Source organism: Leguminivora glycinivorella, chromosome 3 (genome assembly GCF_023078275.1).
Source record: "Leguminivora glycinivorella isolate SPB_JAAS2020 chromosome 3, LegGlyc_1.1, whole genome shotgun sequence".
In the NCBI taxonomy this organism is placed as follows: domain Eukaryota; kingdom Metazoa; phylum Arthropoda; class Insecta; order Lepidoptera; family Tortricidae; genus Leguminivora; species Leguminivora glycinivorella.
The window spans coordinates 13,182,155-13,326,333 of NC_062973.1; the positions used below are offsets into that span (position 1 = coordinate 13,182,155).

The 144,179-nt window shown below is 37.1% G+C and overlaps 1 protein-coding gene across 1 annotated transcript; it reads left to right on the plus strand.

Annotated features, from left to right (window-relative positions):
- The first annotated feature begins 48,221 nt into the window (after positions 1-48,221).
- On the plus strand, positions 48,222-102,932 carry LOC125224646 (disks large homolog 2-like). Its single transcript, XM_048128074.1, has 10 exons — positions 48,222-48,474; positions 68,138-68,220; positions 73,728-73,913; positions 79,637-79,717; positions 89,058-89,258; positions 89,850-89,988; positions 90,844-90,913; positions 96,732-96,975; positions 98,833-99,002; positions 102,553-102,932. Exons 1-10 carry the CDS (start codon positions 48,222-48,224, stop codon positions 102,554-102,556), a joined length of 1,431 nt encoding a protein of 476 aa, XP_047984031.1. The 3' UTR covers positions 102,557-102,932.
- The last annotated feature ends 41,247 nt before the right edge of the window (positions 102,933-144,179 follow it).

The window sequence follows — 144,179 nt, forward strand, 5'->3', positions numbered from 1 at the left end:
ACGGCGTAAGTTAAATCGCGACGGCTTGCCGGAGCGATTAAAGATTCGAGTTAGTAATATTCATACTCCCCGAGTTACACACAATGTTTTTCATCACACTCGCAATGTAAATAATATGTTTATAGATGTAAAAAAGTTAAGTACGGACAAGAAATTTCATTATTCCCTTGGGAGAACGATTTTTCTATAACTCACGCTCCGCCTGCGTGCAATAGCACATTTAAAGTGCGGGTGTGATGAAAAAAATATTTAAACATGTAAAATCGGGTAACTCACGTAAAATTGTCGAATGTTTCGCTCGAACGAGGAGCATTTTCATTGAGCACGTGCGATGCCGATGGTATCCTGACGCACATGACACTTTACGTGACACGACATGACAATTTTACGTGAGTTACCCGATTTTACATGTTTAATATGTCAGTGTCTCACGGTAGTTCTATTATTAAAACAAAAAATATTTTTGTTATTACTATATGATCCGAAATGTTGTTTATACCCCAAACTCCTACAAGACAGACAGTCTAAGTTAAGCCGACTAACAAAAACACAACAATGTTCCATACATACATACAAAACAAACTACTTCAGTAAAAGTTATAATAACAGATTGGCTGGCAAGAACAAGAATAACAAGTCATCCATCATTATTAGTAAACAAAGATTAATTAAGCCAAAGCTAAAATGTATTCTGCAAGGCCTGGAGTTGATACTTATATCACTTCTAAACCACTACTAGACGCGTTAGATTTTTGAGGTTGTTACAGGGCATATTCACGGTTACAGTGGATAAAGTAATTTGCAAATTTTTTGAGCACTGTTACTCGACACGACAGATTGGTAAACAATCAATATGGGTAGGTACCTATACTACTTACCTACATTAGAAAGATACCTACCTACGATATGATTCATACATATACTTAGAATAATTGATTATGCACATAGATTAGAATTTTGCATCATTAGTGGACTAATAGGTAATTGATATGAAAACCGCACGGTGACTGCCAGGCTGTTCCTTCCGTACTCGTACGTATCTTTTGTAAGTATTATATTACACTATAAAATGTATAAAAAAAAAAGTATGTATAGAACTAACAAAAACGGATGGACCATGTCAAAAAAACATCCACACAATGTGTCTAGTTAGGTACCTGTCCTGCCTGTTTATCTTCAGCAGTAGCAGAGTAGTCAGCTGTTTTGAGTACCAATTCATAATTTCATGAATCCACATTAAAAACCTATGAAATCGATATCTTACCTATGACTGCGACGAAATTCCCGGTTTTTATTTAATTAGGCCATTGCAATCCATCGGCAGGAATGTTTTCGAGTGGCGACCACGTACCGTAAGACGCAGCGTGCTCTGTCTGAGAGAAATTTGCATTGTGAATTTAACAAGTTCGACTTGTTGCGGGTTTATCCGTTTGAAACAAAAGTATTTTAGTAAATAAAATAAATCACAATATTTATGATACAAGTCGAATTTGTTCAAACAACAAGGTCAAACTTGTTAAAAGATATTTGATTGAATCAGCCAAATATATGTTTAAAACGATATGTGTCATGTTGCTTTTATAAAATCGACTTGTTGATTCAAATATATTGTTGATTCAAATGACAAGTAACTTGTAGAACACTACATGTATCGACGATCATTAATTGAGGGCGGCGTATGACCGATCGCTGTGGAGATCCTTTGTCAAGGGAGAGATTACTTTGTCCAGCAGTAGATGTCTCTCGCCTGAAATGATGGTGAATCTGTGCCGCTAAACAGAAGCCACCATTATTCTCCTAACATTAGATCGTGTTCAGATATTTTTGTAGGCGAAATATGTGTGTCGCTGTAAAAATTTTTTTACCTCTGCTCTATATACCGTTCAAAAGCTGAGCGTGATTCGTTTCGCTCTGTGTATGTAGTTACTTGATAACTCCCATTAGTGGCACGTATTACATTCCCTTTTCCAAATTTTAAACAGATTATATTAAGGAAACAGCTATCATTAGCAGCTATTGTATAACAAATTAATTGGCCTGGGGTAACGAAGGGATCATTATCTGATTACTTCCTTAGGCGGTATGGATTACATACCATAATTATCACAATATCAATCAACATGATGCCCATAATTTTAGAAACAAAACGGGACTTAATCGCGTAAACACTTACATTTATATTAGGCCCGACGTTTCGAACATCACATTATGTTCGTGGTCACGGGTAGACTGGCGAGGAATTGCATCAACATCTTCTAGCCGCGCGAGTTTCTCGAACTACCCGCACTTGTTCTTGATTATTCACTTTTGCGCTAGGGTTGTCACTTTGCCTACACACAACACTCACGACATCAGCCGGTGTGTCCCTCGGTGTTTTTCCCGCTTACATTTGCTAATCACTGGATTCCACGAAGAAGAAATCAAGGACCATTTAATACTAGACTGATATAGCCCATACAAAAAAGCGTACCCCTGAAAAAAGCTTAGTTTTTGCTTTAAAACTAGATGGCGTTGTTTCGTAACCCGGGAGTGGAAAAAAACATATTTTCACACATATGTTTACTTGTTTTTATATTATACTATGAATAACTATCAAAAAACTTTATTTTAATATCAAAATATTGGCTCAAAACATAATTTTTACAAATTATATTTTTTGGTCGGCCTCGACGTAGTTGTGATCGCTTCGCTGGCTAAGTTTGTTCGCATGTTGTCTAACTATTGCCAAATAAAATGACTAGATGACGTTGGTGGACTAGGAAAATGTCACATCCGTTTCGTTGTTCATTAATATAATATACTTAGTGATAATAAACCTATATGTTGAGCTCAAATACGTTCAACAAAACGCAATCATTGTGCCAACAGATGTGACATCCAGTGACATCTGACATCCATGTCACATCACAAATGTCATTGTATGATTTATTGAATATTCATAATATATGGATATTAAATATTTTAGAATCGCAGCAGCAATGCGAGTAGAGATACAGAATTAATAACTGTATAAATTAATAATTGTATGACCAATGACCTCATACATAAAATTACCAGTTTAGGTGACAGAAGGCGAATCCAATTTGTAAACATTAAATTTAATGTGCTAAGGAAAAGAATCTTTCCGATTTTCAACGGGACACGGCTGAAGGGGCGAGCTGGTTTCGACTGCGCCCATGCATCTCAATTGTCCAGAAAGTTCATTCGAAGATCATTTTGCTTATAATAATCTGAGTAATCACAGTGAATGGTTTGACAGTATTTCAGCTAACATGTAGAGAGACTTGCTAGCTTCGTCGGTCAGGCTTCGTCTTGGACACAACGCCGATAGTTAGGCCGCCAGGTGTGGCACTTTGGATTACGTTTTTATAATAAACTAGCTTTTACCCGCGGCTTCGCCCGCGTAATAAAAGTATTCATTAAGATTTTCATTTGGATCCGTAGGGACCGTAGGTTTCTCTGTAGGTATATTTATCTGCGATTATTTCGATTGCACATAATACTTTTGCTTGCAATGATTGTAGAAATATTACACATCGACCACAGCGTAGGTAATTCTATATACGCTGGGGAAACCTTTATAAACATCCCACATAGCCCGTATTTCGACACTATGATCGGTGGGTAAAAAGTACTTTTTTCTATTATCCCTTACAATTTTTTACATTTTGCTTATACTTATCGCAAACGTAATCTTCAAGCAAGCAAACAACGATCGTCTTAGAGCACATTGATTGTAAGAGACCGCCGACCGATTATCCGTATCCCGCTAACGATACCCATATTATCCGTATCCGTATCGCTATCGCTATCGCTATCGCTATCGCTATCGCTATCGCTATCGCTATCGCTATCCCTATCGCTATCCCTATCGCTTTCCCTATCGCTTTCCCTATCGCTATCCCTATCGCTATCCCTATCCCTTATCAAGATGTTTAATGATATAACACTTTAAGTTCTCGCGCTTTGTACACATATTTAAAGTCACATACAGGTCGAACGCGATTAATTAACATTATTTTTACCTTTTTTCCCAACGTTTCGGCCAGGTTGCACTGGCCGTGGTCGCGGAAGACTGACGTCCCAGCAAAATGTCACCGGAGATGTAAACAACACAAAACTACCCGATATTAATTTATATAAATGTTCGGGGTAGACAAATAAATATAATCTACCCGCTTTTAGTTAATGTTTATTTCCCACCATGTTTATTTTAAAGGTAAAAATAATGTTAATTAATCGCGTTCGACCTGTATGTGACTTTAAATATATGTTTAATGATTTCTTATCAAGTGCTAAAATATAAAGTTTCATGGTTTTATCATTTAAAATTAAGAAATCCCATACAAACTTTCAACCTCTTTTTCAACCCCTTCATCCCTTTTTTTCGAAATAAAAAGTAGCCTATGTTCTGTCTCAGGGTCTAAAGATTGTCTGTTCCAAATTTCATCAAAATCGGTTGCGTGGTTTAAGCGGGAAAGCGTAACAGACAGACAGACAGACAGACAGACAGACAGACAGACAGTTACTTTCGCATTTATAATATTAGTATGGATGGATGGATTAATGATAGTTTGTATTGTTTTGGTAATATATTTTCTACTCGTATACTATACTCGTTTGGTACTCGTATAAACCTAAACTGAGATAATAAATGAATAAAAGGAAATAATTAGTGAAACTCTGATATAAGTAATAATTAATGAGACTAAATGCGTTTTCACATTATCCGATCCGATATCGGATGTAGGACTGATACCCCATACATTACAGGCGCTATCTTGGATTTTTTCCATTTAAATCCTTCCGACATCCGATATCGGATCGGATAATGTGAAAACGGACTAAGACAATAGATACCTTGTTAGTGTTATATACCTATGCCTATGTATATCCCACCAAAAACATTCTGTAAAAAATAGCCGTCTCGATGGAGCTGCTTGTTTATCTCTAAAAAGTAATGAAATCTACATAAAGTTCCTTACTGCGATTTCTTTATTATTATAGTTAACTAGCCTTTGCCCGCGGCTTCGCTCGCGTTAAATTCGAAAATCTCTCCACAAACTTCCATCCTCCATTCTAAGGAAGTGGGGGGATATAAAAAGAGACAAAAAGTAGCCTATGTCACTTTCCATCCAGTCAACTATCTCCACTTAAAAAATCACGTCAATACGTCGCTCCGTTTTGCCGTGAAAGATGGACAAACAAACAGACACACACACTTTCCCATTTATAATATTAGTATGGATGTTGTGTGACTTGGCCGTTGAAGTGTAGCGGTGCTGGCGACAGATTGGTGCAATGGTGTCATGGAGCACCTGGTTATAAACTTCTTTATACCCTTGTGTATAAAGAAGTTTATAAGTTTCATATTCGATGGTCCGAGCTAAGGTTCGTAAAGCCATGAAGCCGAGCTGATAATCATTGACGCTAAACGCCGATCGAAACGCAGTCTGAAGTGGGTGATAAACGTACGATACGAGCAGGTATGCGTACTTATGGCTCGACCACCTTTTTCGATTGTGTGTCACCGTAAGTACGCGTAAAAACCGCTGCGCATAGTAGTCGACCATCCAACGCGTACTTGCTCGTACGCCTATCACCCACTTGACGTCGCGCCAACACTTTATGGAAAAAGCGGGTTTTCGACAACTAAGTACCAATAAGATTTTAGACATTCAAAAATCTTCAATAATACTCAACTGTTTCGGTCGCACTCGTTCAAATATAGGATAGGATTGGTATGAGCGAGACGGTCAGGAGATTGATTGTCAACATGATATCTATCATAAACACCGTTCGAAATGGCCTCATTAAAATCTAAATTTTAAATATATTGAAAGTAATATTACTAATCATTGACGTCACGCTCAAAATGAAAGAGATAGAAAATTTGACAGTATGGTACTCTTTTGCATGATTGTCATAATTCAAAATAAGAACGATGGTTTGCGTTGTAAACAGGGACTGAAACATGACACGGGCCCCTAGCGTCATCTATATACTTTTCACTGTATCACTTGTAATGCCGTTGAACTACCGCGTGCGTATTTAAAAAAAAAACGACATTTTTATTCAAATGACACTCTTAGTGACATCTAGTGACATAGATTTACGGCTGCCAACGGGGTACGGTATTTAGTATGGACTCTGCTGGTCCTTTATAATCGTCCTTGCCCAATGAACATAGGATATGTGACGTCACTTAAAATTCAACATGGCGGGCGTATTACGTCATAATGCGCAAACTTTAGAAAAACATTTTTTGCAAATCTATCGAGTGGGGTATCAAAATGAAGAGCTTTTAAAGGCGATTAATAATATATACACATTATATGCGTTTATGTCTTGTTTTGAGAGATTAAGAGTTTTCAAAATATGTAACTTAAACAAATCTAATAATAAAAACAAATATTATTAAATGAGACATTAAAATGAAGACTTTAGATAGAGGATAATATTGGGTTGGTAAGAAAGTAATGAGCGATCGATTGAATTCCACATAAAATTTTTGAGAGAGTTCTAGAATCTTCTATGGTCGAAAGTATATAAAGAGCGAGTCGCACAGTTTCTCGTCAGTCATTCACTAGCTGTCGCCGAGCTAATATAAGGAAGAAAATGGACGAATTAAAAGTGCATGTAAGGCATTGCTTACTATATGAATTTCAGTCTGGCCATTCAGCCGCCGAAGCAGTGCGTAATATATGTCAGCATGTTGCTCCTGAAGTTGTGTCTGAGGCCACGGCGAAACGATGGTTCCAGCGGTTTCGTAGTGGCGACTTTTCATTATCAGATCAACCTAAGTCTGGTCGACCGGTGAAGATTGATGTAGCCAAATTAAAAACCTTAATTGAAGGAGATCCGAGGCTAACGAGTCGTACTCTTGCTACCGAGTTAGGCTGCTCTCATGTCACCATAGAAACACATTTACACGAGTTGGGAAAAAACTACAAATACAGTGTTTGGATACCGCACGAACTTGATAGACATCAACTAAACCGCCGTGCCGATATCTGCATACAACTTCTGTCTTTTCGCCGCACATTCAACTGGTGGGACCATCTTATCACTGGAGATGAAAAATGGATCTTATATATAAATCACACACGCAAACGTCAGTGGCTAGCTCTAAACGAAAAAGGAATAGAGGCACCAAAAACAGAGCCTCACCCGAAAAAAGTTATGCTGTCCGTTTGGTGGGATATTCATGGTATTATTCACTGGGAACTCCTACCAAGTGGAATGACTGGTACCGCATCAGTATACTGTACTCAGCTTGAAAATTTAAACCAAAAAATCTGTCAGAATCGTCCACAGCATGCTAAAGTTTTTTTCTTACACGACAATGCTCGCCCACACATTGCAAAAGTGACTCGGCTAAAGCTATTGGAGCTAGGTTGGAAAGTGATACCTCATCCACCGTACTCTCCAGACTTGGCACCTACGGATTACGTATTGTTCAGATCGCTAAGCAATGCCTTGAATGAAAAAAAGTTCGATGATCAAGCCCATCTACGACAGTACATAGCTGAGTTTTTTGAATCTAAACCTAAGAACTTCTTCGCCGATGCTATTCATTCTTTACCAGAACGATGGAGACAAGTAGTAGATAACGAAGGCCGTTATATTTTTGATAAATGATTAAAATAATAAATTAAATAAAAATTACAATATTGGTTATGATTCGCTCATTACTTTCTTACCAACCCAATAGAATCCGGAATAACAATAGGTGTTATTCGGGGACCTAATAGTTAATAGACTATGAATCGCGCGAATAGGGTTGAAAACATTAAAACTTAATCTAGATAGGTACATTTACGTCTGTTTATTAGGCAATACGATCATAAAGATACCAAAAGAAATCTGCGTCGACTTACAGATCAAAGCAGGTGCCCGACTGATTTTCCGAGAAAAAATACAATCGTTTTCGGTAGACCAACAGCGGTTCGCCGACCGCTTCTCTGGCCGAATAACAATTAGAAGAAGCTCATTACGCATAGTATAATATTCATCTGTAGTTGTAGATCATTTGGCATTAGGTACTGGTAGTTTTCTGGGACTCGCGTATAATTTGTTGTATGGATTCAAGAAGCTACTACCTACCTTTAACTTTTCTAAAAAGTTTCTAAATATCTGAGAGTTCTATACCTATTCAAAGCCATTTATTCCGAGCCTGAGATAGCATATTGACCAATTTCATGCGGCCGAAGGCCGGAAGGCGCCCTCATACATAGAGTCGTGCCACATAAAGATGCGTGATAAAGAGTACTATCGTACAGTATGGCCACTCCCGCTCCCCGCTGAAAGCGCCGCCCACCCCCTCTCGGCTACCTCACAGTTACCGCCCGTCAAAAACGCGAACAGTCGACCTGTCATATTTCACTCATACAAGCATAGTACGCGTTCACCTACACGAGTTTAGACTGTGTGCTAGGAACGCGCTTCTTTTATTTATATATTTGATCGCCAGCGTCCGAGGTGTGGTCGTGCGAAGCCCGACGCACGCGGTCCAAGACCGGGCGCCGACGGCGCCCTCATACTTAGAATCAGGCGACGCCTGAGGCAAGCGGTCCATGGCCGGACGCCGAAGGCACCCTCATACATAGAGTCAGGCGAAGCCCGACGCACGCGGTTGAAGGCCGGGCGCCCAAGGCGCCCTCATATATAGAGTCGGGCGAAGCCCGACGCACGCGGTTGAAGGCCGGGCGCCCAAGGAGCCCTCATATATAGAGTCGGGCGAAGCCCGACGCACTCGGTTGAAGGCCGGGCGCCCAAGGCGCCCTCATATAAAACACGACTGCAGTTTTAAAGCGAACTGAAAAGATGAAAATAATCTTTAGATATGCTGGTCAGTTAACTTGATTAATATAAATTAGAATAATGAGTGTTTAGTCAGGTACATAAAATAGCTAAAGCAAAAGTTAATGCTCATGGAGGATATCGTGACCGTACCTAGATATTTTATTTCGATTGCAGTCGGGGGACCTTCTTGTCAGGTTTTTGTCCATTGTCCCCCGACTGCAATCGAAATAAAATATCTAGGTACGGTCACGATATCCTCCATGAGCATTAACTTTTGCTTTAGCTATTTATGTACCTGACTAAACACTCATTATTCTAATTTATATTAATCAAGTTAACTGACCAGCATATCTAAAGATTATTTTCATCTTTTCAGTTCGCTTTAAAACCGCAGTCGTGTTTTTAATTTTTTAATTATTTATTTTATTGTTTTACATTTGAACAGCGAGTGAAAACCGCTAACGGTTTATCTGCCGCCGTTGTCGCTCGTTTACATTGTAGGTATAACTCTAAGGGTCGGTTGCACCAAAGCGTCTGTTACCAAATTTAGCGTTCGATATGTTTTTGTACAGTATTCAATATAGACTTCTGCTGCGCGTGACATATTTACATGTGTCTTCTAACTCTAGTTGATGCAACAGGTCCTAAATGTCAAATTGTAATTTATAAAAAAACATCCAAATAAGTACCAACTAAAGTTACAATTTTTACATTAGACGTAGGTACCTACTAAGCTAAAACATTTAAACTTGAAGCGAGTGATTTACAACTTACTGTTTAGTCTGATACCTGTTAAATTTTTCTATGTAAAAAAAATATTCAAAAATTGAGCTTTATAATACCATCTACCATAAAATGGAAGGAAATATTAACCTAACAGGTCTTAAAAATAAGACGATGTTAACATGTGGCATTAAATTGATTACAACATTATGGTTATCCTTGAAAGTATGGAACTATACGAACGCAGTTACGACTTTGAGCGTAGCAATAAAAATAAAATGTAAGAAAACTCTTTTACTTATACTTAGCTATTAGGTGCTTAACTGGGTTGAACCGTATCGCTCTTACATTTTCGTTACCGATTTTCGATGACAAATATTTAAATTAAGGCGCAGAGGGACGATTTCGACTGGCGGCTAATTTCAACTAATCTATTTAAATATTGTTCATGTTAATACAATATTAACGCGAATGTCGTATTCGTCCATTGTGTCCCCTGAACACGAGGGTCATATGTGACCAGTGGACACTCTAATATTTAATATTTGATAATTGATTAGTTGAAATTAGCCACTACTCGAAATTGGCTCCTGTACTAATCTTATTATTTAAAAGGTATTCTTTATAAAAATCATTCGGAAAAAATTGCGCAGCATGATACTCATCCACGCAATGTAAATGGCGTTTCTTTCATTGGAATCCCTACATGTTTCCATAAATCTTGAGATCGAGCTAACATATTTGAAATTCTGTTTAACAGTGAACACTCGCAGTCAAAATATCACTTTCATTGAATAACTAATTTGTTAATTTCATCACATTACCTCTTTACTACTAGGAGGTAATCTAAGCAGTAGGCATAACTGTTTATACTCGTAGTTAACTCACATAAATAAATATGGCTAGAAATAATGCAACTTATAGATGCAAATTTCAAATATAAATGCAGGTGTAAAAGATTCGTGGAATACATTAACGAGTACTAACAGTGGTTTACTGGTACAGTGTTTAATAATTAATTGTATAGTTGAATATTGTATTACCTTGTATACTTCCAAAAATAACACAAAGAAAGCTGTAGGTAAATAGAAGCCAATGATCACATACATAGGTATTTCTCTGCATAAAAATTCGCAGATGAAAATGACTTCATTAAAACTTTAAACCGACCTAATTCCAGACGTAATAAAAAGAGACTTAAAAATCGTCACACCATTTCCGTTCACATGGGGTCTAATCCCTTCATTTTCAAACCACAGCCCGTTGTTACTATAGCGTAAAAGACCGCATAGAAAACATTCAAAATAAATCCTTATTCTCACTTATAAAGGTTCAGTGTTGTACGTAAGAAGCTTAGGGTAGCCCAGTAATTACTTTACTAGTTAGAAACAGACTGTGTACTCTGGGCTATTGTTGTCTAATTATCACCTATTAATGAACTTCGGTTCATCCGAAGGAACGGTGAATGATTATTACATTTATTCTATTATGGTATTAAGTATAACGAGCTTAATCATTTTATTGATTGTCTCAATCGTTTGTAATAACTAAATTGAGATCTTTGATCTTTTGGGTTTTTAGGTACCTATAAGAAAATTACCTTTAAGAATATATATACAATTAAGAAACCTTGAGAAGAAAAAACCCAAATCGAGGTTAGATATCGTTTAGTTTGGTCACTTATCTTGGTCAAGGTCAATTTTGTAGAAAATTTCGCTCGATCGGCATGTGTTACAATACAATAATTATAATCCTTTAGTGATAAAATAAAATTTTACACATCAGGTACAGCCAACCAATTGGAACCCTAGGCCACTCTACAACCATGTCAAATGACAAGCATTAAGAGTTTTCTTACAATATGATTTATAAACGTCACTATGACATAGTTTTACAGTGGCCTAGTGTTTTAATTGGTTGACTGTACCTACATTGGAATGCTTACTGCTAGATTTAAAATTAACAGGCAAGCCTGAGCGAGCGAATTTTATATGTACACTAGCTTTTACCCGCGGCTTCGCCCGCGTAATAAAAGTATTCTTATTGAAACGTTTACAAAAAATAAGATTTTCATTTGGATCCGTAGGTTTCTTTGTAGGTACATCTGTCCGCGATTACTTCGATTAAGGTAAAGCGGGACAATTCTGGACTGGGGGGCCATTGTAACTGATCTATTTGCTGTACGGTCAGCCAAGAAAGCGGTTTACCACTTTTCGACTCTATTGATCGAAAAGTGGTACTTAAACCACTTTTTTGGCTGACTGTACCTTACACATATTACTATTGTTTTAAAAGAAATTCTTGCAATGATTGTAGAATTGTTACACAGCGACCAAAGCGTAGGTAGTAGGTACGAATATGTTTGTATTTTACCTATATAAATATTTATACTGGGAAAACTTCATACAACCCACATAGCCAGTATCTCGACGCTATGGTCGGTAGGGTAAAAAGTACTTTCTTGCATTATCGCTTACAATTTTTTCCATTTTCCTTATACTTATTGCAAACGTAAACATATAAGGCAAGCAAACAACGATCTTCTTACAGTTCATTGAATGCAATAGTTATTACGGATGCAGGATACTCGCCGATGCCTACTTACTAATCCCTTCGCACTGAGCCACCTGCATTTTACACTGCCTAGATATCGATTGCCGACCGATTAGTCCGACCCCAATCCCTATTCTTATTCCCGTCCCTATCTCTATCCTTGTCCCCGTCCCCGTCCCCGTCCCGTCCCTGTCCCCGTCCTTCCCCTATCCCTATCCCTATCCCTATCCCTATCCCTATCCCTATCCCTATCCCTATCCCTATCCCTATCCCTATCCCTATCCCTATCCCTATCCCTATCCCTATCCCTATCCCTATCCCTATCCCTATCCCTATCCCTATCCCTATCCCTATCCCTATCCCTATCCCTATCCCTATCCCTATCCCTATCCCTATCCCTATCCCTATCCCTATCCCTATCCCTATCCCTATCCCTATCCCTATCCCTATCCCTATCCCTATCCCTATCCCTATCCCTATCCCTATCCCTATCCCTATCCCTATCCCTATCCCTATCCCTATCCCTATCCCTATCCCTATCCCTATCCCTATCCCTATCCCTATCCCTATCCCTATCCCTATCCCTATCCCTATCCCTATCCCTATCCCTATCCCTATCCCTATCCCTATCCCTATCCCTATCCCTATCCCTATCCCTATCCCTATCCCTATCCCTATCCCTATCCCTATCCCTACCCTATCCCTATCCCTATCCCTATCCCTATCCCTATCCCTATCCCTATCCCTATCCCTATCCCTATCCCGTTCCTGTCCCTGTACCTGTCCCTGTCCCTGTGAAATTATCATGCTAGGAGGTGAACTTTGAAAAATCCTTTCTTAGTGGTCCTCTAAGGAACTTCCGTGTCAATTTGAAATCTCTTGAACCAGAAGTAAAGATAAAAACTAAACCTATACTTATGGCTATTTTGGATATTTTAACCCCATTGCACAACAACAGGGGAGAAAATTTCTTTTCCACTTCATTAGATTTTAAAATCGTTGTATTTATCGTGTTCAGCGACCCGATAAACCATAAAAACGATACCCATATTGTGTTTTTGACTTTACCCCCTTTGCACCCCTTTAGGGGTCAAATTTAAAAAAAAACCTGAAACATGTATTTAGTCATTTGTCTTTAGGAATCCTCCTATGAAGTTTCGAATAAAATAGTCAAACTAATCTTCTTCCCCATACAAACTTTGAACCCCCATTTCACCCTTTTAAGAGAAGAATTTTGAAAAATCCTTTCTTAGTGCTCCTCTACGCCATATAAGGAACCTATGTGCCAAATTTGAAATCTCGAGGACCAGCGGTTTCGGCTGTGTGTTGATATATTATGTCAGTTAGTCAGTTTCTTCTTTTATATATTTTTTGATATTTAAACCCCATTGCACTACAACAGGGGAGAAGGTATTTCACTTCCGCTTCGTTAGATTTTAAAAACGTTGTATTTATCGTGATCAGCGACCCAATAAACCGTAAAAACGATACCCATATTAGTTTTTTGACTTTATCACCCCCTTTTCACCCTTTTAGGGTTTAGATTTTCAAAAAAACCTGAAACACGTCTTTAGTCATATGTTTTTATGTTCTCTCCTATGAAGTTTCGAATAAAACAGTGAAACTAACATTGTTTCCCCATACAAACTTTGAACCCCCATTTGACCCCCTTAGGAGACAAATTTTGAAAAATCCTTTCTTAGTACTCTTCTACACTATATAAGGAACCTACGTGCCAAATTTGACATCTCTAGGACCAGCTGTTTCGGCTGTGCGTTGATATGTTAGTCAGTCAGTCAATATCTTCTTTTATATATTTTTTTGATATTTAAACCCCATTGCACCGGAACAGGGGAGAAGGTATTTCACTTCCGCCTCGTTAGATTTTAAAAACGTTGTATTTATCGTGATCAGCGACCCGATAAACCATAAAAACGATACCCATATTGATTTTTTTACTTTATCACCCCCTTTTCACCCTTTTAGGGGTTAAGTTTTCAAAAAACCTGAAACACGTATTCAGTCATATGTCTTAAGGAATCTTCCTGTGAAGTTTCGAATAAAATAGTCAAACTAATCTTGTTTCCCCATACAAACTTTGAACCCCCATTTGACCCCCTTAGGAGGTGAATTTTGGAAAATCCTTTCTTAGTGCTCCTCTACACCATATAAGGAATCTACGTGCCAAATTTGAAATCTCTAGGACCAGCGGTTTCGGCTGTGCGTTGATATGTCAGTCAGTCAGTCAGTCAGTCAGTCAGTCAGTCAGTCAGTCAGTCAGTCAGTCAGTCAGTCAGTCAGTCAGTCAGTCAGTCAGTCAGTCAGTCAGCTTCTTCTTTTATATATTTAGATAATTATGTGTATTTGTATACCTACAGTTTTACCATTTGATACAGTGTTAGTTTTTGGAATAGGAATCAATTGAATAGCGTGCGTCAGACACGGTGCTGTAGCCGAATGGCATTTCTGCGACGCGAAACGCCGCGAAAGGTAGTCTGGCTCTGTCTGTTAAAAGCGATAGAGATAGCTATCTACGAGCATTTTGTTTCGTGAGCGTTTCTGCCATTCGGCTACGTGCCCTGTTGTTGGGATTTAAGTTTTTTAAAGAAACATTAAATTTATCGCTGGTTGTTAATTTCAGCTCGAGCGGGATTTTTATATACTTTAGGTCTATACCGTTGTACCGATTTTCCCCATAAACACTTAAGTCGAGGATAATCGCATATACTTGAGGATATTTTATAGATTTAATTAAGTATGGCATCAATGATTTTCTACTTTCAAACGCTCCGACATTGCCTTTTACTAGATAGCCAACACACTATTATGTACTTATAAACTTGTACCACTTAATTATAGAACAGTTGAGGAACCAATTCGACGTTCCCGAAATAAGCATTAAAGTTAGAACACTGGCTATTCAAACTTTGTGAGTTGGACAGACAGTCTGGAATGGAAACGGGATGTAAATAGAACCCTGACTTAAGAATTATGAACATGCTGCAAAAGTGAATGCATTCGTAATATTTGATTCCGTGAAAGCGTCTGAGCTCAGTACATGTGCACGTGTAAGTTTTGCACGCATAGAAAAATATATGTGTGAGTAGTTCTGACATTTTCCAAGGTAAAACGACGCGATGAGAAAAATAGTGACTGTCAATCAAGTATGGCGTACTTACATCTGTAAGAATCAGATATAACGCCAGAAAAAGCTTACAAATAAAACATAAAATCTTAAGGCAATAGAAATTTTATTGATGTAATTTCCTACTTTATTTAAAGTGTGCCGATGCCCGTATTTACCGTTACACAAATACACGTCATCATCATCCTCCTTGCGTTATCCCGGCATTTGCCACGGCTCATGGGAGCCTGGGGTCCGCTTTGACAACTAATCCCAAGATTTTTCGTAGGCACTAGTTTTACGAAAGCGACTGCCATCTGACCTTCCAACCCGAGGGGTAAACTAGGCCTTATTGGAATTAATCCGGTTTCCTCACGATGTTTTCCTTCACCGAAAAGCGACTGGCTAATATCAAATGACATTTCGCACATAAATTCCGAAAAACTCATTGGTGCGAGCCGGGGTTCGAACCCGCGACCTCCGGAACGAAAGTCGCACGTACTTACCGCTAGGCTACCAGCGCTTACACAAATACACGTATTAAACAATACTTACAACAGAATAATAAAACTTAGCGGATAAGCACGTTGCATATTGCTGTGTAAATATTGAGTTAACTCGCTTCCTGCTCCAAATAGGTTTGACTAGTCACGATTTCGTATACATACAAAATACAAGTTTCTGAATATAATTTGAGAAAAACTTCAAAGGCAACAATGCAACAAAAAACAGTAATAATAAGTATTTACTGAATTGACTAAAAGTTTCTCGTTCTTCTTTATATCATACATTTTAGGTAGTTAGTGAATTACACAATCTACCTATAATATTTTTTGGGCAAAATGCGAGCGTATTAAAATACCATGGGATTACATAATTATTTATCATGATTACATAAGTTCAAATTTAGAAGTTATAATTTTTAACCAAGTACCTACGTATTTTCACAAGTTTCACAACTATACCATATTTTAAGTTGCATATAAACTTGGCAATGAATTGGATTTCAACTCTTTTAGGGGAACAATAACCCGATAGGAACTTGGCCCCCTTTTTAACAGGTATGTTTTTGGTGGGATCTCAAAACCTTTTTCAAGAATGTTTACCAATTTTTTTTTCTTTTTGTGTCATGTTATGACCATATTTTAAACCCCCCCCCCCCCCCTCCCCCCCCCCCCCCTCCTCATCGTATTCTTATTGTATCACTGGGTCATAAATATTTTTATTAAAAGTTCGATAGATAACCAACTCACGCTTGACCAATTTCTTAAATCTACATATAACCTGTGTGCCAAATTTTATAACCCTATGACAATTGGAAGTGGCCGAAAGGTTTTGATTACCGGTCAGTGAGTCAGTGAATGAGTCAGTGCCAAAATTAGCTGTTTTCACAGGGTCATATTTCAGGATCTACTGAAGCTATATCAATGAAATTTGGTATACTGCTTTAGTACTAGTATATGATTACGTAGATATCATTTTACCTCTGTATTTGCAATAGGCACTGAGCTTCAGGGGGGTCAAAAGTGGGTCGAAACGGTTCGTGTAAATAGTGCACGGCATGCGCGCGGCCTGTTGCTGGAACTTGGCCTGCGCACTGCCGTGCGCTTAGTTTATAGTTGACTAAGTGTCAAAGACTATCCAACACTGAAAGTCAGCACTTATAGTTTAGTCTGTGGTGTCCTAATTAACAGATTAAAGTCGACGAGTAGAAAAAGATTATTGACGTACAACAAAGCTACGAGCAAGGAAAGACTTGTTTATATAAGTAAATTGGTTGTAGCAAATAAAGGAAACCATGTACACTCAATAGTCGGTCAAATTGCATCATCCACAGGTTAACAACAACTAGAGTCTAGACCCACTTGGTACTTACTGACTGCCTACCACTGAATAAATTTTAATCTGTACATCGTTTCCTTTACGGATAAATGGTTTTCTGGACTTTTAGGAGGCGTACGCTGAGCCGATGACAACATGTACCTATTTATATCCCCTTTTACACTTTAAACAACATTTACTTTTAATTAAGAAAATTTATGTGTCATACAGTCATAAAAAATATAAATATATGTAGACTAAAAATACAAATAAATTAATATATTATAACATATTACAATAATAAAAATATTACTCAAACATGTACCTAAATTGTTTTCCATATTTCGCCTTAGAAACGCGTGGTTAGAATGTTTCGGGTTCTTCATGTTACACCGTGTATAATATTGATATTGTAAAAACATACATGACTCCAATGTTAAATTGAGTGTTTTCGTTTGTTTTAGTTTTTTTATTTACTTATTTTAAAAATGTTAATAGAAAATGATACCAATCGACAGCTTACAATATAGTGAACAATACATATATTATACTTATTATATATTATTATGTTATATAAGATCATCATAATATTCGCAATTGTCTTGCTCAATTGCTCATCCATACATTAGGACAGAATGGTAAGTAATACTTAGTATATGACGTCACACAATTATGGGAGCACTGAAAACTAGCGCCATTATTTAAAATAGTATTTATGGCCACAGTATAATAAAGTAAAATCGTATCGTAGTCAGGCTCCCCGCTGAAAGTGCCGCCCACCCGCTCTCGGTTACCTCACAGCTACCGCCTGTCAAAAACGCGACCAGTCGACCTGCCATGTCTCACTCATACATACATGGTACGCGGTTACCTACACGAGCTTAGGCGTAGGAACGCGACGCGCCTCTTTCATATATTATATTTGATCGCCATTGTGCTATGGCGCTATAGGCATGTGCTGAGCGTCAGCGTCATCCATTTTGGTGTAAAGCTGAGTTTAGACGAGCAAGTTATTGCTGCAAGTTTTGAGACAGAAGTATAAGAATTTAGTGGAGGTAGGGCATAGCGAATGATATTCCGCTTTGTGTGGTAGGGCACAGCACAGCGGATATCGTCTCGCTCGAATCTAGAGCAAAGCCCGACTGGGGTAGTACCTTCGCCTTACAGAAGATCGCAGCCAAATAGCACTAGACCCTACTCATAGTGTTGTGTTCCTGTCGGTGAGTAAGGCTGCCAGAGCTCAACGAGGGTGCGGTGTGCTGATGACGGGAGGACTTACGGAACTAACTTGTTCCGTTTATTGTCCTTTGAGTCGTCGGCAACCCGAACCCTCCTTGGAACTTGTACACTCCTTTTTGCTGTGTACTTAACACAGCAAAAGGGGAATGTACAAGTTTCTAATGGGGTGGCAACGCGCATGTGACACTGTTTGAGTTGCAGGCGTCCAGAGGTTACGGTGACCGCTTTACATCAGGCGGGCCGTATACTTGTTTGGCACCGACGTAGTATTAAAAAAAAATATGCAAGAAAGAGATGCAGATATATGTTTGCCACTCTTACCTATAGTTGCGTCTTAAAACTTGCAGCAATAACTTGCTGGCCAGTCTAAACTCATCTTCAGATTATATAAATTATAAATTTAAATAGATATCATACACGAAAGAAAAAACGGCAAGGCCGACTGATGGCCGAGCCGGAAATCGAACCCGGGTCTTCAACTTACGCGGCTAACGTCTTTACCACTAGACCACACGCCCGCCGTAGTACCCGACGAAATTTCTCTAGTGTATGTTATCTCTGATAAGGCTAGGCGCCTTTTGACCAACTCTAAGGGCGAACAATTAGTGCTTGCAGGATTACGATATAGCTAGAGAGATGGTGCTGCCATCTATACAACTAGGGAACAAATCATTTTATTGAATATTTTTGATTTGTTCTTTTTTCAAGTAGTCACATATATAAATTATAAATTGAAATAGATATCATACACGAAAGAAAAAACGGCAAGGCCCACTGGTGGCCGAGCCGGCAATAAAATAATTTGATTTGTTCCCTAGTTGTAAAGATTATATAAGTTTAAGATGTATTTGTTCCAATATTGAAACAAATAAAAGATTTCTATTCCACTTAAATATTGTCATTTTGTTATCGAGTTGAATCGTCGAGAGCGAGCGTCAGACTTTGGCCGTCATGTTTGTCCTTTGAGTTGCTATGCCATGGTTCTTATAATATATACTTGATCCTTATGTAAAACTTTATTAACAAAAACCTGTCAAGTAATAGCCAATTTAATTAAATGTACTCTGACACATAATGAAAGAAGCACTTGACTACTATGGAATTTTACTTACCTGGGTTTTTCGAACAGGAAAATGGGTTTTTACATTATGCATAAAGTAATGTGTACAAGTGTATTTTGACTTTTTCCGCATTTATGATTAAATAACGATAACATAAGTTTTATTTTATGTCATGGACCTAAGTTAATTAACCGAAGCATTACTTACTACGTCTACCGTTTAACGTAATTGTAGGTAGACTTATATTGACCGGGATACAGACATATCGGGTTTAATATCGGGACGACGGCTCGACAAAAATCAAAAAGGTAATCACGGTCTATATACCGGCCAATATAAGTCTAATGAAAATAACCATGAATCATTCAAAACCCTCATTTTAATTTTTTGCATTATTTAGCTATGTTCTCACACATCCCATATTTATTTTGTTATTGTACATTGATTGTGTGATCCCTTGAGGGTAGAAGCCTCTTTCATCTTCTTCCATCTGATTTTGTTTTCCGCAATGTGGTTTGTATGATGTCATCATTCCATCTTTTTCTTTATTTCACTCCGTTTCTTTTTCCAAGAGGACCTTTCCATTTGGTTGCTAGGACAGTCCATCTATTATCTTTGTACCTTGCCAAATGTCCGGCCCATCTCCATTTCTGTCTTAATAGTTTAAGACAGTCTTGTCTTAATAGTTTACTGATCTAATAACGGTGTTTCTGACTTTATTTATTCTTTTCAGGTTTAAAAGGCTTCTCTCCATCCCATGTTGGCAAGATAAGATTTTTCCTCGTACTTTCTCGGTGAAAACCCATGTCTGGAATCCGTAGGGGGTAGTATGCAGGAATCCATGACTAGTTTCAATCAAATCAAATCAAATGAATCAAAAATATTTATTTGTATAAATAAGGGTACATAATAGATGGGCAATACATTTTCATTTCAATCCTTATTTTACCACAGTTTGGCGTTCAAATATTTAATTCTTATAACTAACTTAGCTTTTATACATAATCATATTTTTCTTTATTTTTAAACTGTAATTTTCTTTTAGGATTTCTTTATGTGACCAGTATTTTCTCCATGCTATGTTTATCCTTTATTTGTAATACTTAACGATACCTCTGGGTTCAATTGGCGTAAAGGACATTTTGGCGAAAATGAGTTATATTTATACAGTTTTGTTCAGAATTTCAAGCGCTATCGATCTGTGTAGTTAAAATTTCGATATCTCTTAAAAAGTTGCCTTTACGACCAAGATTTTCTACTATGGACTTGCAAAAATAGCTTTTCTGAAGGGGCGTAAATATCAAGTCATTAATTATAAATTATTATTTGTGTCGTAAAGGAAATCTACAAATAAAAATATAGTCGCAAGTCACCTTGTTATATATTGTTGACCTTTAAGCCCTGACTTTTTAAGGATCACTTTCTATAGTAGTGTGGTAAAGTTGGGCGTAAAGGACAAGTTTTTTTTGTTCTTCGTCCTTTACGACCAGCACCAAAAATATTTTATCCGCAACTGTAATCGATATCATTGGGTTCAATTGTCGTAAAGGACATATAATGCAGGTTTCCAAGAGAAAGATAAACCCACTTTTTTGTTTTTTGACCTATATTTGTGACGTGTATAAGAAAAATATGCAGATTACGAGTATCTTTAACCTAGTGTAACAACCGTAGTGATAAACTAAACGATTTAGAAGATAGATGGTTGTAAAGGACACGTCAAAAGCTATTAACGTCCTTTACACCCATGATTTGATAGGGTCGTAAATGACGGTCTTAGATGATTTTTATACAAAACCGGGGCGTAATTGTAACCGAAATGGTACAAATGTTGTGCTAAGTTTACAATTAAAAACTGGAAAAATGTGTCAAAACGTACTTAATATGGCATAGAATAGACATTAGTTTAATGCAGTGTATTATTTATCTAAGCTATCTTAGAAACAAAAAAGAACAAGACTATTTTATATCCAGTTTTGTAATAAAGAAACAATATTTGCTTAAAAACGATCTACTAATACTTTGGCAACAAGCTCAAAGTTATTTTTTTAGTATTCGCCGCTGTTGAATAGTCAGTAGGTTATGCATTCAGCCTTTAATTCTAGCGGGGAAACGCTTTCGTAGTATTATTATACTGCGACGACATGTAGGTAATTAAAAAAAACACTATGGTAATCAGGGTACGTACCCACAACGTATGCACAAACGCTCACGATAATATCTATTTCGTAGTTATATATCTTTATCGCTCTTGCGTATTGCATCAGACTGCATTTTTGTCGGCGTCTGGCGTCGACGATGGCCATTCAGCTACGCCGCCAGTAAACTTTAACAGTAGACTATACTAACATTTAGTGCGACAATAACAGGTGCGTTTCGCTAGCGAATGAGCGTTAGCGATTGGTGACTTGGCTATGTACCCACAGGTACTTAAAGCATTGACTATAATATTTCTAGGATTGAAATCATAATTAAGATTATTCTTATTTAACAGGTTAAAGAATAAATAACAATCTTCTGTTTTAAAATTATCAAAAATATGAATCAACATCGTAGGTAGTCTTGACTACAGTTACTATTATTTATTAGTTGGTCACAGTTTGTATACGCACGCGTCCTAACTTGCGTTTATAAATTGGTACTTAACTCTTAGTTATTCTTAGAACTTCTTTCTACTTTAGACTTAAAATTACTGTCGTATTAATATAGTCTACTGTTCACAGTTGCTGATTAAAGTTGACGTGATTACCATTAGTGTTTTTATATATAAGACAATTCTTATGGGTTATTAGGAATCAACCAAAATAAACGAAGTGTTGCTCTGAAAACAAAGAAACGACATTCAAAGTCTATTAATTGGCATGTCGATTCCCACTTTACACCTTAAATTATTTAGTCTCTTGATTTTCACTCTCCGGGTTTATAACCTCTCATAGTCGCCATGACAGATGGATGACACCTACACGCCGAACAGTTATGGAGTTTGCCACGCCATCTGTTATCTTGCTATGTGAACTTCTACTTTACCGACCGAGTCATAAGTTGTAGACCATTCAAAGAAATCTCATTTCTTTACATATATTTACTTAAACTACGAAAGCGTTTCCCTGCTAGAATTAAATACTGAATGCGTACTTATTGAGAGTTGAGACAGCGGCGAGTACTAAAATAATAACTTTCCAAAATACTAGATAGTTTTTAAGCAAATGTTGTTTCTTTATTGCAAAACTGGGTATAAAATAGTCTTGTTCTTTGTCTTTGCTAAATATTTAGATAAATATACACTGTAACACTATTGTGGCTATTCTATGGCATATTAACTACGTTTTGATACATTTTTCAAGTTTTTCAATTGTAAACTAAGCTAAAAACAGTTGCCATTTGTACCATTCCGGTTACATTTACGCCCCGAATTTGTATAAAAATCATCTAAGACCGTCATTTACGACCCTATCAACTCTAATTGTTCAAAAAAATCGTGGGTGTAAAGGCCGTTCATAGCATTTTGACATGTCCTTTACAACCATCTAACTTCTAAACCGTTTAGTTTATCACTACAGGTGCTACACTAGGTTAAGGATACTAAAAATCTACATATTTTTCTATATACGTCACAAATATAGGTCAAAAAACAAAAAAGATATAAACATTTTTCTAAAAAAAAAGTTGTTTTTTGCTTCTCCTGAAAACCTGCATTTTGTCCTTTACGCCAATTGAACCCAAAGGTATCGTTAATAAAGAAGTATTTCTTGTATATGCACATAAAGGGGTGCCCCTTTATTTACGTCAGGCAAACTGAACCTATTGTGCTCGTGGCCATGCGTATTCAGAGAAAGTAGCCTTTGTTATGTAATTTTGATCACATTAACATTAAATAGTATTTTAGTACCTTAGCGTAGCCAATAACTTGTGTTGAATGGACCTAGTGACGATGACTACGTGATAATAGTTTGATATTTTAACTATCCCACTCAGAATTAGATTTGGTATATTTTGTAAAATAAATGTGTACTTAGATCATTTTAAGGCTTACGACTATTATCTTTTTTATTTTTTTAGCTATTTCTACCGTTCCACGAAGGATAAGGATATTTTGAAGGCTTCTAGTTCAATATTAATAAATTCCATCAGAAATTCGTCGTTATTGCAGATGAAGCATAATAACTCTTGAGGTAAGCATAAGTAGGTAAATATTATTCTACGTATAATAGTACATTTATTTTGTTATTGTTTTAAAGACAAAAAAGTTCTAAATTACATCAAACCACCTACAATACTCTCTTCTTCTTCTCTTCTTCAGCCTTACACAGACCAAATTAGCCCCAAACTAATCAAAGCTTGTACTTATGGGTGCTAAGCGACGATATACATACTTAAATAGATAAATACATACTTATATACATAGAAAACATCCATAACTCAGAAACAAATATCTGTGCTCATCACGGAAATAAATGTCCTTTCCGGGATTCGAACCCAGGACCGCGGCTCAGCAGCCAGGGTCACTACCGACTGAGCCAGACCGGTCGCCCCCCCATTTAAAGCTGTGATATGAGGCTTTATATTTACTGGCAAAGGTGTGTAACTGTTCGACGGTGATGGGAAGCGGTGCCTTCGTTTAGTTTAGAGCAGCTTGAAATTTTACACTAACCGGCCGGAGGGCAGAAAAGGTAGTTCTAAAAACAAATCGATGGGAAGAATGGACGGGGTATAAAAAAAGCCTGACGTTATTTTGTGTCCTTGCTAAAGCGACAGGCCTGGGCAAGAAGTAGGTGGAAAGTTTTAGGGCAAGTTCATTACGCCGTCTCGTCTGCCTCCAATTAAATCATTAATCTTATTAAATCGACGACAAACTCGTTAGACCTTTTCTTGCCTATTGATGTGGAGAAACGTGACATCGACAATGAAGTCATCTGGTTAATTAGGGACTAATCTGATTCACAATCGCGTTCATCGACGTTCTGATATAAGTAAAGGACGTGCGACGTAATGTTTTCCATCATAAATACGAGGATAAAGTTTTCCATCATAAATATTTTTTCCAAAATGTTGTACAGGTCAAACTATTCAAGTTAACTTACCTACTTCTCATATTCCCATGAAGTTATTAATTTTGAATAGGCAAGTATGTAAATATGTAAATCCAATGACAATGCAATATTATGTTGTAGACTGGTGAAAGTCATGGGAGAGTTGTCACTGAGTTGTGACAAAATAACGTGACAGTTGTGTTTAGGGTTAGTTTCGATCAGAATTGCATGTCGAAAGAAAAATACAGTCAACGCTACATTAAAACCGAAATAAATTACACATATGAAAGAAAAAGTGACCAAGGCCTCTGGTGCCTGAGGCACCGTCACAGTTTTGGAGGTTTCGACCTCAGCAACTGTGACCTGGTGGCCGAGCGGATAAACAGGCATCTGCCGCGATTGCAGAGTACGCTGGTTCGTTTCCAGCCTTAGGAACCAGAGGCCTTGGTCACTTGTACTTTCCAATGTGTAATTTATTTCGGTTTTAATTTATATAAATATATAGTGGTGTAACTACTTTAAGATAGCACAAGTTGAAATATTTTCAATAGATTATAATTTAACTTGTGTTAATTACAACGATACATTCTTGATAATTTGTAGATAGCAGATAGTCCAAAAAATATTACTTACACAATTTTATATATTAGAAGTGAATAACTATGTTCTGTTTGTTCTTGTGTTAGTCTGCCTGAATGGTTATCTCGAAGAGATCGCTTCTTAGTAATAAGATCACGTGTTGCTATGTACTTAGTATTTAACTGTTTCGTCTTTTGTGATTTTTTGCTATATAAATAGTGCATAACAAATTGTTATTAATATACTAAAATATATCTACCAAGTAATTGGTACATTTTGTAAAGAGGGGTCGTTCAATCTCAACATTCGCCTGCCAAATTAGGATAAGCCTTAATCCGTTCCCGAATCCAATTTATTTCTCAAATCAGCAGCATTCTAAACGACGAGAAATCGTAAATAACAGACCGACACCGCGACCGGATGCGTGCGACACTCCCTCACGAATATGAATAAATCAGAGGAAGGCGTTGAAGTAATGATTTATATTCAACTCTTTCTGCCCGACGGAAATCGAGTCCGATCCCTACCTACCCTCACCTTGATTTACTGCTGGGGCAAATAATCGTGTGGAGCTTTTTTTAATAAAGCCGAGGAATAAACCTTTTTATATAATACGTATTCACCTTGCTGCTTTGGCAGATAGGTACCGAAATACTTATTCTCTATTTACGATATCAAAATCAAAGTCATGCAGTAAAATAACTTTTAGAAGTTTCTGCCATATAGACACGTGCTTGTCTATCTATATCCTGATAGGTTACTCGTATATTCCTGACCCGTGACGCATAAATCTGCCTGTCTTGCGTACCAATGCCTGAGCGATTCAACGAGGCTTCAACGTAGATAGCGTTACTATGATAGGAAACGAGAATTTATATGCTATAGAAATTCCGTAAATGTACTTACGCTCCTTAAAAACTTTATCATAGGTATGTACTTCTATACCTATATCGTATTCGTAAGGCACTGGTCCCACCGCGAGCTAGTAAGCTATGAACTATCGGCTATAAAAACGAACAAAAGATAAGCACTCCCGTGCAAATAAAAGAGACATGGCGACATTGATAGCTCACCGCTGGGCGAGTAACTATAGACATCGCCGTGTCACTTTTATTTACGCGGGAGTGATTATCTTTATTTCGTCCTTACAGCCAATAGTTCATAGTTTACTAGCTCGCGGTGGGACCAGTGCCTAAGCAGTAAATGAAAATTCGTGACAGACTTGATACAAAATTAATACATCTGGGAGGAAATCTTACACATCGTGCTACATGGACCATGCCCGTGCAACTTTAAAAACTGAGACTATCGAATTCTTTTTAAAATGAGTGTCAGGTTGAACAAATCGTCGTTTTTATACGCACAAATTTCATCGACATCGTTACGCGACACAGCTATTTATCAAAATTTTATCAGATTTACATTTAAGTAAGCAAATGTGAAAAGGTATGACAAATTATTGACCGCTACTATACAGGCGTAGCCGAATGGTACAAACGCTCACGAAACGAAACGCTAGTAGATATCTATCCCTATTGCTCTTGCGTATTGGCGCGACAGTGCCAGACTACGTTTCGTTTTCGTTTGGCGTCGGAGAAATGACATTCGGCTACGGGGCCAGGTAATTATTTACATAACTAACAACAGTGATAGAAATAAAATGTTACATTAAGGATAGTTTAATATTCTAACATAATTATATTCTATTTTAAAGTAGGTATCATATGTAATATAGTGTCAATCTCCGTAGAAACTAAGACGAAAGATATCATTTATAAGTACAATAGAAGTGAAATAATGACGACTTGTTGTTTCTTATTAAAAGATAAGCCTTATGTAATAAAAACCGAACGCACGCATGTTATTAATAAACAGTATTTTTGCCTAGAAAAGATAAAGCCAATTGCGAAGAGTGCTTGGAAAAAAACTCTTGTCTTGCTTGTTCAATGTAGACAGAGAACACAGTTTGAATCATGTGCAGTATCGTGACTTGAAACTAGGTGCCTAAAACTTGTTAATTGTACCGTTATTGTTATAATATAAACTTATTAAAGACATTGCGATAAGTGACCATATTAAGATGGATGAGTGAGGCAGGTACAGTAAGCTAAGTTTTTCTAGAATATTTTGACAAATGAAACATTCCACATGCTTAAGAGATGCTATAATATGCCCAGTTGAACTATATAAGTTATACACTCCTTTACAGTCGTCGGCAACCTAACAAGGAGTGTAATAGTTTCTAATGGGTTGGCAACGCGCATGTGACACCCCTTAAGTTGCAGCCGTTCATAGGTTACGGTGACCGCTTTCCATCAGGCGGACCTTATGCTTGTTTGTCACTGACGTAGTATTAAAAAAAGAACTACATAAGTATTGGCAAACGATTGAACTCAAGAAGTCGAATTGATGGCAAGATAAAAGCAAATGACAAATTGTGATTTTTATGGTTTTAATTACATACGTACAACTAAATTTGCAAGCGTCTCTTTAGCTTTGGTAACTAATTCGGAATCTGAATAATTTACTGACCTATCTGAACATCAACATGCTTACAGTTACATTTTTTTATTTGATTGATTAGGAAGATATTCACAGATTTTTGCATAAAATCCTTTATTGCATTATACTTTATCTGTAAGAATTATTGCAAAGTCAAAGTACTGTTTAATATTGATGTTTATTCTGTGTATTGCTCTAAGTTCTCTGAGTTCGTTAGCGCTAGTGGGAGCAAAGTGCCTAGCGTTAAAGTTAATTTGAAAGCTTAATACGTCTTTGAGAATCGACGTGTAAAGAAATTGCATCTGATAGTGCAGTAGAAATTTGGATGATTTATTTATTGATAAATATGGCTACTACGGATATTATTTTCACGGGTTCGGATCGGATTCAGATCGGATTCGGATCAGACGTAGTGCGAAATCGCTCTTAACTAGGTTTTTAATTCACTCGAGGACTCACCGCACAATAACTTAATTATTATTCGCTCGCGTTAGAAAGAGACAAAAAGTAGCCTATGTCATTCTCCATCCCTCCAACTACCGCCACTTAAAAAATCACGACAATTCGTCGCTCCGTTTTTCCGTGAAGGACGGACAAACAAACAGACACACACACTTTCCCATTTACAATGTTAGTATGGATAGGGTCCAGTTATGTATAGTCAGGTACATACACAATTTTTAGGGTTCCGTACCAAAAAAGTACAACAGGAACCCTTATGGTGCGACTCTGTCCGTCTGTCTGTCCGTCTGTCACATTGTTAAATATCTCGAGAACTTATGCTATCGATATGAAATTTGGAATAGTTATAAAACATTGTGAACCTGTTGGGCGCAAACGTTATTAACGAACTACGCATGTTCATACTAACGAGCGATTTCTCATGACATGACACAAAATGTGACTCGATGCTGATAGATGTGACTTAACCCTTAGCTTATACTCGTATAAGTAACACAACTCTACTAATAATAATAAAAAAATGTCTAACGATGCGTTTAGTATCCAGTAATCATCGTATGTGTATCACTTTTTTTGTGTAAAGCGCCTGCATGTTAATGCTGCATTGCAGGCAATGAACATTGCCATTTTATTTCAGCAGGCGTTGATAGATATATTTATTCAATCCCATATTACTCTTCAACGGCTCTCTGAATTAGTTTGTGCTTCATACATGTGGAAGCACATTGCGAGCACTAACCTTAGGCAGTACTTTCACCCTTGAGTAGGCAGCCATTAGCTAGAACTGGAAGTGCACCCGCCAACCTGACGTCAGAATGGCGGGTATCATTAATTTCTTAAATATCTCTGGAGTTTAAAGAGCACATTGCTCGAATTTTGGTGCACATTTGGCACATTGCTGGCACTAACTCCTCACGTATACCACACCAGGATTGCTTGATGTACACCCGCCATTCTGACGCTCACAAGGTTTGTACGGAACCCTCGGTGAACGAATCCGACTCGCACTTGACCGGTTTTTTTATTTTAAAATAAACCGTGACGTGACAACATCATCCTACCTTGCATTATTTGGGGTCCACCTTGACAACTACCTAATTAGGTACCCCTACCGGGGGATTACCCCGCTATTGGCTAAGGCACTAGTTTTTACGTAAGCGACTGCCATGTGACATCCCAACCCAGAATCCAGTTAACTCACGAGGTTTTCCTTTATCGAAAAGCGACTAAAAATTTAAAATTACATTTCAATCATAAATTCCAAAAAAAAACATTGGTACGAGATCCTCCGGATTGAAAGTTGTACGTTCTTGCCGCTATAGGTACATATATACCACCATTTATGCGACAACACACCCGCCTAAAAGCCTTATTCGATTAGACAATTCTCTTACAGTAACCCACGATCGAGTTGGAACACATCCAAGCCTATTTATGGACTTTTCGGTGACTTGGTAACAGAAGCGTTGTGGCATTCCAAATAGTTCCAAATTCAATGACAATAAGAAACGCTTCAGACAGACACCGTTTGATTGTGCCTATGATCTTGCGGTACTAAGAAGTTAAAAACTTTCTATCCCTATTTATTAGCCTAGAAACTACTATACCTTATCGTCTGTTAACAAATAATCGTGTAATCGGAACTCTGCTCGGGATATAAAAAATAATTATTGAGTCAACAATTTGCAAATATAGATTTAACTTCACGCATAAATTATATTTAACGATTGTTTCATTCGCGATCCATTAGCGACACCTGAATTCGAATCAAATTAAATCAAAGGAAATATTAAAAAGGTGAATTAATTCGATTTTCCTTTGGTGTGGAGGCTGGAAAGTATCCGTAGATCTTCCAATAAAATTGAAAAGCTTACCCGCTCAAGCCTGAAACTTATATTCAGATTACCATAACTTAGTTTTGCAACTGATGCAAATCGCTGCAAAATTTCCTAGTCTTAGTTCAGCTGCCGGAAGTGATGTTTAATCTTTTAAAATACATGAATGAATTATGAATGCTTCTTCCTTCCTATAGATTCTTGTATCAAATTAGATTTAGTACAAAAAGCAGTGGATTGTCAAAACGTGATCAGGATTTTAATACGAGTAACATAAATGAACCAGAATATGTCGTTAATGCGTCCTATAGTCCGACAAAAAATGGCAAAACTAAGTGTCATCCCTTTCAAATAAATATGGGTACACAAGTAATGGGATGACACGACAATGTTGACATTGCATTGGTAAGTAAGAATGACTAGGCAGCTTGCATATTAGTAAATTACAATATAAAAGTGTGAAAAAGAGTTAATTAGAAACGATTGGCGATAAATTAAAACAAGACCCAAGACAGCAAGCGTTTGCAATATTTAAACTCGCGCCCCATAATAGCACAGTGTAATTTATAAATGTAACTCACATCTTAATTTAAAGATGAGTAAAATAACACACAATCGTATTCGTTTCACCGCATCGATTGATGTAAATTGAAGAGGAATCGATGCTGTTTGTTGTATCTGTATCAGTACATTTGCTCCGGAAATAACTTGCTCGGGGTCGCTGTGTTAGCAGATTCAATATCAAAGGTTTTCGCTATGATGGATGCGTTTGTACTTCGTTTTATTGTTTTGCATATGAATAAATTGTAAATCTAAAATCTGCGATAGGGGTCATTGTTTTTGTTATTTACATACATAGTATAGTCGTATGAACGTGAAAGTAATAAGTACTAAAGTTAATTTTAATCATTGTTCGAAATTTTACTGCAACGCAGATGCAAAGCCATTTCATAAATCCTTTGACGACAGAATTTAAGCCGCCATTAGAAGCAACACGAGTAACATTCCAGAATTTAATGTCGAAGCGAAATTTTCCAATAAAACTGTGCGGTATCGGTTTCTCGGAGAATTTTATGATTTATTGCTTTCGTTTCAAACTTCTCACGGTGACGGATGCCATCAAACCGCACACGTTCCAAAAAGATCGTATCCGTCATTAAAAAATATTAATTTTGCGATATTACAATCTATCACTCGTGTGCTTAATGACTTGTGGTAAATGTCGGAATATTTTCAGCAGACCTGCATTTTACGACGTTGCGAGGGAATGATATGTACTATCCTTGTCTTTGTAATACTTTGTTGCTTTCCTGCCGAGAAATTTATTACTCCCTCCATATTTTAGATACAGAGGCATTTTGACAGCAGGTGAGACTTTCTTTCTCATTTAGAACCTTTATACCGGGATTAGAATATGGCAAATATGCAAAGAAGGGAGGTCGACGCATAATAGAATATATCTTTCTGTAGATTTTACAAGTGCTTTCATTGATTTCTTACATACATACAATCACGCCTGTATCCCATAAAGGGGTAGGCAGAACACATGAACTACTCAAGCTTTAGTGCCACTCTTTGCAAATAAGGGGTTGAACGAAAACGAAACTGTGACATTGCAGTGACAGGTTGCCAGCCTCTCGCCTACGCCACAATTTAACCCATATCCCATAGTCGCCTTCTACGACACCCACGGGAAGAAAGGGGGTGGTGAAATTCTTAACCCGTCACCACACGGGCTTTTCGGGCATTGATTTCTTGCCATGCCAATTATAGTGCTATATATGTATTTCCATTGAATTTAGTTGAAGAAGAGTATTACTTGTATTTCTATAGCTACATTTCTATATGTGTATAAGTCTCGATAAATGAAATTTTTGATCGTCAGTTGATTGTCATGTTATTTTGTTTGTCATTTTATTTGTCCGCCAAACCATAATTATCAGAGTCGAATATTTCATGCGGATGACGTAAAAATGCCGTCGTTCTGCACACAGGCTTGTCTGGGCAGGTACTTCGAGGAATATAAATAGTGTCTACCTATTTGAAGGTTATCAATAAGGCCTATTTCAGAAATAATATAATTAGTTACGATAAAGTTATGTTTAGATAAGGTAGGTACAACATATTTGCTACCATGACATGGTACCTAACCATACCTATTATTTCTCGTAGCCAGAGATCAGAAAAAGTAAAATCGTTTTTAAACCTTTAACTAGTGTTCCGATTAAGCGAAAACACACAAACAGGTTTTTAATTGTGTAGTTTCAGTGCATTTCTTTTAAGTCTCGTAACAAAATAAACGTTAAATTAAACCTATTGGGAATGGTTAAGGAACGAGTATAAAGCACTGCATCTTAACCTTTAAGTACGTTTAAATTTTACTGGAAAATTTTGTTTGTTTGTTTCTATGTCAATGGAAAATCATTAAAAAAAGACTACTTACCTTTACAAGAGTCTTGAATGATTCTTGGTTAGTTTCATTGAACTTATACAACGTAAAACCTCAGACACCCCAACAGATTTTTATTTTTTTAAAGTCATCTAGAGTATTCATATTTTAATCTGATGGTTACTTTTTTTTTAATTGAATTTTTAGATTTCTGTACAGCTCTGCTTGACTTTTAGCTCTACACTCAATAAAATAATTGCTAACTACCATCATAAACCATAAAACTATTTATTTGTGTACGTTACTGCAACGACATAAGGTTTACCAATAGACAGCTAAGATGTCATTGTAAAACACTTTAAAGCTTTGTCACAGTAAACTTCAAATTGGACAGGTAATCGCAGTAAGCAAATTTAAACCCAATATTCAGAATGACAAGGTTGTAATTAGGTACGAGTTCCATTTGTTATGACTTATGATAAACATTAAGATTAAACTGACAAACAACGTCAAACTCGTAGCGGAAAAAATAATCGCCCAAGTAACCAGCCAGTATTAATACCCCTAAATACTGAAAAAGGTAAACAACCTCTAGCAATGCGATATACACAATGTTGTATTACGAATACAATAGAATAGGCACGTAAAAAATAACTAATCATACTAATTTAATTAAAAATATTACCCCCATCAAGATATAGCCACAGAATATATAATAGTACAAGTACAGAAGGCCCACTGCTTTGATGTTTACGAAATGCCGCCTTTTTAAATGCCTACAAAATTCTAACAAAGAAACGAACCGCACGTGCGCAGCGTCGGAGGATAGGGTTGCCTATGGATTAAAACGCATTAATTCTCAGATAAATAGTTATACTATATATTCAAGTCTTGGTTACTTTCTAGGTATATATACAGTATTTATATATTTTTGTTGCAGCCTTCAGCATCACAACTATCACAAGCCTTATTGAACTTTTCCGTTAGACTTAATCAATAAGATCAGTGTAAGATTGTCCTATTTTATTCATGATGTCTATTTAACTAAGCATTATTAGCCATTCCACACGTGGACATCGCATAAGAACCTTGAAAAAACTCGCTACGTAATGTAACAATAGAAAGTGCGAACGTGCGTTCCGTGAGAACGCGCGCCACCCCTGATTAGGCCGCGAACTCGCGGCCGCCAGCATGTACTTGTAGCGCGGCGATAGAATTGCGGAGTGAGCCGCCCCTGATATAGCTCAATCGATTCTACTCTCGATTCTGAACAAACGGTTTTCAGGTTTTTAGTATTAAGTGAAACACGGTGTATTGACTGTGATTACCTAAAAGTTTTTTGTCGAGCTTTCGATATTTAGCTTGCGTGGGGTTAAAATAGATCTAACACGTAGAGGCTCGTTTTGAGAGCTTTGATGTCATGTAGAATAAATAACATTATTATTACAATCTGCAAGATTTAAATAACAGCACAAATACTGATTTCAACGTTTACGAATTTTTTCTACTCCCGTGTTGTTATTCGTCATTTACCGTGTCGTGCATAGATCGTTAAAACCCTACATAAAAGATGCCCGCCCCCGGCCGGCGCCCCGCGCACACACGCATACGATATAGCTCTTAAAGCATTGTTAGATAACCTTTAAGGGATATAGCGGGCCGCGGGGCGCCGGCCGGGGGCGGGCGGCGGCGCGGGGGAGTGCGAGCGACAGGGTGAGTGCAGAAACATTGCAGAGGACAAGTCAAAATACTTATAGGAAACAGTGCAAATTCACGAAAGTTATTCTAGAAAACTATTCAAAAGTAAGTGCATGGTCGTAGAAAAAGTATTTTTTCTACTCCCGTGTTGTTATTCGTCATTTACCGTGTCGTGCATAGATTGTTAAAACCCTACATAAAAGATGCCCGCCCCCGCCCGGCGCCCCGCGCACCCACGCATACGATATAGCTCTTACAGAATAGTTAGGTAGCCTTTAAGGGATATAGCGGGCCGCGGGGCGCCGGCCGGGGGCGGACGGCGGCGGCGCGGGGGAGTGCGAGCGACAGGGTGAGTGCAGAAACATTGCAGAGGACAAGTCAAAATACTTATAGGAAACAGTGCGAATTTCACGAAAGTTATTCTAGAAAACTATTCAAAAGTAAGTGCATGGTCGTAGAAAAAGTATTATATGCAACGGTGTTTAACTGAGTCAAAAAATACTCGTGGCGTCTTAATGACAATTTTCGGCTTCGCCTCAAATTGTTACCCACGCCACTCGTCTTTTTTGACCTCCTTTAAACGCCTGTTGCATAAAATACTAGTATGCAACGGTGTTTAACGGAGTCAAAAAATACTCGTGGCGTCTTAATAACAATTTTCGGCTTCGCCTCAAATTGTTACCCACGCCACTCGTCTTTTTTGACCTCCTTTAAACGCCTGTTGCATAAAATACTATTTTCACATAAGCACAAAAACAATCATGAAGTATGTACATAAAATATTTAGAAAGTAGGTACAGTAGTAAAGTGGAAATTCATTCAGACTGATATATTCAGAATTCAGACTTTCCTAAGTAATATTTTACGTTTGTCGTGGTTTTTAGTACGTATAACTATAATTATAATTTAGGAAACTACTTACACATTTGTATTGAATATTTTACATAAATTAACAATTTGTATAATTACTTATACGAATATTTGATCAAGCAATAGATTGAGTGCATCCAAGTTAAAATTTTTGTAAAATAATTTTCATCATGTATAACCTAATGCCAAATTTAAAATTTTGAAAAAAATCCCCCAGACCGCGATATAGTGGACCAATTTTCATGAAACATGCTAAGAACACTCCCGACTAACTCAGCATTCAAACAAAAAAAACTAAATCTAAATCGGTTCATCCGTTCGGGAGCTACGATGCCACAGACAGACACATACACACACACAGACACAGACAGACAGACACGTCAAACTTATAACACCCCGTCGTTTTTGCATCGGGGGTTAAAAATAGCAATGTTTTTCTGAGCACACACGGTGGAAAACAAAAACCGAGTCGTGCAAGTTCACGACTCTTAAACCGTTTAAGAGCTGAGCTTCATTATCAAACACTCAACTCACTCGTCAGGGTTAAAGGCATCCAGCACACCATCATCCGCATGCGTAAACCACCCTACCCTATCAGTAACATTCAGTACCCTACCAGAGACCGGGGCGGGAAGACGTCCCGCCGATGTCCGGATTTCACTTACGTTCGCGAATCATATATCTCACTGAAAATAAATTAAGTTTCAGTGATGTTACACCAGTGCTTGTAAAGTGACGAGTTGAACTGTGACGTTGTTCATACTATGTATGTGATCGGTAGTAGGTTGGTATTCAAATGAAAAAAGTAAAGTAAATCATAAAAAGTCAGTGTCTTAGATAAACAGTCCGCCCATGAATAAATGAAACGATGAAGGTTTAAGAGCAAGATTAGATCAAATTCGATTTATAAGGAAAACTAATTTGAAATGCATAAAATTAAAATAAAACGGGAGGCGCCGAGGATTCCGATTTAATTTCTGATCTTAACGGCCTAAAATCAATCTCAATGGTTTGAAAGAAAAAAACCTTTTTACAGACGGAGGGGGGGGGGGGACAATTTGTTAACCTTTGTCGTCGGTTTAGAAATCAATTGAGTATAATGTGACGTAAAGTGACGCAGACAAATTGAGTTAGCTCGGCTAATATTCGAAATTTGCCGTTTGCGGGTGAGTGAGTGTTTGCGCAAATGCAGCATTCGGAAACGACGTGCGGAGACCATTTAAATTAAACCACCATCAATGTATAATAAAATGTACATGGTCATTTAATTATTAATGTCTTTTCGATAAATATTGATAATATTACGGCAAGAGATACGTAAAGCATAATAATTGTCAGACAGGCAAATTTTACTGTTTTGGGCATTCTTAAATAATTCGAAAATGATGAATTTGCGCTCTTCTGACATACGTTTGGTCAGAGCAATAAGCCTGCCTAATTATAACATAATCAGGCAGTGATTGACATTATAGTATAATGTAATCCGTGTTAAAATGTTTGATGCGGCACAGAGCGACAAAGCAAAACTTTAGCATCTAATTAGTTAACCCCGTAATTGGTTAGGGATGTGTGGTTGTTTCGGCAGAGTAAGGGTTAAGATACTAAATTAATATCTTCCGTATTAAAGTGTAATAATGCGACACATGGTGAGGTTTGCCTTTTTAAGTCAGTTTTCTTCCAGTACATACAGTAACGGAAAAAAATCTATCATACTGGTAAATCGAAAACAATAAGTCGAAAATTCTTAAAATTGGACTTTTATATCAAGTAAACAACTATTGGTGAGTGTGTTTAGTAAAACGTCCCACTTTGTCGGTTACCATTAAGGCGAGATTTACTTGTATTTTTATATGAATAAACTGACAAAGCGGCTTTATAGCAATCGACAAAGTTGGGACGTTTTCCCGTGCACACTCACAATTTGTATCATCATTACAAATATGTATTTGAATACTTACGAGTTTTAGGACTCGCTGCACGTGGCCCGTGGGCAGCCACGAGAGCCTGATGCGGATTAGAGACTTTACACACACCAATCGTGTATGTTACTAACATTGAACTTCTTATTATAAAAACGCAAAATAGTGAATGCTACTAATACTATTTTTTCCGCTACTGTAGTCGGGTTTCTTCTATTCTTCCTTCTCCACTCAGGAACACCACTCAGGATAGCATGGCACACGGTTATAATATTTAACTCCATTTTGTTATTTATTTAAAAATCAGCATCTCTCGCAAAATTCATTGAATATTCACAAATGGTTTGAATTATCAATTTATCACAAAAGAACCAAATTATTTTCCGTTATATGACAGTAATGAGTAGTAGTAATGACTTTGAAAAATATATACATTAGGGGGAGCGAAAAAATGTATACTGAACATAATACTGCCGAAAAACATTTTTTATCTGAAAGTTGAATATTCAGGTTTATATGAGATTTTCAAAATTTCAAACCTAATGCGGAGGCTGCAGAATATGTTGATTTAAAAAGCTTAAAATTTGCACAAAGGCTTCATAGACTAAGGGTCATTGATTGATAACTATTAGGTTTGCTAATTCCAGAAAAGTGTTTTTTCGCTCCACCCTAATATACATGATATACTTATGTTTATGTGTCCGTAAGTTATGTTACGACAGCTACTTAGGGTTACTTCTACCACTGAAAATGGAGGGTTAACCCACCATTTTATATGGAAGTTGACAGCCCACTAACCTTGAGTTAAGCGAGTGGTTCAAGTGGCCTTTAGTAGTCCAAAAGTACCTAATTAAAGTAGGTAGCTACTTATTTAATTATATCTCCACAAACAATTGCAGTTGCAGCTCATATATAATTACATTTCTATCCTGAACGCCTGATTAAAATACTGGCAAACACGTGGAAAATACGTACAGATCAATTTCAAATCACGATTCATAACCTTGTTGCACAGTGTGCGTAGCGAAATGCCATTCAGCTACGGAGTCTGGAACTCATCAAACTACATGTATATGTCACCGTAAAATTGTAAAAACCGTTAGTTTATAATTTCACTAGCGAGATTATGAACTAACGAAATATTGTGAACCGTAACGTACAGTTCACAATTTGACGGATTATTTTTACGTTAGATCAGGGACGGCTCACTCCGCGATTCTATCGCCGCGCTACAAGTACATGCTGGCGGCCGCGAGTTCGCGGCCTAGTCAGGGGTGGCGCGCGTTCTCACGGAACGCACGTTCGCACTTTCTATTGTTACTTTACGTCGCGAGATTTTTTAAAGTTTTATATGCGGTGTCGGCGTGTGAATGGCTAATAGTGCTTAGTTAAATAGACATCATGAATAAAATAGGACAATCTTACACAGATCTACTATTGCTTAAGTCCCACGGAAAAGTTCAATAAGGCTTGTGATGTTGGAGCTTAAACAAAAATATATAAATACCTACTGTATAACTATATACCTACAAATTACACAAGACTGGAGTATAATAGTGTAACATTTTATCTGAGTATTAATTCATTTTAATCCATAGGCAACCCTATCGTCCGACGCTGCGCACGTGCGGTTCGTTTCTTTGTTAGAATTTTGTAGGCATTTAAAAGGCGGCATTTCGTGAACATCAAAGCAGTGGGCCTTCTGTACTTGTACTATTATATATTCTGTGGTTAGATTATAATCTAACGAAGCGAAACCGTCAAATTGTAAACTGTCATGGCATCGGAACGAAGCTAGCGCTCTGATTGGTCGGTTTTATAGTAGATCGTTCTGTGGCCATAGAGTGACTGACACAAATAGACAGTAATCACAGATGTCAATCAAAAACCTCATTAAACTTTTATCATCAAAATTCGATATATTGTTTAAGGAAATGGTCGAACTCGCGAAATAAACAAAATTGTCAGTTACTTTGCTTATTATGTGGCGGCTCAATTGGTATATTTCTTGTGATTTAATATTCAGTTTTCGAAAAAAAAACCGTTAGTTTATAATCTTACTAGTGAGATTATAAACTGACGAGTTATGGTGAACCGTAACGTTCACAATTTAACGGATTATTTTTCATTAGATTATAATCTAACGGAGAGAAACCGTCAAATTGTAAACTGTCACATGCGTCAGGAGCTAGCGCTCTGAATGGTCAGTTTTTTGTTAGATCATTCTGTGCCCATAGAGTACCTAACATAAATAGACACTACAATCACAGATGTCAATTAATATATTAAAATAGTACATTACGATACAAGTGCGTAAAAAAGGAAGTTAGAAACGAGTGGCGATAAATTAATGTTTTAAAACGACACGCCACGATACAAGTTACAAATTTTCTTTTCGCATGTGTATCGTACGACGTTTTTCAGTACAGATGGCCCTCCGAAGTTCCGTCCTGACATATAATGGACCACTTCTCGCACTAGTGCGTAAAAAAAGCACCATCTGTACTGAAAAGTATATTTCAGTACACAGTACACATGATGCAGTTTTATGGCACCTAGTGCGAAATGTAGTTAATTATGTGCCCATATGAAAGTTTAAAGGGCCATATGTATGACTGAAAAACGTCGAACGATACAATAAGTGCAAAAAAGAGGAAGTTTGAAACGGGTGTCGATAAATCAAAACAAGACTGAAAGAAGAGTAATGTACTAATAATTGACATCTGTGATTGTAGTGTCTATTTATGTTAGGTACTCTATGGGCCCAGAACGATCTAACAAAAAAAAACCAGGTGTCGGGCCACGCTCAGTGTAGGGTTCCGTAGTTTTTCGTATTTTTCTCAAAAACTACTGAACCTATCAAGTTCAAAACAATTTTACTAGAAAGTCTTTATAAAGTTCTACTTTTGTGATTTTTTTCATATTTTTTAAACATATGGTTCAAAAGTTAGAGGGGACGGACAGACAGACATGGCGAAACTATAAGGGTTCCTAGTTGACTACGGAACCCTAAAAACAGACCATTCAGGGCACTAGCTCCTGACGCATATGACAGATTACAATTTGACAGTTTCTCTCCGTTAGATTATAATCTAACGAAAAATAATCCGTTAAATTGTGAACGTTACGGTTCACTATAACTCGTCAGTTTATAATCTCACTAGTAAGATTATAAACTAACGGTTTGTTTTTTTGAAAACGGAATATTAAATCACAAGAAATATACCAATTAAGCCGCCACATAATAAGCAAAGTAACTGCAATTTTGTTTATTTGGCGAGTTCGACCATTTCCTTAAAGAATATATCGAATTTTGATGATAAAAGTTTAATGAGGTTTTTGATTGACATATGATTGCAGTGTCTATTTGTGTCAGTCACTCTATGGCCACAGAACGATCTACTATAAAACCGACCAATCAGAGCGCTAGCTTCGTTCCGACGCCATGACAGTTTACAATTTGACGGTTTCGCTTCATTAGATTATAATCTAACGTAAAAATAATCCGTCAAATTGTGAACTGTATGTTACGGTTCACAATATTTCGTTAGTTCATAATCTCGCTAGTGAAATTATAAACTAACGGTTTTTATAATTTTACGGTGACATATACAAATACATGTAAGTATGAACTCGTAGTTTGATGAATTTTGACCCTCCAGGTTAGATTAATAGCGGCATATAAAGCATAACGGCATACATTATGTTGTGTTTGTCCGTGTGGTGACGGGTTAAGAATTTCACCACTCCCTTTCTCCCGTGGGTGTCGTAGAAGGCGACTGTGGGATATGGGTTAAATTGTGGCGTAGGCGAGAGGCTGGCAACCTGTCACTGCAATGGCACAATTTCATTTTCTATCAACCCCTTATTTGCCAAGAGTGGCACTGAAACTTGAGTAGTTTCATGTGCTCTGCCTACCCCTTCATGGGATACAGGCGTGATTGTATGTATGTATGTATTCTGTTATTCCCCTAAATACTGTTATCCTGTTGCATCATTGTTGCTATAATCCTGTGATAAAACAACTTAATCAAGTGAAAGTTTCTAATACAAGTATAATTTTATATGTTGAACATATATTTTGCAGTAAATTAATGGATCACTTGTCTTCTAATTAAGTACTTACATAAAACAATCTCAGTAACAAAGCTTCACCTAAGGAGTTTTCGTAATATATTATTAAATTAGGCCCTAAAGGTGACGGATGAAAAGAGATTGCATGTAGCAGAGATGAGAATATTAAGATGGATGTGTGGCGTCACAAGAATGGATAAGATAAAGAATGAGTATACTATATCAGAGGAAGCCTGAAAGTAGCACCGATAGTTGAAAAAGTAAGAGCGAATCGACTAGCATGGTATGGACATGTAATGCGGAGGGATGAAAGGCATGTGACGAGAAAGATATTACGAATGAATGTGGAAGGTGGTAGAAGTAACGGGAGGGGAAAACCGAAGAAGAGGTGGATGGACTGTGTGAGACATGATATGGAACTAAAACAAGTTAATGATGAGATGACGAGTGACAGAGATGTATGGAAGAAAAAGACATGCTGCGCCGACCCCAAGTGAATGGGATAAGGGCAAGAGAATGATGATGATAAAACAAACGTGACGCTACACAATTTAGTAGGTAATATAATTAATTCCCAGTAAGGAAGCGTTACTTAACGACAGATTACGAACACGCGTCAACAATAATTACCAAAGCTCCGCCATAACGACACATGAAACTGCTCGTATATTAAATTGAAGATGCTATTTATTATCCCTGATCTTTCCTAACCAGATTTTGCTGTCGAGTTTTCTGTCGCAAATGTACTTCTTATCAATAAAATAAATAGATATGTGAAAATGTTGTTATGTGAACAATTCATGCGATTGTGCGTAGAAAGATAAGAGTTTTTTTTTCTCAGAGCTTCAGTAGTTAGGCACAAAGCCGAATGCATTTTCTATCGTGCCGTTTTCCATAAATAAAAATGGTAAAATGGTAAATATAGTGATCGAATTAAGAATTTATTATGTTTCTTCTTCTTAGGGTAATTCCAATATCTTGCCTTAGCTGATGACCGACTGAGGTCCGCTTGGTAACAAATCTCAGTAATTGGCGTAGACACCAGGCACAAAGAAATTGACACAGTTATAATTATTAACTGAATAGTAAGATTTAAAACTTCAATCATACTAAAATTACGGCACATAAATATGTCTCAAATATAGGCCATCATGTCTGGAGCTTCAGCAGTAGGTAAATAGAAATACTCAACGCATAGACAGAAATTTCCACTCTGCATTAAATTCATAATTTGAAATTCCTCACTCTTTTATTTCGTTGTCTCGGACTATTAAGGGAAGCCGCTGTGCACAGACATTAAAAAAAATACGAGACTAGAATCAGGAAGCTTTCACAAATTTAAAAATTGATAACACCGCGAAATTCCTTTGGCGCTTTTCAGGGTTCCCTCTTAGTATTATACCTAAATAATTTCGCTCAAATTACATGTACACATTGAAACATGTTATTTTTACTATTTTATTAAGCTGATTTCTCTTCGGCTCATATTAAGTCTACGCTGAAAGGAGTAGTCATCTGAATACAAGGGAGATTTCGTTTTCGGTTTATAAATTGTATTCCAAGAATTGACACCTGTCAACGTGTTTAAAAACTAATAAGATCCCGAAACAAATGACTGAATATCTGTAAATGTAGTTAAACATTCCTTTACCCCATTTATATTTTTGTTTTAAAAATTCAAAACTAATCTGTTATACTTGTTAGGAATATTGTGGGCTGTGGCGAAACAAAATCGACACAGTTTCGTTGTACTGAGTTGTAAGGAAAAAAAATATGGGCTCAATTACAAATAATTAATTGCCTGTAGGATATAAATACCAAAGAGACCTTTTACATTAGCTCAAATGTCACACTTGACCTCTTTTCTTAACGTTAATTTTATTCTCGTGGGGAGGAATTCTCGCTCGTTTGTGACGAATTGATATCTTTCATAGTCTCTTACCGTAAGGATAGTCATTTATAACCTTGGGGCGGCAATTTATTCTCCACATTTATCACTTTATAGGTCTTTCGAATCTTCTTGCTGGAAATGGGTATATTGTTAACTGAATTAATTGTGACAATTATTCGCAGTTACTCTAAGGTTAGCTGGAAGAGATCCCTTGAAGGGCTAAGCTCGCCTTTGTGCATAACCATTATAATAATTCACTGTACTTGTAATTTGTTCTGTGCAATAAAGTGTTTACTACTACTACAATTTACTCGTGTCGTTATTGTTATTGACTATCTGTTGAATGATCAATGATCATCGATTATTTGAAAAGGAGATATTGATTTAACTGTAACCCATTTCTATAATGACGGAATAATGGTGATCTTTGGCCGGAGCACACGGAGCGAACACCGACACGTAAAGTAGTTTTGCCATTTTATTTGTAAAGGGTACTTAAGTACAACGCAGATTGACGCAAACACAGCATTTTGACACTTAAATAAATTTTATTGTCTAAGAAATTACAGACATTTTACTTACAAGACAACTTATTTATAAAAATAATATCTTAAAAATATTACAAATTAGGTACTTCCGCAATAAACAATTATAATTAGCGGTTACTAATATAACCTTTGGAGTTTTTGTGTGGTGGCTAAAAGGAGCTTAATAAAGTTTGAATTGAAGTTATTAAATGCTTTGTTTAATTATTACGCACTGCACCGTAAGCTCAAAAATTCATATTTAATAAAATTTTATGGCTAACCGGCGAATAAATACGACCTAGAGGTAATCAAAACAGTCGGGCATAAGACACCAAAATGCTTTCCGACTATGTAAACAAGATGAAGTGCAAATTTTCGTCAAAACTTAGTATAGTGGAAAAATAATAAAATATTTCTTTTAACGCATTAGCATCTACGTATCACAGTCATGTTTCACTACATATATTAAAAGCGTTACCCTATAGTTCTATCTATCATTCGACTTAGATGGTCGAAAAAGCTATTACCTACTCGTAAGTAGGCACTAGATAGCTCTCAAGTGGACGATAACTACTTACATACAGAAATGATCTCTATGGTGTCAAGTGTAGCTGGAAGGGTCCCCTAATAAACACGGAAAGATACAATAAAACCACAATATAACCAAAATCCACACGTAATAGAATCAAGCAAATAAGATGAGATCAAATATTTCCATGACGTGTGTACTGTTGAAGCGTGGAAAAAAAATATCAATCAAAATCAAATCTCTGGTATGCTAAATTAAATATTTGGAGTACTATCCGACAAAGTACGTTTGTGAACTGCAGATTTGTAAAAAAAATATCGGCGCATTTCGAGTTGTAAGATACTTCAAATTCATACGTAGCTTTGTTGGAAGCCACATATCTCAAAGTTATACGGGACGTATTTGTCTCAAGCAGCTATATATATAAGTATATACCAGGAAGTGGGACGGTAAGGGCTCGGAAAGTGGTCGACGCCCACTCGTTCCGGACTCGAGGAATGTGGACCACCTTGCACTGTTAGATACTACTAAACGCTATATTCGGTCACAACTTATGTCTAGTTCTCAATATTACTGTATTTAAATGTTGTAACCTTCTCTAGACATTTAAGTTTTAATAATTTGAACTTTTTTTGGATTTATTAAGTTTTATTTTTATTTTTTAATAGAATAAATATTCTATTAAAAAAGACTCTTACTATATTTCTTTCCTATTTTTTATTTTCATACAAAAATACATTACAATCTTTATTATGCCTTTGTTGATAAAATAAAATATTACACGTCAGGTCAGGTACATAGGTCATAGTGTGGCATAGTATTAGTATTAGTAATGTGCTGACTTCCTTACATTTACTGAGCTAGTTGACCTATGTTATTGTTGTGTGAATGTTTTTCTTCAACAACTAAATAGTTATATATATGAATATGTATGTAGGTATGTGGGTAGCTTTTGCACATTGTAATTTTTCCTCAGTCACCCGCTGAGCTCAGAGACCACGAACGCTGTAGTGTTCGAAACGTCGGGATAAATTGTAAATTCATTATACACGATTTAATCCGTTTTCATAGTTTTTATTTCATGAGTAACTATCGCGGTAACTGAAGACAATATTAACTAAATGGTTACAAATAATAATTATCATCAATATAATCTGGTCCAGGCAGGCAATTATGGTCGCGCGATAAATGATAAAACATCTGGCCGTCCCTATAATCGCACTTACTAATAGTGCGACAGGGACGGCCTGATATTTTATCGTCTATCGCGCGACCATGCTTCCCGTGCTGTACTAGCTTTAGCCCGCGGCTTCGCTTGCGTTAGAAAGAGACAAAAGTATCATATGTCACTCTCCATCCCTTCAACTATCTCCACTTAAAAAACATGTCAATCCGTCGCTCCGTTTGGCCGTGAAAGACGGACAAACAAACAAACACAAATTATCTTTGGTGAAACAACGAATTCTTCCACTTCAGATTATAGAGTAACCAGCTTTTCCCATTTATAATAAACTAGCTTTTGACCGCGGCTTCGCTCGCGTAAGAAAGAGACAAAAAGTAGCCTATGTCACTCTCCATCCCTTCAACTAAATCTCCTTAAATAATCACGTCAATTCGTCGCTCCGGTTTTGCCGTGAAAGACGGACAAACAAACAGACACACACCCTTTCCCATTTGTAATATTAGTATGGATTTGACATTATTATTTATATTTAAATAATTATATATGTATAGCCCAATTTCGTCGGTAACAGCGTGTTATGTAATGGCGTCGTTGGGGAACAATCGTCTGTCACGCCGTGAAGGTGCGTTCGATTCCCAGGATTATATAAACTTTTTGTATTTTTTTGGATATAAATTCGTTTTTTTTTTATTGACTGAGCAAGAATGGAGAGCCGAAGGTATCAATTTTGTCTTAGAGAACATATTGATTTTTTTATTGTCATTTTGATTTTCTATTTATTAAGTTGAGATATGAAACACAACTTTTAATACCCTCGCTAAATATAAAATATTTTATCGAAATCACTCCTTAGATAAAAAAAGTCCACTTGAGTTTTTAAAGCATTACGTTACTCAGTTAACTATTGCATTTTCATTTACTAATTTAAGATTTCAAAAGCGATTTGAATACCCTTGCTCCATCAAAAATAAACAATTAGAGAAAAAATCATTCGGATCGTAGTTTAGAAACTAAAATTTATCTATACTTTTTGGATTTTTTTTAAAATATCAGATTAGGATAATTATGTTAGAAATTCTGAGTTCGACGAACAAAAAATAGTGTCACATAGTGTTGTGTTCCTGCCGGTGAGTAAGGCTGCCAGAGCTCAACGAGGGTGCGGGGTGCTGACGACGGGAGGACTTACGGAACTAATTTGTTCCGTCTATTGTCCTTTGAGTCGTCGGCAACCCAAACCCTCCTTTGAACTTGTACACTCCTTTTTGCTGTGCATACGCAGCAAAGGGGAGTGTACAAGTTTCTAATGGGGCGGCAACGCGCAAGCGACACTCTTCGAGTTGCAGGCGTCCATAGGTTACGGTGACCGCTTTCCATCAGGCGGACCGTATGCTTGTTTGCCACCGACGTAGTATTAAAAAAAAAAAAAAAGAGAAAAAGTCCTGGATTCGAACCCAGTACTTCCATGCAAATCATGCGATGGCACGTATTTACCGCAAGGCTATTTAAACAAGCTGTCGCCGCGTGAAATTATCGACTAGAAGGAATACAAAAACACTGTTTGTATGTGTGAGTGGTACTTAAAAATAGTGTAAAATAGTAAATTTATTTACATTAAGGGGATTAACGTTACAATGAGAAGTTGAATGTTTGTTGTAATACGTCAATTTTAATATTAAAATGTTCGCGAAGCATAATTGAAAGTATATAAATGCCTGTACGACTCCACAAAAAAAATAAGACTGGTAATTTGCAGATTAACGCCATCTAACGCAGCCTGAGCTTCGGGTAACCTAGGCGAGCCACCTTAAGTAAGTAATCTTACGAATCCTTGGCAAGCTCGGTCAAATTTCGCATAAGGTACAGCAGGCCAAATCTCGACTGGGGGGCCATTGTAACTAGTCCATTTTTTCCATTATTACACTATGATGTTGAGTTCTACATGTATCCACTGAACACGCCTGCAATACGAGTATGTAACCGGTGGACACTCTATTTAATAATGCAAACATTGTAAAACATGTCAAAATTGACCAGTTACATTTGCCTCCCAGTCGAGATTTGCCCCGCTGTAATACGTTACTAAGTTTTACAGCAGCAGATAAAAGTGGAAAAAAATCATAGCCTCGGGTGGGAATTGAACCCATGACCTTTTGCTATCCAGTGAGTGAGTGAATGAGTTTGCCAACCAAAACGCTGTTTACATATTTTTGTTTGGAGAACTGAGTTGGTCCGTGGATCCTTAAGGCGCTGTAAGAGCTTAGTAAGAGCGCTGTAGTTTTTTTTATTACGAGTATTAAAAATATAAATTTCATGATAGTCACGGTTTAAAATGATTCACGTGTCTCACTGTGTACAAAACTCCATCTAAAAGTTTTAGATTACATTGTTTTGCCATTTATTTTTAGCAGTAAAACATTTGTTTGTTTTAGGATTAAAGCCTATGTTTTAATTAAACATTTAATAATCGGGCATAGGCTTTCACTTTTGAACAAGCTAATTGGAAAATGGAATTACTTACGCTGCGAAATGTAACTGGCACATTGGATATTAATTTAAAATTTCTCTACTATGACTATTCGCTATTTCCTTATACACAACTACTCCTATAATATAAAGTCCCCCATCGTGTTTGTGTGTGTGTTTTTGTATGTTCGCGATAAACTCAAAAAATACTAAACGGATTTTCATGCATTTTTCACTTGAATAGAGTGATTCATGAGGAAGGTTCAAGTAAGTATGTCATTTGTTAGGGTTTTGTGTGAAATTAAGGGAAAAGTATGTTCCGTTTTTTGTTCCAGCTTTTGCTCTTGTTGTATAGGAATGGGATCAATTGGCATAATTTTTACTAAAAACTGTAAAAATAATTCATGTCAATAATTTGAAGTCGATGGAAGGTCTTATAAGCAGTAATCTGACTCTTGGCATCATTTCTAACAAATGACGCCCAATTGTTCGATCTCTGCTTTTAAGACCGTTTTCGCGTAGCACGGGATCTGGTAGTTGCCCTCACTATATCAAAATACAACTTTTTACTTACCTACGGAAATACTTGTTCATAATCTTTGTTCTTATGAATAAGCAGGTGTAGCTTCTATAGGTACGGTACGGACAGAACAATATTTTATTAAAATAAAGAAAAAATAAATTTCTTAACTACGCATAGGTAGATTAGGGGTCAGACACACACCAAACATATCTCTGACACTGACTTTATCGCCATGTTTTATTTTAGTTATTCCCCAGGTCTATGACCAATGGGTATTAAACTCAATAGACTAATGTGTTTTTTTTATAAAAAGTGAAAGTGACGTATAAAATGCCTGTGCAAAAACACAAAAGCTAAAGCTTAGTGAGGGCTGGCAATGGCGTGTGACAGTGCAACCTAGCGTGATGGTGCTAAAGTCAGTATGACAACGTGGATGGCGCTGTTCGGGCTAGTATGGCTGCTACGCGTGCGGGGTTCGCTGTGCGGCTGCGCGGCGTGCAAGCGCGCGCGGCACGAGCACGACGCGCCGCCAGGCGCGCGCGCGCCCAGCCCCGACGAGCGCGCGCCTTTCGACGTCATCACCCTGCAGCAGTACACGCGAGACGTCACCGTGCAGACCGACTTCGATGATGAAGACGATTTGGATAAAATCGAGCTTCAGATCACGGAAGACTGTAAGTATCTTTTTAATCGCTATACTTTAAACCATTTTGGTGGGAAAGATATGAGCAATTGAGCATGTAAGAACTTCATAGCCGAATGCACAAACGCTATAATATCCCTTTCGTATTTATCTCTATCTCTCTTGCGTATTGGCGCGACAGAGCCAGATTGCATTTCTGTCGGCGTCTGGCGTCGACGATTGCCATTGATTTTTGAGTTTCAAACGCACGATCTCATCGCTGTAAAAACATCGCTATTTTTAAATACGAACTCTAAAAAGTGAGAATCTAGTAAGTCCACTAGTCTTCAATACCTTTATGTAGTTCTATTATAAACATCGCCTATACATAAGTGCTCAAGTTTCATTGCAGCAAGGTCCTTAAGTCATTAATATAATTAGGAAAATATGTGTGATCTATCTCGCGGCGACATACTCTCGCGCCAATCATGTGCTAACCCTGCAAGTGGAAAGAATATCAAATTATGATATTGTAGTGACAGGTTGCTAGCCTTTCGCCCACACCACAACTTTGTACTCATATTCCACAGTAGACTTTTACAACACACCCACGGGAGGAAAAAAACATAACAATACCTGTTTACTGTATACACGACTCTCCTTATTTGAGAAAGTCCTACGATATTTTTACCTTTGCGTCTTTTCACTTATAAGGTTTTTTTTTTTTTTTTTTTAATGTCCATTTTCAACTTTACGGTCCCGCTTTCAGTACGGGCGGCCGATAACTCTTGATTACTTTATTTAATATATTTGCTGTTTACGAGGTTTTTACTGTCTTAATAGTATTATGATAAATACATACATACAACATACATACAATCACGCCTGTATCCCTTGAAGGGGTAGGCAGAGCACATGAAACTACTCAAGTTTCAGTGCCACTCTTGGCAAATAAGGGGTTGACAGAAAACGAAACTGTGACATTGATTAAAGAATAGATATACATTCGTAACTTATGTACTTACTACTTATGTATGATTGTATGTACTTATATCAAATTGAAATATAATTGGCATAAATTTTTACATGAAGCTTAAATTATATAAAATGTTATGCAGACCAATAATCAGCCTACACAATTACTAACGCTTAAATTGACTTTCACCCTAGACTAGACAAAGTCGTTGGCCTGTCCAGCCAGACTAAACTCTTTGGTGCTTTGTGCCCTAAAGTAAGTAAGTACCAGCAATTTACACTATACGAGATATATAGTTACTTTAGAGTTAGTCTTTTCATTTGTTCGTTAACTCCCTGGATTTGTACAGAGTTTTATTATAAATATAAAAGTAGCGTACTTATATGTATTTATAAGGAAGGACATTATAATCCAAATAATGCTTAAATGCTAAGAGAGCCGCTGAAACTTGTCTCATTCATGGAATATTTTAATTTGGGGCTAGGTTGACCTGTGTAAGGCGTCCTCAAAATATTTATTTATTTATGTTATTTTTGTTAAAGCCTCCGCCACACATAAAGCGTTTTGATAGCGTAGCGTTAGCGGAGCGGAATGCGCGCGCGTTCCGCAGGTTCCGCTCGCAATCCACGCGCATTCCAAACGAAATCCGCGCTCGTTAGTTCCCGTCGGCGTCCGCTGAGTGCAACGCCAGCGTCCGTCCGGCGCACCGCTGTCATTGCGCTCCGCTAACACTCCGCCTACGCTCTCAAAACGCGCATGTGTGGCCGAGCTTTAAGGCTGTTGAGGATATGTTAATTAAGTCATATAAAATGAACGATAGGGATTTATTAAATTAAGTGTGCTCGGGATTTTGAAAGTAATGTATGTATTTAGCAGAGGTATGTATTAAGATCGTGCGGTATATCGTTGTTTGATGAGTATACATATACCTATGTATTTTTTTATACCTACTAATACTCCTAAGGTACTTAACGTAAAAAAATACTGCCTTTTCTACGCTTGGAATTAATAATCAATCTCAACTATAGAATCTAATTGTGATTCATAAGAGAATTATCAAATTGTAATGACACGTCTCAAAGTAAGAGTTAATCTAAGATTCACCAATAAAACTTATTCACTCGCTTTCATTGCTATTGGCCAAGCCACTAATTTAAATTTCATGATTATTACAAATAATTAAAATTGTAACGTATCCATAGTCACACTTATAATTAAGTTATCAAACCTTACCTCCGCTGTTTCAAGGATAACGTTGTTGAGTCTTCTCCGAGGCCATGGGAACCACGCTGTCCTTGAAACGTAGGAAGGCAGTTTTAAATTTAATAATTAGCATTTAATTGCATTTGGGCGTATTGCTCGGTCTAAAAGAAAAAAAATCATGTCCTACCAAAAATACAAAAAAGTGAAAACAAAGCTTAGTAAAAGCTTTCAAACTATAAATCAAACGATGTGTTGTAAAAACAACAGTTGCTGTTTTCAAAAAATACTGATTCAATTCCATTAATCCATTACAACCAAACGTACATTTTGCAAATGCACCAAACTGCGAACTTTAAAATTAGTGACTTACTTCAAAATAGCATAGTAGCGAGGGAGTTTCTTGATGTAAAGTATGGAAGAAAATTGACAATAATTCGAAACCTTATTACCTGAAGAACGCTCTCTGTATAGTTTCGCTCTCTACACGTTTCTTAGAACTGTTAAGAAAATTCAATACTTATAGAAACTTCCCATAGACGGTTGTAACTTTAAACTTTTAAGATTATTTTTATGTTCCATCTACAACACAATTTCAAATGAATTTCCAGAGCGAACCCGAGTACCTTAGCCATCTAGTAATCAATATGGAAAATATTGCGCCAAAATTAAACGTAAGTTTTACAAGTCCCACCGCTTTGCCTTCTCTGCCGTTTTGCTGAGGGATTTCTAAGTAATTTTCGTCTACAGACCAAAGCGCATTCACCATCTAGAATACCTAGATCCTAGTAATTCCCAAGAGCCGCGTCATGAACGCTAATTAGAGGATTTAAGCCTTTGCTTAGTACCTTTATCTACATTGAAAAAGCAATTGCTGTTACGTCTTTTGACTAATTAGTGTATTACAGTAGCGGAAAAAAACTATCATACTCGTTATAGATCGAAAACAATAGGTCGAAAATTCTTAAAATTAGACTTCTATATCAAGTAAACGACTATAAATTGTATCATCATTACAAATATGCATTAGAATACATAAAGGACACTGCACGTGGCCCATGGGCAGCCACGAGAGCCTGATGCTGATTAGAGACCTTCACACACACCAATCGTGTATGTTACTAATATTGAACTTCTTATTATAATAACACAAAATAGGGAATCCTATTAAGAGGATACGGTAGCGAAAATGCTAAAATGGAAAGGAGCTCCCCTTTCAACTTGGGAATTTTAGTTAACTATAGAAGTGTTATTATTAATAACTTATTAACTAGATTTATCGAAAAAAAATTGTCCATTAAGAACAACTCAGTCTATCTATCTATACATTTGACACATTTTTAAATATTTATCTCGAGAACTACTTACAATATCGATTCAATCGCCGATAGGATGTACCCAATTGCTAATTCGAGTCCAAAAAAACTACTACGATGTTGCCACTGCAATAAAATAGGGTTCCGTAGTCAACTAGGAACCCTTATAGTTTCGCCATGTCTGTCTGTCTGTCCGTCCGTCCGTCCGTCCGTCCGTCCGCGGATAATCTCAGTGACCGTTAGCAATAGAAAGCTGAAATTTGGTACCAATATGTATAATCAATCACGCCGACAAAGTGGTAAAATAAAAAGTGAAAAAAAAATCTTTTGTTAGGGTACCCCCCCCCTACATGTAAAGTGGGGACTGGTTTTTTTTTTCATTCCAACCCCAACGTGTGATATATTGTTGGATAGGTATTTAAAAATAAATAAGGGTTTACTAAAATAGTTTTTTGATAATATTAATATTTTCGGAAATAATCGCTCCTAAAGGAAAAAAAAGTGTGTCCCCCACCCTCTGACTTTTGAACTATATGTTTAAAAATATGAAAAAAACCGGCCAAGAGCGTGTCGGGCCACGCTCAGTGTAGGGTTCCGTAGTTTTCCGTATTTTTCTCAAAAACTACTGAACCTATCAAGTTAAAAACAATTTTCCTAGAAAGTCTTTATAAAGTTCTACTTTTGTGATTTTTTTCATATTTTTTAAATAATTATATGGTTCAAAAGTTAGAGGGGGGGGACGCACTTTTTTTTCCTTTAGGAGCGATTATTTCCGAAAATATTAATATTATCAAGAAACGATCTAAGTAAACCCTTATTCATTTTTAAATACCTATCCAACTATGTATCACACGTTGGGGTTGGAATGAAAAAAAAAATCAGCCCCCACTTTACATGTAGGGGGGGTACCCTAATAAAACATTTTTTTCCATTTTTTATTTTTGCACTTTGTTGACGTGATTGATATACATATTGCTACCAAATTTTAGCTTTCTAGTGCTTACGGTTACAGAGATTATCCGCGGACGGACGGACGGACGGACAGACAGACATGGCGAAACTATAAGGGTTCCTAGTTGACTACGGAACCCTAAAAATTACAAAAGTTGATCTTTATAAAGACTTTCTAGGAAAATTGTTTTCAACTTGATAGGTTTAGTTGTTTTTGAGAAAAATAGGGAAACTACGGAACCCTACACTGAGCTTGGCCCGACACGCTCTTGGCCGGTTTTTATACATATATTTTACAATTAGCTAATCAGCGAAATAGTGTATAGTGGGCTTTATGGTTGCCACGGCCGCCATTGTTTTGGAAGCGGCCATGACACCATGGTCTGTCAAACTGTATTTGAATTTATTATTATGCATGATACACAGATATACAGACTACATCTCTGATATATGATAGACAGACGTTAATATGCAAGTAGCGCTTTATTGACAACCGACACTTATGAACCTTTTAGATAAAAAATGGCACATGTAATGATCTATTGTTTTACCTTAAAGAGAGTATTTGCAAGTACGTAAGTAAGTTTGAGTAATGTTCTTCAATTTATGGTTCCAAATCTCCTGAGGAGTCTCAGAGATACATTGGGCACTCGTTCAATACGCTAAGGAAATACCTTTCGTGAGCCCCTGACTTCGCCACGCGCCATTCTGAGAGCCAGTTCAGGTGCTACCCTTCAGCAATAACATTCTAATATTGGTAATGGGTTGTTAGACTCCAATGACTAATTTAATAAACATTGGCGAAAATTGCACCGGACTGAGACAGGGCATCTTTAGTGCATATATTTGTCTGGTTTAAGTTTTATTCTCAGTATTTATTTTCTTTCTTAGGCTAGCCTGTTTATAATATAGATATAAAAGTAAAATACAAAAACACATACAAAACAATATAAAAATAGTATTTTATGCAACTGGTGGTTAAAAGAGGTCAAAAAAGGTGAGTGGCGTGGGTAACAATTTGAGGCGAAGCCGAAAATTGTTAATAAAGACGCCACGAGCATTTTTTGACTCAGTTAAACACCGTTGCATACAATACTTTTTCTACGACCAAGCACTTATTTTGAAAGAAAATTATAAATCAACAAATACCTACTTTCAGTCATCTTAGTTATCTAGTGGACCGCCTACCATTTTGAATATGCAGTTTGAGTGCAAACATGAAAATAAAACTGTCTATGGTATGGTTCTTTGAAGCCTGGCCACTAAGACGAATCGAGCCGAGTTGAATCGAGTTCTCATACATTTGAATGCGATTCGACGCGTCGCCAATGAACGCAGCAGAAAACGAAGGAGTCTCGACTCTGCGAATTGGTTTGTTAAGTTGGTAGCAATGTATTTACTGAACTGTAACAGCTATATCGTGCTACTTCTACTAAATGTTTTCAGGGTTTAGACTATATAGATAGACTTGTCCTGACATCTTTTATGTAGGGTTTTTAAGTTCTATGCACGACCTTGTAACTCACGAATAACAGTACGGGAGTAGAAAAAACATATAAACACATTATAAAAAACATAACCTAGGGTGCCGCCAGCAGCGGGGCAGGGCCTAAGCTGCCGGTGGTTAGGGCTGCAGAGAGAGGAACCGTCGGACTATCCGCGCCGTGTCCAAGATCACCGCCTTCTGCATCTGGCCCTTGATCCAGTCACCTAGCGAGAGTCTCTTAAGATGTTGGTCAAGACTCTTCGCTATGAGACCGTTCGCTGAAACGACTATCGGAACAATGATCGTTGAATCAACATCCCACATGGCGGTTATCTCGTGAGCCAAGTCTAGGTACTTACTGGACTTGTCCTTCTCGGCTTTCACGAGATTATCATCATGGGGGATGGTGATGTCAACGAGCACTGCCCGGCGTTGCAGTCGATCTATTATCACAATGTCAGGCTTATTGGCTACAATAGTCCTGTCAGTGATAATAGATCGATCCCAATAGGGCGTGGCACGACCATTTTCAAGAACTAGCGCAGGTAAGTACTTGTAGTACGGTACTTCGTGTCCACAAGGCCGTATTGAAGAGCAAGTTGCTGGTGAATAATCCTGGCTACGAGATTATGTCTGTGCAAGTACTCGCCGTTAGCAAGATGAGAACAACCGGAAATAATATGCCTGAGTGACTCTCCGGGATGGCGCCATGCCCGACAAATGTCTACCGTACCGTCCTTCAGGATATATTTCCGGTAGTTGTTCGTCATCATAACTTCGTCCGCAATTGCACAGGCAAAACCCTCGGTTTCTCCGAAGAGGTCCCCGAATCGTAACCAGTTCACCGATGCGAGCAGGTCTACATCGGGTCCCGTGAGGGCCTTGTAGAACCGCCCGTGGAGCTGCTTGCTCTCCCATACCGCCTTGCGGTCCGCAGTACTTAGTACCACAGGTTTGCGCCAGTTCTCTTTCGCCAAGGAGAGCGGCGTGAGGTTTCCGTCAACTGCCACCACATCACGATGCATCCCACACTCGTTGTTAAGGAAGTAATTCCTGAGATTGTACACCTCACGGTTGTGGAGATCTTTGGCATTTAGGAAGCCTCGACCTCCACACTTCCGTGGGATGTACAATCTCATAACAGACGAGCGCGGGTGTAACATACGAAGTTTTATTATTATTAGCAACGTGAATGAAGGTGATGTTGATTTTTTTTTTATACTACGTCGGTGGCAAACAAGTATACGGTCCGCCTGATGTAAAGCGGTCACCGTAACCTATGGACGCCTGCAACATTTTTTCATTTTTTTGATTGTCACAAATACACGTAATATAATGCGAATTACCAACATTTATCATTAGTGGCGACCGGTGGAACTAATTTGACGTATGAGAATTAAAACAAAAAAACTAAAACGAATTTTCTTCACAATTTTATCATCAAGTATTCTTGGATTTCTTACGTGCCAGATAAAGAATGTAGAAGGTTGGCGAAACCTGAAAAGTATTTTGACAGTGACATAAGTGACATTGACAGCTGTGACATTGACGTATCTGTCGTAGTTTTTTTGGACTCGAATTAGCAATTAGAGTTATAGTATATAATATTTCTAGACAAGTATTTAATTTGAGTAACTTGATATAATGTTATAATGGTTTTTGTAGAAAAGAGACGCATGTATATCCAAATATCCAGATCAAAAACCTTTTTACATATGTGGGTCACCCTTTTTGTAGAACTCCGATAGTACTGTCTCTCGAGAATAAGGCTATAAAGCTCGTCCCACAGCGTCTGTTAACAGCATAGCAAAATTTTGTATTCGCAAGTTCCATGGCGTGAATGTGAATAGCTGAATAACCGGTGACTCATGTTTGTGAAAAAAATGTCTTAAGTTAAGTATGAACTTAAGACATTTTTTTCACAAACATGAGTCAACGAAACACAAGGGTCTTTAGATTTAACATTTTAACGAGGACTAATAGTTATTTTAAAATTTTTCCCCTCAATATAGCGAGAAAACTACAACGCAAAAAATGCGTTTATCACAGCTTCCAGTAGTTCCACAGGTAAATCATCTTTATTACTAGATTCACCTACTTATAAATTTTAAAGCAGTTAATTTGACTTTATTCAAGGTCAAATTACTTTACCCACTAGTGGATAAAATGCGTTTTTACCCGCTGGTATTTTTAATACCCTTTGTCTTTTGTCCTTTAGGACAAAACACGTGTTTCCGAGCTAGTGAGGGGAAAACATATTTTTACTTTTCATTAACGACTATTACGTATCTACTCCGGATGGACGGAGGCAGTTTAGAGTTTGACAAATTGTGTTTATCATTTTCATTACACTCGCACAGTAAATGTGAAATTGCACGCAGGCGGAGCGGTACGGCAGTTATAGAAAAACCGTTCTACTGAGGGATTTTGAAATTTAAATTACTAACTTAACTTAATTATTAACTTTTCTTATCGTTTTCATATTTATTGCAAGTGTGGTGAACGTGGGGCCTAAGCATATTGCAAACTCGAATGTTTAAAAATGGCTCCGGCAAGCCGTCGCGATATATCATACTCTTGTTTGCAATACATATTTAACTTCTATTATTATTAAACAATAATGCAGACAAATAAACATTTACGTTGCGTTTCAACTATTTTGAAATGTAAATTGCCCCGTCTGCCCGGTGTATGTAATCATCATCATCGTCTTGAGTTCTTGATCTAGACTTGCCCTTGTCCTAGTCATTTGGCGGCGGCGCAGCATGTATTCCTCTTCCACACCTCTCTATCGCCCGTCATCTCATAATTCACTTGCTTTCGTTTCATATCATCTTTCTCACAATCCACCCTTTCCTTGGTTTTCCTTTCCCGGTTACTTCCTTTACATTCATTCGTACCTTTCTCGTCACATTGAGTTTCATCTCTTCGCATTACATGTCTATACCATGCTAGGCGTTTAGCTCTTACCTTTTCTATTATTATATCCAGTGGATAAAATCGTTAGTTTGATTATATTATGCTCATTTTTTTTTCATGTCTAAATACATTTAGAACCTACAGGTTCGCAATGCAATATCAAAATAAAACAAAAAGCTAAATGCAAATCTAATAGGTAATAATTTAATTTATACTTCAAGGAAAGGCGAGATATCCCATAAGTTCAATTTGCATTGCCAGTATTGCCACCACGGAATAAATGAAAGCAAAGCAAAATATTGTTCAGCTTCCCTCGCTAGAAAATAACTTTTCAGTTATTTTTTATTGCCACTGAAAAATTATATTAGCTCTTCGTTCCTAGAATAAACTATTATAATAAGTTATATTGATGCCTTCAGATTCTGTGCCTCCATAATTTTTGATTTGCTTTATATACCTAAATAAGAAATTAGTCAGTACTGGACTTATCTGATTTAATTATTTACTTGTATGTATACTATAGTGGCTCTGTGAGCTGTAGACCTTCGCGACATGCTTAGAAAACGCAAAGCTGAAAAATATTTAGTGATTGTCACAGTCAAATCACGACAGCGACATAATACTAATAATACGCTATAATAGGCACTCAACTCAAACCCTTTTATGGCAATTACTGCATTTAACAAAATGTATAAAAACTGCGGAGCTATCATGCTTGCCTTGCCCTGCCCCCATTGTGGATGCTTTGCCCTCCGTCCCACATTTTAGTTTTGTTATCAATTTTTGTTTGGTAAGCGTATCGACGCTAGCCCGCGAAGTGGGCTGTCTATTTTCGCTCTTAAGGGTCACAAGAAATAAATAACCCAACATATTTTAAATACTACGTTGAACTTTTTTTTTTGCGGGGGCTTCTCCATTTTTGGTTTTGTTTTGTAAACGTGTCAACGCTAGCTCGCAACGTGGGCTGCCTATTTGTGGTCTTAAGGGTCGCAAGAAAACCCTAACCTAACTTATTTGAAAAAGGTACGTTGGTCTACCTTTTTGGCCCCCCCTGGTGGCTGCTTCGCCCCAAGTCGTCAATTTTGGCTTTGTTATTTTATCAACGCTAGCCCTGGAAGTGGGATAACGGAAGACGGAAGTAGCCCCCCCCCCCCTTGTTCTCGCTCTTCAGGGTCGCAAGATAACCCTTTTTTTTGTCGGAGTGGGGAATGCGTTACGCACCGTCCCCCCAGCCGCGGGAAGGCCTTGAAGGGGGGGGGGACTCCCTCCTTCGGCCCCCTCTCTTGTCGAGAGGGAGGGAAAGAGGTTTACCCACTAAACCCCACTCCGGCGTTTCGCCCTCTGTGCCGTTCGCGAGGGCGTCATGGGATCATCGGGTCTCCTCTGTCCACCATGGCGTTGGCGCCCTCCGGCAACCCCGAATTGTTACAGGGCATCCGCACAGGTTAGGGAGAGAGGGATCAGAAACGCTTGATCCCTCCCTCGACGGGGTTAGTGGGGCCGGTGCAATGCGGGTCCCGTACCCGCTGGCCCCACTAAGGGTCGTGGCGCAAGAATGCTCGTCGCCTTCGACCCTGCCGTCTTCGACGGAGAGGCAGCGCGTCAGCCGCAGCTTCACGCTCTCTCTCCGCCGCCTCCTTCTGTGACATGACGTCTTCACAGAAGGAGGCCACCGCATCCCATCTTCTCTCGCTGCTCAGCATCGCCGCTATGACGCTGTGCAGCGAGAGGTCCACCAGTCCTGTGGCTGCGACCAGCGCAGCCCTTTCCACAGCCCAGCGACTACACTCCTCAAGGGTGTGCTGGGCCGTATCGTCCTCCACACCGCAGTCCAGGAACTGGGTGCTCGGCTCTCTCCCTATCCGGTGCAGGTAGTGTCCAAAGCACCCGTGCCCGGTCACCACCTGAGTCAACCGATACGCAAGATAACCCTAACCAAACTTATTTATTTAAAATAAGTACTGCGTTGGTCTATCTCTTTGGCGGCGGGCGAGCCCCCCTTGTGGCTGCTTTGCCCCAAGTCGTCCATTTTGGTTTTTTTATCAACTTTAGTTTTATAAGCGTGTCACTGTCAACGCTAGCCCGGGGAGTAGGCTGCCTATTTTCGCTTTTAAGGGTCACGAAAAAGACCCCAACCTAATTTAGTTTAGATAATTCGTTGGTCATTCTATTTTTTTTGTTATAAGCCTCCTCCCTTAGTTGTGGTCTTAAGGGTAGCAAGACAACCCTAACCTTACTTATTTGAAATAGGTACTGAGTCTGTTTATCTTTTTGGTGGGGCCCCGAGCCCCTTTTGTGCCTTTGCCCCAAGTCGTCCATTTTGGTTTTGTTATCAACTTTAGTTTTGTAAGTGTATCAACGCTAGCCCGGGAAGTGGGCTGCCTATTTTCGCTTTTAAGGGTCAAAAAAAATCCTAACTCGTGTTTTGATTACAACTCAAAAACAGTTTATGTATATTGCTACTCGTCGTCCTATAAGGACTGTACTGTTACTGTTCAGAAAGAAGCACTCTGGGACTCCAAATATTATTTTCTAGTTTTTAGTACACTTTGAGGTTTAAATAAAACCGTTTAACTTAAAAAATATCCGTCCGGGGGTAATGTAAAATCAAAATAAAAACGCCAGCTTAGCGTGTGTGAAAAATGTTTGTTTGCACCAACGATGTTTGATAAATGCGAAATAACTAAATCTTATAGACAGGAGCGTTTGAGGATTTCATACAGAGAAAGGATGGGCAATTTCTGATATCCTCGCAATATTTTAATGATAATTGAGACTCATGATTCTTTGTGAACAGTAATAAGCATTTATTTCAGTAGTAACAATAACGCCATCTAGGATTTGAGGATTGATACATATCAGGTCATCATAAGTTGTAATAGAAATATAAATCTTTATTTCTTAGAATATGGTACATACAGAGATGGTCAAGTTACAATAGGTGCGTCATATTCTGCCTACATCGGCGTAGAAATATTACAATTTATTGCTAAGGAACTCGTTAACTGAATAAAAACACATGTCTAGTAATCAAACAAACATTTTCCTCTGGAAATTATTTAAGTCTGTTATTGATACAATGTCTTTAGGAATCTTTTTATACAATTTGATTGCCATAATATATACAGTTTTACTATATATGCTTAATCTATGTCTAGGAACGTACAGTTTATGTGCATACCTCCCATGTAGTCTTATTATGAAATTTATGAATCACATAATGTAGTGGAAAGTGTATTAAGTAAAGACAGTCAAAATGTCAAAACTGAGGTTCTAAATGTTTTAGCCCTCTGTCGAGAGATGGCAGTCAATCTTGACTGAAAGAATTTTATTGTATTTTCTAGCGCTCAAATAAATCAATTTATTTATTCAAAAATATGTATTTTTAATACATGTTGTTTATTGCCTTACTTTTTGAAGACGTTTACTCATATTTAATGTCAAAAATGATTCAACTAAAATAGTATGAAATTCAATCGAACACATGAAAATAAAATAAAAAACATTTTTTTTTAACCTAAAGAGGCTTGTCTTTTTTCACTAGCTTAAATATATGATATTAAAATTCAAAACCAAAAATACAAAAAGTTATGGCACCGAGGATATTGGAACTCAGAATCTCGTGAGCAAAAGGTTTACTACTGCGCCACAGCGAGTTATACGTAGGCTGGCGAAATTATGATACTTATTCTAAAAATTTTACATATTTATATACCGTCTAAATTCGTGTTCGAGCCGGGGTTCGAACCCACGACCTTTTAAGAAGTATCTTCAAATAAGCCGCAAGCTATGTAGGTACTAAAAAAAGGGTAGGCAAAGTGTAAACACGTATTTAAATTTTACTGGCGAATTTTATTTTATTTAAATTAATTTACAACAGTTTAACAATACAAAGAGCTTCAAATGTGTTAATACTTCACCTCAGTGCCACCCACAGCTGTTTTCTCAACATTATTTCTACAAATAAGGACTAAACTGCACAACACTTTCACAACACATACTGCCATGGATCTCCTGTCCCAGCTCCAAAAGGAAGTGAACGGTATGAAAGATCTTTTCAACACTCGTATGGACAGTTTTGAGAACTCAATCTCTACAGAGGCTGTGGCACCACCAGCAGTCCAAGACGACTTCAATAGCTTCAAGGATCTCGTAAAAAAGATGCTTTCAGGCCTGCAGACTCAGTTGGACATAGTCTTTAAGGCATTGGAGGATTTGGAAACTCGGTCGCGGGCTGGAATATTGCTGCTGCATGGAGTCCCGGAGGCTGAGGGTGAAATTGTCCCATCTACGGTACAGGACATTTGTCAAAACAGGCTGCAGCTAAGTGACATCTCTGCTAACTGCTTCATCTCTTGTCACCGACTTGGTAAGAACAAAGTGGCCTCCAAGCCCAGGGCGGTACTTATAAAATTCTCCTGCCCTAAAACGAGGGACGCTGTATGGGCTGCCAAGAAGCATCTTAAAGGTTCCGGTTACACTTTATCAGAGTTCCTAACCAACACTCGGCATGCCGTATTCCTTGAAGCCCGGCGCATCTACGGAGTCAAAGGTAGCTGGACTAGCGATGGCCGGGTTGTTGTCATATGTCCAGATGGCTCGCGACACAAAATTACAACTCTGATGGAGCTCCGTGCACTACCGGTGCCATCGAACGCCCTCGGAGCCGCCCCAGTGACGTCCACTAATAGAGATGAGCAGCTCAGCGGTGTACCCGTGCTGCCTAACGCTGCCAGGAGTACTGCCACCTCGGCGGAGCGCAGGGTCCTTCCAAATCGAGGCTCGCGAAAGTGAAGTCTCGATGTCAGTCGCAATCGACGGCATAGTGTCATTTATTCAACTGTATATGGGTGTTTAACTGCAATGATCTCTTAACTAATATATTTAATTCTTCTGTGTGAGCACTTCTCCCTAATATGTACTCTCAAGGTCAGCCATTCGAAGTTCCGGATATCACGTCACATTTACTTTAACTCTGTACGGCAATTATGTAGGTTAAATGATATTCAATTCTCGAGTAATCTTGTCTGCAGGGTGTTTGTAAGTTTAAGCTGTCACTCAGTGTTGCCAGACGGAATTTGAAATATGAAGTAGAAAAATGAATAAAAAACCAGTAGATCGGGAGAAAAAGCAGTAGACTACAAATATTGATACCAAGTGAAGAAGAATGAAAGAAAAATTATGCTGTTACACGAAAACGGTCCTGGAACTCTTTTAGACTTCTCGCGATTTCAAATTCATGAAGATTTGCGTTTATAGGTTTTGGAAAAAACATACAAATGTAATTTTTGGCAAACTTTTTTTCTTATCCATGATCAAATTTTTGTATGAAAAAAAACCGAATCGAAAAGCCACACATCAAGAAAAAACTTATCCCATACAATTTTTACGAAGATAAACTTATTCGACACAAGCGGCCCGCGGCCCGCCCCAGCTACGCATGGGGATTAATTAGAAATGGTTATATATACATAGTAAGTTATCCGTAAAAGATAGGCATAATTATATGCTTTCGCGGACTTTTATGTAAACCTATGAGAGATACAGTATTTCGTTATATATCTCATTGATATAGCTGAAACGGTTGGGCAGCGGCGTTTTCGATTAAGGCTCTCAGCCTGTGGGATTTTGTCTGACTTGTTTAGCAAATATCATCATATATCAAACAAAGTCTCAACAAATTATATGCTTAAACCTTCCCCAAGAATCACTTATTCATAGGTGAAAACCGCATGAAAATCCGTTCAGTAGTTTTTGAGTTTATCGCGAACACACATAGACAGACGCGAAGGGGGACTTTGTTTTATCAGGTGTAGGATGCATTCAATTGATTCCATTCCTATTCAGTATCGATGGGGCAGTTGCACAAATAAGTACTTTTTCTCAAACTTGCAATGAAATGTTGTCGGGACTACTACGTATCCGGTGAGCTGAGTGAAGATGATATTTCATAGTACAGTTCACCTGTACCAGTAAAAATGCACCTGAATGTCACCGTTTAATAAGTTACCTCAGAGTAAAAAAAATTTTTTGGCGCGGAATTAGAAAAGTTTTGTTTTTGCCCAGTTTTATCAAAACTATCAAGAGATTTTTTTTTTCATTTCATTGCAAGTTTGAGAAAAGCACTATACATGCCTCGCCGTGAAAAGGGCGTACAGGCTTCGTATCACATGTAAGCCCTTCTTTCCCGGCATCTGACGTAATGTACTATTATTTTATATGAACACATATAAAACCAGTTAGAATACAAACATCAAACTTCTTGCACCCCCCTAAATCGCTATTTCTAATACCAATAAGCTACCACTACATTACGAACAATCACAGATATAATTGATATAAAGTCTGTCAAGCGATTTCTGTCACTAGAAAAAATCAGCAACTTTAAAAAATGAAGGGATGCAAGTTGATCCACAGAAAATTTTAATTTCGCGCCTTGACTAAGTTGTTGACCCGTCTATAGTAAAAATTTGAAGCCAATCAAATTGTTTATACTAAAAAATATCGATTTGGAAAAAATCAGGTAGATTTCTTGAAAAATTACAAAAAAAGCAGTAGATCAGTAGATTTTTTCAAAATCAGGTAGATCTACTGCTAAATCAGTAGATCTGACAACACTGCTGTCACTGTCACCGCCGTCACTGTCAAAATGGTTTGACAATTGCGTTCCGTTTCTCCCCTAGTGTATTTGGTGAAGTGTATAATTTCTCGACTTTTTTCCATCCAATTATTTTAATAAGTAGTTCTTAATTACTGCCCTATTGTTTAAATGCTTTAAGTAATATCCAAATGAATACGATGTACTTTTCTTATGCTTTAATTGACTGTTCAGCTGCTGGCGAGCATTTGAGGTGAATTTACGGAATATAGCTTTAATTTTTTCGTCTTAATTTCTTTTTAGATACGTTTTTCTGCTTGCAAGTGTACATTTTTAGTTTTAGGAATATAATAATAATAATTATTTATATATATAGTTATTTATTTTGTTCTACTTACCGCAGATGTCTGATATTTTGAATACAAGTCTTGATAGCGAGTTTTTTTCACTGTCTTCGTCCAGCACTTACGATTCTTTTAGCGACGCTCCCGATATTCCAGATTTGAATGAGCGGTTACATGACACTTTCGATAACGCGGGGAAGAGTTTCAATATTGTTCACATCAATGCACAAAGTATACCTGCACACTTTCCTGATTTATTAGCCACTTTTGACGTTAAAAACATACACGCAATCCTCATCTCGGAATCGTGGCTTAAGCCCTCTTTGCCGTCAACACTATACCCACTAGCTGGCTACCGTCTACTCCGAAATGACCGAATCGGCACTAGAGATGGTAATGGCGGCAGCATGGTTCGCGGTGGCGGTGTTGCCATATATATTAAAAGCGATATAGCTTGTCAAGTAGTTTCTCAATCTCCCGCAGTCTACTCAAACGCTCCGGAATATCTTTTCCTGGAAGTCATCTTACATCACAGCAAAGTTCTTCTAGGAGTATTTTACAGCCCCTCTTCTATGGTTAATTATTTCGATGCACTTGAGAATGCTCTAGTGGATTTATCGCCTAACTTTGATCATCGTATTATTATGGGGGATTTCAATACGTGTCTCATAAAAAACGATCACCGGTCTCGCAAGCTTAACTCACTGGCATCCTCCCTAAATTTTGAAATCTTACCCCTCGGCCCCACTCACTTTCCACATAATGGTCCTCCCTCCCAACTTGATTTAATTCTTACTTCTTCCGCCGAAATAGTGGCACGGCATGGACAATTTAACGCACCAGCCTTCTCTAATCACGACCTTATTTTCGCTTCTTTCAAAATTCGTCCCCCAAAAAGCGTCATAAAATAGTGCTGCGCCGAAACCTTCTAGACGTTGACATACAGGCTCTCCAAGATGACCTGCGCATGGCTGATTGGTCAGCCTTACAGTTGGCTGATGATATTGACGTAAAACTGGGGACTTTCAACGACGTATTGCTCGCGATCTTTGATAAGCACGCTCCTCTAAAGCCTACTCGAGTCAAGCACTACCCCGCGCCATGGCTTACAGATGAGATTAAGGCCCTCATGGCGAAGCGGAATCGTGCTCGCGTCAGACTCCGAAATGATCCTTCGTGTGCTAATCAGAGTGCTTACATGACCTTACGCAACCGTTGTAATAAGGCATGTAGAGATGCAAGACGTCGGTATATACACCAGGCAATTGATGACTGTCCCCCCACAAAGCTGTGGAAATTTCTCAAATCTCTTGGGGTGGGCAAAACTCAGCAAGATCCGGTGAGTGGCCTTGACTTAGATGCCATTAATCGACATTTCAGTTCTTCTCCGGTCGAACTTGACTCTTCAGTTAAGCAACGAACTCTCTCCCTTCTAGCCAGTGTTCCTCGACCCGATTCGTCTCTGTTTCAGTTCCGCCCTATTGAACCACAGGAGGTTCTTGCTATTCTGCGAACCATCAAAACTAAAGCCGTCGGAGAAGATGGGTTCAGTCTGGCCATGATCATGTTAGTGGCGGATATTATCGCACCTGTCCTGGCCGAGATCATCAATTTCTCTTTTGCTTCTGGCTCCTTTCCCTCATCTTGGAAACTTGCTAACGTGATCCCGCTACCAAAGGTCTCTAGTCCGACTTCTTTCTCCCAGTACCGCCCAATCTCTATTCTCCCAATTCTCTCTAAAGTAATTGAACACTATGCCAACAGACTTCTCTCTTCGTTTCTTAACAGACATAATCTCTTTAATCCCTTTCAATCTGGCTTCCGCCCAGGGCATAGTACTGTTTCGGCATTAGTTAAGGTTACTGACGACTTCCGCCTCAACATAGAAAACAAAGAGGTTACAGCTCTGGTTCTCCTAGATTTCAGCAGTGCCTTTAACTCCGTGGATTTTGATATTCTTCTGGCTATTCTTCGTAATTATAACCTATCTCCTTTAACTCTTTCTTGGTTTCGTGACTATCTACTTGGAAGACGCCAACGGGTCATGGTCGATGACACAGTCTCCTCCTGGTGCGATCTGTCAGCGGGAGTGCCGCAGGGCGCTGTGCTATCTCCTTTACTTTTTTCGTTGTTTATCGATGGGATCACGAAGTCTCTTGCTTCGTCTTATCATCTCTATGCAGATGACCTGCAAATCTACTCAGCGGCAAGCATAGACAATTTAGATTTTTTAATAAGCCGAATCAACCGGGATCTCGACTCTATTTGTTCTTGGGCAGCTTCTTTTGGCCTTATGGTTAATGCGAAGAAGTCGCAAGCGATTTTGATTGGGAGTCCTCATTTCATCTCCAAGTTGTCTGAAATGACAGTGCCTGAAATTTTCTTCGATGGAACACTCATTCCTTTCTCTTCTACTGTCAGGAACTTAGGCATTGTCATTGATCAGACTCTCTCGTGGGCACCCCATGTGACTGAAATTAGCAGGCGACTCTTTGCCTCTCTTCACTCGCTTCGACGTCTCCAAAGCTTCCTTCCGTTCCGTACAAAGGTTGTCCTTGCGCAGTCGCTTTTGATTCCACTTCTGGATTATGCGGATATCGCATTTTTGGACCTTACCGAGGAGCTACTTGACAAGCTCGAACGTTTGCAAAATGTGTGCATCAGATACATTTTTAATTTAAGAAAATTTGACCACATCTCTCATTTCCGCTCCCAGCTGGAGTGGCTGCCCATCCGTCGCCGTAGAGACATGCACGTGGTTTCTCTCCTGTATAATGTTTTATTTTCTCCTACTTCCCCTCCCTATCTTTCAGAACGATTTAAATACTTGGCTGACGGTAGCGGGCACCGGCTCCGTTCCAGTGTGAATCTCACTTTGAGTATCCCGCCCCACCAACATAGGTCCTATAATAAATCGTTTACAATCTACGCAGTTAAATTGTGGAACTCCTTGCCTTTATCTCTTCGACAGTGTCAGTCGGTCGCGTCGCTGAAGGCTAATCTAAAAAAGCTTTGGCTCTCTGATGAAGACTAAGGTATTGGATGTATGCGGTTTTGTAGTTGTAGCTTTTATTATGTAAATATATATTTAATTTATATATTATATATTTATGTCATTTGCTATTTGTATAGTTGTATATTATGTATTTATTCGTATATATTGCATGTTAGTGTAAGTTATAATTTATTATTACCTAGAATTCGTTTCCTGCGCCGTTTGTACTGTATGCCTACCATCTCCAATTCTCCCTCAATTGCTCAAAGGTTAACTGGAAGAGATCCCTTAAAGGGATAAGTTCGCCTTTGTACTTATAATAAGCTCTTTTTCCTGTGTGTTGTATTATTTTCTGGTACAATAAAGTGTTTTACTACTACTACTACTACTACTAAGAAAGCAATAAAAGAAATTCGCGATAAATAGGTATCTAGTTCGTACATTACTCTTTTTAACTATTTTTATTAATAGCGGCAATCTCTCAGCTCAAAGCTCAACTTAACTATTTATCAGAAAACCCAAAGATTAATTAAAACAAACACATCAGAGTTTTGAAACCCGTTGCCAGATATATATGAGTAGTCGAATTGAATCTAGAGATTTACCTAACTATTAGGAAACGTAATATTCCTAGCAGACTTTCTCTACCAGATTATTTTTTTTATAACCTGTATTCAAAATTAAATGGAATATTACATAAACTTTCAATAAGTAAATTCATTATGAACTTACCGAAATTGTAATAGATGTAACGATTTATTAGATCTGTCCCCGTCGTTTGTTTCTTAGAGGTAGCTTTTAAAGCTTTATAAAAGTCAACTGAATGTTTATTTCGAGAGGTACACTATTCAAATATCCAAAAACGATATCTACCCGTACATATCAATACCGTTAAATGAAGACCGAACTTATTTTTCTGTTTGTTCCCAGCAAACGTTAGCAACTTCGAAGGCGGGCGGGAGCAGCCAGCGCAAAGCCCGGAAAGCGCCCGTCGCGGGCCAGGAAGCTACCAGGTTTCACTTTACAATATTATCAACAACACTTTTGTTACTTGCGCTGCAACATTTTATTTGTAACTCGAGGGAAATTTTCTTACAATTTTATGGTATTTGCTTCAAAGATTGGGGTGTTATCACGACAGGAAGCTGTAGGTTTGCACTTAAGAATGTGACCGGAAAAAGGAGTGGTAACCAACGATAAGAAAACTTTTTAACAAAAAATAAAACCGCCTTCAAAAATAAGCGCGTTACAAAACACGGAGAAACTAAAAAGCCAAAAATAATAAACCTTTCAATTCAGATTTCTTATCGTATTGCAATAAGCTAAACATCCAAATTATAAACAAATCAATTATTTTTGTAGTCGGTACCAGACCTGTTCGTCGCCTTGCTATTGCCTGTTTGCCCCACCCAACCATACACGGGCTGGTACCGACTCCAAAAATAATTGATTTGTTTATAATTTGGATGTTTAGCTTATTGCAATACGATAAGAAATCTGAATTGAAAGGTTTATTATTTTTGGCTTTTTAGTTTCTCCGTGTTTTGTAACGCGCTTATTTTTGAAGGCGGTTTTATTTTTTGTTAAAAAGTTTATTTATTTGTTGATTTTTAGTGGTTCCTAGTGATATTATATGTATCAGTCCGAATACATGTACAGTAGTGAAAGAATTATCCTTTAACTCCTAACCATTGAGGAGTTGACCTTCCATCATCAGCTCAGTTGATTTTTAGTGGTTCCTAGTGATATTATATGTATCAGTCCGAATACATGTACAGTAGTGAAAGAATTATCCTTAAACTCCTAACCATTGAGGAGTTGACCTTCCATCATCAGCTCAGCCACATAAAATTATTACCATCAGACGTAAATACTGGTGTACCTTTGAAAAATAGACTAAAAACATTACATGTGCCTATAACATTTGAAGAGTTCCCTCGATTTCTCCAGGATCCCATCATCAGACCCTAACTTGGTGCCAATGGGACCATCTCGGGGTTATACCGGTTCGATCAAAAAAAAATTTTTGAAAATCGGTCCACGATTCTCGAAGATATCGAGTAACATACATACAAAAAAAAAATAAAAAAAAAAAAAAAAAAAAAACATTCAGTCGAATTGAGAACCTCCTCCTTTTTTGAAGTCGGTTAAAAAGTAGGTACCACCCAGTCCGATAACGCATATACAATACTTAGATAACACCGTTGGTGGATTTTCTCAGACATGGTATGAAATGTTGTCATTACGTTCATTTTAATAGGCTTTAAAGAATCTCGTCGCAGGCGGTTGTAACTCGATAGAGAGGTTTCATACAATATTGAATGTATAGCCGGGAAGCATTTTTTTTTATTTCTAGTTCACATATATATGGGACTTAACAGCTAAGCATTTAGCAATTAAGAAAGAAAACAGAAGGACTGATACAAACGGTTTACAGTGCAACGCGACTCTAACATAGGCCCTAAGCAATATTTGATTTGTGTACGTTTTGACATTTTCACTTGATTTTCGTTGGTTCGTTGTTTGCTAGGTAGAAGCACGTAGAAGGTTCTATAAAGGCAAACAGTGATTTTTTACACTAAAATGTTGTCACGCAATATTTGTATTTATTTCATTGCATGTTTGATAAAGACACTACCTAGCCTAGCCGGCATTATATCCAAATTTCCGGTCTACTATTAACAAGAAATTAATTTTCTATGAATGCTATATTACTACTGTCTACCATAATCGACATTCAAAAGTAAAAGCAAATGTTAGGCCTAATTAAGGGGTACGCTCTACAATTCCAACAAATTTATTCATACAAAAACTTGATTTGAGGAAATAACAGCCGTCAATATATTTCAGCGATGTCCGTGTCGATATTTTAGCTATACAATAATTTCCTTGGCTACACAATAAGACAAACAATAGATCAAAACACAGAAAACATAATTCGTAATCATTTTTTCCAAGAGAAACATTATCGCTCACGCGCCAGCATCCGGTAAGGCTCTTTAAGAGTAATTATTTTAGTCCGACAACCTTCTTCTGGTATGCCCGGGGGTATGCGCATAACTTATTTTCTAAAAATAAACCTTAGAGACAGTGATGTACAGTAAACGTGTGTTTAAAACATTTTATTAGAAAAAACTTTTGAACTTTCATGCTTAACTAAATAATTATGTACGGTTACTGGTTTGTACAATCAAAAATTAATAAAAAAATAAAGCTCCAACTTATCTTATACTATAGAAAATTATGTTACACAATACCTACTTTCAAAATGACACGCTTTCTAAGCAGTTTAGGTCATGATAAAATATTATTTCGCGATATCTGATGACATTATGCATAATCAGTATGTTAAGTTAACACGAATAAAGAAAAACATAGTCAAATAGTCATTTATGATTGAGTTTCTGTAAGTCCTTTTGAAATATACACCGTGTTTCACTTAACACTAAAAACCTGAAAACCGTTTGTTCAGAATCGGAAGTAGAATCGATTGAGCTATATCTTGATGGGGGTAATATTTTTATTTAAATTAGTATGATTAGTTATTTCTTACGTTCTATTGTATTCGTAATACAACATTGTGTATATCGCATTGCTAGAGGTTGTTTACCTTTCTCAGTATTTACGAGTATTAATACTGGCTGGTTACTTAGGCGATTATTTTTTCCGTTACGAGTTTGACGTTGTTTGTCAGTTTAATCTTAATGTTTATCACAAGTCATAACAAATTGAACTCGTACCTAATTACAACCTTGTCATTCTGAATATTGGGTTTAAATTTGCTTACTGCGATTACCTGTCCAATTTGAAGTTTACTGTGACAAAGCTTTAAAGTGTTTTACAATGACATCTTAGCTGTCTATTGGTAAACCTTATGTTGTTGCAGTAATGTACACAAATAAATAGTTTTATGGTTTATGATGGTAGTTAGAAATTATTTTATTGAGTGTAGAGCTAAAAGTCAAGTAGAGCTGTACAAAAATCTAAAAATTCAATTTTAAAAAAAAGTAACCATCAGATTAAGAGATGAATACTCTAGATGAATTTAAAAAAATAAAAATCTGTTCGGGTGTCTGAGGTTTTGAGTGATACCGGAAACACGTTGTATATACTTAATTTAAGTTAGTTTTAGTTTATTATTTATTATGTTTTAGGTACTTATGTCTAAGAACTAATTAAGTATATACATAATAGTGCTTACTACATATTTTTATATTTTTTATGACATTCATATTTTTTCATGCAATAAAACATTCTAGACAGACAGAAGGGTCATTTTTATCCCTTGCAGCAGGGAAACAAAAAGCTTCTTTCCGAATAGGTGTCGTCAAAAAATAACACAGTAAACCAATTTCAAGTCAACGCTTAGTCACTGCGGATGACTTTCATTAATTTGACATTTCCAGTGGAACGCATGAGAAACATTTCCTATTCGAATAGGGTTGTCAACCGAGCGTGCGAGTGTACGTGACGTCCCGCCTTGCGGGTGACTTGTTATCCGTTATCATTTCAACAACTTTAATGTAACATTTGATATTGTCCTAAAACAAAAAAAGTGAATATAATACCTATTTGAAAATGTGTTAATGTTATAGTTAGATAGTAGATTAGTAAACGAGATAACAAAAAATAACGCTAAAATACAACGAGTTTTTTTATCGATACTATTTGATGTTATTAGTGAATTTTTAGGACATACTTATTACATCTTTACGAGATCATTGCTAAAATCGCGAAATATCAGAGATGTGATGCCGCACCAGCAGACATTGGTCGCATCCGACCTGTAGATTCTATCACACCAAAACATTTTTATGTAAAATTTTGCCAAGAGGGCCAAGACCACTTACAGGTCGCACTATCCAGTTATCATTATCAGATCCAATGTAGAGTCAAGCTTTTCGCTTTACAGGCTATTTTTACAAACTCTACACATTTGGCACAAAACTACGGATATATTTAATTCTGTGTTCAAATTTTTATTATTACCAATGTTGTCATCATGAGTAAGGCACTGGGCTAGTAAACTATGAGCTATCGGCTATAAAAACGAACAAAAGATAAGCACTCCCGTGTAAATAAAAGAGACACGGCGATGTTTATAGTTACTCGGCTAGCGGTGAGCTATTAATAGCGCCGTGTCTCTTTTATTTACACGGGGTGCTTATCTTTTGTTCGTTTTTGTAGCCGATAGCTGATAGCTTGCTAGCTCGCGATGGGACCAGTGCCTAAAACAGCTCGTTTTGATATCTTACTCAAACCTGAAGGCAGCCAAGTAAGCAAGTAGTAGTAGTAAGTAAGTATGAATCTATCCGATAGGCGATGAACTAAGGATATTGCATTCTCTGTGTTCAGATTTTTATTATTAAAGGTACAGTACAGTCGACTACAAAGAGATGTATCCACTTTTTCACCTTATTGCCTTGTAATAAGGTGAAAAATGGATACATCGCTTTGTAGTCGACTGTACCTATATCGTTGTCTGTATATCCACAAATACAAGCCTTCTCGAGCTTACCGTGGAGTCACACCTCGGACACTGGCGATCAAATATATGAAGGTTCGTTCCTAGCACACAGTCTAAGCTTGTGTAGGTGAACGCGTACTATGCTTTTATGAGTGAAATATGACAGGTCGACTGTTCGCGTTTTTGACAGGCGGTAACTGTGAGGTAACCGAGACGGGGTGGGCGGTACTTTCAGCGGGGAACGGGAGTGGCCATACAGTACGACAGTACTCTTTATTACACGGTGTTTCCGGTATCACTCAAAACCTCAGACACCCCAACTGATTTTTATTTTTTTAAACTCATCTAGACTATTCATCTTTTAATCTGATCGTTACTTTTTTCTTAATTGAATTTTTAATTTTCTGTACAGCTCTACTTGACTTTTAGCTCTACACTCAATAAAATAATTGCTAACTACCATCATAAACCATAAGACTATTTATTTGTGTACGTTACTGCAACGACATAAGGTTTACCAATAGACAGCTAAGATGTCACTGTAAAACACTTTAAAGCTTTGTCACAGTAAACTTCAAGTTGGACAGGTAATCGCAGTAAGCCAATAAACTCAATATTCAAAATGACAAGGTTGTAATTAGGTACGAGTTCAATTTGTTATGACTTATGATAAACATTAAGATTAAACTGACAAACAACGTCAAACTAGTAGCGGAAAAAATAATCGTCCAAGTAACCGGCCAGTATTAATACCCCTAAATACTGAAAAAAGGTAAACAACCTCTAGCAATGCGATATACACAATGTTGTATTACGAGTACAATAGAATGGGCACGTAAAAAATAACTAATAATACTAATTTAAATAAAAATATTACCCCCATCAAGATATAGCTCAATCGATTCTACTCTCGATTCTGAACAAACTGTTTTCAGGTTTTTAGTGTTAAGTGAAACACGGTGTGTGTGTGGGGTAGTCAATCTCAAGCACGTCCTATAATATTCATATTAGGTATTTAAACCAGCCCACTTCAACAACAAACATCTTCCGCAGCCATCTGATTCCGATAACGAGTCCGTGTGGGAGACGTCGGACGTGACACTGGAGCGCGGCGCCGGCGGGCTGGGGCTGAGCATCGCGGGCGGCGAGGCCGGGGGCGACGTCAGCGTCACGCGGATAGCCGAGCACGGCGCGGCCAGGAAGGATGGCCGGTTGCAAATTGGAGATGTCTTGTTACAGGTTTGTTTGTTTTTACAAGCTTTTTTCTACTCTAGCACTTAAATCTGTCAATTAAATTATTGTCAGTGGCATCCAAATTTACTTCATTTGAGTAACGATAAGAAAGTCTATTTGTCTATAGGTTTATACGATAACTGCTGGGCAGTAATCATAAGAATATAGGGAGTTCTGTTATTTTTTTTTTTCAAGTAAAACTTCAATTTAACAGGTTTGTTTTCAATTGCAGTAGTAAGTATCTTTTTAAAAATAATTAATATATTGGTTCATAATTTAAATCAAGATGAAAAATATACTGAAATGCGTTTAATATATTAGATATTCCAAAATAAAGGTAAAAACCATATGATTTTACATTTGACATTGAAATATTCTTGAATGCCACATTTTTCGTAATTGAGAACCGGCTTATTTTCTATTTATCTTGTCTATGGCTTGTTCGGCGCGTGTTTTATTGAGGTAAGGGCTGTATGCTACAACCTTACTTAATGAAGATATTAATCAATTTCGGGTTGAGGAAAAGATTTAAGTAATCAACGGAATCTTGTTAAAATGCAAAATCTAAACTTGTTTATGTTTTTCCAATTTGAAAATTCCGGCAGAGTTTACTGGATCCACTTTGTTTGTCTTTCACCAAAGAAAGTCTAGTCACGTATGTTGCGAGCGCAATGCTGTGACCCAATTTGAATGAAATTCTTTTCAAACTTGATTAGACTTTAGTATGGTGCAATCTTCGATAACTACCAATTTTGGCTGCGTGCATAAACAATACATACATATTTCTTACAGTATTGAAATTCATTGAAGATATAATTATCCAAAAGTAATAAACGTACTACATTTATAGCGACTGGCCGGAGATTGCTCAAGACCGTGACGGATGAAGATCCATTGGGAAGGCATTTGCCCAGCAGTGGGACACCATGTAGGCTATTAATAATAAATTTACATTCTATTTAGTTAAACTTAAGGGGAAAATCTACAAGACGATTGTGAGGCCTGTTGTATTGTATGGATCTGAATGCTGGGCGACAAAGGTGGAGGATGAAAAGAGAGTGCACGTAGCGGAAATGAGAATGTTGAGATGGATGTGTGGAGTGACCAGAATGGATCGGATCAGAAATGAGTATATTAGGGGAAGTTTGAAAGTTGCGCCTATAACGGAAAAGATGAGGAGTGGCAGGTTGGCGTGGTTCGGTCATGTAATGAGGAGGGATGAATGTCATATAGGCAAAAGAATGTTGGAGATGAAGGTTGATGGATGGAGAGGGAGGGGTAAACCCAAACAACGCTGGATGGATTGTGTGAAAGAGGATATGAGGAAGAAAGATGTGAGTGTTGAGATGACGAAAGATAGAGGAGAATGGAAGAGGAAGACGTGTTGTACCGACCCCACATAACGTGGGATAAGGGTAGGAGGAAGAAGAAGACATTCTATTTAGTTTTATTACTTTCAAATGATATAATGACGTGAACACTGAACAGTCACAACAAAGTATGAACTAGATAACTAGTTAGCTTTTAAACTTTATACGTCTGCCACGGTCTACGCTGCAACCACTTGCTTTAACATAAGTTTTCAAAAAAACAATGAATATGTATATACTCAGGCCTAAGTAAATACATTTACAAAGGGACGTCCTGCAGCCAGAGGCGAACTAATAAATACAATATCAAGTAAAGTGGCAATATAAAACAATGACTTCCTTCCGAGTAGCCATATAAGAGGTTAATAACGTTGTTGTTGGGACGAAGGACAAACATAGTCGTTACAAGGTGAATTCAAGTATAACAATTGATTGGACAAGGCCGCATAAGGATATTTACTTTTTCTACTGGAAGTAGAACATAGGTACACTAGCACTACACTGGAAGGGAAAAAATATCTGGGGGTTGGCTATGAAATACTACACATAATATACGGAGCAACTATACTATATCCCTCGATATATCTCCAACTACATATTCCTTAACTAATGCATTAGTGAACCTCAAAAAAAGTGATTGAATTTTATACCGGTGTAACATGAAGGGATCGAAAGATTTTAACTACGCATTTCTGAGGGCAAAATAAAAATAAAATGTATGACGTGAAACAAATTTCGCAATTTTTTTTTGTCATATTTTTTTGTTTTTCTTTTCGATGTATTTTTACATAAAAAGTAAATGTTGGTAAAGCTGGCACTTAATATAAAAATTCACATTTTTCTTCTAAAAAAATACATTTTTGCACTGAGTAACGTTGTAATATTATTTTTTGACATCTATCAATGAGGATAGTTAGATTATGTCCGATAACGCCATCATCGCCATCAAAATAGCGTTTTGTTCTGAGAAATAATAAGTAAATGTTATTTTTTAGGGTTCCGTAGTCAACTAGGAACCCTTATAGTTTCGCCATGTGTGTCTGTCCGTCCGTCCGTCCGTCCGCGGATAATCTCAGTAACCATTAGCACTAGAAATCTGAAATTTGGTACCAATATGTACATCAATCACGCCAACAAAGCGCAAAAATAAAAAATTGAAATAGTACATTTCGTTATAAGTGCGAGAAGTATGTCATTACTTCACGAGTCCCGAGACAGTTTGCCACGAGCGGCACGCGAGTGGCAAATCTCGGGACGAGTGAAGAATGACATTCTCGCACGTGTGACGAACGACGTTTTTTAATACAGTTGCGAAAAAGCACTACTACAACGAAATAAAACAATCCGAACTATCAATTTTCCCATGGACATTGACGGATTATTTGACAATTCAAAGGCGTATTTTTGAAGTGCGTGCATATTTTCGAGTTTGCTATTCATCTAACATAATTTATATCATTGGGTGCCATAAAAACATAAACATTTACGATTTGGGACACGATTGTGTAATGTACAAATACATTTTAATTTAATCGATCCATTTATGCCCCGACGTATTGCAAATAACGTAAAATAATTATGACAAATCGCGAAACATATTGAGGTTTTTGAACGTGCATTAAGTTAAAACATGGTAGACGCCTCTACGTGCCTCTACTTTGACAGTAGAAGACGCGTTTCGTTCCAATCATGTTCTGTTTACACGACTCATTATGACCGGTTTTTCAAAGTATAAACCATTTTATAAATTATGTTTAGTATGACTAAAAGTAAACAATTACATATGAAATATCAATGTTTTAAACATTAATCACTTAATAGTATGTTTATAGTTTCATTCTGTCTTAGTAAACTAGACTAATATGAAAACAGCTCGGTAAGTAGTCGTAAAATGGAACGTATACTTTTTACGCACTAGTTCGTAAAATACAACTTCTCGCACGCTAAACAGCCAAAAAACGGGCACTTTTTGAGCAACTGTATTAAAAAAATGTTTTATTAGGGTACCCCCCCTACATGTAAAGTGGGGGCTGATATTCTTTTTTATTCCAACCCCAACGTGTTATATATTGTTGGATAGGTATAAAAATGAATAAGGGTTTACTAAAATCGTTTTTTAATAATATTAATATTTTCGGAAATAATCGCTTCTAAAGGAAAAAAAACTGCGCCCCCCCCCCTCTAACTTTTGAACCATATGGTTAAAAAATATGAAAAAAATCACAAAAGTAGAACTTTATAAAGACTTTCTAGAAAAATTATTTTGAACTTGATAGGTTCAGTAGTTTTTGAGAAAAATACGGAACACTACGGAACCCTATACTGAGCGTGGCCCGTCACGCTCTTGGCCGGTTTTTTAAATGCTTATAACTCTGGAAGTAGGCGAAATCTGAAGAGGAATACGATGTTAAAATGATTCGGTTTCCTCATTACACCGTGTATATGCCGGCAGATGAGAAGTTAATAGACCCCTCGGTTTTATGATAAGGTTGTTCGTTACTAGCGTTGGCTTGAAAACAGTGATGTAATACTAACAACGTCCGCCATTTGTAATTTTTTATTTATTTATGTGCAATAAAGTTTAAATAAATAAATGCCTACTTTCTTCTAACAGCTACACGCAATTTAATTCTTATAAGAATGCCAACAAGAAAAATACTATTCTGCATTAAACTTGCATTAATTTTGTTAATTTTCCATTGCCATCAAACAAAAATGTGTCCATGGTCTCACAATGGCAACTTATCCGTGATGGGTAGTCAAGTGCTTTATTTCGTAGCCAGCTCTTAGTCTCTAAGATTTTATAGTAAAAGTTCTAATCAAACTCCGTCAAAGAAATCATTTCCATATTTTTACACTCTTTTTTTTTAATTATTAATATCTCACTTTAGGATTAAAATGCAAAAAATATCATGAAGGACTGGCGATAAATTAGAACACAATCAAAGGTACTGATAATTCATCACGACTTGCGAATTACGTACCTATAAAGTTCACTTTGTTGAGTATATACAGCGCGTAAACGTTATAAGGGCGATAAATGAAACCAGGCGTATAATTCAATATTGTTATCATTAATTAAGAGGTGTTTTTGATTTACTCTTAATTTTCACCCCATAATGAATTTTTGAAAAAAATCTCAGCAGCAATGTACTGTAAACGTGGTTGCGATGACAATCAATGACAACTGTCAACAAGCGTTTAACGAGAGTGTGTTTGCATTACGTTGCGGGCCGAATTAATTTGTATGGATAAAAAAAATATTTCAATTTTAAGTAAAAGTTATCTAATTACATTTTATACATCCTATACTCACCACCGTTAAGAGGTTCGCCCGTATTAGGTTTACACCCTGTATAGAATAACCCTTTTTAAATTGCTAATTAAACGCATGAGTGCTGTAAAAAGTTATAAAAAAATCAACCACGGCTGAAGATTAATAGCGCTGGCATTAAATAAAGATTGAAGTGAAACGAGTGGAAATAATTAATATAAAACTAAATTTACTCAATACATATGTGAGGTCACGTCAGTAGCGGCAATCATATTCAACTTCAGAATTATACTGAAACATCACCAGAATTTTAATATTTGTTGCGCCCGTCATAAATGACATCAAACCACAGTAAACTGCCAACTAAACGTATAAGCAAGCATAAATGACAAGAAAAATACATAACCGCTACATATTAGAAAAAAAAAATAGAATCGTTCGCAATATTGAACTTAACGGTGGCAGGAAAATGAAATCGGAAACTTTCGACGTGTCTAACTTTTTTATCGCCTAGTTAAAAAGTCGTAGTTAGGAAACATGCTGTACAAACTTTTCCTTTTATTAGGTGAATTATGCGAGTTATTAAATTTGATGTCTAAAAGAAATAGTTTTCTTTTTTATATGATTTTGAACTATGGCACTTACTTTTGTGAACCTTGCATAAGTTGTACAAACGTAATATTGTCTAAGTCTCGTATTTCTTGTAAAATGTGAAATTTTCAAATTTGTTACATTTATCAGTAGAAAGAGAATTATTTCAGCTAGATTTACCTAACTTAACGCTTTGAGGCAAATACAGAATAGAATTTATGTTTAATTCAAAGTAATTTCATTGTTATGCATTGTGAACAATAAGAGAAAAGCCCTTTAAATACATTATTTCTACAGATTTATTATAAAGAGACAGTCAAATGAGATTTATTTTAAAAAGAGTTCTTTTATATTCGCTTTACGTAAACCGTAACTTTTGCTAGCGGAACGAAAAAGCTGGACAGAAACCCTCATTTAGTTGCAAATTTTGTGCACGAAATCTTCATTTTTAAGTTTTTGGTATGAATCCGCTTAATTTTTCGCTCCTGTTACAGGTTAATGACGTTTCGGTGGAGAATGCCCCTCATTCTGTAGCCGTTGATGCTCTACAAAAGGCTGGGAATGTTGTAAGATTAGTAAGTGGACTCTTTTAATTTTACAAGCTTTCATTTCAGTTGCCGTTTTTGTTGTTTGTTGAGATTCAAAAATACTAGAAGGGAAATATAACCAAAACGACCGCCAAACCTTAATATGTATAAAAGAGCGTCACATCCACCTTAAAGCAGCTAAACGTTCTTCCAACGCCTCTGGTGTAGCAGGTTTAGTTCTTTACCATCACTCCATCAGGTTACCCGTTTTATTTTGCCTCCTATATAAAAAAAATCGGATTGAGATGAAATTTTGCTTAAAATAATATTCGTGTTATAATGACATGGAGTTGATTTGATAATGAAGACAGGGTTGTTAGGATTAATTATAAGTATGAGTTGCTTTAAGAAAAATAGACGGACAGAGTCGCACCATAAGGGTTCCTTTTTAGTACGGAACCCCAAAAAGTACAGTCAACAATTAACGCTTGTACCAAAAAAAATATATTTTTGGCATAAACTTTGTCGTATATGATAAAGTGTATGCACCATTAGTATCATAAACTTTATAATTTTCATCTCAATGGCTAGATGATAAGCAACAATGACGCTGAATCGTTATATTTGTTATTCTGATTACATTCCGTTTGTATCGGACAGTCGTTCCAAGAACCTTCTACTTTTTAGGGTTCCGTAGTCAACTAGGAACCCTTATAGTTTCGCCATGTCTGTCTGTCCGTCCGTCCGTCCGTCCACGGATAATCTCAGTAACCATTAGCACTAGAAATCTGAAATTTGGTATTGGTACCAATATGTACATCAATCACGCCAACAAAGTGCAAAAATAAAAAATTGACTATACATTTCGTTATAAGTGCGAGAAGTATGTCATTACTTCACGAGTCCCGAGACAGTTTGCCACGAGCGGCACGCGAGTGGCAAATCTCGGGACGAGTGAAGAATGACATTCTCGCACGTGTGACGAACGACGTTTTTTAATACAGTTGCGAAAAAGCACTACTACAACGAAAAAAAAATAATTTTCCCATGGACATTGACGGATTATTTGACAATTCAAAGGCGTATTTTTGAAGTGCGTGCATATTTTCGAGTTCCGTCCGTCCGTCCGTCCGTCCGTCCGTCCGCGGATAATCTCAGTAACCGTAAGCACTAGAAAGCTGAAATTTGGTACCAATATGTATATCAATCACCCTAACAAAGTGCAAAAATAAAAAATTGAAAAAATGTTTTATTAGGGTACCCCCCCCTACATGTAAAGTGGGGGCTGATATTTTTTTTCATTCCAACACCAACGTGTGATATATTGTTGGATAGGTATTTAAAAATGAATAAGGGTTTACTAAGATCGTTTTTTGATAATATTAATATTTTCGGAAATAATCGCTCCTAAAGGAAAAAAAGTGCGTCCCCCCCCCCTCTAACTTTTGAACCATATGTTTAAAAAATATGAAAAAAATCACAAAAGTAGAACTTTATAAAGACTTTCTAGGAAAATTGTTTTGAACTTGATAGGTTCAGTAGTTTTTGAGAAAAATACGAAAAACTACGGAACCCTACACTGAGCGTGGCCCGACACGCTCTTGGCCGGTTTTTTTGAAGATATTGATATAATGTAACCTTGAACAAACAGTACAGTAACCAGCAATAATAATACTGTTACTCTTCGAAGGCCGCAATCTCAATATATGACGCGATCTTATTAGTAAAGCCATAAGAGCATGTCACATGTTTTTGCGGTCTTCGAAGAAACAATATCGCTGGTAACTTTACTGTTTGTTCAAGCGTACGTAACATTATGTGCACCATGTTTAATATTGTTTTCCCCTCACTAGCTTGGAAACACGTGTTTTGTCCTTTAATACCAGCGGGTAAAAACGCATTTTATCCACTAGTGGGTAAAGTAATTTGACCTTGAATAAAGTCAAATTAACTGCTTTAAAATTGATAAAATTAGGTGAATCTAGTAATAAAGATGATTTACCACCTGTGGAACTACTTGGAAGCAGTGATAAACGCATTTTTTGCGTTGTAGTTTCCTCGCTATAGTGAGGGGAAAAGTTTTGTGTTACACTCGGGTGCAAATGTATTTTACTTCTCGTGTGTTAAAAAACTCGCAAGTTCAGGATTCTATTCTCGAACCACTCGCTTCGCTCGTGGTTCAACTATAGAATCCTTTCACTTGCTCGTTTTTCAATTCCACACTCGGCGTTAAAATACAACTTTGCCCCCTTGTATAACAAATAACTATTTCACCACATCAACTGGTAAAGGCTTACTTTGCTCTTCGAAAACAGATAGCAAAATTGCATTTTATCCACAAGAGTGCAAAGTAATTTCATACAAATTTTAACTTGATGTCTTAAGCTGGCTGGTAGAATTTACCTATAAATGATGATGTTGAATCATAAATATTGAATAAATATAAAAGAAGAAACTGACTGACTGACGGACTGACATATCAACGCACAGCTGAAACCGCTGGCCCTAGAGATCCCAAATTTGGCACGTAGGTTCCTTATAAGGTGTAGAGGAGCACTAAGAAAGGGTTTTTTTAAAATTCACCTCCTTAGGGGGTGAAATGGGGGTCCAAAGTTTGTATGGGGAAACAAGAATACATACGCGGGCGAAGCCGCGGGAAAAAGCTAGTATTGAATAAATTAATGGATTCGATTTAATTTGATGTTTTTAGTCAGTATTTTGTTCGTGTTGGTGTGGTGAAAAAAATTGTGTTTCTCTCGGTGGCAAAGTTTGTTTAACCTACGTGCCTTGAAACCCTCGCAACGCTCAAGATTCCACATTCTGAACCATTCACTACGCTCGCGGTTCAATATTGGAATATTTCGCTTGCTCGGGTATCAATATTGGCACGTGAGGTTAAACAACGACTTTGCCCCCTTGTAAAACAAATAACTATTAGTCATTCCACCTCTCGCCGATATCTTTACGGCGCTGCCTGTCGTACAAATATGTCTTTGATTGCATAACTGCGACAGGTCACCGGGTGTCTCAAGCCCTGCAAGTCATGCATAATTTATCGCTCCCAATAGTGTGCAAGCATGTACAAGCAACGAGGTCCCGATATCGAATAATTTATGAACTAGCACCTTGAATCAGAACGGGAAGGTTTGAATACGATGTTACATTGAACAGATTGAGACACTGAAACATCTTCGTAAAGTCAGTAACGTTCTATATTTGGATATCTACTCTGACTCGTAGCCACCTTTATTATTCAGAGTACGAACATATGGAGGTATGGTTTGGACGTTGTATTGCTATGTTTGAATACCGCTGCTACTCGCCGTCAATTCCTCAAGTGATATTCCCATACATTTATGAAATAGCATTCGGATGTCGTCTGAAGCGGGCGGTTGGCAGTCGCCCGCCACGAACGATGTCTGGTCAAGCAGACCACAGCCTTAAAATAAATTGGAACATTTCGTTCGCCGCTTATATGGCTGTGTTATGAATGATATTTTTATTATGCCTCGCTACAGGGACAGGGTAGTAGTAGTCGTAGTTAGAACTCAATATTGAAAACACTTCCATTTTCTAGATAGGTATACCTCTAGATGTAGTACGAAAAGGTCATGCTAGTTCAAAGTGTCAGTACGTCTTGTACTGAGACTGACTGAAATAGAATTACATGTTTGTAGGTACGTTTCCGTAAATATACGAAGGAAAATCTTTCCGTACTACATCTGTACTAAAAAAGGCATCGATGATCTAATTATATGAATACGTATGTATATGATTGATTTCTATCCTCATTCTTCTCTATTCGGATGGCCGTTGTAGCAATTTGTCTCCACTCCATCCGATGGCAACCTTCCAAGTACACACTCAGATGTTGATATCTATCAGCGGTTTATGTATGCAGATAGGTGTAGTATACTGCACCTGCAGGAGTGGGGGTAGTTGGTTGTTGGCAATGGCGCCGAGCGGTCGTGCCGAGAGTGGTTCTATAGTGATATAGTTATTGTGTATTTTACAAGTGGCGAACGAGGAAAACGTGAGTACATTGAGAAATTCGAATTGCTAAAGAAAAAGGAAGGAACAGATAACTAAAAGTGTAGGTACGAATGGAAGCAAACTTAAACTGAGGTGTTGTTTATTGCAATGGAATGTATTTAAATAATTAGCGACTTGATTGACTGGAAAGGTGGTAAATGTCTGGTTTACTAAATTTGCACCGGCCAACAATAAGCGCGGGGAAAATGATACCTACATCATTGTGTTGTTGTTTTGTTTGCTTGCAACCGTACCTAAACATAATCAGCTTACCTTACGTACCTACCCTATGTTTAGAAAGTACCGTTAATGAATGACCGGATATTTAACAGGTTTTTCGAGTACCTATGTTATATGTTTATTCGAAAACCTTAATAATGTAATTCAACAATTGAAAAAAAAAAAGTTGAAATACGAAATTATAGTAACAGCATTACAACGGTAATTGATTACCTATGGTGCATAATTATTACGACTATGTACTTACACTATTATTTGTGATGACGCGTGCTACCTAACGGCCAAATAACATAAAAATAATTACCTGTTTGATTTCTTGAGTTACAAATATTGGTGTCATCCATTTTATTGTGAAAGTCATTACCGGTATTTTGGAATAAGTTGTATATGATCTATAAATAAATGTATTTAAGTAAAATAAGATCTCAGGGCAGTGTATACCTACGATTAAATGTTTGGTTTGAAAGGTCGATAAGATAGGTTAAGCCAGTACCTATTTTGAGTAGGTATTTCAATATAAGTAATTATGGTCAATATGATAGACCATTTCACTATTTTTTCTTGATATTGTTGTACGGTTATGAAAGGTCAATTTGATAGACCAATTAGTGGATATGAAGAGTTTTGTGGAAGACTTTTATATGAAAGGTCAATATGATAGACCACGGTTTTGTCCACTTAAAGCTGATGTATGTGTGAGAGGTCAATTTGATAGACCACATGATAATAAAAGTGATTCGAAAGACTTTTATATGGAAGGTCAATATGACAGATCATGGTACTAGAGATCAATTTGACAGGTCTTGTATAAAAGTGATTTGAAAGACTTTTATATGAAAGGTCAATAAGAGAGACCCTAAATGTGGATGTTTACTAGATATGGTGGACATGTATTGTGTGATGTGGTCACGTGGTGAATGTTACTTGGTGGTCAAAATGTCGTGTGGTTGCAAATTTGACTATACGGAATCACGTCTTGTTGCAGATCGCACCAAAATGACTCAAGTAACATCAACGATACCAAGTTTAGACCATTTCGATTGTGCGGGCGACCCGGTTTCTGTCGGTGTAAGATGGGAAAAATGGAAACGGGCGCTGGAAATATACTTTCTGGCTGCTAATATTGAGAAAGGCGTGGCAAAACGGGCCACTTTACTACATCTTGGCGGGCTCACTCTGCAAGAAGTCTATTATAATTTGCCGGGTGCTCACGTTGAAGAAGCTGAGGGCGTGGATGTCTATAATGTGGCTATAGGACAATTAGACGCTTATTTCTCTCCAAAGCAAAGCAGATATTACGAACGCTACAGATTTAGGCTTATGAAACAGGACGAAGGGGAAAGGTTTGAAGCTTTTCTTGTGAGACTTCGGCAACAGGCTGACAAATGTAAATTTACGGCGAGAGATGAAAATTTAATTGACCAAATTATTGAAAAAGGAAATAGCTCTGAATTGCGGAAAAAGATTTTGTCGGCCGGTGATAGTGTCACTTTACAGCAAGTGATAACAATTGCTACCACACTGGAGACTGTCAATAGGCAGCTAGACACGTTTGGGAAAACTGGATCAATTAAGGCGGGTGAATCGGACGTAAATAAAATTGATACTAGGAGATTACCAACCAGAGTGCAAAAGACTTGTTACCGATGCGGTAGCAATAAACACTTATCCTTTGCTCCCGAATGCTCTGCCAGGGACAAGAAATGCTTAAAATGTGGTATTATCGGACATTTTAAGGATTATTGTAAAACTAAAAAACTAAAGCGGAAATTCGAACACAAAAAAGATGATAAGTTTGATAAAGCAAAACGACAAAAGTTCGAACGCCCACAAAATGATGCCGAAGAAGTGGATTATGTATTCCATCTAGATAACGATGAGGTTATCAGCTGTCAAGTCGGGGGTGTTACTATTGAGATGTTGATAGATTCCGGATGTAGATGTAATATCATTACTCATGAAACGTGGGAGTATTTAAAAAGCCACAACGTTAAGGTCTCAGATCAAATCTCAAATCCCGAGAAGACATTGTTTCCTTATGGCAGTAAAACGCCACTGGATGTAGCAGAGAGATTCGACGCACAAATATACATTCGTGATGGACTTGAAACAACGGCGACCATATTTGTCATTCGAAACGGATCACGTAACCTCTTGGGAAGAGTAACTGCGAAAAAACTCGGCGTCCTACGGACTGGCATACCGGTCAACAACATCAGTACTTTTCCCAAATTCAAGGGTGTTAAAATTCAAATACCAATCGACGACAAAGTAAAACCAGTTATCCAGCCGTATAGAAGAATACCGATACCTTTGGAAGAAAAGGTAAACTCAAAGCTGACAGAACTCCTGGAAGCTGACATCATTGAAGAGGTCAACGGGCCTTCGCAATGGGTATCGCCGATGGTACCTGTACTCAAAGAAAATGGTGACCTTCGGATTTGTATCGACATGAGGAGGGCAAATGAAGCTATTATAAGGAGAACCACCCTCTTCCTACGATGGATGAACTGCTACCAAATTTCAGACAAGCAAAATTATTTTCCCGACTTGACATAAAAAATGCTTTTCACCAGCTGGAGATTGATGAAGATAGCAGACACATAACGACCTTTAGCACCAGTAAAGGATTATTTCGGTACAAGAGGCTAATGTTTGGCGTGTCGTGCGCGCCGGAAATGTTCCAAAAGGTGCTAGAGAAGATGCTTTTAGGGTGCGACGGTACTGCTAACTTCATTGATGATATAATTATATACGGATCTAATGAACAAGAACATGATGCACGGCTCAAAAAGGTACTCCAAGTGCTGAAGGATGATGACGTCCTGTTGAATGAAAACAAATGCATTTACAAGACAGATAAAATTGAGTTCCTTGGTCATGAGCTGACGGCAAAAGGAGTGAAACCGCTTGATAAATACATTCAGGCCATCCAGTCTGCGAAGAGGCCAGCTAATATTGAGGAGGTCCAAAGTTTCCTCGGTTTGGTAAACTATGTGGGGAAGTGGATCCCCAATCTGGCATCACTAACGGAGCCCCTTCGTCAGCTTGTGCGGCTTAAATTGAGCAAATCGACGGATCTTCGTAAATATTGGACTAACTCTCAAGAACAAGCGTTTGATACATTAAAAGCGAGTTTGTCAAATATAAAAACACTAGGTTATTATAACCCAGCTGACAGAACGCAAATAGTAGCTGACGCATCGCCTGTGGGCCTGGGAGCTGTGCTAATACAAATAGGTCAAGATGGACCCCGTGTCATAGCGTTTGGTAACAAGAGCCTAACCGACTGTGAGAAAAGGTATTGCCAGACCGAGAAAGAGGCCTTAGCTATCGTCTGGGCCGTCGAACATTTCAAAACATATTTGTTTGGCAAAGTGTTTGAAATTATAAGCGACCACAAGCCTTTGGAAACAATATTTGGTCCCAGATCTAAACCTTGTGCGCGTATCGAACGCTGGGTCCTCCGTTTGCAGGCTTATAAGTACAAGGTGATTTACAGGCCAGGAAAGGATAATATCGCCGACTCCATTTCGCGACTTTGTGAGTCCACTAGCCCCAAGCCGTTCGACAATGAAAACTACATTAACGCAATCGTACAATACAGTAGGCCGACCGCAGTACCGTTAAAGGAAATTGACACGGTCAGTGCTACAGACGAAGAGATAATGGCACTTAAAAATGGAATCTACGAAAACAAGTGGCATGAATCAGTTAGCGCTTACAAAGTTTTCCAAACTGAAATCTGTTTTCAAGGAAATATTGCTCTAAGGGGAAACAAATTAGTTATCCCAAAAGGACTTCGAGATAGGGTATTGGAAGCAGCCCATCAAGGTCATCCCGGCATCGTAGCCATGAAAACACGTCTCAGAACAAAGGTGTGGTGGCCAAAGATAGATCGAGACGCTGAAAACAAAGTTAAGGCTTGCAAAGGATGCACACTTGTTTCAGCGCCTAATCCCCCGCACCCAATTAAAAGACGAGAGCTTCCAACTGACCCCTGGATCGATGTTGCATTAGACTTCTTAGGACCCCTGCCATCAAACGATTATTTGCTGGTTCTCGTCGACTACTATAGTCGCTACAAAGAAATTAAGATTATGCGAAGCATCACGGCTATAGACACTGTTAAGGTACTAAAGGAAATATTCTCCCGGTTAGGATATCCTACGACTCTGACATGCGATAATGGGAACCAATTTACCAGCGAGACCTTTAAGTCCTTCTGTAAAGAATGCAATATTGTTATGTATAATACGATCCCTTATTGGCCGCAGATGAACGGCGAAGTCGAACGCCAAAACAGAGACATACTCAAGCGGCTCAAGATTAGTCAAGTTGAAAGAAAGGACTGGAAAGATGACCTCCTAGAATACCTAGTTATGTACAATAGCACTCCACACACCACTACAGGAAAAACACCTTCGGAACTTTTTTCCGAAGGCAGTTCCGTGACAAAATACCCACAGCGGCTGATATGGAATGCAAAATACTAGATTCGGAAGTAAGAGATAGGGATAGAGAAAAGAAAGAAAAAGGACGGGAATATGCGGATAGGAAGAGAAAGGCATCAGATTGCAACCTAGATATTGGTGAAAAGGTCTATGTTAAGAACCTAATAAAAGACAACAAACTTACTCCCAACTTTAATCCTGAATCGCACACGGTAACAGACGTAGACGGGGGTGATGTTAGAGTAAGAAATGACGTGACTGGCAAAGAATACCGCAGAAATGTCGTACACCTCAAGAGAGCTGAAGCTGGTGAATGGGCCGTGGTGAATAAAAATAGTGAGAGTGTAACTCATTCGGACTCCGATCAAGATGAAGATTAATATGATTTCTGTGTTTAATCTTTGATTAGCGAAAATGTTTAATGTATCGATTTAAAGCTAATTCCATGATAAGTTGATTACAAGTTCTGCCTTTAAGGGAGTTTCTTTTATTTTCGTTAATAAGGAAGGGATGTAGTATACTGCACCTGCAGGAGTGGGGGTAGTTGGTTGTTGGCAATGGCGCCGAGCGGTCGTGCCGAGAGTGGTTCTATAGTGATATAGTTATTGTGTATTTTACAATAGGCAGGTTACTTTATTCTGGCATTTGCTTGTCAACAACAGCGGGTCCGTCGAGCGCGGAGGCCGCGGGTGGTGACACTGTGGCGAGGGGCGCGGGGCCTGGGCCTCGGCATCGCGGGCGGAGCGGACGACGCAGCGGGCGGCGGGGGCGTTTTCGTATCGCATATCGCGGTCGGCGGCGCGGCGCACCACGACGGCAGACTGAGGCTAGGTGATAAGATATTGGCTGTTAGGGATGAAGATGTAAGTATTTATCAGTTTTATTTAAGATAATCTATGGTTTGGTAAAAGTTAAGAGATAGATAAATACAAACCTTAGCCTACCAACTCTTAACGCTAGCAGTAGCTGAGCATTAGATTACTTATACCTTGGTTCTTTGTGAAGTTTTATAAATAATAGTTTTGAATGGTTCACGGTTATTTTCATTAGACTTATATTGACCGGGATATAGACCGTGATTACCTTTTTGATTTTTGTCGAGCTCCCGATACAAACGTAGTGACACTGTGAGTGTAGTGTGTTTGAACAGACCATCGAGTGTGAATGCGACCAGTGGTAACGCTGAAAGTGAACGCAGCCGACGCGCGCGAAGGAGGGTAGATCGCGCGCTGTCTACGCAACTTTGACATTCACCCGCCTTCGCCAGTTTTCCGAGATGATGCATGCAACTGCGTCGAAATATCAGGAGCTCGACAAAAATCAAAAAGGTAATCACGGTCTATATCCCGGTCAATATTAGTCTAAGTTTTATAAATGCTTCATTGTTTGTTAGTCTACCTCCTGTGTCTAGTAAAAAACGTACGTAAGACCTTTAATGTAATGAATTTGTCCAGGGTATAGAAACGTCACTAATAGGGGCGACACACGCGCAAGCCGTGACAGCCCTGCGGAGCACTGGCGAGCAGGTGACGCTGGTCGTGCTACCCGCTGGCTCCGTCCCGCCCGTGGCCAGAACAGCTCCGCTTTACTCTAGTAAGATCACCGTTTTTACTAACTTAATTTTGTGTGTAGCCTTCGAAATATACGATAAAACACTAAATTCTCACACACGCATTTTTGAAGTCACATACAGTTTTTATAACATAAATAGGTATCGGGTAGTTTGATATCCGTTGACACTTTGCTGGGTCGTCAGTCTTCCGCGACCACGGCTAGTGCAACCCGGCCGAAACGTTGTAAAAAATATTATTTTATCGCGTTCGACCCGTGTGTGACTTTAAAAATATCTACGATAAAATTATAATAGCAATAGGAATATATATGTACCTACTTTTATTAGAATTCTATACACCGCCGGCGGGAGTAAATAGAACACGGCGCGGGCGTACCTATCTACAATGAAATCGTTGTGATATAAATAATTCACTAGCTTTTGCTTATGAAATTTGAATATATGATTTTACAATACGATATCATGAAAAAACCACGGGTTTTACATTTATATCTATTTTATAGTTATTTTTTCTCAGTTATATCTATTTTATTGAGGAACATTAACCAATTTTTGATATTTTACCTATTAGGTAGTGTACAAGAGATAACCATTCAATATTTATATCTATTCATTGTTGGTTATTTATTCACAAATAGCACCATTTCAAGAAAAAAAACAGCATAGGTATTTAAACTAAGTAAGTGTACCTACAGATTAAAGGCAGGTAAAACTAACTTGGCTTTGAAGTTAGTTAAATTTGTTCGTACTGATTTTACGTCTCTGCATAATTTACGGAAACAAGTGTAACATCAAACAGTAGAGCCTTCATTTTAAAATAATGAGCATGCAGACACTAACGGAATAAGGAATTTAATCTTCATTTGTCCGCACAGCTAAAACTCAAGCCACGTCGTGTTCCACGCTTCATGAACTTTTGGAAGAGGAGCCGAGTGAAATCCCGAGGTACTCCCCTCTTTTGTTTCTGTGCACGTTTCATTTCGCCAGACTACGAATCATTTCACGTATCTTGACTCGAGCCTTGAAATTGGCGTAAATTACCGATAATAGTTAAACCTCCATGAAGCTGAATGTTACGATTTATACGACTTTGTATAAATCTGTCTATGTATTTGTAAGAATCTGGCGTCAATCTTAAAATATTGTTTTATTGAAAGATAAAATGTTTTTTTTTTTTTTAATACTACGTCGGTGGCAAACAAGCATACGGCCCGCCTGATGTAAAGCGGTTACCGTAACCTATGAACGCCTGCAACTCAAACAGTGTCACAAGCGCGTTGCCACCCTATTAGAAACTTGTACACTCCCTTTTGCTGTGTTAAGTACACAGCAAAAAGGAATGTACAAGTTCTAAGGAGGGTTCGGGTTGCCGACGACTCAAATGCATTCTATGCATTCGTCCAATATTGACCTAAGAACAATAAACCTGCTGATCCTGCTTCCTTTTTGCGGGCTATCTCTTAGTTTAGTTATTCAACAGCTGATCTCTTGTTCGAATTGGAGATTTAGGGCCGGTTGCATCAAACCGCCTGTCACCGTTAAAGCGTTCGTTAAATTTTTGTGTATGGAAAGTTCCATAGAAGTTTGCTGCGTGACGATGATGTGTCTGTCAAATATGGTTGATACAACTGGCCATTAAACTTAAATAAAGTATCACATTCATAAGTCAATGTACTGGTCATGATATTTCTACATTTCACTGTACACTATACGCTAACGTGTTGCCAGTGCTGCCACCACCACCGCTTGGCACTAAGTCAAAAACTATAAAACGTTAACTCGCAACCCCTTTTGGCAAGAACGTATCGCGTATGCCTGGTGTTACAACAAACGCGATTAAAATTACAGAAAATGCTTCAGCCAGATACATACAAGTTGATTTGTTGTAGTTGCGTGGCACTTATGATACGATTTATTTTTATGTGTTATAAAACAGAAACTGCTGTAGACTGCGAACTAAATAAAATAATGGCCCGAATTTAAAATAAGGACTTATTTACACGGTGCGATAACTCTTATACGAATTTCAATAGGTACTATCAGCTGCAAAAGTGCATGGAGAAATTATGACTGAATTCATTGATAAATTCGCCATTCACTTTTGCAGCTGATAGTATTATTAGCTGAAACTATCTAACCTCAACATTTCTCAGTAACTAAAATACTAATTCTAGTTCGCGCGCTCTTGTAAATAGGCCCAATTCTAGTGAAAGAATAGTTATAAAGAATAATTTGGTCATCTTGAAGAGTTTGCGATACATGTAGCGGCTATTGATGCTATGAAAATAAAAATATATATTTTTTATATTGTATTTTTCATAAATTCTATGCAAATAAAAACCTGATTACTATCCTTTTTTGTAATCGTAAGAACGTTTTATTTGTGAATTGTGGTCACATGTCATTTAGGATTATTATTCTGTAGACAAAGACCAACGCTCGCTGGTTACATGCAAAGCGTTTTATCCTGATTAAAGGAACTTTTGTGCGAGCCAAGAAAATAGTTATTTGTTATACAAGGGGGCAAAGTTGTATTTTAACGCCGAGTGTGGAATTGAAAAACGAGCAAGTGAAAGGATTCTATAGTTGAACCACGAGCGAAGCGAGTGGTTCTAGAATAGAATCCTGAACTTGCGAGTTTTTTAACACACGAGAAGTAAAATACATTTGCACCCGAGTGTAACACAAAACTTTTCCCCTCACTATAGCGAGGAAACCACGACGCAAAAATTCCGTTTATCACTGCTTCCAGTAGTTCCACAGGTGGTAAATCATCTTTATTACTATATTCACCTACTTTTATCAATTTTAAAGCAGTTAATTTGACTCTATTCAAGGTCAAATTACTTTACCCACTAGTGGATAAAATGCGTTTTTACCCGCTGGTATTAAAGGACAAAACACGTGTTTCCGAGCTAGTGAGGGGAAAAATATCTTAACGCAATAAAGTTCAGTGCAGTTTCAAGTTCGTATATGTACACTAGGAACATAAATAGGTACTTTTCACGTCAAATTTTACAATGGTTTTTAAAATGGAAATTACAAATCGTGTTTTCACTTGAACGAAAGTACAAAAGAAGATACAAAAAATTATATTAACCATAAATTTGGCTCGAAATAAATGGAAACCCAATATAAAATGGTCACATCTGATACATATGTCTTTAAATATAAATCATATATTTATAAATAACCATTGCAATTGGCCATTTGAGCCAGATTGATGTTACCATCATAGCATATTGTGTTCTTGTATTATAATATTTATAATGGGGGATGTCTGAAAATTTTAAAATCGCCTGATATTTTTTCTGGTGATAGGAATAAGCATTTCTATTTACAGAAAAAAGTTACAGATTTTTTGGTAGCACCATACATTTTATAAAAATAAAAACGTGTTGCTCGTCTGCGCGTACGACCCACTTCGGCAGTTATGAGATTTGTCTTAGTCTTTAAAAAAATTCCATTTTGAATCTGTGCTGGCCATAGACACTGACAGTTGATTGTCAGCTTGACATTTTTCTCGGAGAATTCATAACCATATCTGGTGAACTATTTATTACTGTTTTCGACTCATTTTCTCTCCCTGGCCTCTAAATACAAAATACAAAATACAAAATCATTTATTCAGCAAATAGGCCACGGGGGCACTTTTACATGTCAACATTACAGAGTATTCATTAAAGTTAAACAAATGAAATTAATAGAAATATTAACTAAAAATATTAATCATAAGCAAAGTAGCTATACACTGATATAGAATTAGAGATGTATAAAGTCTCTAAATGTCATATTATTACTAACTCTGATTTTGCCTCCTTCTACGACTACCTTCGCTCTCGAACCCCGGACGTTGATTTTACTGGCTTAAAACGACGACCTTTGATATTAACCTCTGGACCTGATTCTGCTTGCATTAACGAAGACGTTTGCTTTTAAACACTGGACCTGATCCTGCTGAACTGGTTACGATCCGTTTTGGCTCCCTGACTTCTGATTTTGCTTGATATAAGGACGATCATCGCTTTTAAGTTCCGGACACTATTTGTTATAATGAATACAAGTACATAAACACGATATAAGGATCCCAAAACATGCTTTATACCAACTTGTTCTAAAACCAACCAGAAAAACCCAGATTTAAAATTGTTCATATTAAGAAAGGAGCTGAAGGAAAGTTGGTGTCAATAGGTTGGCAGGAACTGCCCAACCAGAGTGCGATTTTGCTGTGAAGACCACCTGAGTGTAAGATACCGTGTCTTGTTTACCAACCTTAAAATGCAGTTACATGCTGGCAATAATATCATAAAAAAGAAAGCCATAAATATCTGACACGGTGGTATTTTATAAAATGTGTATTTTTTGGATAGACCAATAGGAAAAATATGGTAAAATACATTTTTTTTTATAATTTGCAATGTCCTATAATAAAATATAATTGATTTATTTTATTGTGTTGTTTTATTTTACTTCTGAGTTGTAGGTGTGTGGAGTTACTGTCAAGTTACTATCCAATTCAGTCGGCTATGGCTTTCCATATTCTTCTATGGCCCTCCATACTGTTAAAGCATGATTAACAGCACTATAGTAGATTGTGTTACGAGGGAGCAAAATTGCATATTTATAGCGAGGATATAAATTGAATCGTGAACAAAGTGAAGTATTCTATATGTAATTGAATACTGAGTGTAGTGACTGGGATTCGAAAAGAAAGGGTTATTTTCTTCCCTGCACTGCGAGGAGGGTGCAAAGAGGCACTTTTCCTCTTTGCTATTAGGGACCAAAGTGATACTTTTCCCTTCAAGGACACATTTTTTTTACATGGTTACATAACATACCATTTTTTATGTTCATATAACATATCATTATATATAAATTTCCTAAAAGTTGATGTTAATATGTGTAGCAAATTTAATTCCACCTTGTGTCTTAACACTTGAATCCCTCACTACGCTCAGGATTAAATTTAAGAATACCTTGCTACACTCAAGATATATATCTCATTTTTCTCCCTTGTTGCACAATCTACTATTGCTACCATTTGACACTTTTTTTCATATCATATAAGCAAAATACTAAAATATGAATCAGGTCTGTTGTAAAAATATTATGCACTTAATCGACACAATTTTTTTATACATAATATTAAAATATGTTACAACATAATAAACCAACAATCTAAAGTTATTTGTTTAGGGCACAGGTCCTTCTCTAGTTCTCATCTGTAGGCAGGTGCGCTTATGAATCACTACTAGGAGTTAGCCTGTTTTCACATTACCCGATCCAATATTGGATGTCGGAAGGATTTCAATGGAAAAAATCCAAGACGACGCCTGTAATGTATGGGATATCGGTCCAACATCTGGTATTAGATCGAATAATGTGAAAACGTACTTATGGGTGCTAAAATGAGTAATAATGTTAATATAGATCAAGACAAATTTATGTTTATTACACTTTAATAACATGTAGTTGCACTTTTTTAAATTAATGGGATACACATTCTCTGTCCAAAATATCTCTGCATCTTTCATCAATTTCTTCTTCACAGGCATTGTGTTTGTCGCTGTTCCACATTTTGGCAAATTAGATGAACTAGCTCTTACAAAATCGCTAGTACCTATCCACGTTTTCCCAATTCAATGGGCTTAAAAATTGTAATCAGGTCCGGGGTTCAACGCAAAGGCCGTCGGCAGCAAGCAGGGCAAGCACACGTCTTCGTTAATGCAAGTAGAATCAGGTCCAGGGTTTAAAATCAAAGGTCGTCGTTTTAAGCCAGTAAAATCACGGTCCGGGGTTCGAGAGCGAAGGTAGTCGTAGAAGGAGGCAAAATCAGAGGCCAGGGAGAGAAAATGAGTCGAAAACAGTAATAAATAGTTCACCAGATATGGTTATGAATTCTCCGAGAAAAATGTCAAGCTGACAATCAACTGTCGGTGTCTGTGGCCAGCACAGATTCAAAATGGAATTTTTTTAAAGACTAAGACAAAACTCATAACTGCCGAAGTGGGTCGTATGCGCAGTCGAGCAACACGTTTTTATTTTTATAAAATGTATGGTGCTACCAAAAAATCTGTAATTTTTTTCTGTAAATAGAAATGCTTATTCCTATCACCAGAAAAAATATCAGGCGATTTTAAAATTTTCAGACATCCCCCATTATACTATATGGTAAAATTTACTATCAATCAAATATGAATAGTTAAAAAACTGAATGGTATCAAATTATGAAACTATACAGAGATTGGGGTGCTAAAATTAAAGTTTTAATGGAATGGCATTTAGTTTGGGCAAAATGTCTAAATTTGAAAGGACATACGCCCGTCTATCGTGCTTTAATTACAAGTTAATTTAGTCGGTGAACTACGTGCAGTGAATGTTTATTTTATATTGTGATAGAATGACTGTCCTAAGTAAATAATTTAAATAAACGCAATTATGCATAATTTTGCGTTAAGTATTTATAATATGTATATTTTTCGTAACCATTATAACACTCATGGAAAATGTTTGAAATTGAAAACTCGAGACTTATTCGCGTGAACTAACCTTCGACGTTTCGAGGACGGTGTTATTCCGGTCTCAGTGGTTGGTCATGCTGTCTTCTCCGATTGATGTTATACGCGATTAAGTCACGTTTGCAATATTTTATAGGTATGTGTAAAAATCGTGAAAGTTTTAATCAGTGTATAGCAACTGTTAAAATGTTCGCAAGCAATAAAAAACTGGAATTGTTTTAATAAATCGCTATTTACACAAACAGGTGTGTGCGAATGGTCCGACTAGTCCGTTCGGGGTCCCGCCTCGGTATGGACATAGTTGGCGGGCTGGGCGGGGAAGCGGACGCGGCGAGCGGCGTCGAAGACGATGCTTGCGGCGTCTTCGTGTCCGGCGTGTCGGTGGGAGGGGCGGCGTACGGCATGCTGCATCGGGGCGACAGGATTCTGAGCGTTGACGGACGGGACTTGACGCGGGCTACGCACGAACAAGCTGCGGCGGCGTTGAAGGTATATGGCACGTAAATTCGCTACGGGCTTGTTTTCTAAGGGATAGGTTTAGATGACATGCGTTCAACGCGCGTTTACAACTACATAGGTTTATATTCAGGCCGCAAAATGCGCGTTGAACGCCTGACATCTGAACCTACCCTAAGTCGCCGTTTTGGAGGTATCTAAGCCGCATCTCTTTGCTCGTATTCCTCATCAATCCATTCCATATTTTTTAACGCTTTACTTCTCCAATAATATTCTTAGCTTATCTTGTCACTTGCTTTTATATTTTGCCACTCCTTGCCGATGTTGTTGGATGGAACATTATATATCGAGCTGTCTTCACGCCGGTCAGTACCCGTACATAGTATTAGCGGGTTTAGGATTTTATTGCTGAGTCAATTATAGATGCTTTCACAATGCCGGATACTGCAAGGACTAATCAGACATATATAAGGTATCGTTTTTATAATGCAAACGGAAAGCAAAGCGATAATGGACTATTCAATAATACAAATAGCATTGTTTTAGTATTGTCTATTTTATTCAAGGAGTGAAGGAAGGTCCTTAAAATATATACAATATAATTATGCTGTATTATGCCAAAATTAAATTTATTTGTCAATGAGTACTTTGTTTTGTTTAATTATTTGTTTTTGGTGAAGCTGTTTGATGCCGCAGTTTATGCAATACATTAATTAAATGTAAACAAAGCATGAAATCTGTGAAAACGATGAAGATATAAATAAACAAAAATATTTACATTCCATTTTCGTAAGTATTGTAAGATCGTTATAATATTCAGATATGAAATAAAGTTAAGTAAACTGGTTTTAAGTATACAAATTTGCTTTTTGATTTGCATTCTCATAACTTACCATTAAGTAATAGGTACCTACGATATGATGTTTATGTATTAACCAGACTTTGATAAGCCTATTGATAATTAGTTTAACGGTTTTACATGGGTTACCCTCATCTGGCAGAATAACTTTGGTCAGAAACACACTTCGCATAACATGTTTCGCAGAAACACTTTCGGTCGAATGGTAATTTTGCAGAAAACTTAATTAGCATTATTACTACCACGCATACCACATATTTTTAACATTACTTTGGTCGACTTTGATTTAGCATAATTTTAATATATTGCATCCCTAACATATCCGACTCGCTATCAAAAAGCAAATTACAATTTTATGCCGCCTAAACATTATGCACAAATATTATCTGCGAAAGTACTATTCGACTATTATGCTAATCAACATTATGCCAACGTAAGATTCGATATTATAAAAATCTGCGAAATGATTTATGCCAAAGCACATTGTGCGTAAGGTGATTCTGCCAAATGTGACTTCTGCCAAAAACTATTATACAAATCAAATATATGCGAAAAAAGATTCTGCAAGACATTAGTGAACCGTTTTACATACATTTTACACTCATTTTTACAAAGTTATCTAATGTATCTGTAAATTGTCACGGTTATATTTCTTAAAACACCCGAGTTAGACAAAGAAGGAGACTTTTGTTCTGTGTGTAACTTAGAGCAACTTGTACCAACGAAAATGGAGGGTTAACCCACGATTTTGAAATTTGACAGATGACAGCCCACTAACCCTGAGTTGAGTGGTTGGTGCAAGTGGGCCTTAGTAGTGTTACTACTTTTGGATTTCTGTGCGGATGACACGAGAGACGTGCCATCAAGGTTTTTTACGTGTGGCGCATGAAAGCGCATTAATAGAACAAAAGTTGATCGCCGCCACACCGTAAAGTTTTCAAAAATGGAACACGCAACGAATCGGTTAATAAACACATCAAAATATTTGATGAAATAATTTGATTTGTTCTGAATGTTGCGTGTTTTCACAGCAATACTCTGGCGTAGCGGTGTCGATAGCGGCGCAGTACCAGCCGGAGCAGTACGAGCGGCTGCGCGCGCGCATACGAGCGATCAACGCCGCCGCCGCCGCCTCGCCGCACGCGCACCGCCACGCTACCCACGTACCTGTGCATCCTGATTTACACACCGTGTACCCGAGGTAGATGTCGTTATATTGTTCGTGTTTTGTATACATTTTTAAAGTCACACGGGTCTAACGCGACAAAATTACATTTTCTTAACCTTTTTTTCACTGTTTAGTGCGGTGGACATATATGCAATAAACATTTAACAAATATGGTTAGATCAATAAACACGTTTCGTCTCCGTTGACACTTTACTGGGACATCAGTCTTCTGCGACCTCGGCTAGTGCAACCTAGCCGAAAATTTGGGAAAAAGGTTAAAACACATGCTATTTTATCGCGTTCGACCCGTGTGTGACTTTAAAAAAGGTGTGGTTATACAACCTGTTTTTATTGAATTCCGTTAACTTTAAGGGAAGGTTCTTTAGATCAAATACAATTAATTTCTCTGAGAAACTAGCGTCTTACCTCTTACGGTTATCGAGTTATTAAAAAAATAAACATAATTACTGAACACGTGTGTGACAACCTTTAGCAATTCCTAATGTTATTTGTTTTGACATGTGCCGTCAATCACTTGACACTAACTTGAATGTTATTCTTAAGGGTCTCTCACACTAATAAATTCATTTATTATGTATGAAAATGAGAGAAGAGTTATCATTCTATAGCTTTACGCTTATTATGTATGTAGTAAAACAATAAGCATGGAGGAGAGATAGGCATCGTCAACGCACCTTCAACCTTTCTGGTGCATAGGCGGCGGTTATCGTTTGACGCTTACCATCAGAAGACCTGTTACCCTCCTATTAAAAAAAACTATGTGAAAATGTCCTAATACGGAGTCGCCAAGTAGCGACCTCATTCGTGGTATCGATTTGGTACAGCGATTAGAGCCCGCTGTATAATATCAGAATATAATTAGCATAGATATTAGGCTCTCGACACGAGCAGTACGGACACGGGATCAGTGCGTGTGACCTCATAATATTAAGTGTTATACAAACTTTAGAATACAATTATAATAATATGAGCTGAACTGGAATTAAATCAGAAAAAAATGGGATGGTAAAGTTTTAAAGACTTAAATATTATAAATTCAACTTAAAGTAGGTAATGACTTTATAAAACTCGATTCGTGATATCACACACTTTTCCAAAAAGCTTTTTTTGAATTATTATATTTAACCCATTGACAAATAATACATTAATCACTGATTTGTTAATGAGTGCTTTAACAAATAATTACTTAATGTACCTCTCCCAAAAATAAATACATATTTACATAGTATTTTACTTACCTCCATTTCAACATTGAAGGTAAAAACATCACTATTATTAAGTAATTAAACATCGTAATAAATCTTGTTTGATTTATCCGCATAGTCCATTAGGATTTACCGCAAAGCAAGCATTAACTCACTATTCAAGCTATTCACGAGCGCTCAACTTATCGTCAATACTGTTAGAACTAAATGAGCACAACCTGCATGTCCCATTTCCATGGAAACCGAGTAAAATGGCGTCGATATACGTACATCCAAAAAAGCAAATAGTGATGTGATGTGAAACTCTATTAAATTCATATTGTATACGATATACCTAATGTAAATAAATACTAGTATGCTTTGCTGGCACAGAATCAATTATGTATATAAAATTATCACTATTTATTTCTAGGTATATTGTAAACTACTTATGTACTTAGATATCATTTTTGCGTATATCGACAAATCACGGCCCGAAGACTAAGGTCAATTGCTACCGTCCATGGAAATAGAAAAGCAACTGTTATTGTCGAATTAATATGGAAGATAGCGATTGTGTTTGGTTAAGCCGGCAGGACATTCTTTATCCGCGGAAATGGACGTTCCTCATACATTACGCTCTATCGCCAAGTCCGTGGCCTAGAAAAGGAAAACAGTTTTGGTACTACGAATATTATTTGTAAATTAGTAATTAGTTAATATTGTCTTCGGTTACCGCGATAGTTACTCATGAAATAAAACTATGGAAACGGATTAAATCGCGTATAATGAATTTAAAATACATCCCGACGTTTCGAACTCTTTACAGCGTTCGTGGTCAACGGGTGACTGAGGAAAAATTAAAATGTGCAAAAGCTACCCACTTACAAGAAATATTAACGAACCATGACCACAAATAATATAGATTTCTAAGGCAGGTTCACACACTATTAATAAAGCTAGTTATACAATATAAAAAAAAAATTACCATTACTCTGTTAAAAAATAATTAACCAATTAATCTACACAAAATTGACAAAGAAACAAACTGCAAATGTCCAACATGTTGTATAACTAGCTTTATTAATAGTGTGTGAACCTGCCTTAGAAATCTATATTATTTGTGGTCATGGTTCGTTAATATTTCTTGTAAGTGGGTAGCTTTTGCAAATTTTAATTTTTCCTCAGTCACCCGTTGACCACGAACGCTGTAAAGAGTTCGAAACGTCGGGATGTATTTTAAATTCATTATACGCGATTTAATCCGTTTCCATAGTTTTATTTCATTAGTAATTAGTTAGTTAATAGCTAGCGGGGTTGTGGACTGTATAGCTTAATGTGGATGATAAAAACACGCATTGAAAACACTTTTTTAATTAATTTAAGTTGGTAAACAAAACGATAGTTCGGTGACAATAGGCCGACTCATTAATAATATGACATATTTATTTCAAAAAAGTATAAAAAGAGACATGATTTCAAACAGTCGCCAATAGTATACCGAATAAGAAAGAAGAAAAATGTATTCAGGTCACTCTCCATTCCTTCAACTATCTCTACTTAAAAAATTGCGTCAATTCGTCGCTCCGTTTTGCCGTGAAATACGGACAAACAAACAGACACACACACACTTTCCCATTTATAATATTAGTATGGATGTAGGTACGCCCGTCAGCGTCACTAGTTGGACGCGCTTCACGCGGATATTATTCAACGCAGTACTGCTGTTACGTGTATTATTTTGTATCTCAATATTCAGTCCATTCCATGCATAATAACACCTGTGACCATGGAATGTTTGTTCAGATAGTCGTTTTGTTTACATATTTGAAACTAGTTGGTACCGTAATATGGAGTGAGGATGAAAAAAGTACATTGTGTCACAAGGGAGCAATGAAATATGTATGGTGGGGACGTTCACTGAATCCTGAACAAAGCAAGAAAGAGCGTAGTGAGGGTTGGAAGTGTTAACGCCCGAGGCGGAAATTATTTTGCTACCATGTGACACATACTGCTTTTCACATCACCTTATGAGGATATAATTCTGTTCAAAATTTAAAAAATCGATGATTTACAAATAATAATTATGTACTAAAATAATTATACTTAAATATTAAAAAAAAAAACATGTATTGTCGCAAAATAATTTTTACAGTTAAGTTATATTATATCTATCATGCAACTAACTATTTAGGCTACATTAACACTTTACAGCACTAGTTCTATTAGAACACTACGTATATAAGTCATGAATTCAAAGGGTAATTATGATATATTACTTAGGATTAGGATGTAGGTACTGTAAACAGTTGTGCTCATAGGTACGAGTAATTTGCACTTGTATTGTAATGAACTATATAACATCATTGAATTTACAGGTAGCTGGTGACATAATTGGCTGTGAAATCGACTATTCGAAATGGAAGTCGAGGGACGATAAGGATATTCAGGTTATTTCCACTTAAGTATTTTAAATTTAACAGTTTTGAAATCAGTCTTGTAAATATTGTTACATAATTGTGTGTGTCAAATGTGGGGAAAGGATCTTAGAGCAGTACTTGTAGGAAATAATAAAGCTATTGTATTATAATAACTGGCTTGAATTGGCTTAGGATAGGGTAGAGTGGCGATCTCTTGTGTCGGAGGCCAAGATCCTTTTTGGGTCACTGAGCCAATGAAGTAAGTATTATAATACTGACGTCTCAAATTGTTTCACGCATGAAGAATAGAGATAAAGGAGCAACCTCTTTATATATCAGAAGTGCACATATTAAAGAAAAGATAGGTGGCGCTGCAATCGCAGGTGCATAACGGTTTGACAATCTCTTAGACTTCTCGGTAGTGACCCCGCTACGGAGCAAGAGGTCCCGGATTCAAATCCTGATGAGAGCTTTTTAATTTTTTTCTACAGATATTTTTCCTCAATTATTTTATTTTTTTAATATCCAAAAATATTTTGTTTAGTATTGATAAAATTAAAATACAAAAAAAAATCAAAAAACAAAAAAATCTCTGTCAGGATCGAACCTGAGAACATCCGCATACGAAGTCAGCGCACTACTACGGGACTACATCTTGACTTGCTTAGAATGCTTAGTCCGACGAAATCAGTCTAGAGTAAAGAACGTCTAATGTCATGTCACGTCTCTGAGTATTGAGCGAGACATGCGCTCCTACCGGAGAGATTTGTAACTGCAATTAATAGGCCTCAGCTGGTCATTTTTGCGACTGTTCTACTTCGACAGATTGTCCTCCTTACCTCTATTCTCCATGGTTTCACGTCTGATACCTATATGTCAATTGTCTCACATGCCATGATGACAGCTGTCTATCTATGGATATGATACTGTCACATGTTTACGTCACAATCACATTACGACGTATGCCGCTTCAGCGTATGTATTATAATTATTAATCACATATTGTATTCAAATACATGGTCTTTTGTATAATATATAAGTATGTGCTATTTTTTATATGCCGAGAAAAGTGGCGCTGTCTTGTATCGGAGGCCAAGTCTCATTTTGGGGCACTGAGCCAACGGAGTAAGTAAGTAAGTAAGTAAGTAGTATGTGCTATTTTTTGGCGTTAAGTACATAAATGTTTTCTATGATAGTGCTCCCACACTGGGCTGTTATAAATGTTATACAACACGGTGTGACAGGCACAACGCGCCATCGCGCAGTCTTGTGGGACAACAGCCCAGTGTGGGAGCTCCATTATATTCTAAATAAATAAATAGTTAAAATTGTGTTTCAAGTTAACTTATCTTAGATCCTTTTACCCAGTGATCAGATAATTTTATAGGTTTATAGAATATCTCAGTAATTTTTTTTTTAATAAATTATGGATTGTATCTGCATATTAAAACAATTATTGTATATAAGGTATGTTAAAAATATAAATAATATTTTTAAGACAAAAATGTGTACAGATTTTATATCTGATTAAAAAAATGTTTTGTACGTTCATTCAATGAAATTGTATATTACCTAGGATCATATAAAATGTTTTACGGATATTTTATAAGGACATTTAGGTAGGGTATATCTATATCACTTTAAAGAAACACCGTTCACTAGAATTGCGAAAAAGTTTAGCTGACACATATTATAATGTTCTGGAATTGCATATTTATTTCGCTTAGCCAAAAAACACGATAAAAATTGTGTCACAAAAATATACCCATCAATGAAATTCATTAAAAAATTTGATTTTCGATTTTACTTACTTTCTAGTCGTTTTTCGAAATTGTCCTATTTTGAGCAAACTAGCCATCATCCTAGTTAGTACTGACTTTCACATGATATATTCTCAGAGAATCAGTAGCTACAGTACTAAAATTCTCTTCATTGCGGACCACTAATACATGACATCCATTTAAATTTGTCACGGTCTAAGGGCAATTCTCACATTTAGTTGCATTAATGAAATAACATTTTAATTGTGTTACAATTGTAATTAATTATAGTACAGGTTTAGTAAATGTAAACAATGTGTTTTTTACTTTATTTTTGGGTACGAGAAAATTTTGCAGTCAACCGACCAAATAGAAAACCGCCTGGATATGCGTGCGTAGCCGAATGAACAAACGCTCACGAAACGAAACGCTCGTAGATATCGATCTCTATAGCTCTTGCGCGTATTGGCGCGACAGAGCCAGACTACCTTTCGCGGCGTTTCGTTTTCGTTTCGCGTCGTAGAAATGCCATTCGGCTACGGGGCCTGTACCGCTCCGTTCTGTCTACAACCTATTTTACATAAATATTATTGATAAATCATATCATCCAAAGACCTTATCATCAGATTTTTACCATTTACTAGCCCCGATGCATATGTTTTCATCTAGTCAGACCATTTTTTGAGGTTCTCCTGTTTATACAAAAATAATGTCTTAGTTCAAAAATCATTAACGTTTAATGCTAATACTAATCTAATTTTTATGGCAGTATTAAATAAATATATTACAAGAAATATCATTGATACTGAAAGGAAAAAAATTACGATTTTTATTTTATCTTTTATGGATGGGTAATTACACTGCATGGGATCCCAAAGGAGGCGTTTCGTTTTCGTTTCGCGTCGTAGAAATGCCATTCGGCTACGGGGCCTGTACCGCTCCGTTCTGTCTACAACCTATTTTACATAAATATTATTGATAAATCATATCATCCAAAGACCTTATCATCAGATTTTTACCATTTACTAGCCCCGATGCATATGTTTTCATCTAGTCAGACCATTTTTTGAGGTTCTCCTGTTTATACAAAAATAATGTCTTAGTTCAAAAATCATTAACGTTTAATGCTAATACTAATCTAATTTTTATGGCAGTATTAAATAAATATATTACAAGAAATATCATTGATACTGAAAGGAAAAAAATTACGATTTTTATTTTATCTTTTATGGATGGGTAATTACACTGCATGGGATCCCAAAGGAAGTAACTAAGTTCTGCTAATAAACTAAAAATAAATCTTCAAGCTTATGCATGCAGAAATTGCAGAACGATGAACGACGCTATAGGAGAGGAGAACGTGATTAAGACAACATTTTTTTAAGGTACAATTTTTTTACAATATAAGTCACATGCAATTTTATTTTACAATGAAATTAAACTATATCATAGTACTTTTACTATTCTCATTACTGTGACGTGATATACCTACATGGTTATTAGAATAAACAAAATATTTCTGTATTACTAGACGAACTCTTTTGCATCGGGGCTAGTAGTACTTACTTCATGTAATTTCCGTAAGTTTCGCAATACCTACGTAATAATTACTCAAATTTTATTTGAAGAAGACAAGTATTCCTACCCATGCAAAAATACCTTGTATTGTGTTTTTTTTTACATTTGATAAATACCTACCTAAAGACACAAACTATAAGAACGCAGAGAATTTGCTAATTTGTAAGTTAATCTGTGTCGTACGGCGTAGATAAGTGAACATAATAACATATAGTATGTTAGTTATTTTGTACATAAAATATAAAATGATTGTAAATTAATTTCGCAACTGTGATATTAAACTTAATGTTAGTATGTTATGGTAAAAATTCAAATTGAATACACATGAAACTGATAATGTAAAGTTGTTTTTCTACTCCAGCACTTAAATCTGTCAATTAGATTATTGTCAGCGGTATCCAAATTAAGTTCATTTGAGTAACGATGAGAAAGTCTATTTGTCTATAGGTTCATAGGATTACTGCTAGCAGTAATCATATGAATATAGGAGTTCTGTTAATTTTTTTTTAAAAGCACAACTTCCATTTATCAGGTATGTTTTCATTTACAGTAATAAGTAACTTTTAATAAATAATATAATATTTAGGTTCATAATTTAAATCAAGATGAAAAAATAAACTTAAATGCGTTTTACATATTAGATATTGCAAAACAAAGGTAAAAATCATAAGTTTATCCAATAATTTTACATTCGACATTTATATTCTGTCAAACAAGTCTGTCAGTAAATAAGAACTAAGAAAACTATAGGTATCCTTTTCTCTAGCACCCTAAAGAAAAGGATGCATATAGTTTTCTTTGTTCTTATTTACTGACAAACTTGGTTGACAGAGTATAAATATTCTTGAACGCAACCACATTTTTCGTAATTGAAAACCGGCTTATTTTCTATTTCTCTTGTCTATGGTATGTTTGACATTTGTAAACTTATCACGAAACTATTTGAACTATTTCGGTGGTGTATAGTTTGTTTTAATTCGACGTTATTGTGCAAAAACATAAGTAATTATGAGTGATTCTGGTGAAAAATTCACTTCCGAAGAAATCAAGGCTATGGGCGCTCAAAGTGACTGACAATTTGTTACATGAAAAGTCAGATAAAGCGTACCAAAAATGTTATGATTGTTTTGACATGGAAATTGCAAAAAAATGTTTCAACTTTCTCTGAAACGGCGTTGTTGGCATATTTTGAAGAATTGTGCAACAAGTTCTCGCCATCAACATTGTGGACAGAATACTCAATGCTACGACGATCCACACAAATACGTATTCCCATTCATTACATGAAGTAAGTAACTAACCCATTTTATTATTCTCGAATAGGTATGTGTGTGGCTGTCGTAGAAAAAGTATAGTATACAATCGTAACATTATGAAGGCTATAAAAGTCTCGTACCTTACTTAGGCCACTCGGCAAGCCTTCGTGGCCTAACCGCGGTACTCAACTTTTATAGCCTTCATAACGTTACCGTTATATAATATACTATTTTACTATTTATGTGCAGTCAACCAATTTGGATCCTAGCTCCTAGGCCATTGTAGATTTTTATGGCAAATAGAACAAGGTGTTATTAAGACAGGGAAGCCTAGGATTCAAACTGTACATAATGACCTCGTAGCACCCTGTATCTATCCTTTTATCTTCCTATTTAAATGCACCATGCACCATATACCTAAGTAAAGGAAAGGGGCAAGCCAATCAAGATACACCTCAATATAATCTATTGGATATCTTTATTATACCTTTAAACGAGCAATTCTTGTACCTATATTTATTTATTTATATACATATATGCCTATAATATGTATGGTTTACGGGGGTGAACAATCGATCTAGCTTAGCCTTAGAACCCGAATTTCCGAGTTTTCATGCGTGTTTCTTTCGTGTTAGTAAACGTAAAATATGGTCGTTAATTTCGCCGACCGCGCATCGACTCCGCGTAGCTCAGTCGTAAGAGGTCGATCTAATGATCGCAGCCAGATCGCGGATGTCAGGGTTTCGAATCCCGGCCAGAAAAAGAGTTTTTTTTTGTATTTATAAGTTTTTTTATCTAAAGACGTGATATAATAAAATAGAGCCGAGCGAAGCTCGGTCGCCCAGATATTACGTCCGTCCGTCCGTCCGTCCGTCCGTCCGTCCGTCCGTCCGTCCGTCCGTCCGCGGATAATCTCAGTAACCGTTAGCACTAGAAACCTGAAATTTGGTACCAATATGTAGATGAATCACGCCGACAAAGTGCAAAAATAAAAAATGGAAAAAAATGTTTTATTAGGGTACCCCCCCCCCCCCTACATGTAAAGTGGGAGATGAATTTTTTTTTCATTCCAACCCTAACATGTGATATATTGTTGGATAGGTATTTAAAAATGAATAAGGGTTTGCTAAGATAGTTTTTTGATAATATTTATATTTTCGGAAATAATCGCTCCTAAAGGAAAAAAAAGTGCGTCCCCCCCCCTCTAACTTTTGAACCATATGTTTAAAAAATATGAAAAAAATCACAAAAGTAGAACTTTATAAAGACTTTCTAGGAAAATTATTTTGAATTTGATAGGTTCAGTAGTTTTTGAGAAAAATACGGAAAACTACGGAACCCTACACTGAGCGTGGCCCGACACGCTTTTGGCCGGTTTTTGTTTGTTCGTATTTCAGATGAGAACGTCTTAATTGCACTTTAAGGATATGGGGGTTTTAATAAAATTAATGATTTCGTAATATTTCAATATTTTCGTACCTACTGTGACGAACTTGCTAACCAATTACTTTTTACCCGACTATGGCAACGCAAAAGGAGGGTTATGATTTTATATTAAATTTTTATTAAAAAAAATTAACATACAATATACAATCAACAGGCATACATAACACTATTTAAATATTTAATTTATAACTGCCCTGCTTGCTGCCTGTTTAAACAACTGGAATCACGCACAATGTGGGATTTATTATGTTTTTTTTTTTTTTTTAATTGGAATTTCTTTGAGTCGGGCGGGTTAAGCGCCCTTTACTCGTTATAGGACGGGGCGCCTATACACCCGAGTGTATAGGGCTAAGATTTATTATGTTAAGGCTTCGCTCGCGTTAAATTCGAAAATTGCGGAATGCTCCATACAAACTTCCACTCACCATCCCTTCAACTACCATCACTTAAAAAATCACGTCAATTCGTCGCTCCGTTTTGCCATGACAAACAAACAAACACACACACTTTCCCATTTATAATATTAGTATGGATTACTATGAGTGCTAGGCGACGAGACATGTATACACGTAAGTGAATGGAAATTAAATTCTTGGGACACTTTTTTCTTCTATTAAAATAGCTCGCAATTCTTAGTGTAGTACCTACTTAGTAGTCTATTAAAATTAAAAAATATGAACAAGGGTAGGGGACAACCTAAAATAAAGTAACCCTAAGTGGGGGAAAAGTTTATTTACCTGTAAGACAAAAAGCAGCACTGGCTATATAAAGCAAGTGAACGATTTTCTACAGACCTTTGTGGGTTTCACAATGCGCTGAAGTTGCAAAATGGGTCCACCGCTATCGTGTTCCGCTGTCGGTGTTTGTAACTAATAACGAGGTGACACACAATACATACAATAATACACATGAATTTATACCAGCCAGTGTGAAATAGGAGCGTAGCGGCGAGAGAGAACGGACCATACCTTAATTATAGTATTTAGTAGTTTGATTAAGTTTCTGCGTTCTACAATTTTAATACACTACCGGCCGCGGAATACGAATTTAAAAATATGTTCTACAGTAGGTATATGAAGCGAATTACTCGCATTAGAGCACAAAGTAGTACTTTACGTGTATTTGTCGAAACATTAAAGGGTCATATATGTAAATTAATACAAAATAATTGTGCTGTATTTATCTTCTTCTTTAAAATACACAATGAACATATTATATATGTGTGGTCAGTTGGTAACCAAGTTTCCTCAGCACGATTTTTTTGGACAAAGCGTATCAATTGTTCCCTTTTTTCATGACCAGGCCGAAGAAAACTGCAAAAAGTGAGCGTGATAAAAATACAATTTTACTCAAAAACTATTAACTATATACAGGGTGGAAAAATCGAATGCCACATGGATGGCAACTACCTTAAATATTGTAAATAGCACATTTTGTGTAAGGGAGACTTTCCTTTGTTTTTAAAAACAATAAATTCTGCATTTAAGGATTTATGAAAAATCGCTTGCCTCAGTCGGGACTCGAACCGGTCAAATGTGACAAAAAATAACGTGCCAAATAATGTGTAAAATTTTCATGGCCTTCCGTTATTCTGATTGTATTTTTTATTTAGAGAAAAATGAACCTTATCAGTAACCCTTTCAATCTGCATCATAAAATACGGCACGTTATTTTTTGTCACATTTGACCGGTTCGAGTCCCGACTGAGGCAAGCGATTTGTCATAAATCCTTAAATGCAGAATTTATTGTTTTTAAAAACAAAGGAAAGTCTCCCTTACACAAAATGTGCTATTTACAATTGCCATTGATGTGGCATTCGATTTTTCCACACTGTATATTAAAAAAATAAACTTTTTTTATATTTTAGTAACATGATTAATAAAATAGTAAGTAGTTACTTAATAATTTTCCAAATAGAAATATTTTATTTCGCAACTCTATTAGAGGTGAAACACATTAGTAGGAACAGTGTAAATGGCACATCTGCGCGGTTAACTTTTTATAGTCTATGATTGCGTCACCAAAATGGCGGCAGTGTCGCTCCCGCTCGCGAGTTTGTAGAATATTCAATCTTAAAATATTATAGACGAGTTTTTTGTTTAATTTACCGATGAAATGTCACACCTTGGCTTTTATTTGATTTCCTCGAGTGATTAGTATATTTTTTAAGCACACAAGAAGGCATTATTCACGTGGAAAGTAAATGCATCACGGCACGTCACTGCACCGCAAGGACCTGGTGGATTGACAACGTTGCGGTCCATGGACCGCAGTGCGTTGTGTAAAAATTCTCTTAGCAACGTCGCCTCTAGTACGACGTACGTAGTACATATACCTCAATGTATATGTATGTATTAATTTGCACTACTAAACGTCCTACGATACACGACTTAAAAGGGGATTCCTAACTCGTGTCGATTTAAAACACTGCCTTTAGTCCTGTTTTAATTTATCGTCACTCGTTCCGAATTTCCTTTTCTCTATTATGTACTGCACTTGTCTATTATGTACTTTTTTGTAGCCCACGCCTCAGGATTTAAAAAAAGAGCAATTAGAAAGAGCACAGCACTCAATTTTGGACCGACCAAAATTGACGTTTGGTTTGAAAAGAAATTTGATTTTGAACAGAGGTCTCTGATTTGTATCGTATCTAGAGCTCATTTTTGGACAAATTCATGAGTTTAAAACTTGAATAATGCCCATCCCACTTTCATTTCCTAATTACGAGAAAAATATGCATGCTTTAAGCTAGAGGTACGCCTATTTACTACTACGAAGTTTTAATAACACATTCCACGCCAAGCGAAATGGTAGGTAAGTCAGAATCAGTTATGAGTATAATCAATTATTCGCACTGGTGCTCATTAGTCCGCCAAGTCACAGTCGACGCGTTGTAGCAGCCAGCAGTATTGTAGACGGAGGGCGATTTTGAATCTCGCATACGGGATTTTGTCACTAAAATACCGGTTGAAAACGGTGACTTGCTTACTATTTTCAGTGACAATTTTCTGAATTCGAACGCGTGAGACTCAAAAATCGGCAGGTAAGAAAATACGAGTAACATGAAAAAAAATATTGTGACACGTGTGTGCGTGCGTGCCTATTGAAATCTTATTTACTAGATCTATTCTGACACAGGCGCCTATTATTAGGACTGCACAGCTGCAGAAGACCGTGGTCAATGGAGAGCTTTGGTGCGTAAAATAGCGACCTGATGTGATCGCGACCCTCAGCCATGAGGGACAGAGGAAGAAGAAGAAGATTACGTTTAAGATATTTGTTTCATGTTTGATCTGTTAAAACTAACTTTGATACTGACAGATACAGATCAGAAAACCAAAAATAAAATTAGACAGTACTTAGTACATTGACAATAATGTACAACAAAGGGTCAGTCGAATAAACACTGACCGAAATCATAGGTATCTGACTCACGTTTAATTATTGTGCGTCCTGCTCGCGCCCATACATGTCCGTACATATACCTAAGTACGAGGGAAATACACGACATTGAATAACAGTCAAATATATATATATATATATATTAATATAAATATATATATATAATTGGGTTAAATTGTGGCGTAGGCGAGAGGCTGGCAACCTGTCACTGCAATGTCACAGTTTCGTTTTCTTTCAACCCCTTATTTGCCAATAGTGGCACTGAAGCTTCAGTAGTTTCATGTGTTCTGCCTACCCCTTTATGGGATACAGGCGTGATTGTATGTATGTATATATATATATATATATATATATTAGCTACCTACTTGTACTTGAACGTTCTCCTTAATTTTCTATATATCAGAGCTGTGGTTTATCATAGTTGAACAAGCTATCAGAATGAGGTTGTCTGCTAAAATAACTAATATGAAGCTGAGAGTCACTAGAAACAGCAGATTTTATGTCCAAAATACATGTGCGTAACAATACTGATTCTGGACAGGGTACGTAGCCGAATGGCACAAACGCTCACGAAACGCTCACGAAACGAAACACTCGTAGATATCTATCTCTATCGCTCTTGCGTATTGGCGAGAGCCAGACTACCTTTCGCGGCGTTTCGTTTTCATTTCGCGTCGCAGAAATGACATTCGGCTACGGCACTGTGGTTCTACTGTGGCAGGTTCCATCAACGTCGACGATTCCCACTCACACCGTCCTTAATTAAGTGCGCTGAATTAAATAAGCCTCAGTCGTTGGCGCAGATATTCAAGTGTTATACGCGGAATTACTCGGACTTTACTTAGTTTATTACTGGATGCAATTTGTGTTGTGAATCGAACTTCACTCGAAGTTTCACCTTTCGGCAACTGTTAGTTGTTAGTGAACATTACATTAGGAAATTTAACATGCAAATATTTGAGTAAGTAAATACATTGTATTTTAATTATTCATTTATACATACACTTGGAAGAGCAATAGAGGCAACAAAGATTCCTGGTATCCCTGGCATGCATGGGAACTAAATGCCAAAATATACCTAATGTCAATTTTAAAAAGATTTTCACCACACCAGCTAGTAAAGCTTCTCTTGATTCTTCGAAAACGGATAGCAGAATTGCATTTTATCTACAAGAGTGCAAAGTAATTTATAGGTATTAATACTAGCTTTTATATTAATACTAGCTTTTGCCCGCGGCTTCGCTCGCGTTAGAAAGTGATAAAAAGTAACTTATGTCACTCTCCATCCCTTCAACTATCTACACTTAAAAAATCACGTCAATTCGTCGCTCCGTTTTGCCGTGAAAGACGTACAACAATGGGGGATGTCTGAAAATTTTAAAATCGCCTGATATTTTTTCTGGTGATAGGAATAAGCATTTCTATTTACAGAAAAAAGTTACAGATTTTTTGGTAGCACCATACATTTTATAAAAATAAAAACGTGTTGCTCGACTGCGCGTACGACCCACTTCGGCAGTTATGAGATTTGTCTTAGTCTTTAAAAAATTCCATTTTGAATCTGTGCTGGCCACAGACACTGACAGTTGATTGTCAGCTTGACATTTTTCTCGGAGAATTCATAACCATATCTGGTGAACTATTTATTACTGTTTTCGACTCATTTTCTCTCCCTGGCCTCTGATTTTGCCTCCTTCTACGACTACCTTCGCTCTCGAACCCCGGACCGTGATTTTACTGGCTTAAAACGACGACCTTTGATTTTAAACCCTGGACCTGATTCTACTTGCATTAACGAAGACGTGTGCTTGCCCTGCTTGCTGCCGACGGCCTTTGCGTTGAACCCCGGACCTGATTACAATTTTTAAGCCCATTGAGTTGGGAAAACGTGGATAGGTACTAGCGATTTTGTAAGAGCTAGTTCATCTAATTTGCCAAAATGTGGAACAGCGACAAACACAATGCCTGTGAAGAAGAAATTGATGAAAGATGCAGAGATATTTTGGACAGAGAATGTGTATCCCATTAATTTTGAAAAGTGCAACTACATGTTATTAGAGTGTAATAAACATAAATTTGTCTTGATCTATATTAACATTATTACTCATTTTAGCACCCATAAGTACGTTTTCACATTATTCGATCCAATACCGGATGTTGGACCGATATCCCATACATTACAGGCGTCGTCTTGGATTTTTTCCATTGAAATCCTTCCGACATCCGATATTGGATCAGGTAATGTGAAAACAGGCTAACTCCTAGTAGTGATTCATAAGCGCACCTGCCTACAGATGAGAACTAGAGAAGGACCTGTGCCCTAAACAAATAACTTTAGATTGTTGGTTTATTGTCTGCTTTAAGTAGTTAGTGCTCAAAAAGGAAATGAGTTTGCGATGTGACGCCTACTGCTTTTCACATCACCCATTCAGAAAGGGTACTTTTCGGCCCTGTTAGGAGGGAATTAAGTGACACTTTTCTGTTCAATAACTTTGTCTGGCCTGTATAAAATATTAACGCCACGGAAAGTGTTTGCACATAAGTAATAATCAGTAATCAGTAATTCTTTATTGCTATCATAGGTACATAAGTTGGTACATTTCAGTAGGTATAGCACAGCTATGAACCCTGTAAGGGCACTGCAAATATAGTTCTTAATAACTAAAAATCTTAATACTTATAATCTTATAAATCTTAATACCTATATTGCTATGAGAACATTTTTATGTTGCAACATATTTTAATATTATGTATAAAAAAATTGTGTCGATTAAGTGCATAATATTTTTACAACAGACCTGATTCATATTTTAGTATTTTGCTTATATGATATGAAAAAAAAAGTGTCAAATGGTAGCAATAGTAGATTGTGCAACAAGGGAGAAAAATGAGATATATATCTTGAGTGTAGCAAGGTATTCTTAAATTTAATCCTGAGCGTAGTGAGGGATTCAAGTGTTAAGACACAAGGTGGAATTAAATTTGCTACACATATTAACATCAACTTTTAGGAAATTTATATATAATGATATGTTATATGAACTTTTAGGAAATTTATATATAATGATATGTTATATGAACATAAAAAATGGTATGTTATGTAACCATGTAAAAAAAATGTGTCCTTGAAGGGAAAAGTATCACTTTGGTCCCTAATAGCAAAGAGGAAAAGTGCCTCTTTGCACCCTCCTCGCAGTGCAGGGAAGAAAATAACCCTTTCTTTTCGAATCCCAGTCACTACACTCAGTATTCAATTACATATAGAATACTTCACTTTGTTCACAATTCAATTTATATCCTCGCTATAAATATGCAATTTTGCTCCCTCGTAACACAATCTACTATAGTGCTGTTAATCATGCTTTAACAGTATGGAGGGCCATAGAAGAATATGGAAAGCCATAGCCGACTGAATTTGATAGTAACTTGACAGTAACTCGACACACATGACACACCTACAACTCAGAAGTAAAATAAAACAACACAATAAAATAAATCAATTGTATTTTATTATAGGACATTGCAAATTATAAAAAAAAATGTATTTTACCATATTTTTCCTATTGGTCTATCCAACAAAATACACATTTTATAAAATGCCACCGTGTCAGATATTTATGGCTTTCTTTTTTATGATATTATTGCCAGCGTGTAACTGCATTTTAAGGTTGGTAAACAAGACACGGTATCTTACACTCAGGTGGTCTTCACAGCAAAATCACACTCTGGTTGGGCAGTTCCTGCCAACCTATTGACACCAACTTTCCTTCAGCTCCTTTCTTAATATGAACAATTTTAAATCTGGGTTTTTCTGGTTGGTTTTAGAACAAGTTGGTATAAAGCATGTTTTGGGATCCTTATATCGTGTTTATGTACTTGTATTCATTATAACAAATAGTGTCCGGAACTTAAAAGCGATGATCGTCCTTATATCAAGCAAAATCAGAAGTCAGGGAGGCAAAACGGATCGTAAACAGTTCAGCAGGATCAGGTCCAGTGTTTAAAAGCAAACGTCTTCGTTAATGCAAGCAGAATCAGGTCCAGAGGTTAATATCAAAGGTCGTCGTTTTAAGCCAGTAAAATCAACGTCCGGGGTTCGAGAGCGAAGGTAGTCGTAGAAGGAGGCAAAATCAGAGGCCAGGGAGAGAAAATGAGTCGAAAACAGTAATAAATAGTTCACCAGATATGGTTATGAATTCTCCGAGAAAAATGTCAAGCTGACAATCAACTGTCAGTGTCTGTGGCCAGCACAGATTCAAAATGGAATTTTTTAAAGACTAAGACAAATCTCATAACTGCCGAAGTGTGTCGTACGCGCAGTCGAGCAACACGTTTTTATTTTTATAAAATGTATGGTGCTACCAAAAAATCTGTAACTTTTTTCTGTAAATAGAAATGCTTATTCCTATCACCAGAAAAAATATCAGGCGATTTTAAAATTTTCAGACATCCCCCATTTTAAGTACTATCTATCTGGCAAGTAAAAAGGATAACCGGATCGTTTGGGTTTATCTATTTATCCGCAGAGACGTAAATAAATTGCTTCAGACGAAGAATCGGTCGGTGTCCCTAAATTTATTTTTATATATATTATACAACAGTAACATATAATGCGATTCTACTGTACTGCTTTGACGGGTACCTCGTAGGTATACAGGATGTAAGAAAATGTGAAAATGACGTTTTCCTTACCCCTGTGTGCTTTTTCCAAAATCTGTAAACGTCAATCTACAGATGGAAAGTCTGTAGATTGACGTTTTACTGAAATAGATGGAAAGTCTGCTAAGACCGTTTTCACGTGAAGCACGGGATCTGGTAGCTGCCTTCACTGACCCACTATCAAAATACATTATGTATCTTATACAATTTATGCGAAATAATTAATATAGGCATGTTAAATATATATTAAAAGGTGCGAAAAGGATACTGCATGTATGCACAGTCACCGGCATAACTAAGTGATGATTTCTATACCTTGTCACATTAACGTCTTGTTTGAAATGTCATACGAAATTGTCAAACAATTAAAAGTGACAAGGTACAGTAATCATCACTTATTTATGCTGGTCACTGCACAAATGTGTTTTTGGGAAATAGACTACAGACTTGTCTTGACATATAAGATAGGCTTTTAAAGATGAGTGTACGACTCAGTAGGTACATGACAAAGAAAAGTACGAGAGTGGAGACTGGAGACATTATAAAATATGGAATGTCTTGATAAAATCTCACTCACATAGCTCTCGCGAATTCTATCTAAACTGCCTTTACCTCCAAATTAATTTATACAAAAACGTGATGTAACGTAACTTTTCAGTAAGCCTCATTTTTATGGGATTTATAACAGCGCGTCAGTCACGAAGTCTTTGGAAACGTAGCTTATATAAACCAATTCATTCGAAAAAAAAAAGGTTGCTAACTTCATCGAATGTATACCTAGAGGTCGGTGTACGACTAGGAACTAATAATTAGGTACCAAACTTAGTTATTAGTTATTTGTTTTAGAAGGGGGCAAAGTTGTTGTTTAACCGCACGTGCCAATATTGATACCCGAGCAAACGAAAGATTCCAGTATTGAACCGCGAGCGTACCCAAAAAGTGGAATCTTAAGCGTTGCGAGGGTTTTAAGGCACGAAGATTAAAAAAACTTTGCCACCGAGTGAAACACAACATTTTTCACCACACCAACAAGAACAAAATACTGACTATAAAACATCAAACTAAATCAAATCCATCAATTTATTCAATATTTAATTATAATTCAAAATCATCATTTAAAGATAAAAACTACTTCATATTCTTTGATGAATACTTTTGCATGTTAAACTGTATGTTGTTATTTAATGCATGTTAATTATAAGATGTAATGTTTTGAAAAGAAGTTGCCCGCCGAGTTTCTTGCCGGTCCCATAGTGGATACCCCCCTCCCAACTGAGGGGGGACTGAAATCTTCTCGAGGCTGAGGCGTAGGGTTAGAGCCGGCGTAGCTTTATTTGACGTTCATATGCGCATTGTAATATGCCTACTTGAAAAATAAATATTTCATTTTCATTTTCATTTTCATTTCATTTTCATTTTTACCAGCCAGCTTAAGATATAAAGTCAAAATTTGTATAAAATTACTTGGCACTCTTGTGGATAAAATGCAATTTTGCTACCTGTTTTCGAATAGCAACGAGAGACTTTACCGGTTGGTGTGGTGAAATAGTTATTTGTTATACAAGGGGGCAAAGTTGTATTTTAAGGCCGAGTGTGGAATTGAAAAACGAGCAAGTGAAAGGATTCTATAGTTGAACCACGAGCGAAGCGAGTGGTTCGAGAATAGAATCCTGAACTTGCGAGTTTTTTAACACACGAGAAGTAAAATACATTTGCACCCGAGTGTAACACAAAACTTTTCCCCTCACTGTAGCGAGGAAACTACAACGCAAAAAAATACGTTTATCACTGCTTCCAGTAGTTCCACAGGTGGTAAATCATCTTTATTACTGGATTCACCTACTTTTATCAATTTTAAAGCAGTTAATTTGACTTTATTCAAGGTTAAATTACTTTACCCACTAGTGGATAAAATGCGTTTTTACCCGCTGGTATTGAAGGACAAAACACGTGTTTCCGAGCTAGTGAGGGGAAAATATTTTTATTTTGAGTTGATCGACGCGCGACGCTGTTGTTATTTAATACTCGTAATGGCTTGTTACCCATTTTTTAAAGTGTTTTGTCTTTTTTTTACTATAACATAAAACTAGAGATGACGCCATTCCATAAAGTAACCCAAACTTGGTTGTCAATTAAAAGCTTTTCGGTAAAGTACATACCTGGTAATTTGCTTAACAAATAAGGCTCGTAGGTCGGCACTTAATTATTAATGAGCATCCCTTTTGGTGCTGCGGTTCGGGCCACAAATGCTCAGGGATATCTACCGGGATTGCAAACCTGATGGTGAAACTTGTATAATTTCGACTTTTATAACAAACTTTAATTTCAGGGGTTTCACGTGAACCAGGCCTCTTCCATTAAACAGTCCTAAGAAGTAAGCTCCTTTTAACAATAGGTAGTTATTTGTTATACAAGGGGGCAAAGTTGTATTTTAACGCCGAGTGTGGAATTGAAAAACGAGCAAGTGGAAGGATTCGATAGTTGAATCACGAGCGAAGCGAGTGATTCGAGAATAGAATCCTGAACTTGCGAGTTTTTTAACACACGAGAAGTAAAATACATTTGCACCCGAGTGTAACACAAAACTTTTCCCCTCACTATGGCGAGGAAACTACAACGCAAAAAACATCATTTATCACAACTTCCAGTAGTTCCACAGGTGGTAAATCATCTTTATTACTAGATTCACCTACTTTTATCAATTTTAAAGCAGTTAATTTGACTTTATTCAAGGTCAAATTACTTTACCCACTAGTGGATAAAATGCGTTTTTACCCGCTGGTATTAAAGGACAAAACACGTGTTTCCGAGCTAGTGAGGGGAAAATATATATACCTACCCGATGACAATACACTGTGTTCTTTGTTTATTTCAGTAAAATTCGACGTCACTGAGCCTAACCTGATTACCAGAAGCGACCGCACCAATAGCATGCGCGACAAACGATAAGACATCAGGCCGTCCCCATCACACTTACAAAAAGTGCGGAAGTGATTCGGTCAAGTTGTGTTCGAATGTATGGAAAAAAAAATCCAGCAAAATTTTAATGTAGTATGGTACCTTAGGGTAAGGTGCTTTGCGCACACTAGCGTCCCCTACCGTCCCCCTGACGCATCACCCCCTTTTAGCACGAAATAGATTCCTTTTTACGGTTTTTCTTCATTTTTGAGAAAAGTATCAGAGTTAGGAAAAAAGTGCCTATGAAAGAATTAATTCTTATTAAATTTTAAACAAAAAAGATTCAATGCATTTTTTTGTAGCACTTACCATATTTGTGCATTAGCTTGTTGAAGTTCTATATGACTCAGTACTTAATGAAATAGTAATATGTTTATTAGTGGTTTAATTTCGGAATTTTGTCAAAGTTTATCAAGCTACTAGTTTTTGCCCTTCTGAAGTAAGTACCTTTTTACCAAGTTTCAGGCCTGTAGCTTGAAATAAAACTTATTCACCATACAAACTTCAGCCAACCTCATATTAACTCTCTTAAAGGATAAAAATCCAAAAACGCTGAAATTAGTTTCTTTCCATTTTAATTTTACCTTTATAGTCTTAATACGAAGTTTCAAGCTCATATTCTCAAAATAAAGGTAGATCCTCATACGAACTTTGGACACCCATTTTCACCCCCTTAGGGGATGAATTTTGAAAATTCCTTCCTTAGCGGGTTCGTAGACCTTATAATTTCTCATTTCTTTAATAGCACCAGTGGTTTGGGCTTTACCTTGATTTAAGTCAGTCGGTCACTCAGGACTTTGCCGTTTATACATATAGATAACATGAAAATAGTGCATTATATAAAAAATATTATATGACCTTTCTTATTGGGAATTTCATGAGCATTATTTCTTTCATTGACAACTTTTTTCTAAAATGTATACTTCCCCAAAAATTAAAAAAAACTGAATTTTGGGACATATTTTAGGGTAAAAGGGGGGTTGCGTTAGGTGGAGGGGAGGGGACGCTAGTGTGCGTAAAGCGCCTTACCCTAAGGTATCAAACCGCATTTGTTTTTATTTGGATTTTTTTTTTTTTTTTTCAAAAAACACAGTTTGACCGAATCAAAGGGACGGCCTGATGTTTTATCGTTTATCGCGCGACCATGATTGCCTGCCTATGTATATCTGTAAAAAAACATTTTAATGGTTATTTGTGAATTTAGAAGCCTTAAAAATGACAGAACATGTCAAAATAAATAAAGTACCTAAAGGTCACATTAGTTAATTAATTACTTATATACATTAGTTCATTCAACTCATTATGTTAGTTATAAAACTCGTCAAAACAGTTAAGACACTAGGTGGTAGGAGGTGCTAAGACGAATTACTTAATTGAATTCGACCTAAAGAACATTCAATGAATGTAAACAGAAATTAATAATAAAATTTTGAAAAAAAAAACCCCGACCGTGACATAGTTTACCGATTTTCATGAAACATGGCTAGATGAAACACTCCCGACTAACTCAGCTTTCAAACAAAAAAAATTAAATCGAAATCGGTTCATCCTTTCGGGAGCTACGATGCCACAGACAGACACACAGACAGATAAACAGACAGACAGACACGTCAAACTTAAAGCACCCCGTCGTTTTTGCGTCGGGGGTTAAAACAGGGTGTATAAATCGAATACTAAGCACATATTTCTTTAAATAGCATGATAGTCAAGTGACATTAATAGTACATTACATCAGAGGCCGGGAAAATGAGGATTTCCGGCCAAGTGGGTATATACGGCCGAGCGAGCGTGCGAGCGAGGCCGGATAGGGATACGAGGCCGGGAATCCGTTTTCACGCCGAGGCATGTATAGTGCTTTTCTCAAACATACAATGAAATAAAATAAAATGCTCTAAAGGACAATATTTTATTTATTAAGTGACAAAATACAAATACACTCAAACGTCAAGTGTGACAAGTATCCAGATCACACAAAAATTAAAAAAGAAAGTGACATGACAGTACTGACAGCTTACTTAAAAAAGTTACTTTGCAGGCCTAGGCCTAAAAAATAATATGAAATCCCTTTACAGTCCTCTCGAGTTGTTGCGCCCAAAAAGCGACACTTCCCAGCCCATTTTAAGGAACGTAAAGACAATATTTCATTGCATGTTTGAGAAAAACCAATTATCACTCAATTTAATTTGCATCCCGAATCAATTAAACGACTATTGATTAGCCACAATGCTTTTTCATTTGCGGTTACATTAACTGCACAGATTCACGTTGATTTCATGCTGATAGCGCGATATGTAATTAGTAGGTACTTTATTCAAACTTTTCACTAGAAATTGGGTTACTTAAATAACATCTATAGACAGAAACAACACAAAAGAATACACATTTACATACATCATAGTCAACCATACAGAAAACATAATATAAACGAAAGTAAACTTAAAGCCTACATCAAAATCATCCCACACAAAATCGCACTTTTTTTTAATCGCAAAGATGTCCATCACGCTTGCTACATTTCCATATCGAACCGCGAATACCGCGATGGAAAACCCCTGCGCTTGGAACGACCTGAAATGGATGTCAAAATGATGATTCTGCAATTTGAAAATTAACAGTATGGTTTACCTGTGCGCTTTACTATACTCGGCACGCGAATGCAAGTCCAAAAAAACTACGACAGATACGTCAATGTCATAACTATCAATATCACTTATGTCAGTGCTGTCAAAATACTATTCAGGATTCGTCAACCTTTTAATATTTATTTTTATTTTATTTCGCAGGTAAGAAACTCCAAATACAAAATCATACTTATTATTTAATTGAAGGTAATTCGCTACTGGTGTTGTCATCATGTTGTGTTTTTCTTTGTTTTAAATTCACAATAGACATTGAATTAATAAATCACAAATGTTTGCACTTAAGATGGAATTTTTCAGACCGGTGCAATTTCTGCGCATGTGTATTAAATTAGGCACACGATAACTCAACTGGAAACAAAAACTTAACAAAACACAAAAACTCAACAAGACAGAAATCACCATGGAACAAAATAAAACTTTCGAACATTCAGAAGGTGATAAACCAGGGTGTCATGGCCGCATCCGCAAAAAAATGACGGCCACAACGCGCGATGTATATTTCGTTGCTAAGCTAAGTGTATTTTACAAGAATGATCACATTATTGGAGTTTCTTCTATCCCGTAAAATAAAGCACCAAATGTTATTAATACCTGAAGTGATACAAGCGCAAAACCAACTTTGCAACTAAAAATCATGGAAAATGTTGTTTTTATTCGGGCGTCCTAGTAATTATGTAAATAAGTAAATACTATTAAATATTTAATTCAATGGATTGAAATTATCAATAAATAAATTATCTTTACGTTTGCTTTTATAAATAAATCTAAATCGGTTCATCCGTTCGGTAGCTACGATGCCACAGACAGACACACACACAGACAGACAAACAGACAGACACGTCAAACTTATAACACCCCGTCGTTTTTGCGTCGGGGGTTAAAAAGGATTATACTATTCTATTGGGTTGGTAAGAAAGTAATGAGCGAATCATAACCAATATTGTAATTTTTATTTAATTTATTATTTTAATCATTTATCAAAAATATAATGGCCTTCGTTATCTACTACTTGTCTCCATCGTTCTGGTAAATAATGAATAGCATCGGCGAAGAAGTTCTTAGGTTTAGATTCAAAAAACTCAGCTATGTACTGTCGTAGATGGGCTTGATCATCGAACTTTTTTTCATTCAAGGCATTGCTTAGCGATCTGAACAATGCGTAATCCGTAGGTGCCAAGTCTGGAGAGTACGGTGGATGAGGTATCACTTTCCAACCTAGCTCCAATAGCTTTAGCCGAGTCACTTTTGCAATGTGTGGGCGAGCATTGTCGTGTAAGAAAAAAACTTTAGCATGCTGTGGACGATTCTGACAGATTTTTTGGTTTAAATTTTCAAGCTGATTACAGTATACTGATGCAGTAACAGTCATTCCACTTGGTAGGAGTTCCCAGTGAATAATACCATGAATATCCCACCAAACGGACAGCATAACTTTTTTCGGGTGAGGTTTGCGTGTGTGATTTATATATAAGACCCATTTTTCATCTCCAGTGATAAGATGCCTAAGATGGTCCAACCAGTTGAATGTGCGGCGAAAAGACAGAAGTTGTATGCAGATATCGGCACGGCGGTTTAGTTGATCTCTATCAAGTTCGTGAGGTATCCAAACACTGTATTTGTAGTTTTTTCCCAACTCGTGTAAATGTGTTTCTATGGTGACATGAGAGCAGCCTAACTCGGTAGCAAGAGTACCTACGACTCGTTAGCCTCGGTTCTCCTTCAATTAAGGTTTTTAATTTGGCTACATCAATCTTCACCGGTCGACCAGACTTAGGTTGATCTGATAATGAAAAGTCGCCACTACGAAACCGCTGGAACCATCGTTTCACCGTGGCCTCAGACACAACTTCAGGAGCAACACGCTGACATATATTACGCACTGCTTCGGCGGCTGAATGGCCAGACAGAAATTAGTAAGCATATAGTAAGCAATGCCTTACATGCACTTTTAATTCGTCCATTTTCTTCCTTATATTAGCTCGGCGACAGCTAGTGAATGACTGACGAGAAACTGTGCGACTCGCCCTTTATATACTTTCGACCATAGAAGATTCTAGAACTCTCTCAAAAAATTTATGTGGAATTCAATCGATCGCTCATTACTTTCTTACCAACCCAATACAAACATTTTCTTGCAATGGCAACATCGTAGTAGATTTTTCGGACTCGAATTCCCGTGCCGAGTATAGGTTACGCTATAGTACCATCGACAACAATCTTAGCTGTACATTTGTAATCCTTATTACAAGAGCATAAAGTCTACCGATATGGTTAGCTAAGAGTGTTGCTGTTAGTACTCGCGCTACGCTCGTCGTTCAATATTGGAATCATTCGCTTGCTCGGGTATCAATATTAAGACATGCGGTTAAACAATAACTCTGATCCCTTATAAAAGAAATATTAAAAATTATCCGTGTCGGACTGTTCATCTTTTTTTGATATTTTTGTTGTTAAAAGCGATCCCCCGGAGATTCCGGCAAACTGGCGTGATATTTAAAATTGATAAAAATTTGTCAAAAAGTAAGCAGTCCGACACAAACTATTTCATTGACATTTAGATTCTCAAATATTGCTCCGATTGGTTGTCTTAGGAGGAAGAAGCAGTCGAGAGCGGTACCTCGATTTTTAAGACTATTTCGCAATAAGTATATTTGACCTGAATTGTTCTTAACCCACTTTTTTTCTACAAATCTAGTAACCCGAGTATGTTTAACCTTAATTCCCCAATTGAATGGTTGGACTCCTCTCCATTTTATCATTTTCTCGCTCGTGTTACTTCTTAAAAACTTTGATAAAGTTATGAATTCATGATGTGAAGCAAACATTGTTCTAAGTTAGTACACCTACGTAGTTACAAAACAAAAACACTGTTGTCAGAGGAATTTGTAAAAGTACCTAATAAAAACTAAATAACAATTAAAACGGGACTTAATCGCGTTAAATATAAACGACGTTTATATTTATCTGGGTTAAATATAAACGACGTTTATATTTATCTGGGTTAAATATAAACGACGTTTATATTTATCTGGGTTAAATATAAACGTAAGTTTTACGCGATTAAGTCCCGTTTTAATTTAATAATATGAATGAAGATCGTGTTAGTTTAAATCAATATACTAAATTACAAATCGATAAAAAGCAACATAATTGAATACTTGCGTGGCGAAACCCGAAAACCCTGTTGGGTCATGAAAACCGCAACGTGTCTTATTCGTTTTCCACACTATTTTATTTTGATGGCCCCTCATTTGTTGGCAGTAAATCGAACAGAGAAAGATTGATATCGGTACGTGGATGACCACAGCCGCAACACATTCTAGAGGTACTGTGTCCCAAAGGACATCGTGATAAGATGAAGTAGTGGACAGATAGAGATTGCTCCTTTAAATAAAATGTTTGGTGAAACTTGTTATGTATATCGCATAGAATAAACCTTTACGCTTCACCACATTATTTCCGTTAGTTTTTGTTTAAATAATTATGTTTAATCCTATATGTGAAACGAGCAGACAAATTATATGATAATAATCAGTCTGTGTGTAATACAAAATATAATACTGAACACTTTATCACATGACATGCTAAGCCGTATTTTCGGACGTGTCATGGAATCGCAGCATTTCGCGTCATGTGTTAAGCTTCCTGGCATTCAACGGGAGTTCCAGAATTTCTCTAGCTTACTGTACAGGACGGGTTGCATAACACCAAATACAAGTGTTAAATGACATCGTTTGTTCCGTTGGAAAGCAAAATGAGTCTGAAAGATATTTGCTGAATTTGAAGAAATTTTATAATCAACACGACTTCGAAGTCAATTATTACTACAGGTTTTTGATCGCTGACTTCCTCAAGAATGTACTTATCCAACAATATGAAGGCAGCTGAAACGCAGTGATATTTACTCTACTACGTGTGTAAGACAAGGCGTACCTTTGCTTTGAAATATTGGTTTTCTGCTGTTCACCATTAGGTCACGAGTAGGTATGTATAGTACGGTACAGGAGAGCAATTAGTTGTTAAGTCCAAAACACTATACCCGATGTTCCTAAAACCAACGCCAAAATGAAAGGTCATCTCATAAGATATCACATGAAGTGAATTTGACCTTAATGAAAATGTCATGGTTTCGAGATATTGACACTTTTGTACTTGTTTTCTTTATATTTAATAACCACGAGTTTTACTAAACGGCCAATGCAGCATCATTGAATGAATGAATGAATGATTTATTCACAAGAACATACATATAAGATACAGGGCATGCACTTATATACTATATTCTGCCATTCGGCATGTGAAATTATTACGGCAGGTGTCGTTTAGGGTAGCTTACATAGAAAAGCGCTGGGCTAACGATCCAGTGGTCATTGGTTCAAGTCCCACCCAGAAGTGAATTTTTCCAAATTCTAAGCTTAGTAGCATTCATTGCAGACGTTTCTGATTACTTGCTAAAGTTAGATTAAAGTAGCTACGCTATGCGGAGATTCATACCTATTTACAGCGATACGGTATCAAAAGAGCACGCAAATTTGACACCAGTCTAATTAATAAGTTTGTTAAATGTTTGTTTGCTTTAGCATTTCGTTGTTTATTTTCCTAATTGCCAACAAGGATGGTCGTTAAACAACGTCCTTTACACAAAAACTTTTATTTTATGAGAATTCATACAGGGGACTTTGTTTGACCGTGTTTGTGGTAACGTAATAATCAAATTCGGCCGGATTTGGGCCGTAATTTAAGTCATACAAGATATTTAAGAGAAGAAAATATCCACGAATACTGTTGTTGTGACACGTGTAATATTATAGCAAATAACAAACGCAAATCTCAGATTAGTAAACAACTTCATAGCAAAAACTTTTTCGTATTTTTTTATGAAACAAAATTAAAAATCTTTAACGAATTATGCCTGGGATCTACACATACATACAAAAAACAATAGAACATAATGACTTACGGGAGTGATCTATCTACATGTAAAGCCAACCAATTAGAATCCTAGGCCACCCTAGAACCCTGTCGTATTGACACACCGTGCTTAATTTGCTATAGGTCATCAGTTTGACATGTACTGTGAAAGGGTTCTAACAGTGGCCTAGGATTCAGATTGGTTGACTGTACAAGTAATACATTATTACATACATACATACATACATATAATCACGCCCGTATCCCATAAAGGGGTAGGCAGAGCACATAAACTACTCAAGTCTCACAGTGCCACGCTTGGCAATAAGGGGAGTGAAAGAAATCGAAATTGTGACATTAATACATTATTATAATTATTAATGGTCTTCTAATTAACACAAGTCAAATTATATTCTATTGAAAAAATATTTCAACTTGTGCTATCCTAAAGTTTTCTTTCATATGTGTAATTTATTTCGGTTTTAATAAATGGTCTTACTCATGGCCACAGACTAGCCGAAACGAAGACGCCCAGAAGGAGGCTACATCCTTGATTTGATACATATCACCCCAAAGTTTTATTTTTTATGTATATTCACCCTACGCAATATTTCATAGCCATGTCACGTCTAACAAATTACAATTATTTATTGCTGTGTGAATTCTCACACCAACAAATAGGTTAAACTCAATAAAACTGCTGATCATTTGTTTCCAAACCGTACTAGGTATTTGTCTACATAGCTGGTTTAAAGATTTCATTAGTTGACATCTCGAGCAAATTATCGAATAACGTCTATTTTAATATTATATAATGAATGTATATTAAATAAAAAAGAAAAATATTTATATCGCCCACTATTTTTTAGGGACTAGTATGTAAAGTAGAATTTTATGTGCCTATGTTGAAACTTCGAAGTGCCATAATTTAAATACTGTAAAACGTCGTACGATACACTTGCGAAGAGGGACTAACTCGTGTCGATTAAAACACTTACTTTGGTTGTGTTTAGTTTGTCGACACTCGTTTCGTATTTCCTCTTTTCCGCACTTGTATCGTAATCTACTTATACTAACTATTATACAAACATAATATAATAAACAGTAAACTTACATATTATACATATTATAAATACACGACCTTCTCTTTTCACCCCCTCACCCCCACGCATTGTTCGGCCCTTTATGAGTACACCGCAATACCGATAGATACTCGGTCTTAATTTAAAGCCGCGGTCCCGTTTTAAATTGCGGAGTGGGATGCAATAACAATCCCTTGGTTATTGTAAGGATTATTCAAATCGACTCGGTCCGAGTTTATTGTTCTGTGCTAACAGAAGGTTTGTTATTATACCACGGTACCGTTGCCGTGTGCACGTGCAGTAACAATAGCTTGGATAGTCTATGGAAACGCATTAAAATCGCCGTCAATAGAAATTGTCAACAGTGTAAACAAACCGTTGTATAAAATATCAATATTCTAGCACAATTTTATTACTTTAAAGGTTGAGGATCATAATGTGATATGAATTGATTAAATAACACATGGATTTAGTCAGTATCTGATGAGTACGAATGAAAATTAATAACATTTTGACTACAAGGTTTGTTTACATTGTTCACAAGTTCTATTGACGGCGACTTTACCTCTATACTTAATGTACCTATAGTAAGGATAAATCATAGCCACATTTCAGGCAATAAGATTGACTTATTTTTATGGAGAACCAACAGATTTGACTAAAACTTGAAAATTTAGGGTTTGGAGAGTTGAAGAATTTGTACAGATCTGATGTAAGTAGCACGAAAAGATTTTCCTTCGTATTTTTACGGAAACGATCGTATTTAAACGCCTAAAAGGCCTAACAATTCATTTTGAATTTCGAAAACTTCGATAAAAAACACGTTTGTATCATGCCTCGCAATCCTCGCTTGGCGTGTACAGGGTGTGATAAACGACATCATTTTTATTCCAAACTGTGCCTACAGCGAACCGATGTTTGTATTGTTAGTCTATACAATGACTGGCGTATGTCGACACTCCAATGACTAATCGATCCGTGTTCACAAAAGTAGCGAGGTTAATGAAAAAACAGAATGCGGGTGTTTGAGATATGTTGTAATGATTTAACTATAATTAATACGCGTTGAGATAAAAACAATAGCCAATAATGTAGCAGTTATTTTTATTTCACGCTTCATCCCCTTTAAGCGTTTCGTAGATAAATATTAATAAACGGGCTTCTACAACTAACTCAATAGGACATAAGATTATATACTGATAGCGATGGCTCCTTTAAATTAAATGTTTGGTGAAACTTGTTATGTATTATACTCGCCTATAAGCGCCATCGGCCGCTAGAATCGTCATATCGCAATTACGCCGTGTCATAATGCTTACAAGTAAGTAATACGTTTATTAGAGTTACCTATTATTTAGTAACAGTATTGACCTACAGTATGGGGTTCTTCAAAAAAGGAGTGCACAAGTTTCCAATGGGTCGGCAACACGCATGTGACACCCCTTGAGTTGCAGGCGTCCATAGGTTGCGGTGACCGCTTTCCATCAGGCGGGCCGTATACCTGTTTGCCACCGACGTGGTATAAAAAAACCTGGTAGGCTGGCGTCTGGACGTCATATAAACAAGAAGTAATAAATTACAATCTTTGCCGATTAAGAAGTGCAATGCTCTTGCGATAAATACATACATACATATAATCATGCCTGTATCCCAAAGGAGTATGCAGAGCACATGAACTACTAAGTTTCAGTGCTACTCTTGGCAAAAAGGGGTTGAAAGAAATCCAAATTCCAGCCTCTCGCCTACGCCACAATTTAACCCATATCCACACGGGGCACAAATGTCTTGCGATAAATGTCGCTATAATTCCCTTGAACTATTGTGGTGGAAAATTACCCTGACTATGTTATTCTGAGGTCTTCATATCGATCTTCTTTTATTTTAAAGACGCATCTGCTTGTGAAATTTGAAACCTAGTAAAAAAGCCTTCTGCTCTGTATTGTTTTTCCGGATTCAATTCACGTATTTGCTTCTTATTGCATTGCCTACTTTGTAGTTATTTACTAACCAAATAAGACAAAGTATATATTTATAATATTATTTATTTACGTCGTCAGTGCCGTTCAGTGTGCTGTCCGCAAACCCCGCTGGCTCCACAGAAAACCAGCGCCGTTGACCACGCTAGCCGTATCAGCTGCAATGCTGAGTGGAGACCATTTTAGGCCTCACATCGTTATTACTACTTTTTACTTTGTGCAACTTTTTATCCTATTTTATCTATTGATGTGTTTTATCCTGCTTTATCTATTGATTCGTACTTACTGATGTGTTGCCTGAATAAATGATTTCTATTCTTCTATTCTATTCTAAAATAGTTAATAGTAAATTCCTTTTATTTCTTTCACGCCTATCTACGTAAGTTAGTTACTAACATTTTGTTCTACTGTCAAGGAACTACAATCTATAAAATGTTGCGTAAGCCACGTTAGCCTTAAGACTTTTCCGTTTAATCGTAAAAGATTTTACAGGCAAGTTGACGTTGATAAATTGCGAAGAATATCATTGATTACAGGATGTTAAGTACGACTACGATCTTTAAAAAAAACTAAGCGAAGCTAATATTTCATTAGTTACCTACTACAGACAGTATAAAGTGAAATACTGGCACTTCCTGGGTTTAAATCTCAGGATATCACTTATCTATATTTATAATATGAAAGAATACTATGCTAATGGTAAGCTGTCGAAATTTGTGGTATTTGACGAGGCTCATAGGACAAATAAAAATAAATATTTTAAGACACAAAATATTGACTGAGTCCCACGGTAAGCTCAAGAGGCTTTGTGTTGTTGGGTACTCAGACAACGATATATATAATATACTAGCTTTTGCCTGCGGCTTCGCTCGCGTTAGAAAGAGACCAAAAGCAGCCTATGTCACTCTCCATCCCTTCAAATATCTCCGCTTAAAAAATCACGTCAATTCGTCGCTCTGTTTTACCGTGAAAGACGGACAAACAAACAGACACGCTTTCCCATTTATAATATTAGTATGGATAAATACTTATATGTTATACATAGAAAACATCCATGACTCAGGAACAAATATCTGAATGCGAGTGTTAGGTTCTTAGTCACCTTAGCGATTGATTATCACGAAGCATGTGTTTGTTTGCTACCGCCGTACGAGGGCGTAACAGCTCTCCCATAGAATATTTTACGTCTAATTAGTGAAAATGACTGTAACGGCTATACAGGGTGATTCATGAGTCGTGAGCAGGGAGTGAACAGGGTACTGGGGAGGGTCACACTGAGCAACTTTCATAATGGGGCAACACTAAATTGTGATTTTTTTTTCTTAACTATGACTTGTAGTTGAAGTTTTATTTTTATTGCGTAAGGGGCTTTAAATCTATGCACTATATTTATCTATTTTTCATATATACATACTTTGTTGGAATTCGAAGTAAATGCACTTTCGCATTTTTCTGATCCCATACATTGAGAAAAAAGGTCGGAAAATTTACCACAGTAAACTAACGAAATTGGCACTTTCGTAAGAAAAATGTACCCTCTAATCATTATGAGGTAATGCAAAGTGGCGAAAATGCCACATTTGAATGTTTACTATGGTGCATGTGAAAACAATAGCAGGTTTTATTCATCTGTATTTAGTTGTAAAGTTGCGAATGTGAAGACATTTATAAATAAATAAATAACTATTATATGACATTCTTACACAGAACCATTCCATTTACATTTACCATGACAGTAATATTTCAAAATATGTTATTTTAATTATCTCAAAAAATATAACGGCATCTTTCTTATGCAATTTCAATTATATTACGAAGCAATAACGTTAGTTTAGAGTTGATTTTTAAGATACTTTTTGCTCATAATGGTTATATTTGATATCATTATTACATTTAAGCCAATAAAAAACATTTCAATTATATAAGTATTTAATAACACCAAACCATAACCAAATCAGTAGGTACACAACATAACACTGTTTACTGTTCTCTGGAAGATTTGGATAATATGTGTGATAGTACTTAGGTATTTGATTATCACGGCAAAGTTTCACGAGATTTCTTTCTCTCGTTTCTTTATCATAAGCAGATTTTCCCCTTTTACCTTTTAATTCTAGCTTGGTGAAGCTTAAATCTTTAAAACCAGTTAAGGAACGCCACAATTAAAAAATCATAATCTTAAAAAAGATTTGTATGCAATCTGTCAGTTCAAACTGACAGAATTTGTAGATTGAACTGACAGATTGCATACAAATATTTTTTAAGATTATGAATTGTTAAGACTGTCTATGGCGTGCCTAATCAAAATTGATTTCATCGTCATCACGATCACAATGGTGGATGGAAGCTTTCGTTTCAATAAAAACCTATAACTAATTTTAAGTAAACTACTGAATTAGACGGGAGCTATGCCTAATTCGCGTATTTACCTACTGCAAACAACATAACTCGCGAATAAGGCAGAATCCCGCTACTTTTATGTTGCAGGATAATAATCTACACCATAATAAAATGACGAATACAACACTTTCGCAAATATTATATCGGCTAGTCATGTTTCTAGGCAAATGATCGATAGCAAAAGTAGCAAAGCAAAGTAACGAATAGACTAGATTCGTTCATTTGCTATAGGCTAATGTATAAACTTAACATGGTGAATTCACGAAAGTGCCGGATTCGTAGATTTACAATGGGACTAATTACATAAAAATTCAGAATTGCACAAATGTAACTCTGGAACCATAAATGATAGAACTACGAAATTTTTTGAGTAGATGCATTCTTCTGATTGGTTCATATTTATATTAAAAGTAAATTTTGTCAAATTGGCAGATTCGCTAGTTTGCTTTTGGGGCGACGATATTTTTCGTGTTTTCGAGTTTCATCCTATAGTAGATGATTTGTTTTATAAAAAAAGATAGGTACACTTAGCAAAAATATTTGTAACTTATTTTTAAACAAGATTTCCGAAGCTAACATTTCAGCGAAGTTAAATACCAAATAAGCCTGTAGGAATTTTCTTTTTCAAGTTATTTCGGACGAATGAGGGTATGATAGATATTCTTAGGAAAAACTCTCAACGGTATTAGATTACAAAAACCCTGAGAGCCCGAGTAAATCAATCCAAGGTACACTGTTATCGGAGTAGGCCGCAGACGAAATGATTTTTTACATCTGAATAACTTTTACAGGATTCCTCTCATTGATAGTTTGGAATAAAATACTTGTTCATATAGGTTTTCCTTCAAAAGTGATATATTTTTGGTGAACATTACTCTGTTGAGAATAGCCCTAACATGATAAACAATTTATAAATAGCGTGAAACTTACCACCTACCCACAGCCAAGAAAATAGGGCTTTTATTTAAATGTAGCTTTCTGTCACATAGGTATCATGTTTTATGTACAATATGATTTTCAACCGCCGCCCCAAATCTCAAGGAAGGGGGTTCTCAATTCGTCTGTATTTTTTATGTTTGTTTACACTATCTTCGTCGTTACTGGACCGATTTTGAAAAAAAAAATTGAATGTATATGTATACAGATTGGTCCCATTTTTATTAGACCCCAGCTCTAATGATGGGATCCTGGAGAAATCGAGGGAACTCCTCAAATCTGAAAGGCATACATATTACATATGGTGATTTTTGTGTTTTATAGGAACAGCATGCATTTACGTACGGAACGGAACTCCTCAAATTTGATGACAGAGAACTCCTTAAATCTGAACGGCACACTTATAGTGACTTTGGTATTTTTATAAGAACAGCATGCACTTACGTCCAGAACAGTGACATTTGGTGCAGTGGAACTGCTGATGAAGATCAGAACGGAACTCCTTAAATCTGAATTTTCCTATAAATCTATTGTACAATTTTCATGCAAAAATATTTGTGTGACGGCCTTCACATTTTAGCCAGGCAGGGTTCAACCCTTTTATTGAACGCGGGAACATATTACCTTGGCTATTAAGGAAGAAAGCTTTTAAAAAGTATATTTTCTGGAGCACATTTTTTTCATAATGTATGATAAAAACGATGTACTGAAGTGATATTATGTTTACTTACAGTACCTAGGTATGTTATGGATTGGTTGATAAAACTACTTTCTTCGTCCTTCATAAAATTTCATCTAAATTTATCGCGGCGGTTTAACTTTACGCTTCAACATAATAAACAAAGTAGCATATTGACGAAGTTACGTCCGCATTTACAATATAAGTAGGTAAGTATTAGGTACTAAATATTATACGTAATAGACGCGATAAATAGTAATCGATTCACAGAATTCACAAATGAAGTAAAATTTGAATCAAATAAATTTTTATATCCAAATATTTGATAATAGACAACGATTTTGAAAAACAAGCTTAAAGTTTTAGATAATAGATAAGTTTTAGATAGATTGTTCGCGTTAGGTAAATATTTTATGGTAATTATTATATCTATAACAACAATTGCTTTTTAAACCATCAGCTTGTATTACAAATTTGGAACACCGTCTATTAAATTAAGCTAAATGTTGAAGACGACTTGGAATATTCAATTGTATCATTGCCACCTTTCACAATTGTAATTCGATTTATTTTCCACCAGATTTGAGTTGTAAAAGACAGTAGGTAGTCAAAGGGCAGGGATATTAAGAAGTCCTTTGGTAAGCCATTTTGAGCTACGTATTTCGTCGACAGTGACGGATGGAGAGCAGGAACGGGTCGGTCAATCTGACTATTAAGTAAAAGGAAAAAAAGCTTTTCTATTTATATAACAACCAAATGCATAAAGGTGGCCCTTATTCAAATTCCGACTGCAGTAGTAGTACCTACTCCTTCGATGTTGTTGGTGTAGCGTTATACTCAGGGTACGCATATCTCGTAGCATGGTAAGACGTTAGAGAACCATGGAGTCGATTTTAACATAAAAGTCAACTCATACTCATTCCAAAAGTTGATTATAAATGAAATAAATATTATTTGGAATTGATAAAACTATATTTTAAATGAAAAAAAGACTAGAACTATGTTGTATAGGTACTTAGTACTACGTAAAAAACACGCAAACAAAAAATAATATTAACTAAGATTCTAGTTTCTAATATCCATAGAACACGTAGATACAGGTGAAATTAAAAGCATTTTGTGACAAATTATATACATGAATGAGTATGAGTATAAATTAAGTTTATTGTTAATATCGACTCCATGGTTCTCTAACGTCTTACCATATTACGAGATATCCGAACCCTGGTTATCGACATCGTCTCTTAGACTAAGCTCAGTAAATAAAGATTTAAAAAAAAAACCCTGGTTATAATTATGTCAAGGTTAACAGTTTACTCATGTAAGTAGGTATACTACAAATAAGAGACTATATCATACACAACAAAACACTTTCAAAGGTTTCACACCTTAAAAGTAGGTCGATATTAAGACTGTCATCTGTGTAATAACAACATTAACAACTTGGTTCATATTGCTTAGAAATTTGATCCTATTTTACAGCAAGCATACAAATGATCAGATCATATTTCTATGGTAAATGAAACAGACTAATATCTGCATAACACCACATAACACTCCACATCGAATGCGTTGCATGAAATTGATACTACGATATGGATCTATCCACGATCTTTAGAAGTTAGACTTGAACCAAATTGAAATGACACCATTTCTTCAGACAAAAACGTCAATTTTGACTCTGACCAAGTACTCATTCGGTATCACCCTTCCTTTTTTTTAGTGAATATTTTAAATATATGATTTTGACTCATGGAGACCATATACATCTCTAAGAAGAATTAGATTAAGTAGACATACATTTTATTTTTAGTTGTGACATTTAGAGTCATTTGCACCTCTAAAGTAATTTTAGACTTTTTTTTGTATTTGTAATTTTTATATTAAAATTTAGTATAGTTCTTGGTTGTAATTCGACATTTAGAGACCTACATCTCTAATTAATTGTATAGAGTTAACTTTAGTTAGAACTTAGAATTAGTATAATACAGAGTGGGGCCTGTAACCAAGGTGAAGAATTGAACTGTAGGCTATTCTCCTTATACTGATCAACATTTGTTCAGTGACTTTTAAAAATTATGAAGTTTTAAATTTTTAAGTTTTCATACAAAATAAATATTAGCTTCAATGTACGCCATTATTGTTGTGATTGACGTTGTCTGTCACACTTTAGACTTAACAGAATTCGCAATACATTACCTCTTAGAAAAAACTTTCAAGGGTGATAAAAATATTTAAATTAAAAGTCGCCGAACAAATGTTGATCAGTATAAGGAGAATAGCCTAGGGTTCAATTCTTCACCTTGGTTACAGGCCCCACTCGTATAATAGTATCAATTGTAATTTTAACTCAATTTTAAATATTTTTTAAATACCTATGTACATGTGACTTGTAAAAGTGCCCCTGTGGCCTATTTGCTGAATAAATTATTTTGATTTTGATTTTTGATTTTGATCGCATCGATACAAAGAATCGGAATTTAAAAAAAAAAATAAGGCGGTTAGCCTGTTAGCGTATGTACTTGAACAAGACATAATATGTAATGTACAATGTAAGTATTCTAGTTGTTTTTTACTAATACGTGGAACCCTCGATTTTAACAAACCCAAACTGAACCGGTTTTAAAAATTTACTTTATTCTGTCAAAAAAAAATATGGCTCAGTATCTGTAGAGTATATCTAGTTTACTTAGAATAAACGCTCCATTGGAATTGATTATGGCGCGCCGCCAGTGGCTCGTGGCGCAGTTGGCGATTGTCGTCCGGTTCGCAATATGTAGGTACATCCACGGTGGAAATACATTAACAGTACCTTGAACTTGTGTATAGAAACCAGGGCACAATTACGGAGCCAATGCTATTATGGCTCCAGATTCAAAGGTAATCAAGAGAAATAGTGCTTTGCCGAGATATAACCGGTAGGCATCAGGTAGTTCTACTTATTTCATGTGCTGTTGGTATGCTGTTTTTCATACTTTATACATTCATTTTATTAGGGTTCCGTAGTCAACTAGGAACCCTTATAGTTTCGCCATTTCTGTCTGTCCGTCCGTCCGTCCGCGGATAATCTCAGTAACCGTTAGCACTAGAAAGCTGAAATTTGGTACCAATATGTATTTCAATCTCGCCGACAAAGTGCAATAATAAAAAATGGAAAAAAAAAATTTATTAGGGTACATGTAAAGTGGGGGCAGATTTTTTTTTTCATTCCAACCCCAACGTGTGATATATTGTTGGATAGGTATTTAAAAATGAATAAGGGTTTACTAATATGGTTTTTTGATAATATTAGTATTTTCGGAAATAATCGCTCCTAAAGGAAAAAGTAGTGTACCCCCCTCTAACTTTTTAACCATATATTTAAAAAATATTAAAAAAATCACAAAAGTAGAACTTTATAAAGACTTTCTAGGAAAATTGTTTTAAACTTGATAGGTTCAGTAGTTTTTGAGAAAAATACGGAAAACTACGGAACCTTACACTGAGCGTGGCCCGACACGCTCTTGGCCGGTTTTTTATTCTAAACCGACTTTTGTTAATTAATACACAGTCCTGTTTTCTAAAAACAATAACAAATAACATATACAATATTTTACTGATGCCAATCAATTTTATGAAATAGAGTAGGGTGGATAATTATTATTTTAGACTTATTCTCTAAAATGAATCCTTTCAAGTGATGCAATAACGGTTTGCCATTTGTTAAAAAGGAGATGGGTCACTTTTAAGCGGAAGTAGTTCAATAAATTGTAACCAGAATACTAGTGTATAAAACATACCTACAATGCACTTACGTAAAAAATGTAGACCGTCATTTTCTAAAATAAAATACTGTAAATAAATGCAGATCGTTAATTAGCGTAAACACGTCGCTTGTCATAGTCGCGAAAGAGCTTTATTTCGCGGCTTTGTCTCGCCCATTGACTATCGCACCAACCATCTGCTTGGCATGCTGATCCTGTGAGATACACTGTGGCCACTACCCTCTGCGTGATCAAGCGATTTCTCGCTTCGTTCCTTTGGAAGCTAAATTCACAGCGAACGCAATTGCGCAAATAAAACGCCTGCATTTCGCTCCGTTCACGGTTATTTTGTCGTAAAGACAAATCAAGACAAATCCTTCGACCATATGTATTATTTATTTATTTAGTTGCAGTTGGTAATAGATACTATAGCATATTACAAATTTGTGTTAAAATCGTCACGAGATAGATAATCTACTTATACTTAACCTACTTTATTCCCTGATTATTTTTTTTAGTATATCATCATCATCATCATCATCATCCTGTCCCGAATGTATTGGTATATTATTGAGAGCGACGGTCGTGAGCTCTCAGGTGGCTGACGTAGCCTATTTTTGCAGTAAATGTACGACCACACTCACTGCATGTCAGCACCCCTCCGATGAAATTATAGTTGATGGCTGCAGGTGGTCGGGCCTTTATATCGTCGCGCTTGGCGTCAAGTTCCACTCGTCTCTGTTCTTCGAAGGCACTTTTGTTCTCACTGTATGCCTCCATTTTGGCCGATCTTGTGCCGAAGTCTCCCAGTGCGATGGTTCAATGTCACATCTCCGCATGTGGCGCTTAAGCACATCTTTGTAGCGCAAAAGTTGGCCGCCCTGTTTCCGCTTGCCACTTTGCAACTCTGAGTAGAAGATGCGCTTAGAAACTCTGTCATTAGACATACGGGAGACATGACCACACCATCGCAACTGTCGTCGCATCAGATAGGCTTCAATGCCGCTGACATTAGCACGGCGTAGTACTGCGGTGTTCCTGACACGATCGGACCAAGAGATGTTCATAATGTCACGCAGGCATTTAAGGTGAAACCTATCCAATGTACGAATGTGTTTTCGGTAGAGACACCATGTTTCAGAGGCATACAGGAGACTGGGCAGAACTACTGCCATGTACACAGAGATCTTTGTCTGGAGCTTAATATCGTGTGATCGGAACACCTTGACGCGCAGTTTGCCAAAGGCAACGGCAGCCGCTCCAATTCTGCTGTTAATTTCGTCGTCAAGGTGGCACTTGAATGTTATTGTGCTCCCCAGGTATCGGAATCTGTCTACTTGCTTAAGAGAGTCATCGCCGAGCCTGATGTCAGCGGGCGCTAGAGACTCCAACCCCATGATATCCAACCCCATGGGGTTTTAAGTATGATTTACCTATCAGTCATGTAGGTTTGTATTTAAGTAGCAAAATTTATACGATTTTTTTCTAATTTCTTGTTCATTACAAATTGCAATTTCAGTGTTACACATTGACCACCCACACGCCAATAAGTTATTGAAAAAACTTCTTCTGATAAATATTAACTGAGATTGAAATTCTGTTGCTAATTCGTTACTTCCTTACTTTAAAGATTTGCACCTGCTTTCCAGATTACATACCTACTTTAACTGTTTAAGTACAGTCGTAGACATTGAAATATACTACAATAACTTTTCGAATAGGTACTCCGGTTTATACCTGACTATAAAAAAAGTTCGCAGCATTTTATTTTATATCCCACTTAAACAGAATAATGAAAGAAAGTTACTCAGAAGTGCTCGGTTAAAATATGCACCCCTATGCAAACCAAACAGTGGAATAGGCTTTTTGTTTCGGGTCGATGTAAAATGTTCACGTACTCCCTATAGAGTTCTCGAGAAAGCATCGGGACAATGGAATTCGTTTCTAGTGGGACTCCATCAAAAACGGATTGTCAGAAAGAAATAAATTGCAGGAGCTGCTACAAATTCATAATTTATTATTACTTATATGGAATACTGTTCTTATCTTTGGACAGGGGCATCCGTACCAGCTTCTACCTCTGGACTGCATCCAAAGAAAAGTGACTCGAAGTGTCTGCTCGTTTACCTCCTATTGCATACAGAATTATAAAAAATTCTGGCACTCCCGATCCCGGTGAATTCCAGGAAGCTTAACACATAACACAAAATGGTGCGATTCAATGACTCGTATGAAACTATCTGCAGTAACGCAGTCGACAGCAGTGTGGACTAGGGACCATGGACCCTATTTTTGCCCTAAGGATCGTCATGGAGAAATGCAGAAGGAAGAAAACGCCTCTCCATTTCCTCTTTCTGGATATGGAGAAGGCCTTCGACTCTGTTCCCCGAGAGATGATCTGGTGGACAATGAGGGCCAAAGGGGTTCCCGAGATCTATGTTGACATGATCCGTGAAATGTATCGTGATTCCAAATGGTTAGAACTGCTGTTGATGACACCAAACGCTTCCCTATCTCAGTCGGAGTCCACCAAGGCTCGGTTCTCAGTCCCTTCTTGTTCAGTGCGATAAATATTAGATGAAGTTTTTTTTTTATACTACGTCGGTGGCAAACAAGCATACGGTCCGCCTGATGGAAAGCGGTCACCGTAACCTATGAATGCATGCAACGCAAACAGTGTCACATGCGCGTTGCCACCCCATTAGAAACATCAGAAATACACATGAACAACCCCCGTGGCTTCTCATGTATGCTGACGATATCGCACTGGCAGATGCGGACAGAGGAAGACTGGTGCGACGTGCGACTACGTGGAAGAAGTCGCTTGAGAACGGCGGTCTCAAACTAAATGTGGCGAAGACGGAGTGCAATATGGCCTGCAATATTAAGGATCCCGCGCCAGTACGCATAGGCGATAAAGTTGTCGACTTTACTGACCAATTTAAGTACCTGGGATCCGTACTTCATGCGTCCGGGGACATCGATAACGACATCAAGACTCGCATAACGGCTGCGTGGGCAAAGTGGCGTGAGGTGACTGGTGTCATTTGCGACCCAAAAATGCCGGTTAAACTGAAGGGACAGGTCTATAAATCCATCATTAGACCCTCCTATATGGAAGCGAAGCGTGGCCTGTGCTTGAGCGGCACAAGCAGGAGCTGCGCGTCACGGAGATGAACATGCTCCGTTGGATGTGTGGAGTTTCGCGGAGAGATCGCGTGAGAAACTCCCGCATTCGCGGCAGTTCATGTCCGTGACATAGCAGACAAGCTCCAAGAAAGCCGCCTACGATGGTACGGCCATGTCTTACGTAAACCGGTAAGTTACGTAGGGAACAAATGTCTTGCCAATGCCATGCCACCTCCGCCTGGCCCCGGACGAAGGGGAGCACCCAAGAAATGTTGGCTTGATGTCGTTGGGGTTGATATGCATTCTAATGGTCTCACTAAAAGGGATGCAGAAGACCGTGCGAAGTGGAGGAGAAAAAGCCGGAAAGCGGACCCCGGGCTCCGAAGCGCCCGAGCTGAGGATGAAACCGGGAAACCGTTAAGATGAGAGAGAGAGAGAGAGAGAGAGAGAGAGAGAGAGAGAGAGAGAGAGAGAGAGAGAGAGAGAGAGAGAGAGAGAGAGAGAGAGAGAGAGAGCAGTCGACAGCAGTGCTGTGTCTGTGCCTTCAGTAATAACGTAACGTAGCCAAATGTATGTACTATCAGCTGCAAAAGTACATGGAGAAATTATGAATGAATTCATTGATAAATTCGCCATCCACTTTTGCAGCCGATAGTACATAGTGTATACTCTAACCTAAAATAGCTTTATATTAACCGTTTTACTTTATAATTCACAAATTGTCTGCATCGTATTTTCAATTAACCATTAACCTTGCGTGACCTCCAATCAATAGTGGAACGATAAATTTTACTTTTTATCTTCCTAAATCTGGCCAAAAGCCCTCCATTATTACGGGGTTTGGAGCTCACGAGCAATTAAGATGCGCCATTTAATTAGTCTTTACGACACTGGACTAACAGATTTTCAGCCAGTTTTTTTGTACCTTTAAATGTCCTTTACATTATTAAGGCAAAAAGTAACAAGTTAGTATAAGTATAATTAGTTAGTATACATGTAATATCAATAATTAATAATCAATTCATAAATTGCCTAATCTTCGAATAATGTTCATAATACATTTGGAAATAAACAGAGTAAAATAATGGTACGGGCACACTGTGTTTATGTGCAGGCAGATTGCCACGCATGTATCACTGGCTTAATGTGTCCTGCCCGATGCCTGGTAACGTATTTTATTAGTGCTGACGGCGTATTCGAACGTAGGACAGGACACAATAAAACCAATTCTCATTCATGTTCGCAACATTTTCTATAAACACTTACCTGCGTAATAAAATGTATCCATTGTGAATGCCCAGTACGTCTTTAAACATATCTAAAAACTGGCTTCAAAATCAGCAAAACAAAAAGCCATAAAAGCTATTTATCAAACGTAATCCAATTCAGTTGCTACTACTACTTATACTTTCACAGAAAAAATAAGAAACACTTCAAAGTAATAAATGAAAACAAAAATGAAGACACACCAAAACCACAGTATAATAAAGAGTATTATCGTACAGTATGGCCACTCCCGCTCCCCGCCGAAAGTGCCGCCCACCCCCTCTCGGTTACCTCACAGTTACCGCCTGTCAAAAATGCGAACAGTCGACCTGTCATATCTCACTCATACAAGTATAGTACGCGTTCACCTACACTGCAATGTGTGCTAGGAACGCGCCTCTTTAATATATTTGATCGCCAGTGTCCGAGATGTGCCAAACCTAAGTTAGTACGAAAAAAATACTTAGCATCAGTTAATAATCTTCTACATATTTAGTAAGTAATAGGCTCGCACAATGAGTTAACGCACCATGCACCGGACAGAGATCCTAGTCGAAAATAGTACTGTAACTGTATTCATTTTTAATTAAATTCTTTTTCTTTTACCTAGCGTTTTCCCGGCCCAGCGCCAAGGTCCGATGAAATAGGACCTACCTACTTTACCTATTTACTTATTTTTCTAGTCCCGTACTGCTATTCGTCATTTACAGGGTCGTGCATACTGCATATATCTTTAAAACCCTAAAAGTCTATTCCCCAAAGCCAGCCCCCGGTAGGCTCCCCGCGCACCCACGCAGTACCGTTATATCCTGAAAAAGCACTGTTTGGCTGTGTAACCATGGCAAAACATTGTTATAACGTTATTGCGTGGGTGCCGGCGGGGGCTGACTTTGGGAAGCTGGCGGGGGCGCTGGGGTAGTGCAAACCTTTGCGTCAAAATATAGGAAACAGTGTGAATTTCACGAAAGTTATTTTAGAAAACTATTTAAAACTAAGTGCATCATTGTAGAAAAAGTATTGTATGCAACTGAGCCAAAAAATACTCGTGGCGTCTTAACTAATTAACACTTTTCGGCTTCGCCTCAAATCGCCTTTTACACCCATTAAACGCCGGTTGCCTAAAATACTATAAATATTCTACAAATTGGGGCGTGGAATACTTACACTCATGAAATACAGGAGGTTATTTGAGTATCAACAGGAATTAATATACATTATTCTGAGGTTTACACGTTATTTCACTTACTAGCACTTTAGTCTGTGTTCCGTGATAAATGCACTATTCGTTAATGTATGGGCCTGATATGGCTTTGTAAATTGAACGCACACGTTGTGCGCTCGTGATTGATGCTCGATATAAATCCTAGTGGAATGTTGGCAACAGGTAGGATTAAATAAATTAAAGCACTACTTTAAGGCGCGGTACAGCTACTTCTCGACTCTCAGTGACTGACGACTCACGTGAGCGTAAACGACACGGATCACTTTAAATGTTTTTTCTACTCCCGTACTGTTATTCGTGAGTTACAAGGTCGTGCATAAAACTTTAAAACCCTACATAAAAGATGTCAGGACAAGTCTATCTAGTCTATACCCTGAAAACATTTAGTAGCAGTAGCACGATATAGCTGTTACAGTTCAGTAAATACATTGCTACCAACTTAACAAACCAATTCGCAGAGTCGAGACTTCTTCGTTTTCTTCTGCGTTCATTGGCGACGCGTCGAATCGCATTCAAATGTATGAGAACTCGATTCAACT

Bases quoted from the DNA above. Each gene is read 5' to 3' on its own strand.
- LOC125224646 (XM_048128074.1), top strand. From the start codon at position 48,222: ATGACAACGTGGATGGCGCTGTTCGGGCTAGTATGGCTGCTACGCGTG. The intron at 68,221-73,727 runs GTTTCACTTTAC...CATCTTCCGCAG, and splicing joins GCGGGCCAGGAAGCTACCAG to CCATCTGATTCCGATAACGA. The intron at 89,259-89,849 runs GTAAGTATTTAT...GAATTTGTCCAG, and splicing joins TGGCTGTTAGGGATGAAGAT to GGTATAGAAACGTCACTAAT.